Consider the following 108448-nt stretch of genomic DNA (forward strand, 5'->3'; position numbering starts at 1 on the left):
TTTTTAATTTTTATTAGTTTAACAGTTTTTGTATTATTGTGAAAAAAGTAAAGGGTGTGTTTATTCTAATGCATGGTTACAAATCCCAAAAGTGAGAGAAGTTTGTGTTGTATTTATCGCAGAGCTTAGAACTCCCTACTGTAAAAACAAGTTCAAAAATAAAATAAGCTGCAGATAAACAAAATTATGTCAGTACTATAAATTAACAAACTCAGTCCCACTGAGAGTGCCATAGAGAGGAGACGACTAGTTTGTACGATACATTTCATTCGAAGGAAGGTCATATTTTTTCTTAACGTCGACATCGATTGGACCCGAGCACGCACAGGGAATAATTTCACCTATGTAAGTATAAGAGAAAATATCATTAGCTCAGTATTTTTAAGGTCGTACTAAACGGGGCCGGTATTTTTTAGAACTGTATTAATTTCTCATTGTGACCTGCAATCACGCGAGTGTACGAACGTAATTAGAACTGGGGCTATTTTGCCATCCCACGTCTGTGTATCCTCGCATGCGTTCTAGCAATTCACCGATTTACACGACGCAATTTCCACTGAGCCTTCGCACGCCCGTCAGATCATGCAATAGGGTAGTTTCCTTCATCAAAGAAAACGAAAAGCATTGATTGAGATTCGTTACCCACCATTAGTGTATTCATAATGTACAAATTATTTGGTTTTAGAAATCCCACTTCAGACGAATGTTAATGATCAATTTTAACTGCATTTGAAAAAGGCCAGATTGGCGTCCATGCGATGCCACTCTACGTGACGTCACAGGGACCTAGTTTCTATAGGAGTAGATAGGAGTTTTACATCGTTTGAGATTACCAATGCATGCATGAGGCACAGAGCTCAGGGAAACATCTCTTAATAATCACCAATTAAAACTGCCCATGGTCGGAAAGTTTCCTACGTTTGATAAGATATTAATAATCGTTTTTTAAGCCAAGCGCTATCTGCTAGCAGCCTGCATCGAAGCGGCGCACATACTCTCGCCCCAAGGTCACTTCACACGGCGACAGCGGGAACCAGACGGACGTCACACTGGTTTTTCCCGGCATTCATACTTAGCCGTCGCGTTTTCGCGTGCTTGAAAATTTTCCGTTTCCATTTAATCGCGAAAAATAGATATCGCCATTTAAAAATCTAAAAGCGTGAAATGCGTACTCCAGGAGTAATAATTTTTCGATTAAGGCAATAAAACAATAATAGGAAACCACCCTATTACGAGCCCCGTGTAAAACGGCCGTTAAACATATATGCTCATGCATTTTTCGTACTCTGTCTCTCATTATAAGACTGCTATCCCAAGATATCTAACTCGCCTACAACCTCCCGATCTTTCATGAGTCGCGACCGCATTTAATCTAGGCTAAGTTGCCCGTGACCCTCATGCATATATAAAAGCCTTTAAGTCGTGTACACTGTACATGTAAGCTCGTCCTTGAATGTTGTCTCGGATAATGCGATGAAACATTGAATTTACCTCCATGCTGATGTACTGGGTTGCTCGATGAACTCTTCTAGACTGTAGAACGCTATACATATCTAACAACATTAGGATTTACTTCGTTGAAGTATTTATTTTCATAATCATAATCGCAATTTGTCACTTAACTTTGATATTTAACCTATCATATCCTAAAATTGAACCAGACATGTCCTTTGATAAATATTTTTCATGTGATTAATTTAAAAATTCCTGGTAATGCTGTTTTATTTATTGTCTTTTTTATTTTTTAAGCATTTTTATGATGAATTTATGCATGATATTTTTACCATTTTTTTATTTATAAAAAAATCATACCTAATTAGGTTCACTCAATAAGGTAACAAATACAAATAAGAATTCTGTAATGTAAATTTACTTGATGATGCCGCTAAGCGGGGGAACATGTTGCACAAATAATAAAGTTTATTGGGAAAATACGAATATAATTATGAATTTACTAGGCTACCTATGGCCTACCCTTATTACCTCCTTCTATCCTGGAAAGTGAGCGGCTACCCCGACAATAAGTCATTTGCTGTACAACGACATTAAAAATTGTCGTTGAAACCATTATTTTTGTTTTAAATAGGCAAATTCAGACTCTTCTCAGTTATAATTGAAAAATGACCACATTGTAACTACATTGCGGTCTCAGTGTCACGAGCTCCCCCGCACTAGGCCACAGGTGTGTGAAATTCGCACATTCGGGGTAGGGGGTCCAGTTCCTTTGCAGTGGCGTAGCCAGGCGGGAGGTCCAGGGGGCCCGGACCCCCCCCCCCCCCCCGATTTATAACAACACAATTATTTCCCTTTACAAAAGAAAACAAAATATTGGAAAATCATTAATTTACAAAATAGTTCTTTAACAAATTAAGTTTTTTCGATTATGAAAAGTGTTAAAATTAGTTTCAAACCCATTACGTAGTACCCTGTTTTTCAAAAATTTTACCCCTAGTTTTGGACCCCCCGAACAAAATTTCTGGCTACGCTACTGTTCCCTTGCTTGGGCCACCTCGGTCGCATCCGTACGGAGTTTAGAAGAATATGGGGCTGACATGGGAACCCTAAGTACACAGAGAACCGAGGGGCAAAAATGGGGGTTGATGGGAAGGATTGACCACGCCCACTACGCTCAAAACATTGAAGTTCGGAGCGGGGTAAATGGCGAAAACTGATGAGATTGCGGCTAAATCACGGCTTTCAGATATCTCCGGTTTTTTCCTTCGACTTATTTTTGCCTAAAGCAATTAGCGAATTTTTCCGTCAAGCTGGCGCACTATACATATGATAATTACTAGACTCAGAATCCTGTGATATCGCGCTCCTTAACATTTTGTATTAATGCAATATAAATACCTCATCAGGTTATCCAACGAAGGAGAGTGCTGTAAAACGTTTTTCAAAATCAAATTTTATCTGACACCTAGGTACCTACTAAATTGTTAACGTTTAGATTTTGTTGGGGATGATAACACATAATTTTTTCTATATTAAATTGAAGCCCATTCTTCACAGACTTATTAAATTTAAATGATCTTGCAATAATATACAGTGCCCCAATGCCTAAATATAACGAAACGTAGTTGCATCTGCAAATATTATTTAAGAATCGGTGTTATTAACCGGTAGGTAAGTCATTAATGAATATAAAAAAGGAAAAGGGACCAAGTCTTATTCTTCTAAGCTTCTTGGCATTCCGCAAATTTTATGACCGTCTAAAAGGAGTCGAAAAAAGATCCACTCATTCGAACGTCTATATGCCGCAAAAGGTCAGTAGCTGGTCACTCATTTTGTGATTAGAATTCTTGGGAAGTAAGAAGACCAATTGTAAGAGAAATGGTCCACTGTTCCCTCCTCCTCCGAGTCTGAGACCTCCGAGTAAACTGCTCGTATATGGGATCCTCATGAGATAGGCTTAATAAACGAGCTGGAGTGCGTGCAGTTGACTTTTGCTTTGGTCAGGGACGCCTAAAGGCCGTTTTACACGGTAAACAGAATTGCGCAATCTGACGTACGTGCGAAGGCGCAGTCAAAATTGCGTCGTGTAAAGCGGTGAATTGCTAGAACACATGCGAGAATGCGTGGATGCGAGGCGGCAAAATAGCCCCTGTTCTAATTTCGTTCATGCATTCGCGCAATTCCACGCCATTTTAGAAATAAATGCAGCTCTATCGTGCGCAATTCCGTGCCCCGCGTAAAACGGCCTTATGCCTCGACCAGGTACTAATATTTCCATAAAAATTACTATTTTTTTCACAAAAAATCAAGTTGTTTCCTACCTATAGTTAGTTACCAGATATATATACAACTGTACACTTACTCAAGATCCGAGAGATGAACTACTGTCATTGATATAGCAGCAATGAGCGAAATTTGGATGCTTGCAGTCAGGAAAGTTGGGCTAGGGGTAATTTGCAGAATATGGAGTCGCGGGCAAGGCAACTTTGGGCGCTGTGCAGAAAACGGTCGTTCTTATCTACCGAGGCAGTTAAAATGTACTGAGTACGGACGAGCCGGCCACCTCGCATTTCTAGAGTACTTGTTTGGGGGTATCGGAAGGCTCCACCCGGGATACGAACCCGAGGCCGTGGAACTCGTGAATTTGTTCTCAACTCTTGCCCGAAAGTTTATGATCGTTGATTGACATCATGAGCTCCCATCCTACATTCTAAATGTTTTTCGAAGGAAATCCATGTGTAATTATTGAGAAATGTTTTTATTAACCAGGGATAACTTTTTCCTCGCAATTTTCTCCGGGTACATAGATGCAGGAGCGCTAGATTGCAATGGCATAAGCCCGCACCATGTGAACCCTATTTAGTCTGATTCCAAAGATATCGTGTGCGCAAATTATGTTCTCTCCAATTCTATTCGTAAATTTCTGTAGGAATAGTTAACTCCCTTAAATTTAATGCTCTCGAAAAAGGAGGGGTTACATATAATTCTAATGGAATCAGTTTATAAGATAACTTTTGCCATTTCTCCTAGTAATATTTAGGTTGGGGGTGTCAATGATGGAATCAGCTTTCCGTTATTTCGCAGCCAAATTGGGCTTTCTGGTCCGTATTTGCTCTGACGCAGAGGCGGATTACTGGGGAGAGCGAGGGCGTTGAAGGAATATAGGCACTCCCGCGGAATATAGGCTGGGTAAAGAATCGACTGTCTAGGATACCTATACAAAAAAAGCAACTTAATTTTCTACAATAATGAGAAAATCAAGCCATAAAATTGCTATAGTAAAAAAATGAGAAAACAAAATTATAATTTGCCCTAATGAGTCGCATGAAAATTAATGGAACGAATTTAATAAAAAATAATGATACTAAATGTATGAATGAGTCCACGAAAATTGTTTAGCTTTTTTTGGAAGGACCTTGACACTCATTTCTTAACAAACAATACCAGTATGTAAAAAAAAACAAAATCTTCGGAAAAAATGTTTTTTAATTCTTATGAAATAAACAATTTGTACAACACAAGAAATTATTTGTTATTAACTCAATTAGCTACAAAGTACAAAAATCTCCCCAAGCAATACACAATCTTGTTCAAATAGCATATATCAAACATTTGTTCAAGGACATGACAGTATTAAGGAATCAACTTCTTTATAATTATTATAAAATTTCTTTTGCACAGCACTTCAAATTTATATCCTATTTATGACTGACGATTTTACAAGACAAAATAATTTGCCTTCTTACTTGCACATCAAATGTAAAATATTCTCATAAACTATATGATCTTCCTAAACAAACACCTTTCAAGGGCACATAAAGTTTACCAAGTCGCAAAAGGTCTAATAAAAAAAGATTTTTTTGTCACAAATCAAGAAACCAGCATCATTTTAAAGACTAATGTAAGCTTTTCTCTAAACAAAAAGTTGCGTACATATTTATAATACATATTCGCCATTAAATTTGAAACATTGAATTGGCAGGCAATAAACAATATTATTTTCAATAACATCGATTAAGCATTTAAAATACACAGCAGTTTTATTGAATCAAAGTCCCTAAAAGTATTACATAATGTATTTCTGGCAGCTCTTTAAAACTTAAATTCTATTTATTGAGACCCTGGCGATTTTCGAAACAAAATAATTTATTGTTTATATTACTTCAAGCAGTATAAAATTGCCTTTATACAAGCACATTAAATTTAAAATATTCTTATAAAAAAATGACCTTTCTTGATTAGCACATTTCAAAGGCACATACAGTTTACAAAGTCGCAAAAGTGTTTTTTTTTGTCACAAATCAAGTAATCCCTGCCACTTTATGGACTAATAAAAGCTTGAAAGTAATTGCACCAAATTTGTAGCAGCATCATCAAAATTGAAAGATGGAATTGCCGTCTAATATAGACGGTTAAAAGTAAATTTTAGACGTGTCTCCATTTCAGTGATGCATTCATTTAGCGCTGCAGCCATTACATCCGACCTGGAAATAAAATTAGTATTATGTATTCAGTTGCGTTCGTTATAGATGTAAATTTTCATTGGACGTGATCCTGTAGGAGTGCCATATAGAGAAATATATAAGTGAGAATTATAATATTTAAAAGTATGGGTCGAATTTGCTCTTTAGTTTTCGGTTCCAATGTAAACTTAGCGGTTGTTAAGTTGTGAACTTGTATAGCCTACGGAAAAGTCAGTGACGAAGTGTAAAATACTCAACCTGATCTTAGTAATACATTTATTATGCATTCAATCTTAACCCTCCATTGAACCAATTAACCAATGATAAACATACTGAAAGTTATTTTCATCATTGGTTATTAACAGAAAATACCTTAAGGTAGAAATACGTTCTCCCTTTACATTGGTATTTCTCTTCCAATTCACCCTGCGTTTTCACCAAATGTTACGTCTACTTTTGTGATTGAGCCCTGGTGGTTATCTAATATAAATCTGAATTCGAAAAAAGACGGATATGAGACCCTGATACCACTACATAGCTTTTCCGCGTATGGAAAATTTGATCCCAAAAAAAGTGATTTATCGGCTCACCCAAACGCAAACATTGTGTCCCCACGAGCCAACTTGAAATTAAATCTAGAAAGTTCTTGAAATGTCTGGACTTAATTTTTGATTTAGAATTCTTCGGGTAAAAGTTTTTCTTCACAAATCGTGCGGCATTAAGGTTAACTACTTAAAACATGATAGAAAAAGGGGAGAAATACCTTCTGAATTTTGTAGTAGGCTCCTTGCACATATATTATTTTCATAACAAATATGATAAAAAATATTCATCTACGAATAGTACTACTTGTAAATGCAACATAGTGTAAGTTTTATCATTAAAACCTCTAGTTAGCATGACTACTGGTCAGGCGACCCATTGTCGGAATCAGGAGTAAAGGCCTGGTTACACGATACATTAACAAGTGCGGGTTAACGTCTAAATGTATGAACGCGAGAATGAACCCCAAAATGCACCTTGTAACCACTCAACTTGTGCGAATGCATGCACAGAAAATAGAACCTGTTCTAATTTGGTACATACATTCGTACATTTTCCGTTCCGGTCCACCAAAATCATTCACGCGAACGTACCTTAACTTGTACGAGTTAATGTATCGTTTAACCAGGCCTTTAGTCGGCGATACTAGTTTTCAAGGAATAATTAAAATTGTCATGAGGAAATCCAAAGAGGCTAAAGTGAAAGTGATAGTGAACACAAAAAAGGCTACAAAGTTTTGTAGCCAATTACTTTTGTTTCCTTGAAATTATTTAAGGGTTAATTGATGTGCATACAATAGAATTTAGAAGAATTTACAAGAATCATAGTTGGACCAGAAGGAGTTAGAAGAGAATCCAATACGTACCTCTTACTGGTAGCGGTCGACATAACGTCCTTCACCAATTTAGGGCAGATTTCAGGTTTCAACGCCCTCGCTTGAAATACTATTCCACAGCAGATTATGTACATAATCTCGTAGAAATATCTAAACACAAATCTGGTACTTTTAGTTCGCATGATATCTCCCACCATCTGAAAATGACAACAATTTATCATTATAATGCACCCTGAGTAAAACATTTTTGCAAGCAAAATTCATGCATATTAATTGAAGTAGAAATAATATAATAACATTCCACACCAATACAACCACAGTATTTGAGATAATTCACAGAATCTACCGTTTCTGTGCAAAATATGGAGAATGAGTTGGGGCCAAGCATTTACCAAGATTAAAAAAATACAACGCGGAATAGCGCCCTATTTGACCAGGCAATATAAATCTATCTGAACAATGTAAGCTTCACCAATAGAACTCGACCCTTAGCATTATCATCGAGATTACGCTGTGGCGTGAAGCTTAAAATTTACTGACGACGACCGATGAGGCTGCAGCCAGCAATGAGAAATGACTGAGCGATCGTCCAATCTCAATTGGTAGGTACAGTCACTTTCAAAAGTCGGTCCCCACGGCTAGCACGAGGAACTACGTTTTCTGCTGGCCTCGAATTTGGGGTATTGCCTATGCGCTCCATGACTTGAAGCGGCCCGTTAGACTTGCTCGCGATCTTAATATCCATCAAGGTCTTTCCATTGCATTCTTCCTTTATCCCCTGCTACCTTCCACGCGCTACCACCGAGGAGAGGTCACAAGGTAAATAACGTTCTCAGTAAGGTGATTTCCACTCTGGGAAGTAGTGTGGCGAGTCCTCGAAAATACAGAGGCAATGGATCGTCGGGCCAACGCACATTTAAGCGCAGCTCAAAGGGGACAAATAGCCTCCTTATATTTTGACAGCGGGAAAACTGTGTTACAAATAGCTGCGGAATTAGGAGTTGATAGAAAAACTGTGTACAAGTGGATTAAAAGAAAAGTTGATGGTGACGAGACATTAGAGACTAAAGCAAAAAGCGGACGTTCAAGAAAAACTACCAGGCAGCAAGACGAAGACATGAGGGAGATGATTCGACAAAATCCCTTATCTATTGGTGGTCTAGCGGGGATGAACATTCACGGTGATTTAGGTTGTAGCTATGCGACGGTAAGACGCCGAATCATCGAGGGTGGGATTAAGCATTACAGTGCTGCCAAGAAACCCTCTACCAGCGAAATACAACGTGAAGCCCGTTTACAATTTGCTAACTATTTCATTGGTATGCCCCAAACGTACTGGAACCTCGTGATATTCTCAGACGAGAAAACTTTCAGAAGCAACCAGCACGGGAAGGTGGAGCTTTGGAGGCCGAGAAATACAAGGTAATGATTCTTTTAGCTTGAGATAGCATGTTAAATTTATTGGAATTGCGTAGTATTAAGATGAAATGCATAGCATTTTCCGCTCTCAGCTTTATTTTTCTTCCCTCTAAATAGGGCGACGACAGCAAAAAAAACAAGCTGTTTACAAATAACAGTTGTAACTTATACTGCCAGCATAATTTTTGACACCAAAGTTCATGATGAGAATCATTTTTTTAATATTGGTCATTTTTTACAGGTATAATGAAGAGAATTTAATAAGAACAAAAAATCCTGGTCACATCAGTCTGAGTTTCTGGGGAGCAATATCTTCGGCTGGACCAGGACCGCTTGTTAAAACCCCAGCCAGAATGAACGCCGAGGATTATGTCGACATTTTAAGAACTTACTTATTGCCCTTCATAGAAGAAGTCGTTCCTGAGAATGAGGTGGTTTTTGTGCAGGACAATTGTCCGATTCATATAGCTAATGTAACCAAGCATTTTTTTGAAGAAAATCCACGCCTCAATGTTTTACCTTGGCCTTCTAACTCGCCGGATCTTAACCCCATCGAAAATGTCTGGGGAATAATTACGAAGGAATGGGATTACCACGGAGAGAAGAGCTCAGAGGCGTTAGAGGCCCATTTACAGGATACATGGAATTCTATAGGCAGACGTCCCAGATTATTAGAAAATATAATTGACTCCATGCAATCACGGTTACGGATTGTAATAGAAAAAAAAGTGATATTACTAAATATTAAAGATGTTTCTTGAAGTATGCGCATTTCATTTCTAATATATCAACGCAAAACGAAATGTTTTGTTCATTCCTCACATTATGAAATCCTGATTCCTTTTCAGCAATTTTCGTGGCAAAATGAACGTGCGCTGAACATCGGAGGCGTTACATCTGGAAGAATTTAGATTAAAGAATATCATTCACTTTTACTTATCCTTAAGCTATTAGTAAAACCTCCTCTTGATCTCCTCTTAATATTTACTCGTAGAAATTTAGGATCGATATGGCAAAAAAATTTGCAGCCAGAAAAAATCACATTACGTGATAAATAAATGAAGTGGCAATTTTGCACTAAGTAATGGATTCTAAATCTATTTTCCACAGTCATGTAATTTTGAATACCTAGACTTGAGGACAAGAGGACATATGTTATCCACTATTATTATTTATATAGTATTCTACCGATTGAGGTAGGTTTCCATGGAGTATTTAAGAAGTGATCTGAGAGCCTACCTTTCCTTCCAGCACTGCCTTCTTTAAGTTATCCACTGTATTATTCAAATAATAGCATAAAGCTAATAAAAGTTTGTGGAATATTGATAACCTTACCTAGCCAAACCAACCTCTGGTTTGAAGCACTGAGTCAATGACCGAGTGTCCACATTTTCATTCAACTTTACATCCCCAACAATTTATGCATGATCCAAACTGAATTTTGGTGAATCCGTGAAAATGATTATGTATACTAAATCACATAGTTGGAGTACAAACGTCACCGGCATAACATCATTATATTTCATTCAAACTAAACAACTCCTAATCATATTCTCAACCTTTCCTGCGACAAAAAATATTTAACACTCATTGGAAAAATTAGCTGGCAAAGTGTTCCTAAGTTTGAAAAATTATTGGCAAAATAATGTCAATACTACATCGTTACAAATTAATATTGCAATAAAAAAACATCTTTGCTGAAATACTCGCATATTTATGTAAATACTTATTTCAAGCAAAGATACACTGAAAATCTGTATCCATTTTAATGGTTAATACTTATCTGTTGGTCTAATTCGTAATTTATAAACCAGCTTGGTTGACATTCCGTTGGCCGCACTTTCTCATAGTAGGTGGTTGCCGGGGATATTTCATATGCCGCAATTTTCTATTTTTACCCATTCTTCCCTGAAGATCTTGGTATTTCTCACCCTCTGTAACGCTCAAATAGTACTCAGCTTGAATAACAGGTCCGCAATTTGCCTTTTCGTAATACGAAGTAACGCAGTAGCCTGTTAACAAATTCATCTGATGTATTTCTTGGAGTTTAATGTATGTATTTTTAAGTGTTCCAGTATATAAAGTATATAAAATATTTTCAAAAGTATGTTAACAGCAAACACCTTGAGTTGTCGAGGGTTAAAATTTCAAAATAATCAAATACATCTAAGAACACTGAGGGGCACATCCAACGCAAGAATTTTTCTCGGTAAATACGATATTATATTATCTCAACAATTTAAAGTGATTATTTGTCAGTACAGAATATGGTAAATACCATCGGATGGAGTAAAAATAAACTGGTGTTCCTTTTTCACGAGAATAAAAATACTTGGCGTTCAATATACGCCTAAGAAAAGAAATGCCTTTTAAGGACACGTTAGACGCAATTTTTGCTCTCGTTTCTGGGGCCGTATTCTGTATTTCGTCGGTGCCGCACCGGTCGGTTTCCCTTTCAAGCCCACCGACTGGACATCAAACCGTACCGACAACGGATTCCGCACCGACGACGACACTTTCAGCGATTCTGTAAGGTCGTCGGTTTCAAACCAGTCGGTACGGTTCCCCTTCCTTCCCAAACAGGGAAAATCCGAATATATCCGAAGTTTCACGTGTCTCCACCAATGAAAGAAGGGTAAAAACAAGTGAAGACTCATTGGCACAGTTTGTTGTCGTCATTCTCAATCTTTTTATTTGCGGAAATTACGACTTCTTGCTAGATTAAGATAAACGATATTGGATAAGTTGTTAACAATGCTTATATAATGTGTGGTAGTAATGCTGTACCTACAGAATCGAAGGAAACAATATTACAACATCACAATAAAGTTTGTATGTGATGGAGATTGTTGTTGCTGGAATGAATTATTGAAACTATCCTTGAGATCGTAGTTTCTTTTTTAAAATATTGGTTCCGTATAATGCTATTTATTCATGATTTGGTAATATAGTTGTCATTAAGTAAGTTCCGTATAAATGTTATCAACGGAAGGTTATGCCATTGGCACCGTAGCAGACGAAAATAGCATACCATGGAACGTGAACGTAGGATTCAAATGCAAATGTAATATTAGAGGAACAAGTTAGGAAATTGTTATAAAAATATGGAGCTGGGTGCAATTAAAAGAAGTGTAATGACGAGGAAGTAAATAAATTGTGATTGGGTGAAATACATATGTATAAGTTGCGCATTCCAAGTGAGAGAAAATGATAATATTGCGGTAAACCTCATACTTATTAACAAATATCTTCTTTTATCGTCAAGGCAATCAATGGCTGACGATGAAATGAAATATAGTTGCCCGTTAAAAATGAAAGAAACTGATACCGTTGTGGCAAACTTCATACTTAAATAAAAAGATCTTATTTCTATGCCGAGAGAAACGCCAAATTGATGATTGAGTGAAATAACAGTCGCCTATTCAGAGTGATATAAAGTGATAACATTGCGGCAAAACTCATATTTAATCAAAAATATCTTTTTTATGTCAAAGGAGCAAGTAAATGATGATAGAGAGAAATAAAGCCTATTACAAGCGAGTGAAAGTGCGGTAACATAAATGAGAGAAAGTCATTATATGTTAGAAAACCTCATTTTTATTAACCATTATCTTATATTTCTGTCAAGGTAATTAATATAGATGATGACACAGTGAATTATAGAGGCGAATTCGAAGGGGCAGAAAAAGATAACATTGGAGAAAACCTCATTATTTACTCGGCGATGAGGTAAAAACAAAATAAAACGTACAATGCGCACCGGGGAATTCATGAAACCCACTAGTCGGTGGCCGTACCGACACCTCTTTGCTGTCGGTACGGCTACCGACGATCTCCCGTCCTCTCGTCGGTGCCGCACCGACCGGGTTCGTACAGAATCGCACGACTTCTTACCGGGAGTCGGTGTGACGTCGCACCCGACGAATCGGTGCCGCACCGATCGGTTTGGAGTTACAGAATACGGCCCCTGGTCCTATGCCAAATTTTACTCAACCGTTCTATATAACTCAGAAATCTTTCCTCTTAAGCTGGTTTTGGCTATTACAAAATTGCTACTAATATGCATATTTTTTCTGAAGAATTACAATTATCTGAAAGACTATTTTTCCAATGGAATTTTAGAAGATACGTGGCCTTAATAGGATAATAGCCATACCTAATTGAATTGTTTGCCAAATAATAAAAATCAAACTTATGTCCCTTCAACAATTTATCTTGTTGTCCAATATCCACCCAGGAAATAAGCTAACGCTTTTAACCCTGGGGGGGCGGTGGAGGGTCCGCGGGGGGCAACCCCCATACCAGCTGTCCAATATCCACGACAGTAATAAGAGGGGATTTTCAAGGTATCGGGACAACTTGTAGCTTGACGAAACTATTAATGACGGGATAGCTTAAATTTCAAGCACTATAATTAGAAAATAACCACAAGTTTTGGTCACCGAAACGGGTAAAGCCGGATACAAAAGGTAATCATGATTACATCAAGGTGTATTGAGTTGAAAAAGTAGAAATACTATTTTCATAATGCATCAAAAATGGTTTTCTCACATTTTCGTTGGACTCAGCCTTGCGGCGACCCGAAGGGAACTCAGAAAAATTTTCTCTAATACCTCATAATGCAAAAGTCCAACTAAACCGTAATTCCCTCTCGGCTTCCTTCGAGGGTGAACATTTTTGGGTATGGGAGGTTCTGGTGTTTTCGAGTTCTGGAGTTATGGGGTTGGGGGAGGGTATGTGGGTTCTCGAAGACTTCCTAGTCAGGAAATATTGCTTGGGTCTGTTGGCGAGAGTAAAAAAGTCAAGTTGCACCGGCCACATAAGCGATTAAGTTAAATTGACTCTCAGCAGGCATGGAACGCATAAGCAATACGCGAAGGTCGATTTTGGGAAAGCCCGGTGACGGCTGCGCCCGTCATGTGGACCGACTTTTGAAAGTGATAGTACATACCTCAAGAGCAAACACATTCGGTGGCCATTTTTTAATAGTTCAAAGATTAAACGGAATCGGGTAGGTATGATGGCTAGAGTGTTGGGTCGAGTTCTATTGGTGAAGCTTACATTGTTCAGATAGATTTATATTGCCTGGTCAAATAGGGCGCTATTCCGTGTTGTATTTTTTTAATCTTGGTAAATGCTTCCCACCCCGTGAGCTCGGGTCCGAATTCCGGCGGTGGCAGAAAGGTTTTTAGAAATTGCCCGATCCCTACTTGAATCTTGTGTGGAGGGCATTTCAAGCGCAACGCTAAGTCCGTCGGATGGGACGCTAAGCTGTGGTCCACTTAGCGCCTTTCGTTAAGAGCAGGCTAATGCCGACTCCGGTTTTCTCTCCATCTCTACCATAAACATGCCTTTCCCTCATGGTGCAAATGTCCTTAGCTGTCCGTCGCCTCCTCCAAATACCTTACCATACCAAAGATTATAAAATACCAAACCTGCAGGACAAAAGCGTAAAATTGCAAGAAGGATAGGTAGCATTAAAAATATACCTTGAAATAAAGGTAAAGAAATAAAATACCGCACAAAAACATGCGACTGGGTGGTTTTGAATCCTACAAAGTGCTCATGAGCAATTCATGCACCTATGATGTGCTTAATGTAGCATATAATCGCAGCACAAATGCACACTATGAAAACTCATCATCATCTTAAAAGATAAAAAAGTTGGAGGTGCAAAACTACATGGCGACGGCAAAATATGAAATTCACATAATTTCAAACAAGGTGTCAAGTAAATAAAAAAAGAAAATAAATGCCTTATACCAGTGGCGGATCCAGGATAAGGACAAGGGGGGGATAAGTGGGGGTTAAAATTCCAGCAGTAGTGAGGGTCGGAAAAAATTACCATTCTATCTAGTGTAAATTGGATACCCGAGGGGGGTGCTATACCCCCTTTGAACCCCCCCTCAATAGATCCGCCACTGCTTTATACTATACTAGCGGGAAGATTAGCATCTCACATTGCGCTAACTATTAAAGTAAAAATAAATACTACCATAACAATGGAGGCCATTGCAGATCCGACTAGAGGAAGATTTGGTTGCACAAACCACGATGAGGCTCCGGCGAAGTAGCCAGAAATAAACGCTGCCAGCCGACGGTCAACTCCAAAATAACCAGCTAACAAGTGGTTCAAAACCTATTAACAAAGGGAAAAATATTATTATTCAGTTCCTACAACCAATCCAAGTAAAATAGCAATAAGAAAGGTGAAATTTTTTAACCATTTAAAAACTAGCAATGAAGCGACTTTGTGACTTCCATAGTTTATTTCACACAGATGGATCGGTTTCGGCCGTCAATCCATCTTCGAGTACATTGAAAAACGTGGAGAGGACAGGTTTATACAGCGGAGAAAAATAATACCACGATCTTTGAACCCTAGAGAGCTGATGCCAGGATGATTCAAAATTGCTAATGATATTTAGGTCGAAACTGCACTATTTTTTTAACTACATAAACTTTGAGCCAAGCGCTACGATTGGTCGCGAATTTATCCTGTTGCTGGATACTTAGGACTACTCGTGACTTCGAATACTTTTCCTGCCAGATATCGTGATGCATCTAAGGAAAAGAGTAGTAGTAGTTGAAGAGTAATCTCCCGAATTTGTAGAGCATCCATCCTCCTTCCTTTCCCTGTAAAATGAAATATTTACGGCTCAAAGTTATAGGGGCGCAGCTAGGAATTAAGGCTAGGGGGGGTTTCAGGCGCAAAGAACTGGGGTGTCTGAGGGTGTGGAATAACCGCCAGGGTAAGCTGGAGGTGCGGGAGCCCTCCCCTAGAAAAGTTTTCAGATAAATGGTTCAAAATGGGGAGTTTTACGGCCTTATGAGGGATATTTTATTAATATTTACACTACCTATTTTATAGGTAATATTAATCCAAATTAAGTGAAATGGATTAAACTTAAAAATTTCTCCGATATATTGGGGGGGGGAGGGGTTATCCCCCAAAATCCCCCTCACTGCGCCACGGCAAAGTTAATTCGGTGCCCCATCTCTAAAAGGTGTCGTGCGAAGGCTGACGAATCGTCTTAAACCTTCCAGCATGCCTTGCGTTCTTTTAATCTTGTCTGTAAATTTCAAAGTTGCAATGCCTCTGCATAGGGTGGTTTCCTATTATTTTTTTATTGCCTACATCGGAAGATTATTACTCCTGGAGTACGTATTTCACGCTTTTAGATTTTTAAATGACGATATCTATTTTTCGCGATTAAATGAAAAGTGAAAATTTTCAAGCGCGCGAAAACGCGACGGGTAAGGAAATCTCTCCGTGTGACGTATTTCTGGTTCCCCCTCCCGCCTTGTGAGGTGACCTTGATCGAGGCTCTGAGCGCTGATAGGACGCAGGATGCTAGAGGGTGGCTGAGTACCTTGCTGTCTGGTAGCGCTTGGCTTAAAAAAGGTTTATTAATACCTTATCAAACGAAGAAAACTTTCCGACCTTAGCCAGTTTTAATAGGTGATTATTAAGACATGTTTCCCTGAGCTCTGCGCCTCATGCATGCATTAGTAATCTCAGACGATGTATAACTCCTATCTTCTCCTATAGAAACTAGGTCCCTGTGACGTCACGTGGAGAGGCATCGCATGGGCGCCAATCTGGCCCTTTTCAAATGAGGATAAAAATGGACCATTGCCATTCGTCTAAACCGGTATTTCTAAAACGAAATAATTTGTATATTATGAATGCAGTAATTGTGGGTAACAAATCGCAATCAATGCCTTTCGGTTTCTTTGATGAAGGAAACTACCCTATTGCCATTATGGAGCCCTTTCACCACGTCATAGCTTCCAATTTCGATTTACCTTTAAAATAATCTTAGGATATGCTCTGAAAAGTTCTATGCAGTCTTGAAAACGACGCTGCAAGTTGACAACGGTCGAAGACGGCCAGTAGAGGATGTTTCGTGGAACTATGCAAGTGTTTCAATCATCTTTAAAGGCCTGGTTACACGATACTATAACACGTACGGGTTAATGTCTGAATGTATGAACGCGGGAATGAGCGCCAAAATGCACCGTGTAACCGCCCAACTTGCGCGAATGCATGCACAGAAAATAGAACCTGTTCTAATTAGGTTCATGCATTCGTATGTGTTCTGTTCCGGTCCACCAAACTCATTTACGCAAACGCACATCAACTTGTACGTGATTATGCACCTTGTAACCAGGCCTTTAGCCTTTACCTTTTACTATTACATTAGCATTATACAAAGTAAAGCCGGAATCCTTTTAACTTGATGTTTTTCCAGTAGTAATATATTTTCAAAACCTCGCAATATTTTAATTAGAGAAGTAATCAACGAAAGTAGGGCTGAAAACAACATATAAACATACGAACAAACAAACAGAAGTGACCATTAAGACCAGAGAGTTAAGGAATAGCATGATGACCATTTTCTGATTCTTAAATTTTAGTTTAATACGACCGGACACGAATACTACAAAAGAGGATCCTCAATTCGGCTTCTAAATGTGTTGTCACCCACCGCGCATTTAGGGAAGCCACTCCGTTCACGAAAGTTGCCACATGAGTCGCTGATAGACAAAGTGATCCGATTTTCGTGGGGAAATAATTTATGATTAAGGGTGCTAACAGAAGTTTACAAACATGATGATGTGATCGATCGAATTCATAACTTTTCAATGCTATCCCTTGCGTTAACAAACATTACAATGCAAAATATTGGAAAATAGTGCATCGCATTCCACTCATCACCGCGCCGCGAATATTTTTGAAAACAGATAAAAACCCGACCGAAGTGGCAACAGAAATCAGCCTTCTATGGGATAGTATAATGTATGTAGTACAGTAGATACAGTAATATCTGTAAATGAGACATCCGAAATGCTAACTACCTTTCGGTGGGTCGCATCCGTATTCCTCACATTTTATGACCTTCAAAAAGGGTCGAATAAAGGTTCACTAATATGTACTTCTCTATTTCGCAAATTGACCGGTAGGTGGTTGCCCGTGTTGCGAAAATAATTCTTGGAAAGTGCGAACCTATGTAAGGGAAACGGGCTACTTTTCCCCCGCGAGACCTCAGAGTAGGCAGCCGGTACACGGGATCCTCATGAGAGAGGCTATTAGATAATCAACGAGCTGGAGCGCGTGCAGTTGATTTCTGCTTTGGTCATTTATGTCTAATATATGCCTCGACCAGCTAACAAACAACTACTTTTTCACAAAGTTGTGTTCAGCCTATGGTTATCAGTCATAAATATATAACTAAACACTTGGAGATCCAAGAGACGACCTATTGCCGTGGGCATAGCCAGTGGCGCAGCGAGGGGGGGTTTGGGGGATAACCCCCCCCCCCCCCCAGAGCTCAGACTATTTTTTAAGTTTAATCTATTTTAAGGATAGGAACATGGAACGTTAGATCACTTCGTACCTGCGGTAAGGTAGAGAACTTGAAGGTGGAGATGCGAAGAATGAACCTCGACGTATTAGGCATCAGCGAAATGAAGTGGCCCCAGGAAGGAGACTTTTGGAGTGGAGGCTACAGAATGATACACACAGGATCGCTAAATGGTAATGCTGGAGTAGGCATAATGCTTAGAAAGAGCGCCGGGATGCGTGTCAAAAGCTACCTGCAGTTTAATGAAAGGATAGTAATGGTGAAGATAGATACTAAACCTGTAGTTACTGTAGTGGTACAGGTTTACAAGCCTACGTCAGATTATGAAGATGAAGAAGTAGAAGATGTCTACCAAGATATAGCGGAAGTTATCAAGCAGGTAAGAGGGGAAGAAAATCTTATTATTTTAGGTGACTGGAACGCCGTCGTCGGCGAAGGTCAAGACGGAATAATAACTGGGAAATATGGGTTAGGTAACCGAAATGAAAGAGGAGAATAATGCACTGAGCACAGGCTAGTGGTTGCCATCACTTTATTCAAAAACCCCCTGCGAAGAAGATACACGTGGAACATGCCAGGAGACCTTAGAAGATTCCAAATCGACTACATTCTAGTGAAACAAAGATTCAGGAACCAGGTGAAGGACTGCAAAAGTTATCCAGGAGCAGATATCGATAGTGACCATAACTTAGTTATGATGAAATGCCACCTAAAATTTAAAAAATTGAAGAAAGCCGTGAAAAGCATATGGCAGGTTGAAAAATTGAGGGAGGTTCAGCATCAACTGGCTTTTAAAGAGGCTGTAGAAAAGAAAATAGGGGAGGATACGGCCAATAAACCAATGGAAGAGAGTTGGAAAACCATTAGAAGTGCTCTGCAGGCAGCAGCTGAGGAAGTTCTTGGTAAAAGAAGAGTCGTTATGAAAAAACTATGGATCACGCAGGAAGTATTAGATCTCACTGAAGAAAGAAGAAAATACAAGGCTGCGAAAACAGAGGAAAGACAGAATTGTTACAAGAGGATAAGGAACGAAATATGTCGTAAAGCGCGGAAGGCTAGAGAAACGTGGATGAAAAGTATTTGTGAAGACGTACAAAACAATCTTAAACATGGAAAAGTAGAGGCCGCCTATAGGATAGTGAGGAACCACTTAGAGAAAGGGGCGCAAGATGTAATACCCTTAGGGACAAAAACGGAGAGCTAATGCTTGAAAACGAGAAAAAGGGAAGAGGTGGAAGGAATATCTGGAAGATCTGTACAAAGGAAGCAGCCTCAGAACGAATGCTATCGAAAACGAGAGGGAAGTGGATACCGATGACATGGGAGCCCCAATTTTAAGATCGGAATTTTATGCGGCTGTAAGAGACCTTAGGATAAATAAAGCGTCTGGCATTGATGACATTCCTGCAGAACTAATTAAAAATTCAGGAGAGAAGACGTTGAACCAGCTATACAAAATCATTAGTGAAACATTCCACATTCATTCCACAGGTGAGATACCAAAGGACTTCGAGAGGAACATTATAATCCCTATTCCTAAGAAGAAAAGAGCGGAGAACTGCGAAGACTTTAGGACCATAAGCCTTACTACTCATGCGTCGAAGATACTGACAAGGATCATCTATAGAAGAATAGAACGAAAAGCAGAGGAGTACTTGGATGAGGACCAATTTGGATTAAGAAAAAACAAAGGCACAAGGGAAGCAATATTGGCCCTTAGACTGCTCATAGAGAAGAGAATGGAAAAGAACAAGTCAACGTTCGTTGCGTTTGTGGACTTAGAGAAAGCATTTGACAACGTGGATTGGAGCACAATGCTTGGAATCCTAAAGGAAATTGGGGTACTTTATAATGACAGAAGAATCATACGCAGTTTAAACAAAAACCAAGTAGCGGTGATAAAATCAGGGCCCAGCTGTGAAGAAGCAAGAATTTGGAAAGGAGTGCGACAAGGCTGTTCATTGTCACCCGTAATTTTCAACGTTTACATAGAGAAAGCTATTAATGAAATCAAAGAAAAGGCATTGGGAGTGAATATCCATGGAGAAAAAATTAGCATGCTAAGATTTGCCGATGACATAGCCGTTATAGCAAAAACAGAGAGGGATTTGAAAAATATTCTGATTAATATGGGTAGGGTAATGGGTAGATATCAACTGAAAATAAGCACGAAGAAAACCAAGATCTTAGTATGCAGCAGAAGAGAAGAAGTCTAGACTAACATTAAAATAGGGAAGCAAAAACTGATAGAGGTGGATGAATTCTGTTATTTGGGAAGCAAGATAACTAGTGACGGGAGAAGCAAGAAAGAAATTATCAGCAGAATAGCCCAGGCGAAGAGAGCATTCCGCCAAAAGAGAGACCTGCTTACAGTGGGAAACTTAAATATGGAAGTAAAGAAACAATTTATAAGAACCTACATTTGGAGTATGCTCCTATACGGAAGTGAGGCATGGACAATGACCGCAGCGGAGAAAGCAAGGATAGAGGCCTTCGAAATGTGGTGCTACAGAAGAATGATGAAAATCAAATGGATCGACCGAGTTAGTAACGAGGAAGTCCTAAGAAGAGTGGGAGAGACGAGAAGCCTCATGAAAACCTTAACAAGAAGACGGAACAACCTTATAGGCCACATCTTGAGACATGATGGCCTGATGAAGAAAATCGTCGAAGGACAAGTGGAAGGCAAAAACGGAAAAGGAAGACCTCGAACAAAATATATGGAACAAGTGAAGAAGGATGTGAAAGAGAAGAAATACATAGGTGTGAAAAGATTAGCTGATAGGAGAACTGAGTGGAGAGCTGCGTCAAACCAATCCTAGGATTGTTGACCAGTGATGATGATGAATCTATTTTATTTATTTGGATTAATATTACTTATGGAATAGTGTAAGGATTAATAGAATATCCCTCAGAAGGCCTTAAAACTCACCATTTTTAACCATTTATCTTAATTTTTTCTGGCGGAGGGTCCTCGCACCTCCCGCTTACCCTGGCAGGTATGCCATACCCCCAGACACCCCTGTATTAGATGCGCCTGAAACCCCCCCTAGCCTCAATTCCTAGCTGCGCCCCTGGGCATAGCAGCAAAGTGCGAAATTTGGACTATCTCGGTCAGGAAAGTTGGGTTAGGGGTATTGTATAGAATATAGACGGTCACGGGAAACGCAGCTTTGGGTACTGCTAGTAGCTGGTTGTTGATTTTGTGAAAAGAATTCTCGAAAGAAATGACTACTTATCTCTCGTGAGACTTGATTTAGAGCACGCTGCCGGTATGTGGAATCCTCATGTGAAGGCTTAATCAACGAGCTGGAGCGCGGGCAGTTGGTTTGGCCGGTTATGTCTAATATATGCCTCTACCAGCTTGCAAAAAATTATATTTTCAAAAAAATCAAGTTGTTTTCTGCTTATAAGTTCCAAATATATACGACTATATACCTACTTAAGATCCGATTGACGACCTATTCCGTTAGCATCGCGGCAATATGCGAAGTTTGGACGCTCGCGGTCAGGAAAGTTGGGTTAGCGGTAATGTGCGGAATACAGACAGTTACGGTCAAGGCAGCGTTGCAAAGGCAGCACTGACAAGCGTAAAACGGACTCTCTTATCTGCCGAGGCAGGTAAAATGTGCGGAGCACGGATGAGCCGTTCTAGGGGACCTTCTCCAAACCCCTCTCCTCCCGCGCGAAAAAATTTGTCCGGAAATAAAAATAAAATTTCAAGACCTCTCATTTTAAAATTATGTAACTTTTCTACTCATTCATAATTATTGTAGCAGTGACATATTTCGCCATGAAACTTTACATCGCAAAAGAACTCGTAGTTCAAATATTTCCTGAATATAGATGAAAATGTACACACTTTTGATATTCCTTACATTAGGAGCAACATTGGGTTATAATGGGTTAAGGAGGGGCTCAAAGGAGAGGGTGAACGATTCGGGGAAGGTTTGAAAATCCCTAGACCTCCGATAGCTACGGCCCAGCGCCTTCATGTTTAGAATAGATTAGAGAGATATGGGGATGGATTGGCGGGAAAATGGCGTAGAACAAAGCAGAAAATCTGTCACAGAATGGATCGCTGAAGGAGAGAAAGACGGGATTTGAAGTGAAAAGTGAGGGAGTATTTCAGAATAAGCTTGGTACTCACTATTGAAGGCAGTGTAAACGAGGGAAAGATCATTCATATTCCGACGGGTGGTCGGTGGGGTCAATAAAAGAGCCGACCCGACATGATTTCAGAGCAAGGAGAATTATAGAGGTGGAGTATGCAATGATTGACGACTGGAAGGAGGAAATTAACAAGAACTGCTCAGAAATATGGATTATAAATGAAACTATGAATTGTAGAAGGAAGTATAAAGTGCAGTCAACTCTCTCTGAAGCATTTTTTATCTTACACAGACGTCTTGTCTTTCAAACTCGCGTCAAGATGTTTTTAAGAGCATATATCCTAAATATTTGTAATGGTACTGACCTAAAAACAAAAGCCTTAACTTTCTTAAGTCATTATCACATTTTCAGTGCCAAGTACACTAACTTTTCATGGGTGTTCATGAAAATGTCTTCACAGTCTAAAGCACGAAAAAGTGTTGTATAGTGTATTTATAAGCTACAGACATATAATTTCGGGTTATCGAAAAATGAATGTTACACCAATAATTTCCCGGGCGAAGCGACAGTTATTTCAGGTTATCCAGCGAGTTTTCACGGCGATTTTAGCCTAGATTTGTCGTTAAAGCCAGAAAAGATGTGCCGATCACTTTCAGAAAACAACGTGAAGATTACAAGTAATAACCAACACATGTGTAGTCTCATCACAATTATCCTTTAAAAATGGACCATAGTGTATTGATCAACCATGTTTTCTGAACATTTATTCGTGAAATGCACAAAACAATGAAATGTTTAGCATACATACCCGAAAAGAAATTACGTAGCTGGCCATAAAAATGGCTGGGGCCAGGTTCCTCTTCCTGCGAATAGCAGGAATAATTCTTCGACATGGTTTCCGCATGGAAAGACGATCGATGACTACTCGCACTATATTCAGAGCGTAGCCAAACGCAGCAAATTTTGCTCCCTCCTGAAAGATGATCATTGCCCTAAATTAATATTTATTCATTTTACCATGGTAAAGTATTGATATAAAATCAATTACCTTAAGGATCGAGATCACCAGTGACCTCAACTGAGGAGATGGCAACTCTGGCGTAGCGGCCTTCATTATCCTGCAAAGTAAAATTTCGAGATTATTTCAGAAACTTTCATCCAGAAATAGCAAAATGTCAAAAATAATATTTTGAGGGGAGATTTTGGGATACAAGTGAAAGTTCATTGCAAATAAAAACCAATAAATATTAAAATTGTATGATTTTTACTTGATATGTACCAGAAAAGTACGTTTCAAACATTTCGGGGGTCAATAAACAATTGCTTTGGCTATACGGCTTCCAAGTGGATGCCTGATTATAACAACATTTGAAATATTGGGCTATATGGAAACTTAAAAGGACGATGTCCAATTAAAAAATTATAAAATCGTGACAATTTTTATATGCATATTTAATTTAGAATCGCACTGTAGTAGACTATTATAAATATACAAATTTCCCTAGTTCTAAAATACATTTTAATGTAAAAGTTAGGTCTATTTTTTAATTTCTGCCACTTATTTTACTAATTTCTATTTCTTCCGTCATTTACTTCCATGCATTTTTGAAATACCTTTCTACCCTATAAATTTTTGAACATAAACATCTCGGCATTATTTGCCCTTTGTCTTATTATTATAACCAATTAAGACTGCAATTTCTGTCAAGGTATGTTGCCTACCTCGGAAGTCGCAGCATATAAACTAACTTGACTGGGGCTATTTCTTCATATTTATTTCTTAAGTTAGAGGAAGGGGTGGGAAACAGACGCAGAGTGGGAAGGCAGTGAGTAAAGAGATACGGAAAAATCCGGGGTAAAAGGACTCAAGCAACAGCCAGAGAGAACGAGGCACCAGGGCGAGCTCGCATGGTTACACTCCCGGGCCGGGCTTTGAAGCTTTCGATTTTCACTCCTGCACCGCGGAAGGGAGAGGACGAGGAAGGACATTAGGATGAAGGGGCCGCCGCGATAGGATCCCGACGACGCCTCCAAGGAGTGAATAGGGATGGAAGGGAAGGGATACGGAATACCACACCGTCGCAGAGGCGGGCGGGCCGTACTGCTAGCGAAACCGTTATTTAATTCCCTATGAGGAAGGAAATTTCTCCGATTTTCGGTAGATTCAAGCAACAGCCAGTGGCGGATCCAATGGGGGTGGGGGCTAATGGGGATACAGCCTATTGGATCAAGACACACACAAGAGAAATCGACATTTTTGGAGGTTGCCACTTTGTACAAAATCATATAGGTACATTTTCCGATATATTTACCTACTTGAACGAATTGAAATACAAATTAGCCCTAAACTTGGGGCCTATTTGACATGCTTTTGGCATGCCACAATACAATCCAGTGGCAGCTTCAGTGAGGTACTATGGGGGGCAAGAGCCTCCCACCCTTTGGGTATTCAATTTACACTAGATGGTATGAAAATTTTGTTCGGATCCCCACTACTGCTGGGAGATTACCCTCCACTTAGCCCCCCCCCCCCCTTGTCCCTATCATTCCCTCTCCCTCCGCCACTAGCAATAGCTGCTAGAAGAACGACACTGGGAACAGAACTGCAGAAACGAAAAGGTCGCATCCGTATTCTGCAAATTTTATGACTCTCAGAAAGGGTGGAACCAAGATCCACCAATCCATACTTCTATATTCTCCAAATGAACAGTAGCTGGTTGCTCGTTTAGTGAAGAGAATTCTCGAGAGTTGCGAATGCCAAGTAAGATAAATGGGCTTTTTACATCGTGAGACCAAAAAGTATGCTTCCGGTGTATGGTATCCTCATGAGATAGCCTTGAATCAACGAGCTGAAGCGCGGGAAGTTGATATTTGGTTCGGTCAGTTGCTGAGCATTTCAATGCATAACTTTTTTTCCCACGCAATCGGCATAAAATTATCTAATATAGAAGGATGTGAAAATTCGTACCAATAAACAAACAATCAAGCCATGCGTTCTGATTGCTTATATCAGTCGATTACGAACAGTGGCGTAACCACATAGATCTTTCATATTGGCAACTACATATATATTTCATATGAAAGATATATGCGTAACTACGGGGGGGATGAGGGGATAGATCCCCCCAAAGCGTCATACAAAAAAAATTAATGCTATAGTCTAATTTTGACATGCAATAACTGCATCTGCTTAAAGTTAAATATATAGTGCCAAAATGATGTAAAATGTACTTTCAGGCATGTCAGTTTTCAAAAATTTTCCCGGACCCCCCGATGTCTGGGACCATCCCTCCCAAAGCATATTCCCAGTTACGCCTCTGATTACTAATGTGATCGATTCAAAAGTTTCAAAGCGTTCTAAAGTTTTCCATGCCTAAAAAATGCCTCGACCAGCAAACAAACAAATTTTTTCGCAAAAAAATCAAAACTCTTTCCGCCTATAAGAACCAGACATGACTATATGCCTTCTTAAGAACCGAGAGACGCCCTATTTCCGTTGGCATAGCAGCAATATGCGACGTTTGGACGCTCGCGGTCAGGAAAGTTGGGTTAGGGGTAATGTGCGGAATGCGGAGTCGCGGGCAAGGAAACTTTGGGCACTATGCGGAAAACGACTTTCATATCTACCGAGGCAGGTAAAATGTGCGGAGTACGGTTGAACCAAATGAGAATGCGAAAGGGGAGGGGGGATAGAAAAGGCAGAGTGAAAGAGAGGCCGCATGTCATTAGAAATGGAAAGGTGGGAATGAGTAGCGAAGCTAGGAAGAGGTGGGGGAGAGAAGTCCCAGAAAGTGTAACTGAGAATGGAATGAGATTAGCAGGAGTACCGGGAAAGGATTGCAGGCAGAGCCGGATTTACCGTCAGGTAAAATTGGCACGTGCCTAGGGGCGTCGCAGTCCAAGGGTCGCCTTCTGTCACCTCATGCGAGTGGCTATGTCTTATCATAAAAATCGGGGAGGGGGGGCCTCAAGTGAGGTGGGGCGCTCAATGGAGAGGTGCATACAGTCTGGCCGCCGAGAGTTGTCTGTTGACAGCTAGAAGGGGTAGGGGGCAAGGTTGCAAGGTAAGAAAGGGAAACGCCCACATCACATGTAAACAAAAGGGTCCCGTGAAGAAAGCAGCCAGAAGGGACGAGGAGCGTGAAGGATAAAAAGGAAGAATCCTTTGTTTTGGCGATTCGCAGAAAGGGCTTGTTTTGGTGGTTCAGGCTTGCTTCAGTGCTTCATATGCATGTGACAACGTTGTATGACAAGGCGAGGGTGTGAGGTGCATTTGGGGACAGCGATAGGTTGCGAACCATGTTGGCGCAGGGTTCTCCGCCCCTCCTCTTTAAGTGCCATCGCACAACTCTCGCCGGCTGGACTGTACATCGTAACTTTGGGTAAATCCATCCCTGAATGCAGATGGAAGAAAACGGTCAACAGAGTACGGAGGGAGTGGGTGGGCGAACGGGAAAAAAACCCCGTAGAGTGCTATCTCATAGTCTTCCATGGCGTCCTTGGTTAGATGATCTCTTGATATTTCGGGTTCTCACGTCCTTATTTGTCTTAGGGTGACGACAGTTTCTGTATACTTTGACCTGAAGACTGCTGCAGGAATCCACCCTAAGACAAACAACGCGGCGAGAACCCGAAAGATGGAGAGATCATCTAAACCCCGCGGAGGTTGGAGTCGGATTAATGTGGGGAAGTAGGAATTTGACCATTTGTTTTCGGGAAAGGGATCATTAGGAGAGGAGAGTGGGTGACAAACACTTTTTCATTTATGAGCATATTCGTATCAGTTTGTGCACTTTCAAATTGCTCTAAAATGTGTAGTCTTGTGCCCTTATTTTCGACGTGGAAAACTTCTGGACGGAAATTACAAGAATCACAAGTGTGTAGCAAATTTTTGGTGAGAAGAGGCGTTTCATCCCAATTTTCAGGACCCTTTGTGCCCTTTTTATAAACTGATGTACACATTAATGGAGAAAAGGGTTTTAGAAACTCTGTCTAACTTACAAACCAGAAAACATTAGAACTTTTGTTGAATTAACTTAATTGAAAATATGTTTCGTATCTTTCTTCATTTAAAGAAATCACAAAAAATTGTACCATGCAATGTGATGTACGTTATGATTTCCCAACTAATTATATGGCATAAAAACGCTAGGTATAAAATCTTTTTTCCACGCGATTTTATTTCAAATTGACATCGCAAATATTTTTTAAATGCGGATTAACAGGGTTAACTCATTCTTTTATGACTTGATTGTTCGTTTGGTGCTTCCAAGTTTTTGTCCCTCAATATTAAGTAAATTTAAGCCGTTTACGTTGAAAAAAATGCTATGAATTAAAATGCGTATCAACACTAATTTCTTAGGACCCCGAATTCTCTTACCGCCGCATAGTCTTGATTTACTTCGCGAGTTCTCATCGAGCTCAAGCAAACGTAAAATTAATAAGCACACCATCGCTGTGTTATAAATATATCATAATTCTATACTTCAGATTTGCTTAATAGACGTCTCGAAAACTTCGAAGGATATAAATATATTTCTCGGCACGCTAATACTCTAATAATTTCATCTTTGATATGCCAGGCGCTCCTTATTATCAGGGTCAACAATATCATCATCAGGAAAATTTATTCCAAGGATCCAACTCTGCATCACTTCCATCAATGGAAAAATGTCCGTTGTTCTCATTTTCAAAGGATACAACGAATAAAACCACTGTCTGTCTCATTCGTCATTTTTCCATCCCTAAATTGAGCATTTTTGAAACGAATATTCAACGGAGTGCAAGGATTTCAACAGACATTCATTTACTCAGGGGCGCAGCTAGGAATTAAGGCTGGGGGGGGGGCTTAGGTGCAACTAATACCGGGGTGTGTGGGGTTATGGAATACCCACCAGGATAAGCGGTAGGTGCGAGATTAATAAATTGCGGAATTTTAAGATAAATGGTTCAAAATGGTGAGTTTTACGGCTTTCTGAGGGATATTTAATTCATCCTTACACTTCTCTATTAGAAATATCAATCCAATTAAGTAAAATGAATTACACTTAACCATTTCCATTTATCTGAGCTTTGGGGGGGGGGGGGGGGGTTATCCCCCAAATCCCCCCTCGCTGCGCCTCTGAATTTATTTACATATATCTAAATTAATTATCTTATAAAAATGAAAAGCAATTAATATCATACTCATTTATCCAAGAACCAAATTTTAAAAAATCGCCGCAAGATGCGAAACATGCGTTAGGAAATATGGGTACTCACACAAGGGTTAAATTTAGCAATAAATAGCATAAATTGCGAGCGAATTTGGGGTTAAATTATAATATACATTCTTGTCCATAGGAGAATTTGTGAATTCATTACTTTTATTTATGTGCGGTATATGATTGCAGCCAAGAGATGCTTTCCTTTGCTTCGGTGAATTAGTGCTAAATATGCGCCATAATTATTTACTAAATTTTACCATGATAACATAATGGATTGGTGAATTTCAATAAAATATTTCCGCACTGAAAAAATAATATATTGATGTGAACCGAGCTGCTTTGTGCTGTTGTTTGAATTTATATTTTGTAAGCATATTTTGGCTTCCGAGCTGAAATCCGGATTGGGTTGATAAATCACCGCTGGGGAACTAGTTTTCGCAAGGAAGACGTGTTTTCAAGCTGTCATGCAAAATAAAATACGAAACCTGGACGGCTCTAATGTAGCCTCACACTTATGCTGCGTAATTTCCTGCATTTCATTGCATAATCTGACGTGTGTACGAAGGCGTAGTTAACATTGCGCGTGTAAAGCGGTGAATTGCTAGAACGCATGCGAGACTGCATGGATGCGATATGGTAAAATAGTCCATGTTCTAATTTCGTTCGTGCATTCGCTTAAATGCACACCATAATGAGAAATTAATGCAGTTCAAACCTGTGCAATTACGTGCCCCGCGTAATACGGCCTTTAGAATGTGGCCGATCAAAATAGAAACTTCGTAGGTAAGGCAAAAAAACAAATGTTCATAACGAACAATGGGGTAGTTTCCTTCATCAAAAAAACGAAAAAGGTATTAATTGCGATTCGTTATCCACCATTAGTGTATTCATAATATACAAATTATTTGGCTTTAGGAATACCGGTTTAGACGAATGGCAAGTGTCAATTTTATCCTCATTTGAAAAAGGCCAGATTGGCGCCCATGCGATGCCACTCCACGTGACGTCACAGGGATCTAGTTTCTATACGAGTTGATAGGAGTTTTGCATCGTCTGAGATTACCAATTCATGCATGAGGCACAGAACTCAGGGAAACATGTCTTAATAATCACCTATTAAAACTGGTCTAAACTAAAAAGGTCGGAAAGTTTTCCTCGTTTGATAAGGTATTAATAATCCTTATTTAAGCCAAGCGCTACCAGCTAGCATGGTACTCTGCTACCTGCTAGCATCCTGCGTCGTATCAGCGCTCAGAGCCTCGCCCCAAGGTCACCTCACTTGCGGCAGCGGGAACCAGAACCACGTCACACGGGAGTTTTCCCGGCATTCATGCTTACCCGTCGCGTTTTCGCGCGCTTGAAAATTTTCACTTTTCATTTAATCGCGAAAAATAGATATCGTCATTTAAAAATCTAAAAGCGTGAAATACGTACTCCAGGAGTAATAATCTTTCGATTTAGGCAATAAAAAATAATAGGAAACCACCCTATTACTAAAATATGATGAGATTCTTTCCCGGCGTATTGATTGAGTGAAGTCCTCTCGGGATTTCCACCGGTTGATTTGATTTATAGGCACCAACGTTTCAATGAACGCCTCAATATTTAACATGGCTCCTTTCTCCGTATGTTGGGCTTGGTGAACACCATGTCAAAAACTGGCCGAGTTTGTGAATATCCTGGATGATATTAATTTGAAAGATACGGACATTTTGGTCAGCTTGGATGTTGTGTCCCTTTTTACTCGAGTGCCACTCGTTGACACCATTGAGTTGCTGCAGAATATTTTTGATGACAACACGGTGAAACTATTCCATCACGTACTGACGTCAACTTATTTCAAATATGACCAGGAATTTTTCGAGCAGACGGACGGAGTTCCTATGGGATCCCCTCTATCTCCAGCCATTGCAAATTTTTATATGGAACATTTTGAAGAAAAGGCACTCTCCACAGCTCCGCTACGCCCAAGGTATTTTTTCCGATATGTGGATGATACCTTCCTAATTTGGCCTCATGGGTCTGAGGCTTTAATGAAGTTTTTAGAACATATGAATAACCAACATAAAAACATTCAGTTTACTATGGAAAAAGAAATAAACGGCAAGATTCCTTTCCTCGATATCTTGATCCACCAGAAGAGTAATGGTTGCCTGGGACATAGCGTGTATCGCAAGCCGACGCACACGGATCTGTATCTGAATGCTCGCAGCCATCACCACCCTTCTCACAGAGCGGCGGTACTTTCTACCTTAGTACATCGTGCCAAAGCCATCGCGGACACGGAAAGTTTTCCAGATGAGATGAGATATTTGAAGAGAACATTCCGGCAAAATGGATACAGTGACCGACAGATCACTTTGGCCATGAAAAGAACTTTTAACGAAAATTTGTCGGGTGGGAAAGAAGAGTCTAAGCCTGTAGCCAGGGCCGTTCTGCCATATATGTCGACAGTATCTACTAAGATCTCGAACATTCTCAAAAGATACAATATAGAGACAATACATAAACCTATTAGTAAACTGAGGGACCAATTAGTGAAGGCAAAAGACCCCGTTGGCCTAATGACACCTGGCGTCTACCAGATTTCCTGTGAATGTGGCCAAATCTACGTGGGGGAGACTGGTAGAACGATAGCCACCAGGATTAAGGAGCATCGGAGGCATTTCAGACTTGGACAGCCTGATAAGTCTGCTGTGGCTGAACATAGCATTAATAGGGATCACCAAATTAAATGGGATAGCGCCAAATTAATCTGCCGTTCCAACAACTTCTGGGACAGGCTCGCTAAGGAGGCCATTGAAATTAGGCTTAATAAAAATTATTTCAATAGGGACACTGGATACAAAATTAGCAATGCGTGGAATCCCATTTTAAAGAAAATTAAAAATCATAGAACCCCACCGTTTCATAAAAATTCAGATTTTTCCGGCCGATCAGGGGTAACTTAATTGTTGCAATTTGTTTATAGTTACTTATAAACATTCTTTAATCAGTAAAAATTTATTATTCACCCTGAGGACGATGAACGAGGCGTTCATTGAAACGTTGGTGCCTATAAATCAAATCAACCGGTGGAAATCCCGAGAGGACTTCACTCACCCTATTACTAATTATTATTTTCTTAAATTAACACGTTGGAAAACTGTGAGCGCAGGTATGCGGATCTAAACATAATGGCATCAAAGGTAGAAATTGGCGAATAAAAAAATATTCGATTCCATTATTTCATAAAAATAGTAAATCGTTCCATCGTAACAACAGTGTCACGATGAAAATACGAAACAGATCTCACCGAAGCGGCGCTGTTACGGACACTTTCTCCACAGCCGTGACCACGAAGAAAATACCTAGAACATGACTGTTTCGACCAAAGCGGAGCTCGGAGACAGGGTGGCAGAATATCAGTCAGATATTCTCAGGCCTATCTATACTTCGCAAACCAAATTCGCACTTTTACAAGCTATTAGATATTACTTTTTTCCTCCTAATCACCCGCGTAGAAAACAAATATGGAAATAAGCACAGGTAAATCTAATGAGGACTTAGGTTTTCCTGGCATATCAGATGCAGAAAGGATTCTTGGGTTCTCCACCGGATAATTCACCACCGCATGAACATCAACCGAGACTCCAGATTTCATATCAGCAATGCTTGGAGACCTACCTATCATGACCTCCATTATACACAACAAAAAAGGCGAGAAAAGCCGAACACGCCAGAGCCAATCAGATTGCACCCGACCCATGGACCGTATCACCTTGAGAGATAACCCCCTGAGGAAGAAGAACAAGTAGTTTTGTAGTAGTAGTAGCTTTGAAACGTCGGGGGATATGCAGCCAATAACCCGGTGAAGAACCCGAGCATCCTTTCTTCACAGGTAAATCTTGAACTGGCACCAAATTCATAAATATCGCCATATAAAAATAAATTCAACTGATATGGAGCACCACCTGAACTACATGCTGGGAATGCGTGATGATCAAATGCCCTTATAGATCATCATTTTGGTGAAGGGCGAGCCCCTTGGACAACCGCCATTTTACCCGCCCCGGAAGGGACTAAAGTTAGAATATAGGAACATTCCATCCCCATCATATCTTTCAAAAGGTTCTCTAAAATATTAATATCTGTTCATTATCTTGATTAGTAGCGTTCATAGATCTTTATTTTGGGGGTGAGGGAGGCATTTCATATGTTTGAACACTGCAAACAGTCAGCAATTTTTCCCTGATTTTGAAACACTAATTTTTCCCAATGCAAAGTGTAACCTCGGAGAATAGAGGCGATCAAGCCTGTCAGGACACTTCAGCATTACTCATCGAATTCATTTTAGTGATTCCAACCCATCTAGCTTGCCTCTCCTGTCTCTCGCGCGTACATTAAAGACCGTTTTACACGGTACACGGAATAGGGTGGTTTCCTATTATTTTTTTATTGCCTAAATCGAAAGATTATCACCCCTAGAGTACGTATTTCACGCTTTGAAATTTTTAAATAACGAAATATATTTTTCGCGATTAAGTGAAAAGGGAAAAATTTCAAGAGCGCGAAAACGCGACGGCTAAGTATGAATGCTAGGAAAAGCCCGTGTGACGTCATTCTGGTTCCCGCTGTCGCCGTGTGAGGCGACCTTGGGGCGAGGGTATGTGCGCCGCTTCGATGCAGGCTGCTAGCAGGTAGCGCTTGGCTTAAATAAGGATTATTAATACCATATCAAACGAAGGAAACTTTCCGACCATTGGCAGTTTTAATAGGTGACTATTAAGACATGTTTCCTTGAGCTCTGTCCCTCATGTGTGAATTGGTAATGTCAGATGATGTAAAACTCCTATCTACTCGTATAGAAACTAGGTCCCTGTGACGTCACGTGGAGTGGCACCGCATGGGCGCCAATCTGGCCTTTTTCAAATGAGGATAAAATTGACCATTGCCATTCGTCTAAACTGGGATTTCTAAAACCAAATAATTTGTGTATTATGAATACACTAATGGTGGGTAACGAATCGCAATCAATGCCTTTCGTTTTCTTTGATGAAGGAAACTACCCTATTGCGCAATCTGACGTACGTGCGAAGGCGCAATAAAAATTGCGTCGTGTAAAGCAGTGAATTGCTAGAGCATATGCGAGAATGCGTGGATGCGAGACGGCAAAATAGCCCCTGTTCTAATTACGTTCATGAATTCACGCAATTCCACGCCATTTTAGAAATTAATGCAGCTATAACCTGCGCAATTCCGTGCCCCGTGTAAAACGGCCTTAGCTTATCAGTAACTTACGATGATGGATCGATAATAGTAGGGAGACAAGATAGTTGTAAGATAAGGCTTTCCATTTTACATAAGGAATCTCCATGGTATTTTGTGATTTAATATGTGTAAGAGATAAAATAAATGACGGCGTATTGAGAGGATAAATGACGCGACCGTGCCCGTTGTGCATGATAAATTAAGCTAATTCAGACTGCGAAATGAGGAATATAAAAAAATTAATTTTTTATACTAATCTTTATTTCGGGAGAGAGGGGGCTGTCCCGCGCCTTACATTCGCCCCCGCCAAATATGGAAGGTATACCAACGGGTAAGAGAATGAGGAAAGATCACCTTGCGGTTATTTTCAGCTAATACAATTTTCCAGATTTTTCTCTCTATCTGAGGCATTCCGCGACTTTACAGACACAATAAAATTCTCTGGCATTTCAGGTTTTCCAGAAATACGGATAGGATATCTAGGCACTTAGGTCATGTTGGCCGCAGACTTACACAGAGACCTGCCTTCGATTAGATGCCCGGATAACGCATTGCTCGCGCTCACAAAGTAACTCGAGGGATCCAAGGAGAGTGACTCTCAAATTGAGTATAAAACAACTTTTACCGTTAACGCAGTGAAATTACGAAAACTTCCGACCTCCAAGGCCGTTGAAGCCCTCCCATGAAGATAATACTGACTATCAGAGTTCCGGCAACGGCCAAGTCTATCAGAAGGAGGGGGCCTTCTGGAAGCACCTGGAGGAGATGCCTCCCTCCTTCGGAGTGGGGAAAAATAAATGAAAAAATTGGTACCGGTCTGATTTAGTCTAACAAATCATGCGCGAGTGAATAGCCGCGCCATGTACACACATTCAGTGATAGGTACCCCATTTTATGTATTAAAACATAACATATCACTGGGTTTCCTCCTTTAACATGAGCTTACCTGATCTTCGCATGTTCCTGGACCCCCTAACATTATCACTTGATCATCTTAAATTACTGATAATCATTTCTAGCCCGAGTGTTCAAGAAAGATAGAAAAAGGCAAACACGACTGGCCAAAATTGCCAAACAGAACTGGACGAATTTTCCAAAGTATCTTCACAGTTACGATTACCTCTCATCACCGCAGTGGCGGATACAGATGGGGGGCGCAGGGGGCGCGCGCCCCCCCCCTTGCGGGTCTGCTTGTATTGCCGAACATTGTAAAACCACAATCGTAACTTTTTTATATCATAAGATGGCATTGTCTTTTACATGTTTATAATCACTTTAAATAAAATTTTCATATACTTTGCCTGAGACTTGATCATCTTTTATTACGATAAAAGTAAAGACAACTCAAGATATGTTGCGCCCCCCCCTTGAGTTTTTTCTGTATCCGCCACTGCATCACCGAGGTTATGCACTGTATTGGGGAAATATCAATGTTTAGAATTGCAAATGGTAGTTCCTTCAGGGGTGAATATCACTTAATTGTAGTGATGGATTTAGGGGGTTCACAGGAGTCATGAACCCCCGCCCCCCAAATTTCATCAAAAATTTTTCATTTCTATCAGTCAAACAGTTTGGTCACTAAGAAATATGACTGAGAAAAGCTAAGCCATAATTTAAAAAGAGTCCTAAAGACAACAAGGTTCTAAGACCCAAGTTCCACACCTGTTTACCTACAAGGGTCATACAGGGGCCAAAGGTCACCTGAATATGAACCAGAGTATTATTAGTATAGATACATCAGGGTGCTAAATAATTGGTTTGGAGTGGTACCATAGGAAATGACAATGCCTTCAGACCACTATTTATGGTCTGGCACACAACTCGGCGACCTTTGACCCCTGCACAACCCTTGGAGGTCATCAAGTTCAGGAGATGGACTTTTTACTTGTGTACCCGTTAAGCCTTTGGTTCACCATGTTGGTTGTGAGCATAGTGCTGCTCAGACCACACCGACCTTTGACCCATGAGTAACTTTTGAGGCAGAATGATTGGCAATTCAAATCTTAGGACACTGTCTTAATCATCTTTTCACACTCAATGTTAAGAAATTTAGTACCCCAAAACGCACCGTACTGACCTTCGACCCCCTTAAAGGCCCTAGATGTCAAATGGTTGACAGTAGCAATTTGAAGACATCAAAATTGACTTGGAATCTTTCCTAACCTATGATTTGGCACCTGGGTTGTCATGATACCCTGGGTCAACCTTTGGTGGCCATTGACCCCTTGGTGATTATTGGAGGTCGAAGAGACAATAAGAGGGACCTGAGGATATTGTCTTGAACTGACATGGGATCAGATTACTCAAGGGATAATGGGCCAATTATCAAGAATAACAATAGAGCACCCAAATAAAATACCCAAAAGCTTATCATTATTTTCATGGGTAATATCAAAACCCAGGATTTATACTGCTAGAGATGAATAATAGAAAAAGGGCCAACCGATTTCTATCACCAACATTAAACTCTCCCAGCAACACAATATCAGCAATAGGAAAATCCAGTGGACACCATACTCAGTGGCGTGGCCAGGGGGGGTTCGGACCCCCCCCCCCCCCAAAATATAAAAACACAATAATTTTCCTCCATAGAAGAAAACAAAATATTGAAAAATCATGAATTTAAAAATATTTCTTTAACAAATGAAGTCTTTTCGATTATGAAAAGTGTTGAAATTAGTTTAAAACCCAAAACTTAGTACCCTGTTTTTCAAAAATTTCCCCCTTGGTTTTGGACCCCCCCCCTCGAACAAAATTCCTGGCTACGCCACTGACCACACCATCTACAACAGAGTATCTACATATTTGATCTTCTTTAGATGGTAACCTTCACTTTTGCCTCATGAGGCGTAATCAGTACACACTTCTAAACAAGGCTGCTTCGGAACATTTATTCAATACGATAACTTCTTAAACTGCTGAGGTTACACAACACATGTACATTTAAAGAATAGTAATATATTTGTCAGTATATTATCAAATCACTATCACAAAATTGAAAGTTTACTCACCAATGCTTAGAGGTAGTTTTGGGATGAGATGCCATTATCATCATAATTAATGCATTGCACCGCATAAACAGGTGTGTGGCTTTCTTTCTTATAACTCTGTCATGTCTAAATTGATTTGTTTCCTTTAATTTCAAGGTGAATGCCTAAAAAGTAAAATCAGATTAAATGGAAGCTGCAGATACAAATAGTAAATGCGGCATCATCATCTTTATGGATGAAGAACCTCACCATCTGGATGAAGCTTGAAGCCATGAGACCTCTCTGCGAGGGGTGCTCAATGAGGATGCACATTCCTGTAAGTACACCAGGGATAACGCCAAGAGTTTTGTAGGTGAACTTCCCCAGTATCTTCCTATGAGAGACAGAGCATATGCCAAATTACATTGTTTATATGTAAGTCTACATGTATTACTTTAATGCTGATGCTAAAATAAATATTGACAGTTATAAAATAAGGAACTGGTACAGAGGTGAATAATGACACTAATTTTGTTAATTAATGCAAAGATTAGATTTGTGCAGAAAAAAAATCATGTACCTAGAGAAAAATCATTTTAAAATAGGCTTTTTTCCTTCCATTTAAGTGCAAGGAGCGGTATTTAGACTACTCACTCTATTTAACTAAGAGAGTGGATACCATACATGTAAGTCATTGCTGAGACCAAATTAAATGCCTTTTGCTGCTGGAAATCAATGATTGAAATATTAAAAGCACTGTATTTTGGCTTTATGTAGCCATATGACATCAATAAAATGCAATAACCTTGCCATTCAGGGGTGCAGCGAAGAATTAAGGCTAAGGGGGGTTTTAGGCACAAATAATACTTGGGGGTGTGGGGGTATTGCATACCCGCAAGGGTAAGAAGGAGTTGCGGGGGCCCTCCTTTAGAAAAATTCTAAGAATAATAGTTCAAAATGGCGAGTTTTACGGCCTTCTGATGGATATTTGATTAATCCTAATACTATTCTATAAGAAATACTGATCCAAATAAGGAAAATGGATTAAACTTAAAAATTTCTCTGAGCTCTGGGGGGGGTTTTAACCCCCAAAACCCCCCCCCCCCTCGCTGTGCCACTGACGTCATTTAAGACTGAAGTTCCAAAAAAAACGCACTGGCTCATGAGAGGGTCAACATTTGCAAAATTACAAATATTCCCCTCTCCTAGCATTGCACAAGCTGAATGTTCTTTTTGGCTGTATTAAATCAGACATTTAGCCCTCAAATAAATTTCTGACTCAGCTGATATCAAATGGTGTCAGGAGACACAAATTGCATGTCAAAAGGAGTCAGGTAATGTTCAGTGATAGCCAGTGCATCACAGAATGTGGTCAGACTGGCATTGTTTAAGAACAGAGTGAAGTCAGGCTGAATTAAGTGGTTGACATTGTCAGACATTAGCCCATAATTATAATCAACTCCAACTTCAAAAACTCCTGCTAGGGATAGTACCTCTCCCATTATCATGACTAAGCAACCAGGTCAAAAACATTCTCCATGGGCAGGCAGGCTGAGAATGAAAATGTTATCAATCTAATCCTTGAATTTTCAGTGCTTGATATTTACTTTCACAGTAGTCATTCCCATTTATTTGTACTGCAAGTCCTCCGCTTATTTTTCTATAGAGCTGCAAATTTGCCTGGCCTCCAAGATGAAATTCAGTGCATACATACAAACAAGATCAGCAGCTCAGTGAACAACAATTATCTGCACGCATGCATAAAATAGTCCCCTTGTGTCATGACCTTCAGCACTCGAGTTTATTGAGAATGTAACCGGAATTCGTAAGCAAATGAAATGAGTGTTTTGCAGCAAGCAGAAAATTTTTTTGGGGACTGAAGACCTTTCAGCCTCCTTCCCTCTCTCCAGCTATGTGCCAGTAACTGATGCTTATGGGCATTGGTTTTTGGGCTACAAAATTCTGTAATGAGACACTATGAAATTGGATTTAAAGAGTTGGGTTTTTGAAATTTTCAGAAGTAGACAGGTTAGGGAGATTTAGACTTGGGTAGGTACCTTCGACTGTGCAGACTGATTTTGAATGAGTGCTCAGAAGCATGCGGGAGTCCTTCCCTAGCAAATGAGGAGCAGGAAGTTACAAGGCATATTAACATGCATGAGTTAATATGAAAATGCATGAATGGTTTTGGTGCATTGGAACAGAGCATGTAAAAATGCATGAAACGAATTAGCACAGGTTCCATATTCTGTTCATGCATTCATAGACCTTGGGTTGTTAGATGGTACATTTTTGCATTGATGCATTTAGACATTATCTCATACATGTACTGTGTAACCTGGCCATGAGGCTCCATTTCCTACTAATATTCATGATCTCTGATGTGGTGATTATCACCGAAGCAGATGATGTATTGATAAAGTATCTCAGAATCAGTGATCATGAAGATGACACAAAAAGGAGGCCTTAAGTTGCTGATACCAGGAATAGTTCCTGTACAGAATTCTCACTTGTTTTCTATAATTTTAGAAGAATGACATATAACTAAAAAGTTCAAAATAATTATATTCTTTACGTCCTTGGCCTCCGTTTCTTATCGTCCTCAGCCTGAAACTGAATATGTAATAGCAAACTAACCAGCGACACTTGGAATAATGACTGTATTGAGATGTTTGATGATTGACAGCAAAAGCTATAGTTCCTTTGAAAGGTATCAGCAGTCAAAATGAAGCCAAAGAAAAGCCTATGCCTAGGATCAGTGGCACAGTGAGGGGGGGGGGGTTGGGGATAACCCCCCCCCCCCCCCAGAGCTCAGAAATTTTTAAGTTAAATCTATTTTACTTAATTGGATTAATATTGCTTAAGGATTAGTGAGAGAATTAATAAAGTATCCCTCAGAAGGCCGTAAAACTTACCATTTTGAACCATTTATCTTAAAAATTTTCTGGGGGAGGGCCCCTGCACCTCCCGATTACCTTAGCGGGTATACCACACCCCCAGGCTCCCCAGCATTAGTTACGCCTGAAACACCCCCTAGCCTCAATTCCTAGCTGCACCCCTGCCTAGGATTACATATTGTCATGAATATTTGGGAAGGTGTATATTCAGTAGAATAACCCTTCAATAAGAGCAGTATGAAAATGTTGGCAATGGAATATTACCTGAGAACACAATTATATACCACGAATCCAGTACCCGTCAGCGCACCATATACTGTGGAACGGAGAAGTGCTTTCAAAAGTGTTCCACCTCCGTTTTCGGAATCCATACCCTTTCTCATCAATGCCTTAACCTAAAACAAATGAAATAATGGTGTTTTAAGGACTGTGAATATAGTCAGTATAACCAGCCCCCATATTAATAGTCAGAGAGAATAAAGAGTGGAGATGAAATTTAACAATAAGAACATACAGTAAACAAAAATAAATAAGTCCACATGACTTTGATGAATTTTCTAAAAATATTTTAGCTTCAACAAGACTGCATTTCGAGCAGCAAATAAAACCATTGGTACTGTACTCAGGTTACCTATTTTCATTGACATTTTTCACATTCAATTATTAAATACTTTAATTTCCGCTACATTCATGCCTTGATGATAATAATTATGCCAACATAAATCACTGAAATATATCAACATATAAATAAGACAATCACCAAATATCGGGCCTCATCACTGTTTGTGCACTTATTACACAAAGAATTCAATTCTTTATATTTTTTGAGAAAGGACAAATATTTAATTTGAATACTGACCAAATGAACAATTGAATGTGGTCCCTCGCCACAAGGGGTAATACAAGGCGAGGGGTACGGCCGACTTTTGATGGGTCCCGAAACTGAGACTTAGCTAACCTGCGCCCATAATGAAAGGGGGAGAGCAAGGAAATGTATATTTTCGGCATTCGTTCGCCTGCGTAGAAAAATCTCAGATGAAAATTTGTGGCTTCCATCTCCTGGGTCAAAAAATGCCCTGTCGCATATTTTCGTCATTGGCAGGGAAAGGGTTAAATAGCATGTATTCATATGAAAACAATACATATTATACTTCAATGTGGTTCAGGTACTTTGGAGGTGCTGCACACTGCTATCAATCCTGTCATGCTGAATTTGCATTGCTAGAGCAAAATTTATTTCCAATACTTCCAACTAATACTTTCAATAGATCAGATTAAAAGTTGCTCGACTGAGCAAAATCTGAAGACTCTTTGAAAGACCTTTCTTAAATAATACCTGCTCCATAGGTCATATTCAAGTTCATGACTAGACTATATGTATCCCACCTCTTTCATTGCTGCAAATTGTCTGCAACTATATACAAGCAAATGCTTAAGAGCAGAACATATGAGAATAATGAAATATCTCTTTCAATTGCATCTAGACTTGTTGCAAGGGACATGCTAACTCCTCCAATGATTTTGTTAAACCTGAACACTCAGTGATGTTCACTGATTAAGTGCTGCACAGCTTCGATTTAACGGAAATTTAACGGATGAAATTTGGGCACCCAAAAGACTAATGTGACATTGAATAATATACTAAATTATGGCGATAAAGGACATTATTATAAAAATATACAAAAAAAACTATAAGAAGGATTAACAAAAAGAAGAAAACATAAAAAGGACACCTACTCAATATTGTAGAACATTTCAGCAGTCAAGCCACTTTTCTCAACCAGAAAAGAAATACATACATCTACCTATGTATTTTACATGGGTAATGTCCACACACACATAAAAAATAATATACATAAAAATATAATAGTGTTTACAGATAATTCAAATGTACTTATGGTCAGCAATAACATTAATGCTTCCGGAGTTTAAGAAATTTTCGTGTGTAATACGTATCTAGTACATGTGTCCACTATAGTGGATATAGAATACTCACCCCATACACGGCAACAAATAACTTGAATGAACCTTTTATACTGCTCCATAGCATAATTAACGAGGCTTTCGTGCATGATTCACTCCATGGATGAATGAACCTATGGCAGGGGTAATACTCGACTAATCTTATCTTGCCGAAGTAAACCATAATTTCTGTCTGAACCGATTCGAAGCGCTCTTGAAAAGAGAAGTCGGAGAAAAGGGTTAATTACCATTACCACATTAATATTCAATAGTCTTTTCTCAGCTATACCGGAAGGAACCAAGCCATTGAACGTACCAGTTCACGAGGAAAGAAGCACACTTACCTGGTTCGAAATTAGGTAGCTGGAAACAGAGGATCCTCAAAGCACGTGGTACGGCACAACATTGTTGCACCTAATTGTTTAACTCGAGTCGTCGCCACTGCCAACAGTTGCGGAAAAATTAGATATGACGCGCAACATTCCCCGCCTCACCATAATCTACAACTTTGTAGGAATGCTATTTCAATATCCTAGGAGGAGACTCGTCGTCTGCATTTTTTATAGTTTCTTCTTTGTGGTGACTTTGCATAGTAGGCATTTTAAATAAGGCGCTATGGCCCGGGGCACGATTTACCATTTTCCCCGTAACAGGTGAAGTGAAAAAAGCAAATTACTTGAATGAATGGAGCGAATGAATATTTATTTTCGAGGAAATTTTCTTTCGTAAAACTGTTTGATTTCGAGAAGTAAACATTCGTGGGATTGTTATGCTATGAATCGCCAAGGATGCTGCTTTCGCAATACTGAAGTGTATGAAACTGCGAGTTACAGATAGTGGTGGTCTGTCAGTCTTATGAGGTCCTGAAGCGTGGCAGTATTATGATTTGTTAACGATTATGGACTTATGTTTTAGAAGATGGTTGTGTTTAGCAAGTTTCAAACTTTAGGACATTCCTGCCATGAATATGCACATCCATGGACACCGTCATGTACGGAAGCATCGGCATTCATTGGATTCCATGCAGTGTTCGAATGTCTCCGAATTTATACTACTGTTTACATGGTGTGTTTTTTATATTTTAAAGCGTATGCCGATAAACTTTATGATTTAACGTCTAAATTTACTTTTCATGTCATCATATTAGGTGCTGGATGTATAAACATTTTACGATGATTCATTTCATTAGTCTTTATTTTTTGCTAGTGGATGTCTGGGCGAATGCTCGAGTAATATTTGTTTTCTGTTGACATTCTTCTAGCTTGCCCTGCTCATGCGAGGAAAAATTCCATCGGTGCCACATATCAAAAAGACAGTTCTTGGGATCCTGCAGTCTTCCGCATTTCTGACCTCCCATGGGTTTTCGTTTATATTAGTTGTTTGTACAATTAGGTATGTAATTTCTCCTTTTCGGTCAATTTTAGCTGCTTTACCTTCACATTTGCCTCTGTCTTCTATGTTGTCAGTTCTGTTTTTCTCTCTTTCAGGAAAATTCTGGGTAACTTCAACTACCTTACAGTATCTTTTTTACCGGCATTTATTTCGAGTTTCATTTCAATATTGGTTGAAAGACCTTCGAGAAGAAGTTTGCTATGCCTCTATGTTGCCAATGTGGTCAGTTTTAGTTCTCAATTTTTCTCTTTTTTTCGGATGTTTGATTAGACTGTGACTCCTCGTATTTTCCTTCTCCAGGCTTCAGAAACCCTCTTCAGGATGGCTGTTTCAAGAGGAATAGTGCGATCCATTCCTAAAGGAGAAGTGCTTATTTTCATGGGGTCAATAGCTGCGTTACTGTATTCCTATAGAGGAACTCACAGTAGTCGTGATCCAATATATGCCCTGTTACGGTAAGTGACATTTTCTTTGAGCATGTGTTCCATTGATGATTTTAGACCTTTGGAAAGGATTTAAGCATTCTTTTCTACCAGATATCTGCTACTCGGGTATCTAATGCCTTGTCAAGAGTTCACTTGTGGTGTCCTGTCTTAATTAGGCTGCCAGTTTCCCACTTAAAAAGCTTTCAGGCAGTGCACTATGAAGGATTATGTTAAAATAGCATACTGAATGTTACTGAGCATCAATGCTTCTGAGGATCCTTATTTTATTACATATTTTTGTACAGCCGTGGTAGAGGCATTCCTCCCTTGGGAAGAACCTTCAGCTTCAATATGTATGAATTACAGAGTAAGGTCCTGTGTATCTGACCGGGTGATTAAATAAATTAAGTAAATTTATCATTTACTTTCAACGCAAATATGGTTGTCTTGTGAATAATATGGTCGGGTGCTGATGTTGGCTCCATCTTAATATATGCTACTATGTAACCATTTTGATTACTTCAAGTCACATTCATGGTGGATCTACCTACATTGGTGAATCAATGTACAATCATTGTCAAATCGCATTGTGTAAACCACTGAAATCGCTAAAATGTGTAAATACACGACAAAATAGCCTACGCCTATGCTAACAAATGGTAAACACTTGCACAGAATAAGCCTTGTCTGCTGGCCAGGTGAAAGGTCGATACAAATCTATAAATCTTAATGACCACTCCTGGGAAACTGGGGAAACCTGGAATATTGAGGGAATTTTCATCTGCTTGGATATACAATGGAAATTCAGTAATTGCCCTGACGTTGTTTCTGACGCTTGCAGCATCCAGTGAAAACTAGCACAATCCATTGAATTCTTGCTGTGCACCCATAGCAAAGCAGCTATGAAATTATAGGTATTAGATTTTTTTAAATTTACCAAGAAATCTGAATGCCATAAATGGAGGCTCCTTTACCATTAACTTTCTTTGAAAGAACATGCTGTTAGAATAGCTGCGTGATTGATACTCACCACTTATTCACATACTTACTGCTCATTCACATACTTACTGCTCATATTTGTAAATTAGTTAGCAGAACTGTTGTGATACTAGACTTCGGTTCTTAGTCATTGCAGTTTCTAACTGGGATATTTTACTGTGTCAAATTTGCTGTCATGTTGGCGACATTTAAGGCAGACATCCGTTGGAGGAGGTTGTGAAGAGTTTCCACCATGGCATTGTTTTTTTTACCATTGTTAGGATTAAATTGCATATGTAAGCTAAATCAATATGCAAGCTGAAGGCCGAAAGACTCATGGGCACAAGAGCAAACTGGTATTGTGTTCTGTACCAATTACTTACTGGTTCCCATGGAAACAGTGTTCCATGTTGCCCACTTTCAGGTCTGAAATTTATTTTCAATTGGGTGTTTTACTCCTGTGCCTAGTGTTTCCTTCGAGTTTTTTTTATATAGCTTTATAATTTCCATCCTTACTTCTTGGCTGCAGCACATTTGTTCTGCAATGATATAGAGTCATCAAAAATAGGTGTGGTCTGTACATCCAATTTGCCAGCAGCATCTTGTATGGCTCGTAGACCCATTTATGTCCACCCGAACATCGGAATGAATTTAAGCATAAGTTGCTTGGAGTTGCCAATGCCAGATGGCCTCAGTAGCCACCTGGTGCTCCTGTTAAGTGGCAGTGGTACGTAACTGTTGTTAGCCCAGCATTCTTCTTTTTTATCACCTAAGATATCAAACTTAAAGGCTGCCTTTTAGCAGATTTTTTCAACAAAATTAAATTAAGCACTCAACGAAAAATTATCCTCACAGCTTTAATGCATTCATTTAAAAAATTACCGTGGACTGGGCGACTTCTATCGTTCTTATGAAGAACTAATTGCAAACCGACACACACTGTATTGAAATTGAGTAGAGTTATTTCTTTATTTGATTATTTCCAATGAATAACACCATTGTACAAAAATGATCAACTGAAGAAAGCATCAAGATGACTAAAACAATAAATGTAAACAAAATCTACCAGAAGCTATTACTTTACAAAAATAAGCCTACTATAACCAAGTGACTTTAAGTAATACAAAAAAGTACATGATTGTGATTACATAGATAACATGAGATTTAATTTTTTTTGCATAGATTACATTCTTTCTGATTTTCGTTGATGAGATAATACATGAACTTGGACCTATTTCTTAACTACCTCCATGTCTTTTCCAGAGTTTACTTCTTTATTCCATATTATATCTATGTGATTTTTCATCCCTAGATGTCTTCTTCCAAGATTCATGGTTTAAATTTACAAAACCCAGTAAATGTAAAACAGTAACATGGTAAAAAAGGTAAAATTTGCATGAATAACTTAAACGAGACATTGCATGTTCTGTAATTTTCATGGCTACCCATTTTCCTCTCAAATCAAAATTTGCCAAACTCAGTTTTTTTTCAACCTAGTTTTTGTGCCCATTCCACCAGGACCACACCATTTTTTATGCTACGTGCACTATAAACGTATGGGTGGTGAAATCTCACGTTAAACGCTCTGTATCGATAAATTATTCCCTATTTTTCTATAAACTGTCCTTAAGCTTGTGAAACTGTAAATTTGCCCTCACAGTTTTCATTCCTTCTCCTAGTAATCCTCACTTTCAAATTTGGCCTGCCACTGCTGTTAAGGCATCTTTCATGAAGACAGGAGTTACATTGTTCAAGTGGAGTTATTGAATAATTATGTACTATTTTACTTTTTATGCCTTAAGTTTTGTATTGGAATAATGTCATTTCTCCTTTGATGTTCATAGGTTTGTTGTGGGTCCTTATGAAGAAAAAGGTTTTGCTGAAAATAGGGAAATACTTCCAGCAGTGCCCAAGGTGTCTTGCAGCAGAAATAAAGCTGCTGAACCATTCTCAGCCAAAGGGAATACTTCACCCTCTAACCTTGGGAACCAGAGGCAGAGATCAGTTCTTCCATGTACGTTGCTAATGTGTAAAGTTTACAAGAGCCTGGTGAGGAAATTGAAGGATGGAGGCCGACATCCATTATGTCCACATCCTTCTAGCTGTGCATATTACTGCATTCAGGTAATCCAGGTCTCACATATTGCCTCATTCATCCAGCTTGGCATAAAGCATTTTTGGGATCAAGTTGGTGTGGTGGCGAGAGCATTGGCTTCCCACCCAAGGGTCCTGGTTCAAATCTTGGTGCTGGGAGAGATTTTTCGAAGACCATCCCATCCCTGCTCGAGTGCTTGTGGAGGGCACTTTGAGTACACCACTCCATCTGTTGGTTGGTTCATTAGACTGTGCGCCCCTTGGCACCTTTCATTAAGGCCAGGCTAATGCCAATGCTGGGTTTCTTTTCACCCATCCTTACATAACCTTCCCTCATGGCATAAATTATCTGAGCTGAAGGTCGCCTCCATGTTAGTCTCCGACATTATTTATTTCATGCACTCAGTGAATTAGCCTGAAGTTTGGTGTGGATAGGTTAGGGTAGAGCACATCCCTGACTTCACCACACAGCAGTTGGTGGATAAAATCCTCCGCAGAGCTCTGAGAAATTTTTAATTTAAATCCATTTTACTTAATTGGATAAATATTAGCTATTGAATAGTGTAAGGATGTATAAAATATCCCTCAGAAAGCCGTAAAACTCACCATTTGTCTTAAAATTTATCTGAGGGAGGGTCCCGCACCTCCGGCTTATCCTGGCAGGCATTCCATACCCCCCACCTCCTCAGTATCAGTCACATCTAACATACCCCCTAGCCTTAATTACTAGCTGCATCCGTGTCACCACAGATGTGTGAATTTCATTCATTCATGGTGGGGGACAGCTCCTTTCCCATGGCCATGTCGCACTTCAAAGATATTAGCTTTGGGGTGTCCGAAGGCTTCACTCTGGATTTGAACCATAAGACCATCCCATCATCAGTCAAAAAACTACCAGCTAGGGTATCACACTCCCTCTTCTCTGTTTAAGCTGTTTATTGTAATTCTGTTGTATTCATGTCATTGGTGCCTGTCATTCATTTGTTGATCCTCTGAAAGAATTCCTCTTTCCAGCAAATATGTGGACATCGGAATCTTAAGAATTTCTTTGTGCTTGTATGAAAGCTTGGCTAAAAAACTACCAGCCATATATTAGAGGTAAACCTGTATTAGAGGTACCTGTTGTATTAATGTGTATTCACAGTTCCTACTAATATAAAAACAGAAAATAGGATACTCACTAACTTGGTTCATGTATAGATAGGTGTATTCTTTTCACACAGAAATTCATGACTCATTTAAGTTAGCCCATTTATGCTCAGTTGGTTGTTGTAATCAATGGAATAATCCTGCAATATATTAAGTTTCTGGCATGTTCACTCCTTGAAAATGGAATGAATTTGATCTAAATTGCTATAAAAACCATAATTTGCCATTATCCACTGTCTTGTCATGAGCATGGGTTTGGAAAAGCAAATTGGGACTCAGCAGCGTGTTCTTTGGTTTGATTTGTCAAACCTTGAGTGTATATTTTTTTCATCTTATGTTCATTCAAGTTTCATTCCATTTACTTGTTTCTGGTGTCTTAGAGATCATGCAACTTGTATCAAAAGGTGATATGAACAGTTTTCTCTCTATAATATCGTGCCACACTGTATTAGTGATGCCATCTGAGTGAAAATGGTGTGTTGATATATCCACCAGTTGATGGAATTAGGGAATACGAAAATCTCGTGTGCGAAGAAGAGTATTTATATTATTATACCTGGAATAGTACATAGTCTTAGAAATGATTTAAAATTGTAAATCATATGGCATGCTGGTCAGCTCATAACCACATTTTTGAATAACCATCCACCTTTTGGCATACCCATGTTTTGCGCTTTGTGTATCTCTTCTCGGGAAATGTGTTTTTTGCTCATCACTTTTTGATTATTTCCAGCTGCTTAATCTTTCTCCATTATTTTATGAGTTTTATTTGGTAGTCTTTCTTTTCCCACCACTTCCCTTCCCACTATTTCTATTCGTATTTAGTACTACCATCTTCTAATATTAGAAATTATTAGTTGCTTAAATAATCCATTTATAATATACTTAATTTTTCTCTCTCTACCTTGCATAGGGTTCAGCTAACTTATTCTCTGTGGGATACAGCCTGCAAGTGTGCCTTACCTTCTTATTGGGAATTAAGAAGTGGATTAGAGAACCAAAATCAATGCCAAAGATATTTCTATCCATGGATTCCTTGAAGTTAGGAGCATTTTTGGGAGGTTTTTCAGGACTGTTTAGGGTGAGTATATAAAATGGTTAACCCTCCTTGTGCTAAATTTTGTCATACTCTACTATGAAAGACATGCATTAAATTTACAGCATCAATTTTCAGTGATATACTTTATAATTATTTGCGGAAAATTAGGTTTCATTCCTGTGACTATTCAATCTGCGCAATGACATTTTTTCTCTTTTTGGTTACTTTTGGCTCATTGAATAACTACGTAACTTGTCACATTATAGTTTTTACTTTATGTTTGTGAGTAGTTGTTGAATTATTCCTTTTTTATTGAGCCGAAAATCATTTTTGAAGAAGGTAACATGCAGTAGAGTTCTGATTATCTGACATTTGATCCAACATTCTTTGGATTATCCATCAATTTAAGAGAGGTCAGTTCTGGTACCCGGTTCTTGGTACTGCCGGTTCTTGGCCTGAGGAACCGGAATTGAGAACCGATCGCTTGAAGTCGGTACTTCGGAACCAGCTTGGAATGGTGGCGAGGATTTGAATTTGGCACCCAAAGCCGAAATGGTCTGCGGGCCAAAAAGTGAAACATTATAAAAAAACGTGTGTATTACTTTCCAATTGCATGGCTTCCACGTATTTTCTTTTGAGAGTTGCTCACTAACATGTGCATTTAAGTGTTTGTCAGTTTGTTGCTCGCGCCAACATTGTAGCATTTCCGTGCAGCGGCCGCTCTCAAACGAGCTGACTTTACTGCCATCTATGGCACGCGCCGTTCTTTCAACTTTCCATCAATCTCTATGGATGTCTTCAAACAAGTTGAATTGTGCCATTGGCAGCGTGGCACAGCATGGCCCGGTGATGCACCGTTTTCGGGGTGAAATACAGACAATGCTACATTGACTTCGTTTTCTGGCAAAATGCCTTTTCGTCAGTAGTCGTTCACGTGAAATTCAGGCGGCTTTCAGACAAGACAACTCTCTGCTTTGCTGTGAACGGTGGCAGGCAGAAAATCGTCTCGTTTGAGAGTGGTGTTACGATTGAATCATGTACATATACAGTAATTCTTTGACATACGAGCAAGATACATTCCAAGAACTTGTTTGATAGTTGATAAACCTATGCAAGGCATCGAAAAGTGTTGTTATCCTGCAGAATGCAACACTGTATTGCATTTTGCATAATCTCATATCTGCTCAGTTTATCCATGGTGTTGTTGTAACTGCGTGTAGAGCAGTTTATTGTTGAGGTTATAAGAACACTGACAGTGAAGCATGCGAATAAGTTGTCAATTGAAGTAGCAATTTAAGCTACATTGCAGAATACAGAATATATTTTGAACTGACTCACATGTTACAACAAATTAACAAATGACATCGTCAGAAGTTGGAGGAGTTTTTCTATTGATCCTGATGCTATGCTGTATGTAAACTGTGCTCCTAGCATATTAATGCAGCCCTTCAAAATCAACATTGACCGCTACTGTTTTCAGTGAATGCCTGTAGTAGCATTGCAGGCAATATTTCTGCCAAAAAAGAATAGATTAGACGCAGTTAGAGTAAAAATGTTGAATTTTTTTAAACCTAAACCTGGAGAAAAAAAACAGTGTCTGCCTGATGTAATGTGACGTATTGGTCGATCATGCATTCTTTAAAAATGTGTTATTTAAACTATTTTACTGGGCAAATAAAATTATGGAGACGATCTTAAGTTTTTTTACAGAGCTTTCCTGCTAATATACATATTTAGTGAAATTATTTTCATTTATTTCTTGTGGTTGTTCTTTCAATTTGCCATTAATTCAGATAATAAGAGTTCATCCTTAGAACCGAGTACCAAGAACTGAGAACCAATTGGGGAGAATCAGACTGGCACCGAGAACCGAAAAAATTTAAGAACCGACTCATCCTCACCATCAATAAATCCCTCCACTTCCTTCCTCTACTCTTACTTTCATGCATCCTGTATTCTTCCTAGCTGTTCATTTCCATTCTCAGATAATATAGCCAATTTTTTCAGATGAAGATTATACTATTTTTCTTTGATTACCAAATTTAGAAGGTACCTGTGCTCAAGAACTGGGTAATGAGCACTGTAGTATGTATTATCCAATTAGTAGTGTGTATTGGTTATGACTTTGAGGGGGATGCTTGGTGTGGCTCTTGAACCACATCTACCTGGGGCAATTATCACCAATACCATGTTCTTGGGTGATGTTGCCTGGTAATGTTGACGAGGTATCTGCATGCAAGTAAATATTTTCATGTTGACCTGCAGCTAACTTCAGTGAATTGTTGATGCTGCTTTGTTTTTCATTCAGAATGGGACCTGGTCAAAATCGAGTTATTTTTATCAGCATTTGGGGCTGTAATAATTTTTTTTTAATTCCAAGATATTGTAGCCTGTTGTGTCAAAGATGTGGAAATGTATTTATTTTTATGATAATATGGTATCGGTGAATGGTGACTGAATTCGTATTCTCATTTTCATAAGCTAGCTATTTTGCCAGAAAAGCTTTGCTTTGTTTCTCTGGGACGAAAAAGTTATCCTCGTTCTTTCTGGTGAGCAAATGTAAACATTCGCCAAGATCGAACTTCGCTTGTGAAAATAGTGAAGTCGCTCTAGCGGCTTGGCAAAAGAATTGATGAGAGACCGACTTGTGATTTAATTACAGCTATATACCATTATTACGTCATATTTTTTATCCCAATGAGTTTAATTGTTACTCAAATGCTTGGCATACAACTTGTGTGTTGTTTCACTTGTCTTGTCGTTCTACATAATTCAGTAGATGGGATTAAAAGTGGGTTTGCATTTTAATGAACCGCAAAGCTTTTGTCTGGCAACCGTATTGTGTTATTGTGGGAGTGCTGTTATTCTGAGCATATAAATGTGTTGAATTGTCTGAGAAAACTTGTTGTTTCGGTTCTTATGCTCGTGAACGCTTCATCGGAAACAATAAGAAAGAGATTAACCGGATTTTGTCATAGAAGCATGTCGTATAGTAATTGAAGTAGTGGTGTAGTGGATGGCACGACTATCTTCCAATCTTAAGGTTATCAGGTCGATTCTCACCACAGTAACTTTTTTTTCTATTCACCACAAGAAAAAGGTTTGCATACTATGCTTTTCATCTTCAGAGGCAAGTCACTTGAAGTTATCAAAATATTTTCTATCTATAGGAAAATCTCTCATCAGTTCAGCACTTATAAAGACTCACTGAATTTCATTATTAGGCTTTACATTTATGTCCGGCAGGACTCTAGGCAGCATAGGATGTGTAGTACCCTGTTATGCCGCCTATGGTGTTCATCCAACATCAGCAAATTATGATAGTATGAGAATATTTGACTGCATTCCTTGCCTATTCTTCTCTAAAATCTTATTCTTGCCATACATCAATTCCTTAGTGTAGGATCAGCTGCTTGTTAATTTCTTCCGTAATAAAACCATAAGAATGAGATAACTCTCTTATTTTGTGCCATCTGGTTTAGGTTAAAATTGAAAATATTAACCCATAAGTTTCACCAAGATGGAGTGGCTTTTGGACTCATCGTTTACATTTACGAAAAAGATGAAAAACAAAGAGAACAGTTTTGTGTTCAACTACGGAAAACAACTAATGAATAAGCAAAATTGTACAAAAATAGTTAATGTAGTAATTTGACAGTCTCACGCAATAAACAAAACATGGCATAATATATTTTAGAAGTATGATTTGATCTTGCCAACGTGCTTCGTGCTCTTCAGTTGTTTCGGACTGCGGAGGCAGTGATTTGATCGCTGAAATTATCCTGCACCCATTGACTTATGTGTAATTCGTCATTGCTTGCGTCACAGTATTTCGCCAAGAAAACGAAGTTACCTGAACTGAAGCGATAGGTGGGGCGAAAAGAACGAGAATAATCGCTGAGAAAATTTTCGCTTCGCTTTGAGTTGCCATGGCGAAGTGAAGACTCGTGCGAAAGGAGAACAAGAATCACTGCCCTGGGCTTTTCGTTCCATTTCTCTAGCTGATGATGTGATTCGGGCATATTAATCAGCAAAGTCCTGCATTCTGGCAAGAAGTGAAAATATTAGACTATTCTCTACATCTCTTTCCTTTAAGGTAAAGAGTGATCATAAAGAAATGCAGGCTGCACTGCACAGTAAACTTTGAAATATTTCTAGAAAGAAATGAAATTTTGAACAGCTACATTATAGCCTTAACAGGACCACAAATATATTTTTGCTCTGCTTTCTGGAATTAACTAAATGATGTTTTTGCAATGTATCCTTCTTTTTCTTTTGTAGTTGACATCTTGCTGCCAACGTAAACTTTTTAATAGTGATTCACCCTTCATGGGTATAACTGCTGGTATGGTGGCTGGGCTCACATTTTGGGTGTATCCAAACACCACTGTTGCCTTGTATATGTTTTGGAAAATGTTGGAAGTAAGTATTAAATGGTAAATTGTATGTATGCGTTTATTGACATGGGGGAAAAATTCCCCTGTACTAGGAATCAAATCCTTTTTCAAATTCAAAATCTTTGGCACAGTTTCAAATTCAAAACCTTTGGACCAGTGTACAGACAACTACCCTTTGCAGGTTCCTTTATTTTTATGGCAATTTTACACCATTAATTAACAATTTAATTAATTTAACAGGGTCCATGCAGCCACATAGCTAAACATTTGTTTGGGGTGCTTGGAAGGTGTGTGGGTGTCTATACTGATGTTTTGCTGTCAGTTCACATTCATCGGAAAACAGCAAACGTCATAAATTAGCTATATTTTTCATTAGCATTTTGTCTGAAAGTTTAAATTGTCATTCTTTATTGGAAGAAATTATGAAAAGTAACTACAGTGAGTCCTCGTTTAACGTCACTTACCGTTCCTGAAAAATGTGACGATAAACGAAATGACATTAATCAAAGCATAATATCCCATAAGAAACAATGTAAAAAGTGAATATCGGCTCCTATACCTCACAATTCCTACGCGAAAAAAATGTTAGCGTATCAAATCTGGGGCATTTTTTACGGTAGGAATGCCAAACTATCGCATAAATACGAGTTCCTGTCTTCATCGACGACAATAGCAGCAGTGACGTAAATCCTTCTCCATTTTTGTATCTTCCAGCATTTGCTTTTCGGCTTCGCTCTGGTGGTCGCCCGGGCGAGCGTCGCCATTACAGGAACCAAAATTATTGTGAACTCGGCGAAGAAAGTGACGACAAAAATTCCGAGTTCTACACGGAAAAATGCCTTGAAATCACTTTTTATGTTCCTGAAAACCATTATGTCAAGTATAACCATGCGCACCTGCGCAAGAATTCATGTTGCAGAAATTTTTGCTAAAACCGTAATCGCAATTACGAGTAAACACACCGTTTTACACTTTGCTTTGACTGTATTACCGCCCACAAAACGAACAACCTGCAACACCCGCCGCTTCGCCTTTTTTTCGCGTGAAATTTAAAAGACTTGACGTTATCGCGAAGCGTAGGTGCGATAAACGAATGTCGGTCTCAAAATTTTCGTGATGTTATCGTGAAATGACGTTAAACGGGGTGACGTGGAACGAGGACTCACTGTATGTATATCAAAAATTGAGTGTGAGAGGAGAGATAGGCCTCTGGGCTTGTGGTCTCCTGTGTAGACATATCGTGGGTAATTGCCGCAAGTGAAAAGAATAGTGGGAGGGAGGCGGGGGTTGAAGCCCCCAAACCCCCCTGTGGCTACATGTCTGTGTCCTGGTTCATTGATGCGTTGCATTCACTGAAGCTATAATTTAAAATTGTGGATCCAGATCCGATGTCTTCCGCGACATAGGATCTGACGTATCCAATGAAGAATCCATGCATGAAATTTTGATCAAACTCTAAGAGAATAAGGGTAAAAACAACAGATGGTCGGATCGGATACCTTGGATCCAAATATTTGCAGATACAGGCATCCCCCGAGTTACGTATGTTTCGACTTACGTAAATCCGTACTTACGTAAGCCATAACCGTATTTCAAATGATTACGTTAATTTTCGAATGCGAGCGCGAAGAAGTAGATATTCGCTCGTACAACCTATGGTAGAAAAATATCGAATAGTTATCGAGTTTTTTACGTTCTAAAAATAACAAGGTGACCCATTTTTGTCATTCCTCGAAATAATTTTCATTAATTTCTGTAGAAAAATCAATTAAAAATCCCAAGTCAGCAATCAACGTGAAAATTTGCAGTTCAATTAAATGAAACTCCACCGAGAATTTACCGTGCATTTCTCCGCTGAGAATTTCACCGCGCCGATCGCAATCTCTGAAGCACTAACGCTAAGGTTCGACTTACGTAAATTTCGACTTACGCAGAGTCTGCCGGAACGCATCTCTTACGTAACTCGGGGGATACCTGTATCTGCAAATATTTGGATCCAAGGTATCCGATCCGACCATCTGTTGTTTTTACCCTTATTCTCTTAGAGTTTGATCAAAATTTCATGCATGCATGTACATATTCTGAAAACTGAATAACCCGAGTCTGTTTTGCTAAAATAAAATTGTGACTGACATGCATTTTAATTCTTTCCCATTTTTGCCAAAAAAGTGCCTTAAATCATTGAATTCCTGATGTCTCTTCACCCAATTGCCATGGTTTTTGTCTCGTTTAAACCATAGGCCATACTGAGCCTAATAAATTGATTTAATTCTATTTCTTATTATATATGATGAATATTGTTGGCTTGTTTACTTATCTCGAATCTTTATCTCGTAATGGGTTGAAGCTTATATGTGATAATCTACACATATCTAACGTAATATAAAAAAAATAGTGTAAACTCATAAATGAATTTTTTAAACGTCTAACCATATCACATTTTTCTCTCATCCAGCAAGCACTTTGGTTCCTCCATTTGAAATATAGTGTAATCTTACAATCAAAGTCTATTGATATACTAATCACTCCAGATCATGGTGATATCACCATAAGCTTCAAAGATAAACCATCACCTCTGCTCTTTTCAGTTATTTATATTATTAGCAAAATGATTTTTTTTGAAAATCATGTGCAAGGTAAAGAAAATTCAAGTTTAGGAAATTCAACTATTATGGCTTGATTTTTAAGTTGACTCTTACCATAATAAGTAGTTGATAAGGTAAAAGTTATGTTCTTGCAGGGGAAGATGATAATTAAATCAAATATTTATTCAAATATTATCTTTGTACTTAGGTGTTGAATGGGCAAACTTTTTTATCAAACCATACTTCATTTCAAGGGTTTGAAATAACTGTATACAATGAAATTGTCTTGTCTCTTATGCTCTGACCTTATTGCTCCTTAGGTTATGTATAATACTGGAATTGAGAAAGGGCAGCTGCCTAGGATACCTGGCTCTACAATTTTCCTGTATTGTTTTTTTACGTCTATTCTCTTCCATGCTGCTGTCCTTGAGCCTCACAACCTTCGTCCATCGTATTGGAAATTCCTAGTTCGGTTGTCTGGTGGAAGGTTAGTTACTTAATGAAAATGCTGTGCTAATGATTTTTCTCTCTGCTTTGGGATTCAATGTTGTCTTAATTGGTTTTGATCCCCGTCATTTTTAATTAATAATTTCAGGAGATAATTTGATAATTTTCATTTTCCAGGTTTCAGGACATAAATCGTGATTGCTTGGTAGCTTATGGTACCAGTAATGCCAAGCTGTATAAGAGCCTAAAGCCATTCTTGTGAACATGCATCTGTTCATATTTTCAGTGATATGATAATACAGGGCAAATTGTGTTATTAAAATAATGGTCATTCCAATAGTTTAATGGGGTATTCATGTTATGTGTTTTTAATCTTTTAAACTTACTGGTACATATATATTTGCACAGAAATCGATATGCCAATCTTGATAGTAACTTTATTTTTGTATTTGATCTTCAGTTCCTGGTGAAAATACTTTCAATTGGCACTAAAATTATGCATTGTTGCATAGAAATTGGGAGTGATTACCATGCTTGTCTTTCGAATTCCAAATGCCCCATTTCCAATACTCGCATTTTTATCATAGTAAATCTCTACCTGTGAAATGCTAGTAGTGGAAACAGCGGAAAATGGCTACTATGGTTACTCTTCTTACTAACATTGAATTAACCGTGGCAACCTTTAAATGGTCCATCATGACAACTTTTTTGTTACTTGTGAACCCGTTTGCAGTTAGAACACAAGTAGGTAGGAAAACAAAAGTCAAACTGAGTTAGAAATGCTAGTAATGGGAATGAGACAAAATTACTCTCATCTCATAGTTACTGGCTGCTCCAGAGTATTATATCTTGGCTTTTGAAAACATTTTCGGTTAACCATTTGAGGTAGTTTTAGCCCTTTGTGATTGTTTTTACCTAACATTAACTCTGCCAATATTTGCTCATCTAGTGATCTGGTTGGTTTGGGGGTGATTTTACTGACTCTCCATCCTAGGTTCGAATCCTGGTGGTGTTTCAAGTTTTTCATTGTAAAGTTTATTCTTACTGGCCTGCCATGTGTAAAGGTCTTGGAGTGTACTAATTTCTCTGTTCATCAGATGTGACGTACAATTGTGGTACCCTTGGTGCCCCAAGTTACAGACTGCTGGGTTAAGGCCATCGCTAGGTGTATCTTCATTCTCCTTCTTTTCCCCCCGTAGAGCCCTTCTGTACTGGTCTAATTTCTTAAGCCTCATGGCACTATTCTCCATTGTTGTTTTCATCTTTCTCAATAGAAAAAACAGACAAAATTCTCAAAATCATTCAGGAATAAGTGAATGGAACCCATCCCAACAGGTTTATGGAACCAGCAGTGTGGAATGGGAACTGTTCAGTGATGATAATGTAAATGATAAACTGTCATGATGTTTAACTAATTGTTTTAAAAATCTAATGGAGCACACTTTGGGGGCATTGGTAGTTTAGTGGTGGTGTTCCTAACTTAGATGTGGAACAGTATACATTTGTGGGGTATTATTTGTTTGGCATTGCAACCTTTTCAGCACCTGAACCATTGCACTATGCCAAAAATGATTGTTAATTATTCTATATTATATTGATGAACAAGAATGAAGCTACAGAAATCTTCATTTGTGGTTACCTTTGTGTGAGCGATTGTTATATCTTTCTGGTGATCCTCTTCATTGTTTTGGGAAACTCTTCATAGGTGAGAGCAGCAGTTTAACGGCTATCATCTCACGTGGCTCAAACTTTATGTTGGCATTACTGTTAATTAGCTGTAAACTTTAATGGAATTTCATGGATATGTGATCAATATGTTATTGTTATTCCATGAATGTTTAATTATTTCACAAATTGTTGCATTATCTTTGAATTGTTTTTGAACATTTTATTAAATTATTCTTGTAAAAGTTTGGTGTGGATGTATTGAAATTACCTTATTTATCTTGAGGTCAGAGTTCTTTCTTCACAATGCACTATATTGTGGCTGGAATCTACTTTAAAAGGAGAGATGGCTGTAGTGACTTGGATATCATGTACTAATTTTTAACCACATACCTGACATAGCATCAGTGCCTTCTCCAGTATGACTCTCAAACTTGGTGAGGGCTTTCTTTGCGTTTTGTCACATCTACTCTGGTTTTGAATTAAAATTAGGTTCAATGCCTATTTTCCTCAGTCACAATAACCATTGAGGAGAGTGAAAAAAGAACCTCGGATTTTGTGGACAGGCAAACTGAACAGGCACTCCGAAAGGCAAGGCAAAAGTTGAGTTACTTTAGTTAAGTAGATTTGCCGAATGTCTAGTGATGGGGAAAACCGGTAGAATTGGGGTAGAATGATAAACCGGTAGAATGCGTGAATTTTTAGTCCCTGGAATTATGCATGAATTATACATGAGATTTTGCTTGTGGAATTTCAAAATATTTTATTTGAAATTCATTTCACTTAAATTTTTTCCAGTTCGACACCTATTTTCTGGCCTAAAATGTGTTTTTCATAGTGCGGTGGCTTAGTAGAATGTTTACAGCCATATCAAGACATGGAATATCAGACAAGACGATAGAATCGAAATGTGTAGCCCTCTTGACTCAAGTAAGATTCAAAGACATGAATGGAATTCCAAGTGACGTCAACATCTTCTTAGGAGGTCGAAGCAGCTTCTGGGCTTGCGTCGAATAAATTTAAATTTGACGTAAAATATGTGTTAACTAACCTTATTCCTTATTCTTTTGAATATATGCATAAATATTATTTTGAAGAAAATTTTGGGTGTTTTGAATCGCATTAATCACGTAAAGTTAACCTGGAATTTATAAAATTTCCCCTGAAAACTGGGAATAGGGAGCTTTCCTATTATGTTTTTATTGCCTAAATCGAAATATTATTACTCCTGGAGTATGCATTTCACGCTCTTAGATTTTCGAATGACGATATCTATTTATCGCGATCAAACGAAAAGTGAAAATTTTAAAGTGCGCGAAAACGCGACGGCTAAGCAGGAATGATGGGAAAAGTCTGTGTGACGTATTTCTGGTTCCCGCTGCCACCCTGTGAGGTGAGGCTTGAGCGCTGATATGACGCAGGCTGCTAGCAGGTTGCAGAGTACCTTGCTAGCAGGTAGTGCTTGGGTTAAATATGGATTTTTACGACCTTATCAAACGAAGGAAACTTTCCGACCTTAGACAATTTTAATAAGTGATTATTAAGAGATGTTTCCCTGAGCTCTGTGACTCATGCATGCATTGGTAATCTCAGACGATGTGAAACTCCTATCCTCTCGTGTAGAAACTAGGTCCCTGTGACGTCAAGTGGAGTGGCATCGCATGGCCGCCAATCTGGCCTTTTTCAAATGAGGTTAAAATTGACCATTGCCATTCGTCTAAACTGGGATTTCTAAAACCAAATAATTTGTATATTATAAAAACCCTAATGGTGGGTAACGAATAGCAATCAATGCATTTCGTTTTCTTTATTTAAGGAAACTTCACTATTATGCATGAATTTTTCTGCTTTGATTGGCTGGACACCCTGAAGTACTTTTGAAATTATGGGAGGTACAGCGACATAAAGTAATGGGGTGAGAAATTAAGATACAAAGTTAAATATTTAATGATTCAGCTGTGATAGTGACATTGTTGATTTATGGATTGCTTTTTGGATGCCATCAGTGCTTGTGCATCAAGTACAAATAAAATGTCACCATCTTTTTACTTCAAAATCATACCCTCAGTTGAAATGAATGCAATTACATTTATTTATTTGCCCAGAGATTGATGACAGCATTGTGCATCAATATAAGGCACGTCTATGAATTACACAAAGTGCACGTACAAGATAATATAAAATACATGGTAAAACACATAGTAAAAAATGGTATGTATAACTAAAATGAATCACTCATTCCACTCCTTTAAAAATTTGAATCAAAGAATTCTTTTAAAGAGTAAAACATTTTGGAGCGGAAAAAGTCCAATGCCTTTTTCCTATATGATAAGCAAACTAGCGCATATGAACTTTACTTTATCAGGCGATAATTTTGGAAATGCGATCACAGAACTTTGTTTCTAAAGCAAATTCATGGGACTCACCCAGGCTTCCTTAAATGATTGCGACCATTATGGCAATAATTTCATGACCTAGGTTGGTCCAATTTAGTAACTTGCTTTTTGCTTCCATGACAATGTACTCAACTGGTGAACCTGAGAGTGAAATTAGTATTAGGTTAACATGTTGCCAACCGATCATGGAGATCACAGAGCTTTGCGTACTGAATGTTGAGTCACAGAAATTCTGCATTTCCACGTTTGAGAGCAAAACGTGTTTAGATCATTTTGAATACAGTTACTCATGTTCCCATTTGCTTCTGATCTATTTGTGAATGTACTTCCAATGACCTGCATTATTTTATTCGTTCAAATTTGGAACTTAATTAAGTATTTCTAAAATGAAAATGATTCACTTTCAGAGATAGGTAACATTTGTGAATAAATTTTCAATAAGCCGACTTGATTAAATATTACTTTTTCCCATGGAGGAACTAAATAAAGTCTCTAGAGTTCTGAAATGATTAATACAAATCTTGTAGCTAACATGGTAGAGCTATAATAGGATGGTTCTCTTTCAATCAGTGCTCAGGCAAAATCTGCTAATGATTCTCTGAATGCATAATAGATAGTGTCCTAAAGCAATTAAAGAAAATGTCATATCTGGATGGATATTCACAGTTGGCTTTCATGTCTGCTAAGATCTAATTCTCACAAGGCTTCTATCCACATTGCTCAATGTAAGCACATGAGGTCTAGAGTGCCAAGGAATCTGGGTTTCCTTTCAGCCTTCACTCTTTATTTTTTGGTCCATGATAGTAAGGACTAGACTACAATGCTTATCATCATTCATGTTTTTGTTTACCCCACTTACAACGCATTGTAGTCTCTTATGAGGCATTCTTGTGCTCCGTGCTCTTCTTGTTAGGAATCATTTCCCTGGATGAATTGTGCTGCGCCTTTACCCAATGAAACTGCATTCATATATTGTCTAGGTAGATTTGTTGTGCAGTGTTTAACCATCAGTGCCTTGATTAACACTTTTGTGGCGTTCAAAACCTTGAACACATCTACTCATATGACTCAAAAATTTATTTTGGAACAAGCCTAGGATTGGGCTTAAATGTCAGGAGGTTAGAAGTACATCTATATGATGGCATGGTTAAAGGGGACTCAATGAGTGCCTCATCAAGATTACCTGGCAAAGGAAGTGGAGAGAATGGTGTAACATATCCTAGAGAGGATAGTGGGTTATGGGAAGAAGATACATCCATCACAATGCATCAAATTTTTTATGCAATTAAACTTGGGAAGGAAACTCAGAACTTCCGAGCATTCTGCAAGGTTTCCCAACCTGAAGGGTCATGTTTCACCTAAAACCACAGAAAAATGAAGTACTAAAATCTCTGGGGAGTAAAATAAATCAAATTTTACGAAAATACATAAAAATTGCAAATGACACAAAGGTTTAAGAGACACTGAAGAAATTATAAAATTCTTCCAGGAATGGAATTTATGGGTAAAAATGGGGTAAGGGCTCTTTGAATAACTACTGTAATGAAAACGGGTACTAGGATTCTATTAAAAAAAAAAGATTTGCATGCAGTACATATTTGATTAAGTCTAGAACTCAAACAGTTCATTGACTTATGTTAAAACTGTGAACTCGAACAAGTTACTTAACAACCAATTAAAACAAGAAGTGTAATATTTAAGATTTATATCACATATGCTACATTTGTACATAAATACCACTTTCTCAGTACATGATATCAAGATTTGGTCAGCTGAACTCTCAGCGAATTCCAGGCTGGAACCTTATAAGCATATACAAAATAAAAGAGTGGCAAGAGCCACCTCTCCTTTCTACCTCCCTCCAGGCACATGATTACATCACAATCCTTTTTGTAACCATAACTTAACACCTGCAAATCCTTTGTGACATTTATCACCAGTGAAGACTTGGGTCAATGTGATCAATGGTTTAGGCTGATACTACAAAAATTTTCTTAGCTTGGAAAAGTTAACCAACCTTCACACTGCCAGAAAATCACCAACATCATGCCATCCTTTTAGGTCCATTAACGTCAGGACTACCACAATAGGAATAGCATTGAAGCAATTACTCACAACCCTGGTGCACAATAAAATATCACTGACAACTGAGAATATGAGTCTTATCAGTAAGCAGCCTATTTTTGAGCAGATTACAGCTATCAAAACTGGATTTTAAGCAACTGGTGCCCTAGGAAAGTGGTAAGCATTTCATAGAAGTTTCATTTGAAATTAATATCAGTCTCAAAGTATGTTGACGTACTTATGCTGGCCTTGACGATGATACAGAAGCACTTATTCCCACCATAAGAACACTTACATATGGTAATGGAATTTGCCGAACAATGATTTGGTGATTGCACCTATGCCTTTCACTTAACCAAAGTCATGACTGAATCTACGATGCATGATGCAGTACTACACTACCACTGTTGAATATCATCAACACATTTCTACGAACATGCAAAAAAATTTATACAATATATTACAAGAAAAACACATGATTTCATTTCATTGGAGTGGGCAATGGACCAACCAATAAAAATTACTATACATGCAATAAAGTAGTTAGCATTTAGAAGTACATGTGCGATGACACAATTTTCCACCAAACTGCTTATGTCATTTGAATGTCAACCAATGGCATGGCAACAAATGATAACAAACAGAATGAATGGAATCAGTAATTGTATTCTACAAAAATTTCAACATGACTTTTTCACTTTTCTGAAATTCCATCAGCAATTTTTTTGACAGTAGTCTTTAATCCACCAAGCTGTTCTTTCTTCTCTGGGATATATATCTCAAAGGTTCTAAAATACTTTACGATGTTTTCTGAAATCAAAGATAAAAAAGATCACCCTTCAATGCATCAACTTTTAACCAGATATACACAAGCAAAGAGAATGCTGCTACTCTGCTAAAATAACTTCTTAAGTTAGGATTTCCATCTCAAATTCCTTGGGCACTTTCACAATCCATCTTTAAAAGAGATGATTAACTTTTTTCCACCTCAGATTGAAAATACTAATATGTTGAAATGTAATAAGTGAGCAGTCTATGAGATTATATGCCCTTAATATGTGTAATTTCATGTCACGTATTTGATAGAAAATGGTTAAGGAGAGTCATGTAAACTTACACATAATAAATTTGATGGATGCATATGCATGTACAGAATACACATTAAAGATACAGGAGAACATGCATTTGACTGAGAGATGAAATAAATATGGAGGAAAAATGTAATCTCTTTTCAGGATTGCACCATAAAAATGTTTCAGGTTGAATGGATTAAGAAAAAGTATTATTATTAAAAAAATTCCCCATTATGCCATTAAAAAACCACACTTTGAAAATTTAACAAATCAATTGAAACTAATAAATGTGGCCAAAAACAGTAGCAGCCATTAGGAGTTCGAAGCGATTTGTCAAAATCATGAGAAGATATTCACAGGGTGTGAAATTAAAAAGTCTGTTGAATGAAATGCATTATGTCCTAATGAGCAGAATTTGAGAGTTGTCATGAGCCTAAATTTAACTTAAATTCCTTCAATTTTCCCGACAATAAATTAGTACGGTATTTGGAGGAGACAACCGACAGCTGAGGTCATTTGCGCCTTGAGGGTAGGGTATGGAAGGAAGGGTGGAGAGAAATCTGGTGTCCGCATTAGCCTGCTCTTAACGAAAGGCACCAAGGAGACCACTGCTTAACATCCCATCTGACGGACAGAGTGTTACGCTTGAAATGTCCTCCACACAACACTCAAGCAGGGATCGGGCAGTCTCTGAAAATTCTCTGCCACTGCCGGGATTTGAACCCGAGCCTGCCCGGTGGGAAGCCTACACTCTAGCCACCACACCAACCCGATCCCCTTCACAATAAATTTTAAGTCAATATGATCAAACGGTAGAAAATTGAGAGAGGCTGTGTCCTAATAGCAACTGCTACCTTGTGGAGTACACTTAAATAGCTGTAACAATACTTAGATTGCTCTCAGTACAAAGTCTGCATCTTTTGCTGTTATTTCACATTTCCATGAAAAGTGGAATAAAACTTAAAATAATTTTAAAAAAATTCTAACAGTACATGATCTATAGACAACCTCCATTAAAATAAATTTTTCATTAATGCTTCCTGCACTTGATTCACAAGCACTTCAATTCTAATAGCGTGAATCTAGGGTTACTGTGGGTCAGGAAATAAATAAGCGATTTGAAATGAGTCTGTGATATCAGAGAAAAACCAGGGAATCTTGTCTGAGGTATCAGGGAATATTTATACCTTGATGGGCAAATTAAAATAACCCCCACACTGCTGGCTAGTTAAGGGCTGTTTTGCTGACGTGGAAACATCCCGTAATATTTCTTTTGGAAATGAATTTATTCCACGCCAAGAATTTTTCACGATTGCTTTATGAGAATTTAAATTCTGACCACATCAAATATCATATCATTCTTTAGACTCAATTGCCAAATATTTCCTTTGTTTTACAAGAAATTCTAGAAGAAAATTCTTCTGCTCAACATTTTCCCACGTTTTTCTCATAGAAAAATTGGCCAAAATGTGAACAAACGAAGCAAGTGACTGCTAATTTCTTTATTTTCATACTTCAGCTAATGATATAAATTGTTATCAGGTAAGTTCATGAAGACCTATCGGTAGTCTTTCAATTCCCTCACGTAATTTAGATCAAGAACTAAATTACTGTCGGCAAGTAAATCATGGAGTTAATCTTAAATGAACCTTAACGGTGACATGGAAATGAAATCATTCTTACCAGTCATTGATTCGCTAATGTTGTTCTGAGAAGCAATATTAGCTATGGATGACACCTTTGGATCACTTTGATACTCCGCTATAAACTTCAGAGCTTGCCTCAATGTCACTTTTCCTCGGGGCACCATCTTTGGTTCAAGGAAACCAAAATCCGTTTCTTCGGGTGTACTTCGATTCGCTGGCAGAGGTTTCCCTGAGTCAAGCGTTTTCTCGGGCTGAAACAATGAATACTTAAATCAATATTCATGCACTACTTTGAAGGTTCTGCAGTGATCTGCACTTTTTTTACCTTAATATCGTAGGATTTTAAGTAGACGACCTTCAATCGTTCATCGAGATCCTTATTTTTCTTTGCCTGCTCCTCAATGGCTTCAGGATTTTCTGAAAAAGATATCCATTCTATGACTATATAGTTACACTTGTCGTATCAAAACAGCAACACAAAATACTATGAGATGAACTACGGAACATCGGTCCTTCCAATGCCAAAAATGGATACAACACCTTTGACTATTCTCTCGATTTCCCTAATGGTGGTTGGATAGGCAGGGGCAGGTGTAGGTTTTTCTTTACTTATTTCTCGATGAGCTCTGTTTTCAATGTTAAACCTTTGTATCCTCCGAGACACTGCGGATACGGCTGCTCCCATGACTTCGGAAGACCACTCAGGAGAACTGTAGCTAATTATTGCAAGCTTTAAACTCACATTTCCGTTTTAAGATGTGAAATCCTAGCGTCACAGCATTATCTGAATGAGCAAAAACACGTTGAACAATAACATACCGTGAATCTTTAACGCAGTGATATCGAAACTAAGTTTCAAAATAGCTCCGAAAACAGCGTCAACTATTTTTAAAATTGACGCGTAACTAACACAGCCTCAAAAAATCAATCATGGCATTGTTCTAGCATAAGCTAATATAAAATCGTAATAGAAAGAATAAACAAGAAAATCTTACAACCTTTCAAACATCCACAAAGGTAATTTAACCGGGTCACTCCGCTGCACGTCGTATTACCTACAACAAATTTCGATAGTCTTATTAATTTTAGTTTCACGTTAATAAATAGAGGCGCTGTAGTCGCAGAGAAGAAAAGTTGGAGATCCCGAACCTCCCGAACCTTGCGCATCCGAGCATAGTTTGGAGGTTCGCCTCCGATGGCGTTGGCGATGAATTTCCCCGCTGCACAGTGGGCTGAAATCGAAAAAAGCTGGACAAAACCTCGAAAACTGTTTTTTGAGTGCGGAATTTGAAACTTTGCACAGTTATTGTCAATACACTAGTGCATTTTTCGACGCAAACAATTTTTCATAGATTACTTTTTTAAACAAATTACTTGGCCTCAAAGTTGAACAAATTTCGTAAAAATTGCCCGCATTGAATTGTTTTCGAAATTTAGCATAAAATTAATGCTACACCTTCTGTAGTAATTCAATAGGAACAAAAATTTACAATATTGTTAAGCGGTTTATTATCGTTAATATTTGTCAACTTTCATACCTCAGTTGTGGTATTTGTGGCCAATACGATACAAAATGGCGGACCCTGTTTTTCGTCGAAATTTTATGTTCATGCAGGATTTTAAAAAAGGGAAAGCTCAGGGAAACATGTCTTAATAATCACCTATTAAAACTGCCTATGGACGGAACGTTTTCTTCGTTTGATAAGGTATTAATTATCCTTATTTAAGCCAAGCGCTACCTGCTAGCAGGGTACTCTGCTACCTGCTAGCAGCCTGCGTCGTATCAGCGCTCAAGCCTCACCTCAAGGTCACCTCACAGGGTGGCAGCGGGAACCAGAAATACGTCACACGGACTTATCCCATCATTCCTGCTTAGCCGTTGCGTTTTCGCGCACTTAAAAATGTTCAATTTTCGTTTGATCGCGAAAAATAGATATCGTCATTCGAAAATCTAAGAGCGTGAAATGCATACTGCAGGAGTAATATTCTTTCGATTTAGGCAATAAAAAATAATAGGAAACCATCCTATTGTACGACTTGGATTCGCCATAAGTACTGTCCCTTCCACTTCCATGCTGCAGAATGCCATTCCAATCGTCTAATAATAAGAGTTAATTCTTCAGTCTAGTCGGCAAGCCTCGGGATTTCTTTGTAATTATCTGTGCGGTGTTCGATATTAATGGAATCGAAGTTTGAAAGAGCTGTCGAAATAACTCTTCATTGGTTGACATTCTCGAGTGGTTTCTGATAACACTTCCCATTTAATTTGCAATCCAATAAAAAAATATCGCTTGAGAATATAAATAAGACCTTATGTATCTTAAAAGTTTCCTTACGAGTGAAAATTTCCGTCACATAATTCGATTATATAAAAATTATCGCATCTTACGACGATCGATTGAATTCCGCATTCAACAACTATTATAAAGTTTTGTAAGAGTAACCTCGAGACCAGGCATTTTAATCCTTTCCCCAAACACTTTTGTTTCATTTTTCAAATCAACTCTGGTTCCAAATCAGGCGAACGAGTAACCTATAACACAAAATATACGTCAAAATTGTATAAAGGGTCAATTTGAGAGGCGTCCATGTTAGCTAAAAAGAAATAAATTGCCTGCTACACGTATATATATAACAAGGCAAATTATTAACAACTCCAAATAAAAACATCTTACAAGGTATGATGATAGTTATCTGGTGAATGACTGATGGTCAAAGGCAGATAGAGAATCCCCATCAGATTCTCAGGAGTTCTGAATAACCAAAATGCTTGAATCCGAGTACAACCAAAGATCGCCGTAGCAAAACTTACATCTTTTACTGAATGTTCGTAATTAAATTCAAACATCTGTCTGGAAGCGGAATTTTCGAAAATAGGTCACAAGGAACGCGGGGTTGTAAAAAGGACCTTTTTGCGACAACCTTGGCGGGGTGGACGGGCAAATACCCACCAGAAGTAGGCTGGCTGGAAGGTTGTAAACACAATTCCATCTTTAAGGTTAAAAGTAGCCTAAAAAAGAAGTGTTACCCACACAAAGGGTTAAAATGTGCATACGAAATTGTCAGGTTTTAATTTCAGGTAGTTCGGAATTTCGTAGAAAAATAGTGTCTAGTCCGTAACTATGGGTTGAGAAGGAAATTCATTGCCCTATACTTAGAGAAATCAATCCCATGTGAAATAAAATGGTATCAGGTAATTAAAGCTAAATATATCCGCATCAAAGACTATAAGGTTATACATAATAGCAAATTGTACTGTAGGTAGGCCGCGTCACGGCATTCCACTCCATCAGGGAGCTGCCGCGGATTTGATGTAGTTTTAACGTAAATTGTAAATTTTTGTTACTATTGAATTACTACAGTAGGTGTGGCATTAATTTTAACATTCTGAATTTCGAAAACAATTCAATGCGGGCAATTTTTACGAAATTTGTTCAACTTTGAGGCCAAGTAATTTGTTTAAAATAGTAACTTGTGAAAAACGGTTTTTGCGTCAAAAAATGCACCAGTGTATTGACAACAACTGTGCAGAGTTTCAAATTCCGCACTCAAAAAAATCGTTTTCGAGGTTATGTCCAGCTTTTTTCGATTTCAGCCCAGTGTGCGCCGTCTCGCCGGGGTGGGACATAGGGTGTAGTCCAGCAGGGGCGCAGGTAGGAATTAAGGCTGGGGGGGTTTAGGTGCAACTAATACCGGGGTGTGTGGGGGTAAGGTATACCCACCAGGATAAGCGGTAGGTGCGAGATTAATAAATTGCGTACTTTTAAAGATAAATTGTTCAAAATGGTGAGTTTTACGGCTTTCTGAGGGATATTTAATTCATCCTTACACTTCTCTATTAGAAATATCAATACTTTTAAGTAAAATGGATTAAACTTTTAAAAAATTTCTGAGCTCTGGGGGGGGGGGGTTTATCCCCCAAACCCCCCCCTCGCTGTACCACTGTAGTCCAGTACACGCTCCCAATGTGGCCCAAAATCAAAAAAATCTGGCCAAAAGTCATTTTTTCGACTTTTTACAAGGAAGTTTTGAATTACATATTCGGATTCTGCAGGATATAGCCTACAATATTTCGTGCCAGATAGGTCTATGTGATTATTATGTTGACCTGTGTAACCCGTCAAACGTGGGCATATTCATCCAAAAACGCCCGACGCGTAGAAATAGTCGATTTTAGGGAAATTCATTATAATAAATGACTATTTTAATTTCATGGGATTCACCTGTCAATTTTAATACGATAAATTTTACGTATTTTTGCACCATATTATGGTAAGTTTTATTCGTTTCAGAATTTATTATAACAATATTTAATTATTTATAATTTTAGCCATTTTTGGGCCTATTTGGGTAATATGTGACGATATAGTCGCTGCGCCACTGGCTCCCTCCACTGGTGTCTCCCTTCTACTTGCTTAATGACTAGAGAATTTACAGATGTTTTGCGATCGCAGTAGCGTAGCTGATCTCTCGGAGGACCGCCCAGGATCTGAAGTCGCTTCTTCTGGAATATCAATGTTTAAGTGTCGTCTTTAACTGATAGCGATTTCAGGCCTACCTCATCCTGTCTTACAATGAAATTGTTGGACAAACACACATAGCCATGCCCTGGATGGATAAATGTCCCACCCAGTCGGGATTGGAACCTGCGACCTTTAGTTTGGAAGACGAGGGCCTCACCCCGGCGCGGGTGCGCCGCCGCTGAGGCAAGGGTCAATGTATACCACCAAAATCAAATCTCATTCGAACCATGGATCATATTATTATCGATGTTCTGCAAGACCGTATCCAGAATTTTCCGGAGAGGATTTCGCTGGTTAGGGAATACGTTTCAGTGAGTAATTTGGAGGGGGAATATGACTGTATCTACAACATTCTGGGGGTTTGAACCCCTGAACTCTCTCGCTACGGCCTTGACATTCTACGAAAAATAATTTATCATGTTTCTCTCATTGGTTCCTGACTCACGAAGAGGCAAAATACCTTGAAAGTTAACATTTTCGTCAAACTATTACGGACAATCATTTTAAAAGTTTGTATTAGCATGTTCATTGTTCCAAATTAAATGAATATTTAAATATTTGTTATTTTAATGAAGAGGTAAATCTGTATGGATTTATTTTCCTGATTCGTAGAATGATACTTAAAACTATGTCACAATTTTTTTTTCAGAAATCACAAAAATGTGAAAGTAAAAAATATTTTAAAAGTACCTTTAAATTAACATGTAAAAATATTTTAAGTTTATTGTTATCTTCGCAACGAGATGGCCATGCTTTCTTTGAATGAGAATCTGTAAGTGGAAGCATGAGGGGAATACCGAGGAAAAATTATCTGAAGAGGCTTATTATCCCTATTTCTAATTCATCAATTATTATAACTAAACAATCTCAAAATGGGTAAGATTGCTCAATCGTATTGTTGACACTCGCTCAAAGCAACCATTTAAATAACATCAAAGATTAATTATTTCAGACAATTACAATTGCAAATTTTCGTTCGACCTTTGTGGCATTACGTCGATAAATCTGGTTGATTGTTCACGTAAGCCCAGACATATGGAAAACTCCAACCGTCGGTCACAAGCTGGATCAGGGAGAGACTCCACAAACAAGAAATCAGCTCACAAAAAAAACATTGCCTAAAATAATTTACGAGTATTTTCGTTCAATATCTATTCCAAGTAGAGTATTCAAAATCAGAAGTATTACATAAAACAATGATGGTAACTAATGATCCCATAGGAAACATTACCAACTAAATATCAGCAGTATAATTTTTCTAAATCGGCCATGTCCCACTAGCCATGCGTCCACGACCAGGGCCCGAGCAGAAGAGGGCATGGCTATTGCACGACGAGACAGGATTGAGGGGAGGGGCTTTTCCAAGGAGCGGATCAATGACTTCTATTTTAGCAGCGATTATGTGATGATTTATTCCGACTAATCGTTACATGTAGGTATGTATGTTTTGGAATCTTCCAGCATTTTTCCTATCCTTTGCTCCGTTGGAGACCGTATGCCAGCGGCCTAAAGTTCCATATCTGTCTGGTAGTTGAAACAGTACCAATATTTGCCTTTGACTGCTAAACATGCGATTCTGATTTCGCATAGTAGCGAGGAATTGCGAAGTTTAATGTCGAATGGCCTGTCGGGAGCGATGTGCGCAGGGTGTTTCTTCAATTCCCACCTGAATCATTGGTCCTCGAGGTCAATTTCATCCATAGCATGGCTATTTTGGTCTTATATTTATTATATTTCTGTTGAATTGCGGAAAATTTACTTTTTCGGAATTTGGGCATGGGTAGTCATCCAGCATTTGCTTGAACTCACTGCGGTGCCCGTCGGCGCTGACGGGTCAAAAGATAAATTATCCCTAAGAAAGAGCGAGTTTACCAATAGACTTAATTCCCAATAATTAAAAAATGAAAGAAATATCTCGCTGATATGTACAATGGATGACCATACCCCTTAAAATCGATTGCTATTTCCCCAGAAAAGGGTAGTTTCCTTCATCAAAGAAAATGAAAGTCATTGATTGAAATTCGTTACCCACCATTGGTGTATTCATAATATACAAATTATTTGGTTTTAGAAATCCCACTTCAGACGAATGTTAATAGTCAATTTTAACTTAATTTTGAAAAGGCCAGATTGGCGCCCATTCAATGCTACTCCACGTGATGTCACAGGGACCTAGATGCTATACGAGTAGTCAGTAGTTTTACATGGTCTGAGATTACCAATGCATGCATGAGGCACAGAGCTCAGGGAAATATCTCTTAATAATCACCTATTAAAATTTCCTAAGGTCGGAAAGTTTCCTTAGTTCGATAGGGTATTAATAATCCTTATTTAAGCCAAGCTCTACCTGCTAACAGGGTACTCTGCAACCTGCTAGCAGCCTGCATCGTGGCGGCGCTCATAACCTCCCACCAAGATTGCTTCACACAGCGGCAGCCGGAACCAGAATGACGTCACGTGGTATTTTCCCAGCATTCATACTTAGCCGTCGCGTTTTCGCGCGCTTGAAAATTTTCACTTATCATTTAATCGCGAAAAATAGATGTCGTCATTTAAAAATCTAAACGCGTGAAATGCGTACTCCAGGAGTAATAATCTTTCGATGTAGGCAGTATAAAAATAATAGGAAGCCATCCTAATGGCACTCCTCTCCTTGTAAAATCATCATTGTAAACATGAGTGCAAACCGCAGCTTACTGATCCTCCGTTACGATACAATAAATCGCCTATTGAGCCGGATCCTGATCATGAAAATACTCATAACTCACTAGCATTTATTTTTGGAGGTCAAATTGTGGAGTGAAGATGAGTCCTACACATTCTATGCGTTCGGTCTTGGCGGATAATATCCGGATCACTGCAGGCCCCACTTTTTACCTGGTTTCCCTAAAGAAAATAAGAACGTCCCCTTATGATCATATGCGATGACACCGTAGGTAGCGCATGTGAAAAATTCGAAAAAGGCATGGCGGAAAACGTCAAACATCTTTTAGTTGGTAGCGGTTATTGAAAATGTGGTTAACTGATTTCCAGTATGCCTTCTTTACCGTCAGTTGTTGATGCGTTTTTTTGTTTGGGGATCTTTTACGGAAAAAGAAACCCGGAAAATAACGCGTTTACATAGTTCTCAGAGTCCAGTACATTTTTAGCTAAGAAAGTCTGGGATGAGTTTTCATTAAAAAATAAAAAATATTACAGTTTAAAAAAATGATGTTTGACCATTATTTTCAAAATGTGCTCGAGTGTAGCGATAGGTTCACCAGAGTGTAATTAAATAATTACCTTAGTCTTAAAATCCCTTTGAATCACATTCTTATCTGCATTTTCTCCAGCTGTTACAAACAATGCTTTACTTTACCACTCCTCAACGAATTATCTTAGGTGATAACAGTTTTCTTTTGTGGTTCATTAACATGTGGTTTCCTAGGAATTTTTATTTTAAACCCATTTTCTTCCATGTTATGTACGAAGAAACAGCCTGCATTAGTAAATCAGGAAAAAATGGTAAGATCTGTAACTTAAATTATTGATCTCATAGTTCATTTTCCTAGTACGAACGCAGATCTCTCTAGCATAGAGCATTATTTTACCGCTCAGTGCAGTGTTTTTATTCAAAGTAAGGGCTAAATGATTTTATAATCAAGTGTTGATAGAACCTCCTAGTTAGGAAAATTTGGCTACAAGTGGATGGCCTGACATAAGATTCTAATCCCAAGATCCCGCCTTTAAATGCATGGTGAAGTTGAACCTCAATTAGTTTTAAGGATGCTCCACAGATGGCATAACAGTAGTCAATTGTTCAAGACGTGGACCTCGAGCAGCAGAGAGGGAGCTTCCAGTCAGATCCCTTCTCCCTCTCCTCCTGCCCCTTCCAAGACTCTCTTCATTGCCCTATTTTTACTGCCGAAATTATCATCTTTCCCGTTTTCAGCGGCCTGTACTCTCCTCATGAGCTTAATCATGAAATAAAGGCTCGAAATTAAACTACTACTAAACTACTCCGTGTGTTAGATTTGTTGTCATGTTTACGCGTCCTCATTCATTGCATTTCTAGATAAATTTTCTCTTTTTTGTCCATCCAGTTCGTATTCGAGTTGATTTCAATCTTATTTTTTGTCAGAATTTCAGGTAAACTTATTAATAAATTTGTTATCGCGTGACAGTGATGACCTTTATGACTAGGGCTAACTTAATCACTAAAATAGCTTAAACATTGTAACAATGATAACTACATTGGTACAATTTCTTTTATATTTTCCTATTGTTATTCACAACACCCTATCCTTGAAAGCATACATTTCAGGTATTTTATTATATTCGGTATCGAGTATGTTGGGAATGTTAAGATGCGGGTTTGAGAGTAGAATGGGTAAGCAGGGGAAGGGATGGAAGAGAATAGGATTCATAGATAAACTGAAATAGAGTGGCCCGTACTATAGAAGTGAAAAGTAAACACCGCTTTGGAGAGACCGTCTTATTCTGAAAGTGCTATATGTAAACCTAATTTAACCAGAAGGAAACTTGAATGAGGTATGAACTATATATTTTTTAATTCTCCAGTCTTGTGCCCAGGGGTGGATTCGGCATCAAATTTGGGGAGGTGGTCATGACATATTGGTTCGGGGAGTATAGAATACCCCCTAGAAGATATTCTCCCGTGTAAATTTTTTGTAGGGAGCCCTATGCTCAACGTTAAATACAACTCAAACTTTTCTTTCGTTTAGGACTTTTAGGATTTGTAGCCATGCATTTGCATATGCAATCCCGTTACTCCATTACAATGTTTAAAAAAAATATTAAACTAATTAAAGTTATTTTTGATAAAATTTGGAGTGGGAGGGTCATGACCCTATTATGTCGAAGGAAGCTGTCTTCAAGAAGAACAATCTTACACTTTGGCTTTTAGACTTTATTTCACTTTGGGTCTCACAGACATGAGTAACGAAAGACTGCGACCTCTCTCAACTCAGCGCGCAGGCTGCCCACATGACTCACAGCGCGCAGGCTGCCAACATAACACTACTCACAGCGCGCAGGCTGCCAACATAACAGACCCCTGTGACACCCCCCTAAATCCGCCACAGCGTTGTGCCACAAGCATTTTGGGAACTTTATGGCTGTAATCCTGTAACTGTGCGCAGCTGTATCTTCTAAGAGGCATGTCGCAACTTTTAAAATTATGTTTCTGTGGAGCACGGACGCTCTTCACACTTCTTAAATATTGGTGAAGGATGAAGTTAAGTGCGGTATTTTTTGTATATTCATGTTAAACTTATATACCACCCGTTTCAATCGCTTTCCGGCGCTGTCGCGCGGTTAATTTATTAAATAAGATTAATCTTGAATCTTTTCCTGAGGACTTGTTCTCAGTGAGTGGTACATGACATAATAGGGTAGTTTCCTTCATCAAAGAAAACGAAAGGCATTGATTGCGATTCGTTACCCACCAGTAGTGTACTCATAACATACAGATTATTTGGTTTTTTAAATCCCAGTTTAGACGAATGACAATGGTCAATTTTAACTGCATTTGAAAAATGCCAGATTGGCGCCCATGCGATGCCACTCCACGCGACGTCACAGGGACCTAGTTTCTACACGAGTACATAGGAGTTTTACATCGTCTGAGATTACCAATGCATGCATGAGGCACAGACTTCAGGGAAACATCTCTTAATAATCACCCATTAAAACTGCCTAAGGTCGGAAAGTTTCCTTGGTTTGATAAGGTATTAATAATCCTTATTTAAGCCAAGCGCAGGGTACCCTGGCAGATAGCAGGGTACTCTGCTACCTGCTAACTTCCTGCGTCGTATCAGCGCTCAAAGCCTCGCCCCAAGGTCACCTCACTTGCGGCAGCGGGAACCAGAACGACGTCACACGGGGTTTTCCCATCATTCATACTTTAGTTTTCCCGGCATTCATGCTTACCCGTCGCGTTTTCGCGCGCTTGAAAATTTTCACTTTTTATTTAATCGCGAAAAATAGATATCGTCATTTAAAAGTCTAAATGCGTGAAATACGTACTCCTGGAGTAACAATCTTTCGATTTAGGCAATAAAAAAATAATAGGAAACCGCCCTATTATTAATTAAAAGGTGTGTATTTAGTAGCTAAATTTTGGTAAGTATTAAAATAATTTTATTTCGGAATTTGCGCAGTATTATTTTAACTTGGCTACCGGTATTAATCTCATTTTTCATATTTATTTCCAGGAATTCCTGATTTGTGCGTTCTCATGCTCTCAGGTACGAATTCATATGGTGTATCGGTGAGATACTATTATATGTAGTATACGTGAGTTCAAGTTTCAACTTTATGAAATCTTATTTTTGCGCAAATCTTTAATGTTTTCATCGCTTGCACCTTATTGAGTAAATGAATGCAGGCAAACAGGAATGTTGAATTATTGTACAGAACAGTAACTTGAGGTTTCATTGTGTGCAATTATGTATTTGATATCAGCCCCTTGAGGATGGCTCTCTCGAATTTGATCCAGGTTTAAAGTTTTTCTTAATTTATTGTATAATAACTGATATTTGAACATTCATTCGTGGGCCCATTGTTGGAGCCCGGGTGACATTACTCATTCATCGGGATTAAAGATCAATGGGTTTTCAAGGGAGGCCCTGCATTGCAAATCCCCAGGGTGATTTTCCCTTTCGACGCGGTGTTTTATATTTCTTTCCTGCTGAAAGAAAATTAATAGCCTTAATTATTTCGTTTCTGTAAATGGTTATGGAATGTTTATGCCATAAGGCTAAAAGGTATTCTGAACGTGATATTTTACAGACTATTTGCGAATGCTTGTTTGATGAACCCTAACCAAGGGATCTATGATGCAACCCATCCTCTGTAACTCGGATTCTGTACTCTTTCTTTTGTATGAAGCTGGAAAAATTGAGTCTAAATTTATCTATTTATATTTTTGGCACATGATTTCTATGTCGTATAAATGCATACATCCCGATAGATGGAAATGTTTTTCATATTCATTTAATTTTCGAAGGTGTTCATTTTCGTATTCAGTCAACCTTCAATTAAATACGAAGCGTATAAAACGACTAATAGCATATATGCTCTTATTACTGAAAGGAAAACCGAGCCCTTTCACTGATTTGACCTTTTCCATAATTTACAATCAGGGTATTTCAGATTTTACCTACCTTAGCTCAAATGCGATTCGTATTTCCTCATCGATGAGGTCACATGAAGCAAATCAAATTTATATCTATACAAGCATTTCAACTATATTTTTATTCATTGTGGTAGGAAAAACTATATTTTATATTCATTATGGTAGATATTTTAGTGCAATGGAACATTGATCATAGATATGTATGCGGGAGTAAGTCGTTAACCGATAGATGTATTACGTAAACGCATAGCTAGGTGTCAATTTTAATATTCAGATTTTCACATTCATGATCGTCATAGTTGAGTCGCATTTACTTCTCTATTTTTCTCTTTTGGTGCTTCTAATTTTTTGTTTCGGCTGTAATTATCCCGCGTCTCCAACCAGCTTTGTCGATCCTCGAAATCTGTTTTGAGAATTCTTTCTCCCTACTTCTATGTGTTCTTTAAATTTTCCCATTTTTATTTTTTTTAGCAACACGAGTTATTTATAGTGGCAATAATATTTATAAAATTTGTTATTTATATGTATTTAAAAGTATGTGTGTTTGTTTGTCCGCTATGAGTTTCCTAACGGCTGCACGGATTGCAACCGAAATTAGTACGTAGGTGTATCTTATTTTCCCAAAGCTTGTAATTCTAGTTTCGGCTGTGTCATGTTGTTTACATCATGTCATACAACTTCTGAAGTTGGACATCCTACTGGGTAGGCACTCCTCTTCACCATGTCAATGGGAAACATAACATAAAGGATACTACACTTATATATAGCTATTAACCCTGTCGGTGCATACATTTTTGCTGAGGTATGAGTTCACAAGGCGATTTTGGTCCACGCACTTACGGACACTCGTAGTGATCAATGTTGTAGAGCGGGGTATAATCTGATCCCTTGCGCGGTAGTCGTTTTTTTTCATTTTTTGCTGTTCTGTGTGCCTAAAAATCCGGCTACGTGACTATGAATTCCAAGTCCCAAGTTTCCCACTTCTCTGGGTACTATCTTTCCCCAGCAACGCCAGGTGGCCAACTAGTAAATATTAATCACACTATTCAATCAATTCTTTTATACGATGATTATTTATGCAGCTCTGTAAGACGGTATGCGGCCATGCTATTTTATTATAATTTATTTTTTATTTATTATTTATTATTATTTATTTTTATTTATTTTATTTTATTATTATTTTATTATTTTTATGCTATTATTATTTGAAATATCTCAAGTCTGCAGATAACATTGGAGATACGAAAACCTTAAGCGTATTTACGAGTATTTTAGAATATCTTCGAATTGCGTACCACACTTAAACATTTACATCACATCTTCGGCAAAAATGATTAGTTATTACAATAACGCAATTCGAAGACATTCTAAAATACTCGTAAATACGCTTAAGGTTTTCGTATCTCCAATGTTATCTGCAGACTTGAGATATTTCAAATAATAACATGGCCGCATACCGTCTTAAAGAGCTGCATAAATAATCATCGTATACAAGAATTGATTGAATAGTGTGATTAATATTTACTAGCAGGCCACCGGGCGTTGCTGGGTAAAGATAGTACCCAGAGAAGTGGGAAACGGGGTAGTAAGTAGACCAATTGATTCATCTAGGTTGCCTTTAACCACCCGGAGAAAATTATTTTCTAAACCATCAACTGCTGAAAACGAAATTTTGGAACCTTATTATTAGTATACTTTCCAACATCCACGGAGTATAAGTGGACTAAACTTAGATATTACTGGGACTACTTTATTTACGCTTCCTTGCTTTTTACTATCTACCAATAAATTTTTTATTTGTATAAAAGAGGATGTATGTTTGTCTGTCAGTTATGCATTTCCATTCGGCTGCACGGATTGCAAGCAAAGTTTGTAGGTAGGTGCATTTCATACTCTCAAAGCCCGTAGTGCTACTTCTGATTGTGTTCTAAGTGTCCTGGACGTCGTTTTCTTGTTACTATTTGTTACGTCATGTCATGCAACTTCTGCGGTTGGACATCCTTGCGGGTAGGCACCCCTCTTGGCATGCTCAAAGGGAAATCTTTGCTAAAAGAATTCTACACTTCATTATTAATCTTCTTGGTGCAAACCTTTTTGATGGGGTATGCGTTCACAAGACATTTTTGGTCTGCGTATGTAAGGACACACATGATGATCAACGTTTTTGAGCCGGGTAAAAGCTGATCCCATGCGCGGTATGTGGAAATCATTTTTTTGCATTGTTTGCTGTTATATATCATCATACCTGCTTTGATACTTTACCTAAAAATTCCGCCATGCGACCATGAATTCCAAGTTCAAAATTTCCAACTTCCCTGGGAACTACTCCTCCCGAGCACCGCCAGGTGGCCTGCTAGTTCCGAATTAAAGACATGGAAAGAATTTTTCAGTTGAAAAATTTTATTCCTCGTGATCATACAACTGTTTAGGCTATTCTCAAGTTGCTCCTCCTCGTCACTTAATTAGAACCGCTTTCGTCGATTCAAACTGAAGACTATTTATTACCATAGAGTAAGTATACTGTCTATGATACTTACTCTATGATATTACTTATAGTGAAGACTACATATATATACTTTGTCTGATTTAATTCAAATCCATTTATTTGGAGTCAATATTTTAAAAATGTTTATTGGGGATAAGATAAGCTAAATTTAATAAAATGATCATTTCGTGATTGACTGATCAATTGCGGCAGAAGGCATTCAACGATCGCTTTTAAGCCAACGCCACCGTGCGTGTCATCTCATATTGAAGCACTGACAAAGTAATACATGTCGTATTTAATTTTATTTCACTTGAATATTAAGGTTATTTTAAGTAGCATCATGTTTAAAGTGATATTTTTGGGGCTTCAAAATAAATTGGCGTGCATAGACTATCACATATCCCGCTTCTTGCAACGAAAACCATGCTCATCATTTGAGTTTACTTAAGCGTAAATTCTTGTCTTCTCTTAGCTAAGTGGCACAACAAGAGAATTGTAGACCAGAATTGGTTACATAAATGAGGATAGAGCTCATGAAGAACTAACAATAGGAATTTGCGAAATAAATGAAGACGTTTAAATGCATTTAAAACGTTCTGTTATGGGTTGATACTAAATTTATTTGAAGAATAGATATGTGAACATTTTTTGGTATTTCTAAAACTTTTGGCCGATTCCGAAATGAAAAATATGAATACATTTATAACAGAGCCGGCCTAAGGGCGGGGCGACTGGGGCGACTGCCCCGGGCCCCGCGCTTTGGGGGGCCCGCGTTCGTGAAAAAAAATTAAAATATACGATAGTTTGAAAACGCAATTTCAACTATTACTGTATTGTTAAGTCCGTGCAAGACAAAAAATAATATTATGAAAAAGGAATAATAGTGCAGTAATTTAAAGTAAAAAGCGCGCGTTTTATGTTTATTTTACGTTATAATTTTATGAAAAAATATAATTATAAATTTAATTTGTATTATACTATTTTGAACTCAAAGGCGTGATGGTATCATAACGGCGTAATTACGAAGTCTGAATTTGGGAGGGGAACACATACTTATGCCAGAGAGTGGTAGGGATTCAAAATGCTCGAGTTTGTAGATGGGGTATAGAGTTTAATATTTTAAGTGAAGGGCCCCGCACTGAAGGTTCGCCCCTAGCCCCGCACCTGCTAGCGCCGTCACTGATTTATAAAACAATTTTTAGACAGTGACATTGAAAAATATTAGGAAATGGCATTATGTATGAAGGTATTTTTATTTACAATTTTGTGTCTCATGCAATGGCTAAGATTTTACATGATCCAAAAACACAAAAATAGCATTGCATTATTGGAAGCATATTTTGGTAGTAAAATTATCACGGGCATTGGTTGCACGAAGTGTCTTTTCACAAAATGATCTGATATGTTTCCCTTGTAAGGGAATATGCATCGATACTTACATTTATATCGAAATATGGGGCCCTACGGCTATCGTGTGAAGAATTGAGGAGGAATGGTCCCTGTGTGTAGTATTAAAATTGTACCATAATTTAAGATTGTATTTATTTTTATATGTTCAATACGGAGATCACTATAATTATTTTCCCCGAAGTTTTTAATTTTCCAATTTTTATTCACAGTGCGGAAATTGTTCATAGTATTAAGTCCTTTCTTTGTTTGAATAACTGTGAGTGGAAAACTAATCCCCTCATGTCAAAAAGAATTCTCTCATCTCACGTTGTTGCCCTGCTTTGAAAAGGAATTGCTTATTTCTTTCGCTTACGTAGGTAGACTATTGAAGCGTTAGAAATCTATCGAAATTCCAGCTTTATTTTTCTTTGCATTGAAACTTATTCCTTCGTCATTTGTTGATTTTAAGAAATGAATTTGTTATTTCGTAATTAATTATCATTTAGTGTCAAAAGCAGTTTTTATCTATCTTTCTTTACTTTTATCCCGTTAAATTTGTTGTTATAGGGTTAATATCATTTATCGCTTTCCAAATGATGATTTTTGTTTCTCCCAACAATTTGTATTAGTTGAATCACCAGCGTTGCAAGTTATCTTATGGAATTTTTGCACGTTATCGCGTTCAATGGGTCTGAAGAACGATGTAAGCTCACTCAATTATTTTCTCCAAAGCGCCCTGATTCGATGTTTTTATACAACCCTATAGGATGCTTATATTCCTAACTCTAACTTTCTTGAACACTTACATAAGTATTTCATCTGAAATTAGTAATTTTACACATAAATTCATTGCGTGAAGATTTTTCCTTTTGATACTTCGTTTCCCTTTTTATATTTTGAGTAGAATTCTCTCATTTCTACTTTTCTCAGACATTCTTCACGTTTATACGTTCTCAGCGTTCCATATTAGCGATTTTGTGCGGTGATCAAGTAATTATTCTTTCAAAGCTAAAATTTCGACTATTTTACTCTCATTGTAATGTTCGTTCAAGACTTTGTCCATGAATGAGTAAATTTGAATTGATCACAATTCAAGAAAAGCAGTAACATATTTCCAACCCCATCTAATCCACCAATAATTCGGAATTTTAATGCCTTAATCGTATTTTATATGTGAGATTTACCATAAGAGAAGAATACAGAAAGTTAGGCTTTTATGGTGGCATCGAATTGGATTCTATCAGTTTCCGCGATCGAATCCTCTCTGCGGAGAAGATGACGTAGTTCAGACGGTACTCAGCAGATGGCATTACTTCATTTAAATGGCCATCGTGCAGGAGGCCACTCACGAATTCTCTGCCTTTTTCATTTTCTAATTTTCTCTGCGGAAAATTTTCTGTGACAATATGATTTTCCTTCTTTCCTTTCATTATTGTTATGCTATGCTATTGGATTGTATTGTATTGTTATGTTAGGTTATGAGGCGCATTTGAACCAATTTACTTTAGAAAATTACTAAATAGTATGAATTTTCTCTATTTTGTCAGCCATTTATCATTTTCTTCCTCTTGATCGGAATAATTTCCCATATTTTTGGAATGCATATTTCGAGTCATATACAAGTCCACCAATTTTTTTGCTAAAATTTGGAGTATTTTAATATTATTTTCATACGATTTATTGGAAAGAGTTGAGCGAATTATGCCCATTACCAGAGGAAATTTTATACGCCTTCAAATTATGGTTTGTCTTTATATCATTCAGTGGTGATGTCATGGACAGCATTTTATCCGTTTTTATATTAAACGATATGTGTATTAAGGTGAGAATACTAGGATTATATTTTAGGACAATGGGCTTGTACACTATTTATTTTGACTTTCGACTGTGATAGAGTTTGAAAAGTAAATAAAAACAATATTTTTCCGTTTTTCCAATTTCGCCTTCTTCTTGAAATATTCGAGGCGAAAAATCTTCTTTATCGCAATTTATGTTGCAGTTTTTATGATAATATAATTTAATCATGCATTAAAACTTAGACGGAGATAAAGGATATAAATTTTAGGGAGACTCTGGAAGCACACTCAATAGAAAAGACCACAAAATTGTAACTGGTGTGTACATAAATAAATGTATGTTATACCAGTGGCGTAACTAGGAATATGCTTTGGGGGGTGGGGGGATGGGATGGCCTGGAGTGGCGGGGGGAAGCAGGAGTGTCAACGGCAAATATTTGACAAATGACATGCTTGGAAATACATTTTTACATAATTTTGGCATTAAAGTTTTAGCTTTATAGTTTATACAGAAGCAGATATTACATGTCAAAACTAGACAATAGCTTCCATTATTTTTTTCTGAGCTTTTGGGGAGGATCTATCCCCTCTTCCCCCCCTAAAGTTACGCTACTCTGTTATAGTGTAACATGTTCAGTAATTCAACCATAAGGTCGGATTGCATAGGTAAGGGTAGAGCTCACCCCAGTCAAAGCCATGGACGCGCCCAAGAGTGCAATACCAAAACTTCAGAGTGGGCAAGGACAAGGGGGGCTTGGTGGGGGCCTGGTGGGTAACCTCCCAGCAGTAGTGGGGGAATAATAAAATTTCCGAACAAAATTACCGTCTTATCTACTGTATATCGGGTACCCAAGACGCTCCCCTCGCCCCTCTCTGGATCCGCCACTGGAGGGTGGGTATAGTTTCTTTCCCTGGACCACTTCGCACTTCGAGGATTTTTGTCTGGGGATGTCCGAAGGCTCCACCCGGGATTGGAACCTCGGAACCACCGATCAATGGACCGATGGCAATTGAGCTCCAACGCTCGCTTTAAGAAAAGAAATAAATTGAGTAATTTACGGTATTTCGTAGGGTGCGTATGCAGAAAATAATTTAGGAAGAGTGGAGAATTGCATCGATTCATCCCTGTTGCATATCATCACAACGGCGTTAATATTCACGATGGGGAAAAAATTCCCTGCACGGCTCCAGGTTCGTACATTTCCATGACAATTTTACCGATACTCATGGTACTAACGGTAAGGTCCCCGCAGTCCATCCAAGATGGCAACGCGAGGGAGAAAGAACTTCCATGATACCTGTACCATACCTTATCCTCATACCTGTTGAGAGCCTATAAATCGCTATGGGAGGTATTATTCAAAGTGCATGAAAAATTATACAATAGGGTAGTTTCCTTCATCAAAGAAAACGAAAGGAATTGATTGCGATTCGTTACCTACCATTAGTGTATTCATAATATACAAATAATTTGGTTTTAGAATTCCCAGTTTAGACGAATGGCAATGGTCAATTTTAACCGCTTTTGAAAAAGGCCAGATTGGCGCCCATGCGGTACCAATCCGCGTGTCGTCACATGGACCTAGTTTCTATACGAGTAGATAGCAGTTTTACATCATCTGAGATTACCAATGCATGCGTGAGGCACGGAGTTCAGGGAAACATCTCTTAATAATCACCTATTAAAACTGCCTATGGTCGGAAAGTTTCCTTCGTTTGATTAGGTATTAATAATCCTTATTTAAACCAAGCGCCACCTGCTAGCAGCCAGCATCGTATCAGCGCTCAAAGCCTCGCCCCAAGATCACCTCATTCGGCGACAGCGGGAACCAGAAAGACGTCACACGGGCTTTTCCCGGCATTCATGCTCAGCCGTGGCGTTTTCGCGCGCTTGAAAATTTTCACTTTTCATTTAATCATGAAAAATAGATATCGTCATTTAAAAATCTAAAAGTGTGAAATCCGTACTCCAGGAGTAATAATCTTTCAATTTAGGCAATAAAAAAATAACAGGAAACCACTCTATTATATTGATGTTTTAAGTTTAAAATTTCTTAATGTCTACAACGCTATACTAAAATACCATGATAATAAAAATTTAACAGCCAGCAAAATAGAAACTTCTACCACAAAAAATCATGAGTTCATACATTAAAATTTTTAAATAACCAGAGATAGTAGCTACTCTGTAGTAAACTAAAGCGATAGTATTAGCTCTGTAGTGAACTACGGATATAGTAGTCCCAAAGTTGAAAAAAAACTGCACCAAAAACTCTGCTGGGTGGACTGGTCCCACATTAGATATCATGGCTGCAAATTTTCATGATAAAATAAGCCTTTTTTTTTATATAATTTGGTGGTTTTTCTGCAAATAATAAATTGGATCTGCGCTTGGTTTTCCAGCCGATTTGGAGGTGAATTACTAGCCAGAATCAGGAGGTAATACCGGCTGGTAATCAACTCTCGGCATTCATTTTCCTTAAGACGGTGCCACGGTCAAGAGCCGAAACGTAAGAGGCCATGGAAACATTAACCCGGCAGGAAACCCGAGAAAAATTCCTGAAAGACCTTATCACATATTTTGAAACAAATGCAACTATTAGAAACACCATAAGCTCAAGCTCTTAATACAATGCTAATTTTTGTTTTTGTGAATTATAATTAAAATGGTATAAGGTCAAGAAATATTTATTTTGGGCGCAGAAATATGATAAAATAGCGGACGCGTGATTAATTTTTTGGCGCTCAATCGTTAAAACTTTAATTATTATTATTAGATATCTTGTTGGGCGAGGTTGATACTTAAAATCCCCTCTTATACCAAACCTCTCGTTTGCGTCATTGCAAGCATATTTATGTAAAGTAAAATAAACATTTTCTATTGAAAAATATACAATTACAATATTAACTTTTAGAGAATTGTCAAACCTGTTAAACAAAATATGAAGGAATAAACATTAAAATTTCACTCTTATAAGTGAAAATTTTGTTTGTGGGAAAAAACATGAGGAGAAGGGAGTAATATCCTCAGATAAGGGATTACATAATATATTTTAGAGGTTACCGTTGAAAAAGTGGAAATATGTCTAAGTGTAGCCATCAAAATTGTGACCATTTCGTGACACCCACTACGTCAAGTCCTTCTTGAGTAGGGCCACTCTTGGGGCCAAAGATAATTTGCTGGGGGGTCTGCTCTTGGTTCCTATCGCTCCTATCACGGTTTTGGCCGTGCTTTTATCACCTCCTCTTCACCTCCTGAGGAATGCACTGTCAAAGGAGCTCTGTTCCATCAACGTAAACAATCATAATGGAAGCTCAAGGGTGGCTATCAGACATGCGATGCCTCTTCCTCTCATTCAAAGAGCCTCTGTAGTCCCTAGCTAGATCCTTCTGTGAAGTGACCCAGCCACCGCAATGGATAGGAACTAGCACCATACGGATCAAGTGAAAATTACGTAGGATTTTAAGAATATCGACTCCGTAATCAAATTTTCACATCGCACCCGAAATTATTTTGGGTCACTCTACTTTAAGTACGCGGTTTATAACCGGTTATTATATATATTGTCTGTTGAGGGTAATATTTCATGGATTACTTAGGCTTATTTTCTGCAAAATACGATTGATTTAATTTTGGCCCACATTTACCATCATGGTCAAATTTTGCTTACCTTTTATCGGATCGAGCTTACATTTTGAGACAAAATAACCAACGATGGAGACTTGAAAGTGCTTGCATTGTATGTTATTTATTACGTGAATATCTGATCCAACGCATGCGGTATGATTTTGGAGCAATTATCATGTTAATTATTGTATTGTAAATACCGTAGCCGTAGCTGCCTGGCTAGAGGCCCTTATATCAATCGGCATTGCTTATAGCAGTATGGTAGTAATAGTTCTGCTAAAGTTTATCGCGTTTCCAGTCTCACGTGAAATTTGGGCGCTGTATCTCTATTGTATTCATTTTTACCACGCTATCTTCGGCTAATCATGCAAAGGCGGACTTCATCTACATGCTAGCCCACAAGCCTCCTCAATAGGCCTGTGGCGGGAGCGTTGGGAAACCGGCCGTTTACAAATTAAGAGGTCATGTTTTGATAAAATTACGCCTAAATTTTTTGTTGAAGCCCTTTATCGTACATATCCGTTCCCATACCTATCCGTTCGGAAAATATTTGTCTTAATTTATCGTTTCTGCCGGACCTGGAGATAAAGTGGGGTTCTAATATGATGTTCTCCGTGTCGCCATTAAATATATCCATCCCTAATTGCTCAAGCAATCTAATCCTAGTGCGTGTCCTCCAAGTGTCTAGTGGCTCCCAGCCAAATTAGTTTAAAATCTGAGTAACGGTTTCTGCAGTGGCGTGGCCAGGGGGAGTGGTCCGGGGGGTCCGGACCTTACCCGAAATATAGAAACACAATTATTTTCCTTCATAAAAGAAAACAAAATATTGAAGAATCATGAATTTTATAAAATATTTTTTTAACAAATGAAGTTTTTTCGATTATGAAAAGGGTTTAAATTAGTTACACCCTCTACTTAGTACCCTGTTTTTCAAAAATTTCCCCCCCCCCTCCGTTTTGGACCCCCCCGAACAAAATTCCTGGCTACGCCCGCGCCACTGGCTTTCTGCACGCTCGTAGCAGTTCTGACAAATCACGCAGCTCTCCTTTGTATTTTATTGGGTTCAGGGTTTAAGTCTTCCTAAGATTGATTCCTATGTGCTCACTGTATAATAAAGGTTTGGCCGGACGAGTGAGAAATGTTCGAATTTTTCACCCGAAAATCTTTCCAAAATACGCTTAATGAAAGGCTGCATAAATAAATAAGTGTCAAAATTAAGGAAAGAATTATATACCTGATATTCGGTGGGACTTGCGATGAGATTTCAGCCTTGAGTAAGTAAGGTTATGTGGGTTGGGGAAAGTCGGGGTTCGGAATTTATTAATTACCAGCAGGCCACCCGGTTTTGCTCGGGAAGGATGGTACCCAGAGAACTGGAAAACTTGGATTTCGTAATCATACAGCATTTTTAAGTTATCTCTTTGAGCAGACAAGTGGGAAACTTCGAACTTGGATGTCATGATCACATAGGATTTTTATGTTTTCTAGTCTATATTGTCAAGGGGTGTGCCTACCCGGCAGGGTGTCCAACCACAAAGGTAGTATGACGTGACGTAACAAACGGTAATGGGAAAAGGACGCGTCGGATGCAACCGATAGTAGCTCTAAGGGGCTTAAGAGTATAAGATGCACATATGTACTAACTTTGGTTGCAATCCGTGCAGCCGTATGGAAATGCAAAGCGGACAGACAAACAGACATCCTCTTTTATGTATGAAAACGATAAAAATAACGTCTGAGGAAAACGAAAGTAGCACTGCGGGGTTTGGGAGCATTAGATGCACCGATGTACTAACTCATGTCGCAATCCCTGCAGCCGTAAATGCATAGCGGACAGACAAACAGACATCCTCCTTTATAAACATAGTTTGAGGTCTAATCCTCCATCATCATTAGTGGTTATGGGCATCTCTGTTTAACAGTGTGTGAATAACAACATTAAATTTCATTACGCCAGTATATCCTTCAGACGGTTGATATACATGTAAGATGTGAAACCAATAAGATTGAAGAGAAGTTCGTTATTTTTAAGATCAGATTTAGGTGCAGGAAAGCGGTGACCTTAAATTTTTTTAAGGAATATTGTAAGATAAATGCAGTTGATGATGTTATGTTTTCTATGGGTTTTCGCAAGTGAGGAAAGTTAAATGCTAATTAAAATTTTTACGTCTTCTCAGGGAATGCGGGGTGAAGGTCATTCTAAACCAATTAGTTGTATAACCATTCTTACCAATGTACTCATATCATGATTTTTTCGTGGTAATATTTCCATTGATATGATCCGTGTATAGTTTTAACCCAAAAAAATATTCATAAATGCAACTAATAGTCTTGAAATTGGAAGTAAATCCTATTTTTATGTGCAGATTGTAGCACATAAGCCAGGAAAGCGGTCCCCTAAGAATTTATCAAGGATAATTCCAAGATCAATACATCTGATGATGCCATGACGCCAAGGAAGGAAGTGGGGCAATTGAGATACTAGTGAAAATTTATAGCTCTTTTTCCGAGATGGAGGTCATTCCTTCTAACTTTCTTTGTATTATGGTTTGTTAGGGAGAGTAGTTTCCATTTTAATTCTCCGTTTACTTCATTATTTCGTGTGAAATTAACTAAAGAAAGACATTCGTAAAAGCAAGGAATACCACAAAATAAGGACGCCCTGAGGTGTAACTGTCACTGCATTGTGGTAATCGAGCTTAGAAGCGTACTAGCAGAGAAGGAAAAATTGATTTCGATTAATATCTAAAATTAAATTTTAATAGTGAAAGATCAAGGAAATCGAGATTGACGCATGATATTCGAGTTTCGATTAAAACTCGATTTCTCAATTTCCATTATGGTATGGTATTTGGAGCAGGCGACCGAAAGTTGAGGTTATTTGCGCCATGAGGGAAGGGTAGGTAAGGAAGGGTGGTAACGAAAGGCACCAAGGGGACCACGGCTTAACGTCCCATCCGACGGACGGAGTGTTGCGCTTGAAATGTCCTCCACACAACATTCAAGCAGGGATCGGGCAGTCTCTGAAAATTCTCTGCCGCTGCTGGGATTTGATAATTTGAGCCAATATACGATTTATTTAATTAAAACCGGGAAGATAATAAGAAAATAAATAAGAAAAATAATCGAATGGTTTTCGAATCGAATAATCGAATCTGTAGCCTTGAAAAAATGAAAATTTTACCTATTATAGCCTCCTAGTACAGAATGATATCGTTGAGTAAAGGCTTTAATTATCGACCATATCAAAGTATTATGCCATCCAATCACTTGGAATCGGTCAAAATTGGTCAAAATCCTCATAGTAAGAATATCTTTACTATTGTATTCCCTCAGAGATGCTATAATGTTTACTCTATCAATAGAAGAGTTATTAATTACTTCTTACAATGATTGCCTGCTTACCTGCGACTGACGAAGAAAATAGCATTGAATGCTAGCCTGAGGAAAAAGTAACTTATGATAGCCTATCTATAGAACTTCTTCGTGTATGTTTCTGAATACAATCTTACATTTTTCATTTGGGCCTCCAAGATCATCTGGATGGCTACGTAAAATTTGAAAGTATGTTAAGCATTAGTGTGAGATGTGGTGCTTGATCGATGACAAAAATATTTGTGAACCATTGTGAAAGCTCATCTGACACTTCCTTTCTTGCCAAGTAGCCAAAAACACGATAGAATTCCTGTGAATTTTGATATGGACAGCTAGTGCAACGTAACGCTAGCTCGACGTATTTATGAATATTTTCTGGGCACCCAAATCACTTCCAAAAGAGCTAATTATTCATCGGTTGGTGAAGCAACAATGGTTTGGTGACATTGATGAATATGATTCTCCAATCGTCTGTAATGACTCATTGATTGTACATGAGCAACGTTTAATTGTCATATTCCAAATATAACCATCCTTTATCATCGTCTCCGGATAATGATTCTAGGATTGGGTCTATTCAGCTCTCTGCTCACTTTTCCTATCTGCTAATCCTTTCACTCTTATGCACTCCTCTTTCATGTACATCATCAATTCATCCATTTAAGTCATCAGAGACCTCACATTGCAGGTCTCCCTATTCAGCTGTGTTCAGCAGTCTGATATGTTGTCTCCCCTTACCAAGTTAAGTCTCGCAGGTTTTAATGATGACCTCATTCAGAGAGGCTCTTGTTTGGATAACGTTAAGTGGGATATGACCGCGACGGATTTGGGGCAGGAGCCGCAGGGGTCATTGCCCCCCCCCCCCCCCAAATTGTATAAAATTTTAATTTTCATGAGTTTAATATTTTTTTGTATCCTTGTAAAGGAGTAAAGGCAGTGCATATGCAAATAAATGGCAATGCATCCACCCCTGGCGTATGGAATCGTGAATAAATAAGTACATAGCGTGCACATTTCATAAAAATTCAGGATCTAAGTATTTTTTGGTGGTTATTCCCAATTTTGTTTTTCAAATGGGATTTCATCCTAGATTCTCTATCCGTAAAATATTTCTACCTCATCACTTCCATCATGTGCCTTTGATTTTTAGAATATAACGGGGATCTGCTCAGGGTCTACAACCTTGGTTTGTAGTAGCTACAACCTTGGTAGTGAGTAATCCACAAGTTTTCGAAGGATTTTGGGAGACTTAGACACTGCCACGAAAAGCTCTCTTCTTTCCTGCCATTTTTTTAGAAAACATGATTGCCGATGTATTTACAAAATTAAATCAATATATTCAGCCTCTTCATCGAAGCGAGGGAGTGCACAAAATCGTAAATCCTGCGAAATATATTGAATGCCACCCAAAAAGTGTTTTAACCCATTATTACCCGATGTTGCTTCTGCATCAATACTAGGGATTTATATGTCATCACAGAGCCACATCTAAACGCACTTCATATTATGCCGAGGATAGACTTAGCTTAGGCAGACGGTTAGCGTTGAGGGCGTTCAGACCCAAGGAATATGAAGTATGCTTAGGAGAACGCAGTACAAGACAAGTACACAGAGAGACAGTATGTTAAGCATTAGTGTGAGATGTGGTGCTTGATCGATGACAAAAATATTTGTGAACCATTGTGAAAGCTCATCTGACACTTCCTACCGCCGTAACTTGTAGTCGAATGAGGATTAAGAAAATGAAACTAGCCAGCAAATGCTTTGAAATTATGGATGAAAAAATTTTATTTTTGTCTAGTATTTTTCATATAGATTGTAGAAATGTATATCCTCCGAATCAGAGAATTCGTGTTATATGTCTTGATTCAGAATACAAAGGATGAGTCTTCTTACTGTAGTGACTTTAAGTCATTTCATATGAAATGTTCCTGTAAGCACTACCACAGCGTAGGTATTAAACGATAGTATTACGTAAAAAATACATTTAACAGATGGAACTCACAAACCATCCGTAAGTGCTAAGCGTCATCATCACGTCTTGGGCTGTCTATAGAAGAAAGTGGTTGAACCCTGATGGTAATCTTTTTTATCCAGGTTTTTTTAATCAATCACATCAGACCGCAAGTAGAGATTTTATGGGTACGCCCTTAAATTGTCCACCGAGAAGTTGACTCGGTGACACGTATCCAATTACAGGTTACGTTCTATTAATTTGGCATGGATTTTCAATCATTGGAATGAATACAGAAACTATACTTGTATGATGGCCTGGTCCAGCACAGGATTCCAATCATAAGTTCCCGCGTTCAAAACCGGCTTATGAAGGGGAACTCGCTGTCGCTGTGAAACACGATACCGAATTCTCCATTGCTCAACAGATGGCATTACTTCATTGAATCTCATCTCCATCCGCCTCAGAGGCGAATATGATCTCTCGGGTTCTCCTTCTCGTTGTTTTGGCGTATTACATGGCATTTATCGACCACTTTCCAGTTTTATGTATTTTAGATCAATCTCCACCACATGAAGAGAAATTTTATGGATCCGGAAAACAGTTTCTTATTCGAAAAAAACGTGGGAGAAAACCGTGAAGTCAAAGAGTCATTCTGGCCAGTCAGCCTTCTTTATCACTTACCGTGCTGACCTTATTACTTTATATCTGTACCCCAGTGCAGGCCATTTTCAATACTTTTGTATTTTTTCTTAACAACCAACCTTTGATGCGAGGAATAAATTTTTGGTATCATTTTAAAGAATGAATTTTGCTTTTGTTTTTCCATTTGTTTATTTAGAGGCTGGTACCACTTAGTTAAACAAATGGCAAATTACGATATTTCAAAAGGCGGTTGGCGTAATATTGCGCACGTAGCAAAAACCGAAGGGTTTTACGTGGCGTAACATAACGCTCATTGTAGGCAAAGTGTTACATCTCTTCCGTCCTCTCTGCATGTAGGCGCTTCCCATTTCCATAATTTAACGCAGAAATAATCATTTCTTTTTTTCTTCATTATCTTTTATAAGCTCTTATCCCAGCAAATTCAGCCATATGTGAATGCCCTGAATTAAAACTTCTCCGAAATTTAGGGATTTTCCTCCCCTTATTAAGATCCCAATTTTCCCAGGATTCTTGGTGCAATTTTCTCGACTTAATTTCAAAAGTTTTTTGTAGTGTTTCAATATTGCTATAAATTTTATTTTATAAGTTATTGTCATAATGGCACCAATTCCACAAGAAAATTTTATGATACGCCTAATCTCACTGAATACTCGGTGAAATGCAGGCCTTTTAAATGCGATAGTTCCTGAATTGCTGCTCGTCAATTTTTTTCATTTTCGTGAAAACTTTTCCTATTCCTGATTTGAATTCAATCTGGTCACATTTTTTCTGCGGCTTCTATGATGAGTTAATAATTTTTATAAATTTAAATAAGATTAATATTGAGCCTACAATTGTCTCCCATACACGAAGAATTGTAACAGATAGGCTACCATTGATGACTTTTTCCACAAACCAGCATTAAATGCCATTTTCTTCGTCAGTCTCAAGTGATGATACAATTACTGTAAGAAGAAATGAATTACTCTTCCCGTGATAGGATAAAAGATTATAGCATTTGGGACAGGATAAAATAAGATAGATATTCTTACTGTAAGGATTTTCACTGATATTAGGTGATAGGATGGAATATCATTACTTCGAAATTGTCGAAATTTTAAACCTTTACGCAACGGTATTATTGTATACTAGGAGGCTATAATAGGTAGAATTTTTTTTGAAGGCTACAGGGAAAAAGTTGCTATTAGCATTCAGTTTTTGCTTGCTTACTTCTTTCCCAGTTAATTGAAGGAATCGTATCTATTTAATTATATATCTTACTTTCCGGCTCCTTATTACTTATAGCTCTCTGAAAACAAATATAGACTAAAAAATTTATTTTTTATTGCCTAAATCGAAAGAATATTACACCTGGAGTACGTATTTCACGCTTTTAGATTTTTAAATGACGATATCTATTTTTCGCGACTAAATGAAGAGTGAACATTTTCAAGAGCGTGAATACGCGACGGCTAAGTATGAATGCTGGGAAAACTCCGTGTGACGTCATTCTGGTTCCCGCTGTCGCCGAGTGAGGTGACCTCGGGGCGAGGCTCTGAGCGCTGATACGATTCAGGCTGCTAGCAGGTAGCATAGTACACTGCTATCAGGTAGTGCTTGGCTTAAATAAGGATTATCAATACCCTATCAAACGAAGGAAACTTTCCGACCTTAGCCAGTTTTAATAGGTGATTATTAAGACATGTTTCCCTGAGCTCTGTGCCTCATACATGCTTTGGTAACCTCAGACGATGTAAAACTCCTATCTACTCGTATAAAAACTAGGTCCCTTTGACGTCACGTGGAGTGGCATCGCATGGGCGGCAATCTGGCCTTTTTCAAATGCGGTTAAAATTGAACATTCCATTCGTCTAAACTGGGAATTCTAAAACCAAATAACTTGTATATTATGAATACACTAATGGTGGGTAACAAATCGCAATCAATGCCTTCCGTTTTCTTTGGTGTAGGAAAATAGCTTATTAAACATTAAAAACGTAAAACTTACTATATAAAGTGCATACCAATATGCCAGACAAATTTCTTATGCTTATGATTTCAGAGAATCTTTTGTTTGAGTACTAACTCTGTAAACCCGATATTCGTTCAATTTTATCCTTCAAATATTTGATATTTTTTAAATAGGAAATGTTCGCTCTATTCATTTGGAAATAAATAGACAGGCCGGAGTACGGCCCCGCAACGCATTGGACGGATAGGCCAGTTGGAAAATCTGTAATAATTAATCATGAGTGAGATAAGCTGTATTGCTCGCAGGTAGTATCGGATACAGAAAACACTCAAGGGGGGGCGCAAAAGATATCTTGAATTGACTTTACTTTTATCGCAATAAAAATAATGAATTCACAGGCGGAGTAAAAGAAAATCTTAATTAATGTGATTATAAACGTATCCAAGGCAACGGATGAGGGCTCAGGGGAGCCCTTCGAGGATACAACACACCGGGGCCGGGAACCAAGCCCGTGGCTGTGCCAATGGGTTAATGTTTGTTACATAATGACGTCATCAAATACCTAAGGACCTGAGTTGTCCCCATTCTTTCAGAATCTCGTACTCTTTGTGAACTCTCTCACCAAGGCTTAAGAGTTGGGAGGTATGATTGTAAACCTGAACCCTATTTAGAAAGATGAGAAGGTAGAGTAGCCACATGCTCAATTAAGAAGGGGGTATGAGACTGTATCTGGCATCACTTTGACAAGAGTTAGAGGGTTCCAAGTGAACCCTTCGAAGGATACAACGCACCGGGGCCGGGAACCAAGCCAGTGGCTTATACGCCCGATCACCCGGGGCGGGGTTGGAGAGGAAGGGAAAAGGAATGAAGCGCTGCCGCGATGGGTGCCCGACGACTCCTCTGGGAAAGGATAGGAGCGGAAGGAACGGGACGGGGAAAACACCTCAGCGCTACAGAAGCGAAGAGGGCCCTACTAGCAGCGAAACCAAGCAAAGCTATTAATGTTCTAACGACTTTGGAGAATCATTCTATGAGGAAGAATGATCCAACGATCAAATCGTTAGATAATGTCCAAGACAATGTCATCTTATGATATAAAAAAGTCACAATTGTGGTTCTGCAATGTTTAGCAATACGGGTGGACCCGCAGGGAAGGGGCGCGCGCCCCCTGCGCCCCCATCTGTACCCACCACTGGTCGCAGGGGAACCTTTCAACAGAATGCGTGCATGATTTTATCAACCATATACGATGTGACAAGGGCTATAAATAAATTTTAATCGTTCCATATCGACAATGTACCATTAATTTTTTTGTCATTCATACCATTGCGGAGGTGGGGGGAGTGGTTTGTATCAGGCGTTCGACTTCTTTCCAAACTCCGGCTGATGTGGAGGATATTTACCGAATATGCATAAGAAGATACCAAAACAATAGGGTAGCACTTGTAATCCAATTAAGTGTTACTACAGATTTCATACTTCTTGCGACCATCTAAAGCAGGGGTCTCCAAAATACGGCCCGCGGGCCGAATTTGGCCCGCGGAGGGCTTTCATCCGGCCCGCACACTCGTTTCAAGTAGCGCGCGATTCTCACTCGTTTAACTCTGTGAGACACCGCTAGGAGCATTGCAGTGCTGTACTGCAGTGCAGGCGACTTTAACGTGCAGTACTACTGTTCTTAAACTGTTCGTAAATAAGAAATACGCCACCGGATACTTCAGTAGACGTTGGTATCGAATACTTCAGTCATCGGCAAATTTGCTACCCGGCCCGCGGGGCGATTCGGAACTTGGAATGTGGCCCTCGTGGCCTAGTAAATTGGAGACCCCTGATCTAAAGCATTCAGATTTCAATATTGAGAGCTTTTACGAGAAATAATTTTGTGCACATACGGTAGTGCGGTTCTTGGAATTGGTATCTTCACCACATAGGTGCCTGACTGCGAACTGATGAGGCGTGAGCGTTCATCGGAAAAATGTGTGCAGACTTAACTTTTCCGATAACCTATAAGTAATTAATTAAGATAATGCCTGTGATTGATCCCTATTATTCACCTTTATCTAATTTTCATAATGCAACTAAAGTTAGCAAAGAAACTTGTTCCAGCTCCGATGCTTATGGAGCAATGCATAGGCATTCTTGAAGAATTATACAATGCATTTTAATTCGTCTGACAAATTTAGCTGTCCCCTGAATCTCATACTGATCGTGAGGGCATGCAAAGTCTCCTTTCATTGGTTTCATGCCGAAGCGCGGAGGCCGGTTCGCGCAGCTGCTAGTTCAGGGAGTTAGTCACGAAATGGAGAGTTGGTAAAAGCAGACTAATTTCGCAGAAAACGCTTTCCACAACTTTTCTATAAAATTTGTTTCTATAAAAAAGTTTATCGAGGGGAAATATGGGGAATTTTTTGTAGCCCTCGATCAGAATCAATGAACATGTAATTGTAGATTTATGGTTTTTTGGGAATATCCCGCGTCAGGTTATTAAAATGGCCGACGTTTCTTCTCCTATGCCGGAGACCTCATCAGGGCGAATGACCGGCGAATGATTGGCGAAGAGGGCGGGTCATTCACCCTGATGAGGTCTCCGGCATAGGAGAAGAAACGTCGGCCATTTTAATAACCTGACGCGGGATATTCCCAAAAAACCATAAATCTACACACATGGACCGCGAAACCTTTAGTAACATGTAATTGTTCATACCACTTCAGTGGCGGAGACAGAAGGAACTCAAGGGGGTGCAAAAGATACCTTGAGCTACCTTCACTCTAATCGTAATGAAAAATAACCAAGTCAAATGCCAAAATTAAGAAAGTTTTATTTAAACTGAATATAACTATACACAAGAAAATGCCATCTAATGATATAAAAAAGTTACAATTGTGGATCTGCGATGTTTGGCGGTGCGGGCGGCCTCGCAAGGGGGCGCGCGTCCCCCATACGTATCCGCAACTCAGTAAAGAGTAGAATATTGAAAAAGCTTAATTTCACAAATCAATAGTGTAGTAAATTAGAAAAATCATGACGGAACACCTGATGAAATCGATGAAAATTCCACCGACTAGGATTTTTAGAGTGAGGTGCTGAATGCAGTAGCGGGTCCAGGATAGGGACATGGGGGGACTAAGTATGGAGTAAACTCCCAGAAGTATTGCGGGTCCGAACAAAAATTACCATTTTATCTAGTGTAATTTATTCGTCCAAGGGGGGGCTATAGCCCCCTTAGCCCCATAGATCCGCCACTGGCTGAATGTATTTACTTTCAAGCCTACTATAAAAAAATAATGCAAAATATTTTTTAAATTGTTGCCAAGTAGTATTATCTATTTAGCGCTACAACTTTTGATCGGAAAATCTGAAGGTTATGTTTGACCTCTCTCTAGCCAGATGTAGTTTTTCGACCACGGCAAGCCCCTTGATTATGTACGTGGAGCGATTGGTCTGACCTTGGCTCCTATCAAGATTTCGGCCATCCTTCCATCCCTTTCCCATCCCCCCATGGAGAATGCACTGTCAAAGGAGCTCTGTTCCGTCAACGTAAACAATCACGATGGAAGCTCAAGGGTGGTTATCAGACAAGCGATATTCCAAAGGGCCTCTGCAGTACCTGACGTTTAGCAAGATCCTTCTTTGAATGGACCCAACTAGTACAAGGGACGCAAAGTTTTGAGCACCGTAAAGCCCGTATGACCTTTTCCAATTTATTGACCAATAAATCGGCGCGCATAATTGTTAAAAATATTGGGCGTTACTTACCGTACGACACGTACCAATGTTGGCCGAAATAGTGTTCTAATGTCCCGCTGGAGAACGCCGTTATATTCCGAAGATTTTACGTTGTATGAGCATTCATTTGATTTTTACGCTTCAATCAATAGAGAAAAAAATTCTTTCGTCCACCTTTTAGAAACTTCAAGCGAATTTTCGGAAAAAACAATGTTTTACAGCCAAACATGATGTTTTGCAAATAGCTTCTTTTTTTGGCCTCTAGGAGTCAACAAAACTGACTTCTGATTGGAGATTGGCCTCGAGATAAATTCCAAATTGGGCAAGAAATTGTGTCCAATATTGTGAAAAGGATATTGGACTAGAAATTGGTGTGTGTCAGTTGGACCACAATCCAATATCCAATAGATTGGCCAATAAATTGGGAAGTGTCAAACAGGCTTAAGGATCAAGTGGAAATGGCGAAGAATTTCGCGAGTGTCGACTACACACTCAGATTTTCTTACCATAGCCGAATTAATTTTCAGTCTTTTCATTCTAAGTACGCGATTAATTAACCGTCTTAAATATTGTGTTTGCTAGAGTAAAACGACCAAATGAGCCATGATGGTCGCATAAAGATAATCGTCGAAGGTAAAGGGGATGGAAGAAAAGTACAGGAAGGGCCAAAATGAGCAGCTAGTTACGATAGGTTATTAAGAACTGACAAAAAAATAATTGCGTACATATGAAAAGTTAAACTGATAAGATAAGGGATGGATAGGAGGTGCGTCAAACTAATCTTCGGATAGTTGCCTTATGACGATGATGATTAGATAGAACTATTCCAAATGAGTTATTTATGATTATTTTTTAAGCGATCCTATTCTCTTTAGTTGCGCATTCGGCAAAGGATTGTACTCAGATGTACGACGCAATTTATACCTTCATGGAAAACGTTTTTGGTGAACCGCTAAGTTTTAGCGCAAATTGTAAAAAATAAAGAATAAGTTTTTCTAAGCATCTTCACTCATTTTCAGTAATTTACGAAGTTATTCGAAGATTACTATTATAACTAGCAAATTGGTGCTCTCGACTTTCAACCTCGAGTAAAAATGGAACGGCATGATTTCAAGATAAGAAGCGTGAATTTATAGTACATGCATAAATTCGTAAAAAAATTGTAATAAAATGTAAAAATAACTAGTGATAAAAAAGCCCACTGAGTAAATCACGTCTAAAAAAATTCAAGGAAAGTGCATTCCGGCACTGCTAATTTTGCCATGACGTCATTGACGTGAAGATATAATGAATTTATGAAGACACTGCAATGCGCGTGGGGAAGATAACAGTTTTTCACAGGACGAGAGTTTCGCTCTATCGAGAAAGACGGGTCATTTCAAGACGGGTCAAGAAAGACGGCTAATTCATTAATGTGCTGCTATATACTAAATACTTCCTACATATGTTCCCCACTACAGATTCGAAATAGGGTAGTTTCCTTCATCAAAGAAAACGAAAGGCATTGATTGCGATTCGTTACCCACCACTAGTGCATTCATAATATACTAATTATTTCTATTTAGAAATACCGGTTTAGACGAAAGGCAATGGTCCATTTTTATCCTTATTTGAAAAGGGCCAGATTGGCGCCCATGCGATGCCACTCCACGTGACGTCACAGGGACCTAGTTTCTATACGAGAAGATAGGAGTTATACATCGTCTGAGGTTACCATTGCATGCATGAGGCACAGACTTCAGGGAAACATCTCTTAATAATAAATACCTATTAAAACCAAGGTCGGAAAGTTTTCTTCGTTTGATAAGGTATTAATAATCCTTATTTAAGCCAAGCGCTACCAGCCAGCAGGGTACTCAGCTACCCGCTAGCAGCCTGCGTCGTATCAGCGCTAAGCCTCGCCTCAAGGTCACCTCACAGGGCGGCAGCGGGAACCAGAATGACGTCACATGGGCTTTTCCCAGCATTCATACTTAGCCGTCGCGTTTTCGCGCGCTTGAAAATTTTCACTCTTCATTTAGTCGCGAAAAATAGATATCGTCATTTAAAAATCTAAAAGCGTGAAATACGTACTCCAGGAGTAATAACCTTTCGATTTAGGCAATAAAAAAATGATAGGAAACCACCCTGTTATCGAAACTCCCAAATGTTTTACTTTATCTATAGCCTTTATGCCATTTCTGTCTTCAAGTTGTCCCAGCTACGACATTTTTGTGATTTATTCTCTGCTAGAAGAAAGGAACTTAACATCGATCATATTCCTCCTTCAATGATGTTGTAAATACACTATCAATAATTGTGAAACATTTCATGATTAACACGACCCAAAAAGCAGAAGACGGTGCTCAATCGAAAAATTAAACTCAAATGGGATAAAAATGTTTCAAATATTCCTCCAAACGTACTCGAATGTGTTATTTTCCTGTAAATACACATATGGAGTGTGCAGGAGAAGAAAATGGAGATAAAATTTGACCTCAGTGCACAGGAATGCAATGGTTAATAATGACCCATAGCCCACCTTTTAGCTATAATATGCATTAAAATATTCCTACAGAAAATCTCCAAATTTTTTTTTCTCCATCTGAATAACATTAATAAAGTTACGCATATTCTCGAAATCTCAGAAGAAAGGGGATAATGAACAGTTCAATTTAATCATGGACATTTAATCATAATTTAACATTTGGGCCCTTTCAGTCCTTATGGTGTTAAATGTACTTCCATACTTTTGCAGAGCCTAATGAGAATCTGATGAACACCGAGAAAAATAGTTGGCAACAAAGTGGTAAACAGGCCTCATTCGGTAAGTGAGAAATTTCATTCGTCGAGCGATAAAGGAAAATTTCTAGTATGAAATGAATGCCTTTAACCTTTTTGCTTCATGTTAGTCATACATAAATATAATATTATATAATAATGATACTAATATCTAATACATTTTATCCATAAAATGTATTAGATATTAGTATCATTTGTTCATAATATATTCATATTCCAGCAAATTATCATAAATGGCATTGAGTTCAATATATAAACTGATATTTTACGAAAAATTAAAGGAATTTATTGCATTGATGAAGTGAAAAAATGATTCTAACTACTTTTCATCGAATTTTTAATAGTGCGTCAATTTAAATTGCTTAGCGGATATCTACCACGAAATGAGCATCACACTGTCGGCATTTAAGCGTAACTGAAACGCTGAGATTTCTTAAAAGTTTGACTCAAGTAATATCAAGCCAATTTGTAAGCGAACTAGGGCAGGGGATAACCTTCATTTCCAGATTTACTTCACTAATCGATAGCTCTCGCTTTGGGTTCGCGCGTATAGACGTAGTAGCTTTTTATTTATGCAGTGCATTCGAATCTGAAGCATTAAAATATATTTTTTGTCCGTTAGAGAGTTAAAATAAATTATGATGAACTTTATAATCATCTAAATATACATGCTGCCCATCAAGCCACATCGATGGTGCGTCGGAGGATGATAGGACACCAGCAGCGGGGCACGTACAAAAAGGAAATACACGTACGAAGTACCATCTATGATTTATTTAAGTCCTTTATTGTTCGGGGGAAGAACGAATCTCTATACTTATACGCTCTGAAAAATATTTCTTTTAATTGATCGTTTCTCTCGGACCTGGAAATATAGTGACGTTCCAATATTATGTTCTCCGTGTCGCTCAGATATATCTTTTCTTTATTTTCTCAAGCAATCTAACTAAGCCTTGCACGTAACCTCCGAGTCTCTTGCGGCTCCTAACCTAATTCGTTTAAATATCTGTTTAGCGCTTTCCGCACTCCCGTAGCAGTTTTAAACGAATCACGCACCATCCCTCTGTATTTTATTTAGTTCACGAATTAAGTCTTTCGGCACCTGATCCCATTTGCTCGCTGCATATTCAAGGTGTGGCTGGACGATGACGAAACAGCACCTCTCTTTTACTTTCTCGCCCGGAAATCTTCCCGCGATACGCATGACGCAACATAGCTCTGTCAAAAATATTTCTTATATGCGCTCGCAGATATCATAACTCCTAGATACTTCACTTCAACTGTCGCCTTTATGTTTACAAAATCCATTGGACGACCTCCGCAAGAAATGTACCGCCGTGCATTTGCCCATTTTAAGTTCGAGTCCCCACTCTTGGCTCCACACGTGAACGTTGTTAAAATCCGATGATAGAATTTAAAATTCAGAGTGATCACTAGTTTCACGATGGATTACATCATCATCAGCAAAGAAAAGGTTTTTTTACTGCTAATTCGAGTGTAGAGGTCATTGATGTACATAACGAAAAAAGAAGGCCTATTACACTTCTATGTGGGACACCCGATGTCACTCTAACAGCATCAGAGCTTATTCCTTCAAAAAGTACTTTTTGCCTACGATCACTCTGAAAGTCGCGGATCCATTTTACTACTGTTTCGTTCGATCCGCATGGCTATCATTTGCGCAAAAGATTTTGTGAAGTTCATGTCGAAAGCTTTCCTAAAATCTAGAAATAATATGTCAACTTGTCTTTTCGATCCACCAGATTTAAGAACGTCGCGAATAAAGAGCGCAAGCTTTTGCATGATCTACCTTTACGGAAGCCGTGCCGATAGCTATGCAGGAAGTTACGACTGTCCAGGAAAGACATAATATTGCTGACAACGATACGTTCGAGAATCATGCTTATAATAGATATTAATGAAATCGGTCGATTGCTCCCTACGTCATGTAGGTATGTTTCCCTTTTTAATATCGGTGAAACGTTTGAAATTTTCCAGTTCATTGGTATCTAACCTTCAGACGATGGCTTCTTGAATATCATCTATAAAAATGGTGTGACCCGTTTCGTTAACTTTTTGGGGAAACGCGCAGGTATTCCCTCCGGACTCGGAGATTTATCACCTTTTTTTGTAGGTGTTTAGTTATGCCGTCTCGTTGAATTTCTTTCGTCGGTTTCTCAGCGAATGGATGTCCAAATTACAGGAAATGTTATTTTTAGTGTATGTACTTTCGAGGTAGAAGTTCAGCGTATTAGCTTTGTGAATATCTTCAGTTACAAGTTTACCTTCTTTATCAAATAGCGAATTTACTGTTGAAGATTTTCCCTGAAGCTCTCTCCCATGTAGGCAAAGAGATTTAGGATTTTCTTCGAGGATTTTTTTAATTTCGCAGAGCGCTACGCATTGATTTCTTGGTTTTCGAGCGTTGCAAAGATCCGTACCGGAACCGAGTATATGGGAGCTTACCCATCCCTTATTAAAATCGAAGAGGAGTATTTTCGCGTGCTTTAATCGTAGACATGAAGAATTGATAACGTAGTATATTCCACGTTTTCAAAATTCATTACCGACTTATGTTTCAACAGCACAGGTATCATCTTCAAGACTTTGAAAATGATTGCTGTGTGGTCTAAATATAGGTCGGGAATAACTCCTGTGCTAAGATAACTTGTCGTTATGTTCGGGATGATTATTAAAATGTTCCAGATGCGTTAGCCAGTAGAAATCTTATAAAATTTTCTTGGTTAGATTAAGAAGACAAAATACTGATATTTAAATTACCAATGAAATCCAAAAATCGCTGTTTATGAAAAAAGTCGAGTTAAATGGTTCAATGAAAATTCAACGCAAAAAGGCCATGTGTATCGAGGTTATATTAATGTATAAAAATGTAAGATGAAGCACACATTCAGGCAAAGTTCCTCTACAGATGGCTACATGGACTTGGCAGCAACACAATATCAGTATTTGTTACCAATCTATTAAACCGCCTCTACTGGCTTTGTAACCACTTCCTCGAGGGATGTTTTAATCACAGTAATCTACAATAAGACAAATTAGCTGTTAAGAACATCAACTATTGCTCTCATAAGTATTTGCCTAGGGTTCTTGAAGTGCAATGAATGCTGAGACGATGAAAAAGATTTGTCATCCAATGGGTAATTAGTCGTGACTGCGAAGAAGGAATGTGAAGCGTGGATGAGATAAGGTTTGACAATGCGCCCGTGGTGTATGGCGGCGATAAGACGGCCGGCCGGACCTCGCTTCGGACCACCCGAATATCTTCTCTGCCCACCTAAGTAAACAGCATCTGGCGGGTGGCGACATTCCCTTCCAGGGAATGAAAGCATCCCTCATTGGAAGACGCTATAGGAGCACCGGCGGGAAAAGTCAGAAAAGGAGCGTTCAGTCATTGGGAGATGTGATTCATGGACTATCGCGGAGATATAAAGTGGAATAGGCTCTTAGGCGTTCTTCCCCCGGCGGAAGTCAAAAAGAACGGTTATCGGCTTCTTTACATGTGGTTAATATTGAAGCTGCACAAGATATATATCCCGGCTGCCAGTGGCGTAGCGAGGGGGGTTTTGGGGGATAAACCCCTCCCCCCCCCCAGAGCTCACAGAAATTTTTAAGTTTTATCCATTTTACTTAATAGATTAGTATTACTTATAGAATAGTGTTAGGATTAATCAAATATCTCTCATAAAGCGGTAAAACTAGTCATTTTGAACCATTAATCTTAAAATTTTCTGGAGGAGGGCCCCCGCAACTCTCACTTACCCTGGTGGATATGCAATACCCCCCACACCCGTAAGTATTAGTTGGCCTAAACCCCCCCCAGCCTTGATTCCTAGCTGCGCCCCTGCCTGCTGCTGCATAAGATATGCACAAGATATATATCCCTGGTGGGTATAGGGACCAAATTATCGCGAGTGGCGATTCTAAGCACAGTGCAGAACGAATTTCTCGAGAAGCGAGCAAAGAATCGAGAAAAGGAAAATGCGAGACTTTTTACTTGGAAACAAGAGAGGCCAGAATAGTCAGGCCTGCCGACGCGTGCGGAATAAGGATAGCGAAGGAGCGGAAGGGAGAAGGATTTAAGAATCCTGTCATTTGAGCGAAGCGAGTTACCCCTTGTATATGAATGGAAAGAGTTGATGAGGGGGAAATTACGAAAACCATAAAAGAAAAGGCTGGCGAAGAGCTGAGCCCAGACGCTTTACAGTGCGGAAACTTATGAGCTGGAGACGTTCGAGATTCATGGAGAGAAAGGAAAAGGAGAAGGGAGGGAAAAAAGAACAGGGAAGAGATAGAGGCGGCATATGGGGATCGGTAAGGAGATAAAAAGAAGGCAGAGAGTGTGGATGGAGGGAGTGTAGAGAAAGGGTGAGATGCTTTAACCTTTGAAAGAAGGAAAAATATTAGGCTAAGGAGGAAAGGAGTTAAAATGATTCATGGCTTCATGAACGGAGTGAAAGGGGATAGGTATAAGTGCGAACCGAAGCGGGAAGATCAATGAAAGAAGGTAGACAGGCCGGGTTGATTTAAATTAGGGATGCAGGATTGGTCGGTTCGCTTCTTCTGCCCTCTTTTCCACCAGTTCCTGACGTCAGAACCGGAACTGGCGTCAAAAAGAATCGGTACCGACATAATTGGCGCGAAAACAAGCTTGAACCGCGTTTATTTTTTTTAGGTTGAGGAATTGTTACGAAACCATGGTCTATTAAACCTCGGCACATTAAAGGCTTGAATAATAACCCAAAATAAGCATTTGAATACGTTCAATTAAGAATTTCTTAGGTCGGCTTTTTTCTGAATGCTGAATTTGTCTGTGATAGCATCAATTTCTATCAATAGGGTGGTTTCCTATTATTTTTTTATTGCCTAAATCGAAAGATTATTACTCCTGGAGTACCCATTTCACGCTTTTAGATTTTTAAATGACGATATCTATTTTTCGCGATTAAATGAAAAGAGAAAAATTTCAAGCGCGCGAAAACGCTACGGCTAAGTATGAATGCAGGGAAGTCTCTCCGCGTGACGTATTTCTGGTTCCCGTTGCCGCCCTGCGAGGTGACCTTGAGGCGAGGCTTAGCGCTGATACGACGCAGGCTGCTTGCGGGTAGCCTTGTACCCTGCTGGCTGGTAGAGCTTGGCTTAAATAAGGATTATTAATAACTTATCAAACGAGGAAAACTTTCCGACCTTAGCCAGTTTTAATAAGTGATTGTTAAGACATGTTTCCCTGAGCTCTGCGCCTCATGCATGCATTGGTAACCTCAGACGATGTATAACTCCTATCTTCTCCTATAGAAACTAGGACCCTGTGACGTCACGTGGAGTGGCATCGCATGGGCGCCAATCTGGCCCTTTTCAAATGAGGATAAAAATGGACCATTGCCATTCGTCTAAACCGGTATTTCTAAAACGAAATAATTTGTATATTATGAATACACTAATGGTGGGTAACGAATCGCATTCAATACCTTTCGTTTTCTTTGATGAAGGAAACCACCCTATTGATCATCTAATTAGCAAAAAAGTCCTCCCAAACTTCTCGCCGGTTTCCGGCTCTGGTTCTTGGTTCCTTTTCTTTTTATAGCACTAAAATATTATATATTACGGATTATATGAGACTATTAGTTTGTATTAACGTTAATTTGATCTAATATGGAATCTATCTCATTCAATGGATCATCGAATCCGCAAAAAATCATCATAAAGACACCCTCTCTCGACACCAGTTCATTTTTCCAGTGGATTTTTTAGTACTTTTCTGCACGGATTCACAATTTTTCATGGCCATATACTTGACATAATTTGACATTGTCTAATATAACATCAATTTCATTCAATTTATGATCTTGATGGCAAATAATCATGTTGGAGACACCAATTCTAGGTACCAGTTCGCTGTTCCTGCTCCTTTTGCAGCACAATTATACCTTAAATTAGGATTTACTATTAATGTGCATGAATGCTAATCTTGTCTGAAATGGCAACAAATTAATTAAAACAAACAAATATGCCTAGTAGTTTTTAATTTAGCGCATTTAAGTGCTAAAAAAGGTACAGGAACCGAGACCAGGTTCCTGGAACCGGTCTTTGGTTTGTTTTTTCCCCTAATTTCATGATGCGAGTAAAATAAAACGAATTAAATAAATAAAAGGTAGTTTAATAAAATTGATGTCATCGCATACAAGACAGAATTCATATATACAAATCGTGTCAATCAATTGTTAATTTATCATGCTTAAATACAAATATGTAACATGAACGAGAAATAACGCGGTATGAGTGCGTTTAAAATTCATTCCAAAATAATTTTTCAGACTGCACAGAATTCACATTCAAGATTTTGAAAATCATTACTGTGCAGTCGAAGCCCAAGTCAGGAATAAACGTTTTTTACGCGGAATGTGCTAAGTTAATTTGTCGTCATATCTCAGGGTTGATTACTAAAATGTTCCAGGTTCGTAGACCGGTAGACACCTTACAATATTTTATTTGTTGGATTAAGGAGACAAAATGTTGCAGCGTAAGTTACCAATGGAAAACAAAAATCTCTCTTTCTCTATCAAAAAATCGAATGAAATGCTTCAATTAAAATCCAACACTAACTGGATCCGTGAATCGAGGTGAAATTAATTTATGAAAGCATTAGATGGGGCGCACTTTCAGGCGAAGTTCCTCTACGGAGGGCAACATGGACTTGGCAGCCACCGACGCGATTACAGTGTTTGCCCTTCTATATGCCACCTACCCTTATCTCAGGAGCCTTATTAGCGAACGGCTAACCCACCTATACTAGCTGTGTGATCATTTCCGCGAGGGGTGTTATAATTACAATAAGCTACAATGAGAAATAGAGTTGTTAAGAACATAAGTGATTATTCTCATTAAGTTGTTAATTTATCCTGCTTAAATGTAAATAAGGTACATGAACGAGAAATAACGCGGTATAGTTGCGTACAAAATTCATTCCCAACTAATTTTTCGACAGCACAGAATTCATATTCAATTTCTTTGAAAATGATTACTGTGAAGTCGAAACCCAGGTCAGGAATAACCTTTTTACATTTGGAATGTGCTAAGTATTGTAATCCTAGGCTTTGGGCAAGTACTGTGGGGATCTCTCGGGCTTCGAAGTGTGAGGAATGCTGAGACGACGAGAAAGATTTGTCACCCATTCGATTTGATGTAATTACAGTAAGCTACAATGAGACAAATTAGTTGTCAAGAGCATCAGTGTTAATTCTCATTTAGTCTTAATCTGGTGCTTTTGAAGTGTAAGAAATGCTGAGACGATGAAAAAGGTTTGTCATCAAATGAATAATAGGGTGGTTTCCTATTATTTTTTTATTGCCTAAATCGAAAGATTATTACTCCTGGAGTACGTATTTCACGCTTTTAGATTTTTAAATGACGATATCTATTTTTCGCGATTAAATGAAAAGTGAAAATTTTCAAGTGCGCGAAAACGCGACGCTTAAGTATGAATGTCGGAAAGTCTCTCCGCGTGACGTATTTCTGGTTCCCCCTCCCGCCCTGCGAGGTGACCTTGAGGCGAGGCTTAGCGCTGATACGACGCAGGCTGCTAGCGGCTAGCCTAGTACCCTGCTGGCTGGTAGCGCTTGGCTTAAATAAGGATTATTAATAACTTATCAAACGAGGAAAACTTTTCAACCTTAGCCAGTTTTAATAAGCGATTGTTAAGACATATTTCCCTGAGCTCTGCGCCTCATGCATGCATTGGTAACCTCAGACGACGTATGACTCCTATCTTCTCGTATAGAAACTAGGTCCCTGTGACGTCACGTGGAGTGGCATCGCATGGGCGCCAATCTGGCCCTTTTCAAATGAGGATAAAAATGGACCATTGCCATTCGTCTAACCCGGTATTTCTAAAACAAAATAATTTGTATATTATGAATACACTAATGGTGGGTAACGAATCGCAATCAATGCCTTTCGTTTTCTTGAATGAAGGAAACCACCCTATTGAATGTGACCGCGAAGAAGGAATGTGCAGCGTGGATGAGATAAGATTTGACAATGCACCCTTGGTGAATGGTGGCGATAAGGTGGCCAGCCGAGCCTCGATGAGGACCACCCGAATATCCCCTCGGACCACCTAAGTAAACATCATCTGGTGGCGAGCGAGGCAGTCAAGGGTATGAATGAATCCCTTTTTGTAGGAGT

At 38.6% G+C, this 108448-nt stretch overlaps 3 protein-coding genes across 3 annotated transcripts; 1 reads left to right on the forward strand and 2 right to left on the reverse strand.

Moving 5' to 3' along the window:
• Nucleotides 1-4954: 4954 nt before the first annotated feature.
• LOC124171849 (transmembrane protein 135-like) lies at nt 4955-41984 on the reverse strand. The gene is made up of 10 exons (XM_046551207.1): nt 41825-41984; nt 41515-41693; nt 39783-39913; nt 36892-37015; nt 36664-36806; nt 23245-23314; nt 23005-23169; nt 14711-14854; nt 7327-7493; nt 4955-5939 (listed from the first exon to the last, which is right to left on the reverse strand). The coding sequence occupies exons 2-10, from the start codon at nt 41662-41664 to the stop codon at nt 5855-5857; spliced, it is 1179 nt and encodes a 392-aa protein (XP_046407163.1). The 5' UTR covers nt 41665-41693; nt 41825-41984; the 3' UTR covers nt 4955-5854.
• Nucleotides 41985-42177: 193 nt separating this feature from the next.
• On the forward strand, nt 42178-57896 carry LOC124171848 (transmembrane protein 135-like). The gene is made up of 9 exons (XM_046551206.1): nt 42178-42545; nt 42742-42872; nt 42968-43094; nt 43173-43327; nt 46120-46399; nt 48432-48599; nt 52839-52979; nt 55860-56026; nt 56164-57896. The coding sequence occupies exons 1-9, from the start codon at nt 42399-42401 to the stop codon at nt 56246-56248; spliced, it is 1401 nt and encodes a 466-aa protein (XP_046407162.1). The 5' UTR covers nt 42178-42398; the 3' UTR covers nt 56249-57896.
• Nucleotides 57897-61737: 3841 nt separating this feature from the next.
• LOC124171850 (protein NDUFAF4 homolog) lies at nt 61738-65919 on the reverse strand. Its single transcript, XM_046551208.1, has 5 exons — nt 65829-65919; nt 65371-65614; nt 65156-65247; nt 64868-65081; nt 61738-62921 (listed from the first exon to the last, which is right to left on the reverse strand). Exons 2-5 carry the CDS (start codon nt 65513-65515, stop codon nt 62806-62808), a joined length of 567 nt encoding a protein of 188 aa, XP_046407164.1. The 5' UTR covers nt 65516-65614; nt 65829-65919; the 3' UTR covers nt 61738-62805.
• Between the last annotated feature and the right edge of the window lie 42529 nt (nt 65920-108448).

This window comes from Ischnura elegans, chromosome X (genome assembly GCF_921293095.1).
Source record: "Ischnura elegans chromosome X, ioIscEleg1.1, whole genome shotgun sequence".
In the NCBI taxonomy this organism is placed as follows: domain Eukaryota; kingdom Metazoa; phylum Arthropoda; class Insecta; order Odonata; family Coenagrionidae; genus Ischnura; species Ischnura elegans.

Excerpts from the sequence above, each read along its gene's own strand:
- LOC124171849 (XM_046551207.1), bottom strand. The coding sequence starts at position 41,664 with ATGGTTTACTTCGGCAAGATAAGATTAGTCGAGTATTACCCCTGCCAT. Across the intron at positions 23,170-23,244 it reads TGGTGATCTCGATCCTTAAG|GAGGGAGCAAAATTTGCTGC; the intron begins GTAATTGATTTT and ends ATCATCTTTCAG. Across the intron at positions 14,855-23,004 it reads GCTACGTAATTTCTTTTCGG|GTTTTGAACCACTTGTTAGC; the intron begins GTATGTATGCTA and ends CTTTGTTAATAG.
- LOC124171848 (XM_046551206.1), top strand. The coding sequence starts at position 42,399 with ATGGTTGTGTTTAGCAAGTTTCAAACTTTAGGACATTCCTGCCATGAA. Across the intron at positions 42,546-42,741 it reads TTTATACTACTGTTTACATG|CTTGCCCTGCTCATGCGAGG; the intron begins GTGTGTTTTTTA and ends ACATTCTTCTAG. Across the intron at positions 48,600-52,838 it reads GTTTTTCAGGACTGTTTAGG|TTGACATCTTGCTGCCAACG; the intron begins GTGAGTATATAA and ends TTTCTTTTGTAG.
- LOC124171850 (XM_046551208.1), bottom strand. The coding sequence starts at position 65,515 with ATGGGAGCAGCCGTATCCGCAGTGTCTCGGAGGATACAAAGGTTTAAC. Across the intron at positions 65,248-65,370 it reads AATCGAGAGAATAGTCAAAG|AAAATCCTGAAGCCATTGAG; the intron begins GTGTTGTATCCA and ends TATCTTTTTCAG. Across the intron at positions 65,082-65,155 it reads TAAAATCCTACGATATTAAG|CCCGAGAAAACGCTTGACTC; the intron begins GTAAAAAAAGTG and ends TCATTGTTTCAG.